We start from the raw sequence: 144,179 nt of genomic DNA, 5'->3' as shown, positions 1-144,179 counted from the left end.
CTCTATTATTTGTATAATAGTGTATTATCTCTGCATTTTTATGACATTTTTCCACATCGTATACAGTGGGATAGATAATTTTCAAGCATTGCCAGAAAACTATGCTAATTTTCACAAGACTGACTTACATAGGTATATCATTGGGTTTTGTAACCAACGTGGATTAGTTCTATGGAAGCTTATATCTGCTTTACCAGTGTAACAGCTGAAGCCCTAAGGGCTTTGGACCACTGCCAGGGTAATGATTTACAATAACCATTCCTCACTTTTCCATGTCTATCTACATACTTCAGGTTGCGTAAAACTCACCAGCTTGATGAGGAAGGTAAATTCCCTTCATACTCTGCATGATCTGTATATGCCGCTTACACTGTATTGTTATGCCCTTGTTTCAGACCTCTCTCTAAATAAGCAAAAGATAACAGACCTTGTTAGTGAGCTCAAAATACCTTCTTCTTTTTTCTCAAACAGAGCCAACAGCTAGGTTTAAGGCTTGTTCTGTTCTTTCCTCTTTGCCTAAAAAATCTCCTGCTGCCCTATCTATCAGCTGGCATTTGTCCTGAAGCACCACGGACACATCTCTATCTAGTAGACCAAAGCCCTGAATGTTTAGAGCTGTCTTTTCTTTCCAAAGCTAAACAAAAACCCTGCACTGCTCCTAGCTAATGGACAAGAGGAAGGAAAAAGCAAACTAATGTGTTTACTCCATTTGAGCAACGTGACTTTAAATTGCCAGGAGCATCTCTGTGTGTTGGTGCAGCCACTGCTGCGTGACGGGGGGCTCAGGGGTGCTGAGCTGGGCACTGAGCCCCATCAGCCCCAGGAGGGATCTGTCCCCATGTCAGCTGCGATATGGTGGGTCTGGCAAAGGGTTTTGGTCTCTTCACCCTCTCTTGCCACTTCTGTGGGGCTGGCGGTGGAAAAGAGATGGAGGCTACTGAGGGAGTTGCCCCATCTTCCTCCACCCACCACGGTACATGCATGCCTGATGTCTTTTGTGAAGGAACATCAGGAAAGTTTTGCTTAGGGCTGCAGGGAATTCAGTGCTGCCACCTTTTTGGACAAGTTCTTTGCAGCTTATTGGAAGTTAATTACTCTCAAAGACACTTTTGGATCATGCTATTAGATCGATAGCGGGAATTTATTTTACTATTAAAAACCATTCAAAGCTCCTGTGTATAGGAGAGCTCTTGATTTCAGAGTTCAGCACTTTACCATATTTCAAGTCTTGCTTCAGAGATGAGGAATGCTGAAAAAAATGTACCCAAGTCAAAGGTTGGGCAATTATTTGAGATAGTTCTACTTATGAATGTCTCCTATAAATAACATACAGCTTTTAGAAACCTGCATTTGAAATGGGATAAGAATATATTTCAGGTGAAATACGTTGTGTAAAAGGGCATCATAAAAATAAATGCCTTTTAATGGACTAGGACAATGTGGAGATGAGAAAAAGAAATATCTGACTAGCTCTCCGTAAAGAGTTTGGTGACAGATCTGATTGGGCTTTTTAGGGAAAGATGGTTTTCTCACACATTTTGGATAAAAAGCCCTCCTGCTTTTAATGATCTGCATTGGCAATGAGGCACCATGTGATTTACACCCTGATAAGTGCTAGTTAATACACAAACATATGCACATACACAATAGAGGAAATGGAATCCTGAAAGCCCAGTATGGAACAATTAATCCTGGAACCAATATATGTGAAAAGTGCTGCAATAAAACATAATTTGGAAAAGTAGGTGAAAAAAAAATAAGTTCGGGTAACGGAATTGTTCAGTGAAATCAAATCTGGAGAGGACTGTGAGAGCCTCTAATAAACCTAGGCAAATTAACAACCTGATGGCAGATTACACTCGATAGAGACAGAAACACAGTAATGCACTTTGATGGAATAATTAGAACTACTCAGTACACACTGCAGGATCTTAAATTAACTGTGATTATTCCAGAAGGCAGTCCTCGGTGCCACAGAGAGTAGCTTACTGAAGACCTCAGCTCAGGGTAGCTCAGAAGGTCAGTCCCACACCCAGCAAAGCAGACCCTCTACCCATTCATTGAGGAGTACAGCCCTCCATTCACTGAATTTACTTCTGCCCCATATAGAGACACATGGGGAAGGATGTGATCTAAATATACCTAGTGGGGGTGAGGACAGACCAGCGATACCAGGGCAACAAATGCCTGGGAAAGGCCTTGCAGGCCAGATTGTATCATTCTTTCCCTTCATCTATATAATAAGATCCACTTTGAACTGGCTGGTAGAGGCCCCGGTAAGTAGGATCCTTTGGGAAAAGACTGCCAAGGAGCAAAGGACAGACAAAGAGGGCAGTGGTCTCATAAGCCTACAGCTCAGGCTGACCTTTGGTGTGAGAAACATTGTCATCTTGCGCGTGCTGGAATCTCCCTATACAGGGATTCAGAAAACACTTATGAGGATCATCTCAATGAGTTTTGGTTTCCCTTTTGTCCCTTCTTGCAATCAGGAAAAGCTGTTGATAAGAAAATAACCATATTCTTAAACTCATTCCAGAAAAAAAATGGCCCTCTATTTGCCTGCTCCATTGCAACAATGAAATAGTAAGGATAGGTCTGGAAAGCAAAAATGGAAAACAACTGAAAAGTTTCCGTTTCAGCTAACATATAGCATAGCTACAACGAGAAGATCTTGTATACTGTATAAAAGACTCAACTTTATAAGCAGACTTTAAACGTAAGAGTTACAGGGATCTGAAACTGTCTGTCAAAACAGAAGTGTCAACCTTATTTACAGATGGAGTTTAATATATTCATGTGTAGGACGTTCTTGCCTTTACACTTGGTTACTCCAGATTCCAGAGTATATCTTGCTATGCCCCCTAAGACTGGGGGATGGGGACTTATCCCACTGAGTTTGAGAACTATACCTTGTACTCATAAGAGTGACATACAGAGAGATAATCTGTTGGGCAACCCTGTTTTCAATGCTCCATGCTGTATTGACAAGGATACTTCCAACATAATCCAAACGAAAAAGATGTTAAAACCAGTAAAAGAAATGCTCATATACTACATGTAATTTGACTTGAGAATCCACAACCACTGAAACTCCATAGCTTCTCTTTGACTATTTTTCATACACAAGTAGACCCAGTCATCATATTCTGCTCCAGAAATGTATTATAGCACTGCCTGAAAATGAAAGAGCGGTTTTGATGGAATTTGGAATTGGGTACCTTTGAATACATACCTACACCCATAAGCACAGGCCAATAGGTGCCTGTACTTCAGGAATTTGGTTGTGTGTATATCTAAAGACCAGTGACTCAAATATGACTTTACTGCAGATCCTATAGCTTTAGCAAGATGAAAAGCAATCTTAGATTTTGCTGTTGATCAGATTTCTCAGCAGCTGTGAGAATCAGCTGTGAAAGCAACATGCGAGTGAGGTGGGAACAGGCTTTGTTTCAGGGATTAAATCTAAATGCAGTACGTACTTTCATGGTTTTGTAATGGATTGATATAGGGTTATTATGGATAATATTTATTTAGACGAGTCAAAAATGTTTAACACAAAAACGTTTTCAAATGGAAATGGCAAAGCACAGTTTGCAAATGCACAGGCTAAAATTATGTGTAATTTCAGTGAATGGCAAAGACTGAATAGCAGACAATTGCCTGTGGGGGTTTTTACGGTCCCAACTGACAAAGCGAATGTCTATATAGCACAGAGCATATAAATCAGTTCCATGACTCAAAGAAATGATGTGATACATCAATCATCTGCTGTACAAATATGCAGCGAGGCACTCAGTCATTTGTTCATCCATCACAGGTCTGTTTCAGTGCCATACATTTAGTAAATTAATTGGACAAGTCAATATAAAAAACTAAAAACATGCTCTTGTCCTTTCTGAATGCTGGTTCAACACTACTGAAAATAATTAAAATATCTCCTATTTTAAAGAAACTAATTGTCAAGGGTTTTCTCTGAGGACTTCTGCAACTGGAAAATCATTTATTGTACTTTCCACAGGGTTTCCATAATATCTGAACTGGAAATGACATCTCTTTCTCTCTCTCTGTCTTTTTTAAAAATTATTTTTATTTTTAATATGGTGTTTATCTAGCACCTTTTCAACTCAGAGATCCAAATGACTTTTCTGACAGTCATAGCGATCAGAAAAAAGTATTAATTTCTACATTGGTGGTAGTAACCAGCAAATACCCCGCACAGTGAACGTGAGGAGTTTGGGCCAAACACAGCAGACCAAATTTCTGTTTAGTTTTGTCCTGTCATGCAGGACAGACAAGGCTCATTTCTGATTAGCAAGTGGTCAGACACATAAGGTCAAGAGATTTACTTACTAGAATGGAATAATGATGTTCTCTGTTTCTCCAGAATCCTGCTTCTGGCAATATTTAGTACCTGATGTCAAAGAAGAAAGTGAACAAAACCAGTCAAAAAGCACTTTGTTTGAAGCGAACATATTTTTTACAGCCTAACACTGTGTTAGATCCATTTGGTCTTCAAAGGTTGTATTTAGCAGCGACAACTGGAGTTGCTCTCCTCTATTGAAGTTTGATTTTAATCTGTTTATTGCCCATCTTGTAATCATTGCTTCAGCTCATTTTGAAGATAATTCAGTGCTTCATAGTCGATAAATAAAGGAGTCTGTTGCATTGTGTGACAAGGTCATAAAAACAATCTGACAGGCAATTAATACTCCTCTCTTAAAGAGTAACAGCACTGAAGATAAAACTACTCTCTCCCATACGTGTGCCTAAGACTGTATACAGACAGCTAACGACTAGGTCTGTAAAATAGCTGAGTATGACTTAAAACCAAATTCAAGCCCATCCACCAAGGGAGCCATAAGCCGTCTGATAACATGGTCAGGGAGTCCAGGGCTACACAAAGACAGGAGGGTACAGAGGGCAGGAACGGCTGCAGGGCCACCCCTGCCACCTGGCCAGGGCCAGGGCCGTGCATGGAGCAGAGGGGTGAGCTGAAACCTCCTTGACTTTCCCACTCCTAAAGAGTTCCTCCCCTGGCCAGTTTGTGTCCCCTTCTCCCCACCAAGGGTCATTTTGTGGCCTGCCTAGACTGTGCTTTTGTGGATCAGCAAGAAATAGTCTTGTATGTCATTCCTCTCTAAAGAAATGCATCTCTGACCCAAAAACATGTTCCATAAAAAAAAGCTTGTTTCTTCCTCCAGCTGCTCCATATGCACTGGTCTGTCTATCCTAAGAAGCCACAGATATCACAAGACATCCCAAGTGTCTTGGTCAGTATGAGTAACACAGTGAGTAATATTGTTCTCATCTTAGCATTGTAGCTGTTGCATTTCTTTGCAGTTTATATATAGGTATCTCTATTTTTCTGTCTAGAACTTCCAGATAACCTTTTATGTAGAATTCTCCTCTTTGCACAAAGAGGTTATAATTGGCTAAGACCTCCATAGTAAAGTCATGCATTCTGTAAATCCTATTATAATGTTAGTTAATACAGTGCATGCTGCTCATTTAAGGTAATTTAATGCAATTCCCAGATCCCAGGACTCCTCAGTGTCTCCTATCTTAATACAATGTACTTGCTCTGTATCCAATTATAACCTTTCCATTTTGTGAAATCTTTTCCCCCTCTGAATAGTCAGCAGAGGATGTTCTAAAAGAGTTTCTGTAATGCACTCTCTGGATTTGAGAGGTGCATGGTAAATCGACTTTTTTGACCATTTGCATTAATGGAAAGATAATTATTTCCAAAGCAGCAGTGCAGCTGCACAAAGAGTTTGTATGGCCTATATTGTATCACACCATATTGACATTACTATTAAAACAAAAAAACCTGCTCAGACTTATAACAGTTAACACTGTTTCAAAATTATTTTGGAGCCTTACTGGCAAAGAAGGTACTGGTTTTACCATCCCTTGCTAGTTTTGTGTAATTCGGGGAATTAATTTTGGAGGAAAAGAAGTATCACATTTTCCTGATAGAGAGCTCGGGGGTGGGGTGGGAGGATCCCTTCTGACATCTATAAAAGGCACTTGCGTCTTGAAGAAGAGAGAGTCAGGCCCATGGGACTTCTATAGTTTAGGAATGACCAGTTTTAAGGAACTGAAAATTAATCCAAACCCTTCTAATTAAGAAATCCTTAGCAGTAAGCTGTCATGTGAAACCATGTGGGTTTTGCTTTCCTATGCAACAATTTTTTTCTCTTTGCAGATAAATGGGTTTACAGACAGATCTTAAAAAAAAAAAAAAACAAACACAACAATAAACAAACAACAAACAAACTACAAATGTGATAAATCCAATAAACGTTTTAAGAGTGGTGTGATAGCACCTGATGACAACACCTGCCTTCTGGAGCAGAATCCATTGCCTACAGTTAAATACTAGACTGGACATTAGGAAGGATTTCTTTACCAGGTGGTAAAGAAGGTGGTCAAACACTGGAATAGGTTTCCTAGAGAGGTGGTCGATGCCCCAAGCCTGTCAGTGTTTAAGAGGCATTTGGACAATGCCCTTAATAACATGCTTTAACTTTTGGTCAGCCCTGAATTGGTCAGGCAGTTGGACTAGATGATTGTTGTAGGTCCCTTCCAACTGAAATAGTCCTATTCTATTCTATTCTATTCTATTCTGTCTTCTACATTGCAGGACAGAATTAGGTGCTACAGAATAGTCCTGAGCAAGCAAGTAGAAAACACAAAAAGGGACTACATGTATTTCTCTAAAGCCTGCAGAAAGATTAGCATGCAAGAATGGTCTTCAGGAGAATGCTCTAAGATCCACTTTTGCCCTTGAAAGATAAGAGGAAGAGCAGCTAAGAGTGGGTACCTCCCGCATATTATTGCTGAAAGTGTGAAGTGGAAGTCTGAGGAAAGCAAAGACTGCAATTTAGATAACTTTTCAAATCTGGTAGGTGGGGAAAACAAAAACCTCCCCACTCCCAAAGCATCTTCTAACTATCACTCTGTAATAAGCTTGTTTAGGTGAAAGTGGAGGATACTGTGAATGGCTCCTTTTGCAGCTGCATCACTCTGTAAGAGCACACACAAAACCTGGTAGCCTGCTTGAACCCTGGGTAGGCTGCCTGAACACCCTGTCAGGTTAGATGATTCCTGGGCTCTATTCACTGCTGCAAGGATTATTTGTGTGTTAAGAAGTTGCAGGATGAAGCACTGTTGTAGCTGAGACGGAAAGTGACAGCTCCTGTCTGCTTCCCAAAGGTCCGATTCTTGAGAGTGGCCAAGTTTTACCACCAGGCATGCAACTCTGTTTCAGGCAGCTTCATGGAAAGCAGGAGAAACAGATTTGATTTCTCTAGGTTGGAAAGGCATTAAAACAAGACCTGTCACACCTGGAGCATTTGTTGTCAGGCCTGAGCTATTAGATAAAAACAGGGATTGATGTCCTTGAGATGCTTTTCAAAAACCACTCTTAAAAGGAAGGAGTTAGATAGCTAATGCTAACAGATTTCCTGCTCTATTGTCAGCATACTGGCTGTTGTTACTCTTATTATGAAGCATCTAGTGCTGCTAAAGAGGTACCTGCGGGGGTACCTATACACCTAGAGTTACAGGTTTTGCCCTAGAAAACAGGTGTCTAAAAGCTAGCATTATTAAGATGATGACGTTTAGTTTCTTAAGGGTTTCTTTTTTTTTAATCTAGCCCACAGGAACCGAGGTTCTTTGAGAGATAAAGATATTTTGGCTTAAAAAGCAGCCCTTTCATCAAAACAATTCCCCAAGCCCCAAGATACATCTACCAAAAGAAAAATATAGCTGCATGCAAAGCCAAATGCATACAGAAATACAACACAATCCTTTTTTCTACATAATAAATGACAGCTACTGAGGGAATGGCTACAGATTAAAAGAACAAACTTGCTTTCTTTTCAAAGCACCAAAGGGAAATGCATGAAACAATGAAACTGTTGAGTAAGACTCTGTCAAGATAAATATCGTATATCTGAAAAGAAAAGTATCTTTAAAATCCGATTACTATAACTGGAAGAATTTCAGAAATCTGTGTACCTTAGTTCAACCACCAGTTGTTTTTTCAGAATTGAAAGTCTGGAGTTTCCACTCTATTTCTGTTTAGCTTTGCTTTCATATTGCCATACATCACCAAAATGCTACAAGGTTTTCAGTTCCCACTGTGTCTGAAGGTGGCTTTCTTTTTTAAATTCAGTGTGTCAGTAAACTATGCTCATTATATTCCTAACGTGTCAAAGTAACATTTTATATAAATATTTGGTTTGACTATGTACATTGATAGTGGCTAAGTTGTCAGAAATGACCAGCAATTTTAGGCACTTCAGCTCTTGGACACACACACACTGAACTAATCTTTGAAAACATTGCAGAAGGTAAGAAACACCCCTCATGTGCCAAGAAATTGTGTAGGACCTCAAGCCAGGGCTTCAGAAACTGGGGCACTTGGAGCTGGTAGTGCCTCTAGGAACTCTTGCTCATTATGTCTCATAATACCCACTTTTTAAAAGGTGGAATTGAAGCTATTCAGCAGTGACCTTCAGGGATGACAAATTTTAAAAGGAAATACTCTCTCTGTACCATCGTCTCTCTAGGAGCACACAAAGCAATACTATGAAAATGCAGCATCTGTCCTACAGTGAAGTTACTTAGTTATAACTAGTTTTCACTGTCTTCTTTTGGTTCATATTCCCTTCAGATAATACAGCAACTGCATGGGGGGGAGAGGAATTTCAAATTCTTCGACTTTGATCAATGCAATGTTGTCCTGAAGAGGAAGTAGAAAAATTTCTGCCAATGCTGTGCCAATCAGTGTGATCTGCAGAGCAGAAGCTGCATGCATGCTCCACATGCAAGAAGACCAGAGGTTTCTTACCACGTCAGCTTCTGAAAGCCACGTGAACTGGGGCTGACATAACAGTGCAGCAAGCAGAGTTCTTATCACAGGTTATATGGCTGTTGACACATCGCACATTCAGGATATCACTTCACATATGAACTACAGACTAACTTTCCGCCCTGATAAGCGCTACTTAATACTTTCCACACTCTACAGCTTTGGGAGGACTCTTTGAAAATAAGTAACTGGGCATTAATCCCTGGAAGACATGGATACAACATAAAAGACTGTTACACTCAGATAGAGCCTCCTTCACAATGTGCCTCTTGTACGATCCCACATTACAGGCACAACTGGAACATGAAACCCAACTGCAAAGTGGCCATTTCCTGAGCTAGTTACAGCCCGCTCCCATGGTTTCGGTCCAGGGCTTTGTCTCTACATCTGGAGGGGCGTTTCACACCCAATTCAGAAGATACTCTACCAACAGATCTGGCTCCTGCTTGTCCTCCCAGGTTTGCCTATGGTGGCAATGTTTGCAATCTTTGGCCCTTTTTTTCTCTTTCAGCTATGGGATGGGATTGCTACTGTAGGCTGTGAATCTGTTTTTACTACATTAGCACATGCTGAAGACCGTGCTGAGCCTACCACTTGCCCCAGCCTCTAACTGGAGGAGCACAGGAAAAAGGCAATTTGGACATTCTCCAAGTCTCTTGCTGCAAAACTCAGATTGTATCAGTGCCCTGTGTCCCATTAGCAGCCTGATTCTTCCTCACATTTCATTCCCGCAATACTGAGAAGAGTGGAAATAAGACCTATAGGAATATTTGTAGATATATAAGTCTATACCAGTTTCCTTAAACAGCTGCCAGCAGATCTTTAGAAGATGTTGTCCCTTTCTAAGTTTTGCAAAGAACTTTATGGAAAAAAAATTGTGCCGGTGCCTTCATAGAACGTTTGTCAATATTTTTTTCTTTCAGTGAAACTGCTGTGTATACTTAGTTTTGAATCTTCCGTGTCTTGGCAGCAGCCTTGTGGTGAGGCTGATGGTAACAGACTTGTTCAATTTTGTCACAACCTCAAAATTTGTTGGGCTCCAGCTTGATTGTTGCCAAATTTGGGTGGCTTAGGATCATATTCTATCATTTCACTAAGAATGCTGTTCCAATTACTTTGGGGGAGAAACATAGGCTCTTCTTGGACCAAAGCCACAATTCTTAAATCAATTAATCTTGCTGATGGCCTCAGTGATAATGATGGAAGACTGGTTATGCTACATCTGCTTTAAAGTTTTGTGGACAGCTGGAAAGAAGACCACCTGCATGCTGTACACATCTTTTGAAGGAATGGAAAAACTGAATCTCTGACTCTCTAAGCACAACTGGGAACTTTCATCAGAGAGATACATAGCTATGAAAGTGCACGCAACCAACCAGCATTCCCATATCTGATTAGGTAACTCTGAATGCACGCAAATACTTGTACTGTGAAAAAAGGAGAAACTGCCTTCCAGAGTTGCAATGACTGTTTACCCTTATTAGTGTGTTAAATATTTTCCAATTTAACAAGTCCCCTTTTTCTTGGTGCTATGACTAGAGATAAAGTGAGTTGGAAAAGAAAGTATAAACACTTCCAAAAGACCTGATTTGGTGCTTTTCTATGATTTGCAATAAACAGTGAAATGGCCCTTGTTCTTCCCTTGCTCCTCAAAACTCATGGCTAGAGACAGTCCACAGCAGCAGAGGCTAAGGACCAACATATATGCTCAGCAGATATGCAAGTAGTTGCATATTAAACAGTACTGAACCTTTATGTTGAACCTTTGGCCACCATGTGCCAGCCATTTTGTGCAAGATTGAGTCTTGTTAATAATCACACCATCAAATATCAAACTGTGAAATGTTCAGAAATAAGACCCTTTGCAAATGCAAAGCCAGACTGCAAGGACCACACAGGCCCTATTCATTCCTCCCTTAAAGCCTGATTAAAATCTGATTTAAACAGGGTTCCAGCCAAACTGGATATTGCTGCATGGCTGACCCATCTAAACAACATAAATCCAGATAAGAACTATGTTTGTATAGAACTTTATAGCTTAAGTCCCTCAATTCACTTCTTGGGTAGAATTAAGTTTTAGAGTTTATTTACACCAACAATATCCCCAAGTCATGTCTTAATGCCAACATGTATGTTTATACTAACATATGTATGTTTTGTGTTGGAACCAGGGTGGCTGACAGCAAGAGCAGGTAGGGTAGGATGCTGGGCACCTACGCTGCCTGGACGGCCAAACTCAGGAAAGCATTGGAAAATGATCCCACTATTGCTAACACTGGGTGAGACCGTACTGAAGCCACTCAAAGGGCGTCACAAGTGCTTTTGTGGCCACGTACATCATGAGAGATTTTCTGGCACGGTGCTGAAAGCACACCACCGCATTATGCTCCCCAGTGCTGGGAGCTTCCTCGGGACCGACCCGTTGTTACGCAGGTGGGGGATATCTCCTTGACTGGCAGTGGACATACATTGCATACAGAGTTCACCTAACCTACATGAGTGACCCAGCCACTTTTGGCTCCTGTCATGACAGCCAGAAGAAATCCACTGATAAGAGCTCATCGTGCCCCTGATGTAGCCATAGCCTATTTGTTCAAGATAATTCAGTTTCTGTTCCTCTTTCTAAATGGCAAACAACAATCACTGCCCTCATTATTAGGCCAGTATCACTCCACCTCCACCATCTCTTGCAAAATGTGGGTGTAGAATAACATGGGCTTGTAATAGTTGCATACAATTCCATTTCAAGTTTTGCACACGCACAACAAACAGCAATGGCATTATGTAGATATCCATTTATATCCTCTATACAGCTCAACTGTAATGACAGAAATAAAGCTTTGCTTCATTTCTTCCGCTGAACACACATGCAACTAACATTGCAACCTTAAATGAACTGAAGTAAAAAAGGATACATTTTGCTAATTTGCTTTCTTTCCCTGCAGATGTTTGTAACAGAGGTCAGGCAGCTAAAATGTCAATTGATTTTTCACATTCTCCGTGAATGAAACTGTTGCTTTGCCAGCTAGAATGTGTCCTTTCATTTTTCTTTTCCCCAGGAGGTGAACCCTGAAGATGGAGTGAGATTTTCCATTGTCTTGAACAGAGAACAGGATCAGTTCCTTGCTATGTCATTGAGCTGTCAGAAATTAATGGAAATATGATTTAATGTATAGCACAGGTAGACAGTGACTCTCCAAAAACTCTTTGCTTCTAACCAGCCTCATTTCCTTTTTATTTTCAGGTCAAATGATTCCTTAGCAGGGAAAATGAAAGGGAGAACGATGAAAAGGAGAAACAAATGAAAGGGAGAAAATGAAAGGGAGGAAAAAAAGGATCAAACCTAAGTACTGCATGTTAATTCATGCACAACAAATAGTCTTTTCTTATAAAAATATGTGCTTGACCTTGCTGTCATGACACTGAACTACAGTATTATGAAAATATCAACACTTCAAAGTTAGTAGGACATCGAAGCTGTCCATATAGCAAAGGCCATTTGGCTTCTTCAGGATATGTACCTCTCAGGCAATGTAAATGGCAGTCTCGATGCAGCAGGATAGTCGATGGGTGCACCGTGTGCTTGCTACTGGTGGGTCAAGGTACTTGTCTGCTCCTCCATCGTCCTCACCTTCTGTTCTTCAGTCAAGCATATCTGCTTCTCTTCCTGTATAAATACATTTGTGTTTCAGAGAAGATTAAAGGATGCGCCAACCAGTGTCCTTGCACACAGGGATCGAGATGTCTGTAGAGAGCTCCCCACCACTGCTAGTGTAGGGACTGTAAAAGGGGTTAAGCTATGGTGGCATCTGGGGCCAGAACTGGAAACCTGGCCACTACCAGTCCAAGGAAGACCTACAGGACTCACAGCACCCCTCAGATAACTCACTCCTGTTTCTCTCAACAGCTGGAAATCACAGCTGGCTCAGTGTGAGCCCTGCACACACTCAGAGCCATTATCCTTCACCTCATTTCACTAAGCCGCAGAGACCTGGAGATGTGCTACAACAGAAGTAATCATTCAGAAACAAATTAAGCCCTGTTCCTGAGTAATTCACCCTTGTTTCTGAGCAAATGCCACATACGTGAAGTTTCGAGGGTTTGTTAGTCCTGTTAGTGGGATTTGAGATCCACTGTCTCTCTTAACTGGGTTCAGTCTCTTTGTATCTGAATACATGGCAGAACCACAAGCCTTGAAAAAAGGATCCCCAAGTGCTTGATGAGCATCAAGAAAATATGCAGAAAAAAGAGCTCCTCCATAAAACCCACTGTATGTGTAAACTGATTGTCATACTTATGTAAGAATGTATTAGGGGATATCACTTCATCATGAAAATTAATTGGAGGATTGGGAACTAGAGTCTATTCCAGATTCTTTGAACTGAGATTTAAGTTTGAACAAGTCGTCAAACTCTTTGTTATTTAGATTTTACATCTGTAAAATAGAGATAATAACTATCCAATTAATCCTTAGGCTTGGTACTTCAAGATGCCACCTATTATCAGTTGTCTCTGCCTTGTGGAAGGCATCCATCACTGTACAAGTGGTCACTTTTATTTCTTCCCATGTACAGAAAACTAGAGAACAATACAATATTGCAACTAGTTTTCTATACTAGTGCCTAGGACAGAGTGAGGATATAGTCTAGAGGGTCAGTATACTGCCTACACAGTAAGTGCACTTAGTATCTGAAGCAAAATCCAGTTGCGTCTTCTCCCTGGCAATATGTGCTATGTGACTGAACAGACAGAGAGCAACAGCTGTCACTGTAGGTACGTGTTTGTTGCTGAGACATCGCACTTGCTCATCCATGGAAAAATGCTCCTTGCTCAGGCCAAAAGCAGTTCAAAGCAAGCTGGGAGCATGCAAGGGTCACTGATTATTTCTGAGGCTTTAACACCCAGGGCAGAGAACTAGTTCAGGCAAAGTGAGAACTGACCCCAACCTTTGCCCAAATCTTAAACCAAACCTGAAGTAAATTAAGTTAACGTTCATTTCCCTGCACTCATTGTTTGGGGATGAGAGCGGGATAATGTACAACTGAATTACTCTGCTCTGGCTAAAGCCAGCAAGGACCAAAAAGTCCAGTCTTATGACACTTTCAGGCTGATTCCTGGAAAAAAGGGAAGTATATTGTGAGCCTTGGAAGATATCCACAGCTCCAAGGGACCCTGTGAATGTGTGGAAGCTCTGTCCTCTCTAATCAACATACCTCATTCATTGCGAGTGTTGTGTCAGCTCTGCATACAGCTACTTTTTTACTCCACTGTGCTACTTAAGAGAGTTAAACTCCACACTCAAAATTATTTCAGGCACAGTTTATCACTTTTATTATAGGATATGATGCATTCGTTTGTTTGTGATAGTTAAACTGTAGTCTTTAGACTGATCTGCTAAAATCTACATAAGAAGAGAAAATTGGCAATAAATCCTGTTTTTGATAGTCTAGACATGAGGTCCGTTTCTGTAATGCTTTGCCTTATTTTGGAAAACACAGCTAAAGTTAATTAAAGGACTTTTTTTTCTGAACTTGATTTAGGATGTAGGTATATGTTATTGTGAGGCAACTGCAAGGGCTCAAATTGATAGCTCTGTTTGCTACTTTGTAGGAACTGTGTGTGTTTTTTCCTTGTGCCAAATGCAAGATTATTTAACCCTCAGTGACAGATGTTAAAGGCTATGATGACTTCATCAAAAATGAGTTTGAGAGGCAGCTTAGGCAGCTTGACCGTGGCCTACAAATATCTCCCTAGTGGAGCAGTTACTTGTAACACAAAGCTCTTCAAAGAAAAGACATAAAAGTATCCTGTGACTGGAAGATCCAGCAAAAGCGATCAATAAGAAAAAAAAGTGAAAAAAAAATTGAACAAATAACTCATATAAGGAAGGGTGGATTTTCCATCACTGGAAATCCTGAACTCAAAACCAGATATGACATGATGCCAGAGGTGAGGGGGGGTAAGGTAGCAATAAACCTGGCAAGATTCTGTAGCCACATTATGCAGAGTATCAGACAAGGTCATTGTACTGGCCACTTCTGACTCTACAGTCCTTGTGACTGTAACTCTGAATTCACACATGCACCTGAATTTCCTCTCCATTCAGCATGGTTTGGCCTCTGGATTCCTATTTAGTCCCATGGAGCAAAACACAGATAAGAATCTGAATCCTAATTCAAGCTCTTTCAAAATCTGAGGTAAGAAGCCTTGGTTCTAATATTCTGGCTTCAGTGAATTTTTAAACTAAGAGTTTACCAGAGAAAAATGTGGCTTTTTTTTTTTAATTGTCTATTCAATGCTCACTTATTTTCACCACTTAACAAAAGCTGTTGGCTGCTTTATAATGAGCAATCCAAAAGGCCTTTATTACACAAATGACATTTATATGCATTATTTAGACTGGTGCAGTTCTTTTGTAGATAAAGCACAGGTGAAACTTCATGTAAGTGTAGGGAAGAAAAGTGCTGATTTTCACTGCTGTCTGCCCCCCCCCCCCCCCCCCCCCGACTTTGTTTATTCAAGAGGAAGGACTCTTTCAATAACCAAATGGGTGATGTAGCTACAGCATGCCGTACATCCATAATGAATCGGTATCTGTTTGATGCAGCATTTACATTGCACTGCAGGTTTGCAGTTTCATTGTCCCTGGGTGCCTGTCCTGTGAGCCACAACACAGTCCTTCAGCATATTACATCAGTCAGTCCTATTCAAACAGATCTGTTTCCCAACATCATTAAGTACAGCTCTGGTTTGCACTGTTGAAGGCAAGGAATGACAAAAGCTGTGATTCACATAGTGTTGTTCAGTTACGTCCCTGAGCTTGGCTTCGGGCTGGGATATGGTCCACTTGGTTCAAAAACACGTGGAAACACAGTTAACCCAGTCTGTCCTCCTGCAGACAGATGCATTTTCTGTCAGTTGGCGATGGTGAAGGAAGCTCTGGAAGAGGGTTATGTTTTTGCAGGTTAGATGGGAGCTACTCATAAAGAGCTTAAACCTGTACTGATCAGCTGCAAGTTTTACAGAATCTTATGCAGTTAGTAATTCTCCTATTAGATCCAAAGCCAGCCTTTTGTGCTCTGTTTTAACTGAGTTTTTAGGGCAGCAATAATATCTGGTTCTCCCTTTCCTGATAATCTTAGTAGAACAATGCATTGTCACAAATAATAAGGTCTCCCACAATTTGACAATCGCCAAGGCAAAGCCACGGTATTTATTGAAAATTAAAGTTGCAGCCTAAATAAAAGATTGCTTTTATGAATGGAGGACATTTTTTCCAATAACAAGCACCTATGCCAAATGCTTTTTTGTTGTATAGCAAAGATGTTTGAATAAATCAGTAATGCAGTTGAAGAACATTATTCTTGTCATTCTTCATGCTTCTCCTCGGAAGAAAATCCTTCAAATCTCACTAGGGTATCTATATTGTGGCTGTTCTGGAGAAAAAGTGTTTTGCAAAGCTAGGCAACCTTCTTCTCCTGAGAGATAAATAAATCCACCTCCTGCCTATGCTGCTCTAGTCCAGACTTCTTCCCATCTTACTAAGGGAGCCCTTTTTCATACAGGTGCATGCAGTTTGTTTCCGGGTCTTGAAAAATTACACCTCCCATAAAAGGAAGATCAGCCCATCTGCAAAGCAGTGCAGCAGGAGAGAAGCTGAAGGGTGAGGGAAGGGAATGAGATTAAACTTAACTGACCAAAAGAAGTGGAAAAAACAAAAGCATGCTCTTTTCACCCATGGAACAGTGCAGGGGCCAGTGAGGCTTATGGTTTGAGTCATCCTGGCTGCAAATGTCTTCAGAAATGATGATGATCTCCACTAGGACACCAGGAGATGCCTGTCTACAAAGCACATAGTTTCTGACCCTTATAACACAAACACGGGACTTTGTGTAGGCTGAATCCTTCTGAGGCCCAGCAAAGAAAGGAAAGGTAGACAAGCATCTTAAATAGCATATACATTGTGTATTTATGGTAGTAATAGCCTGGAGAGCTGTGCTTGCAGCTATGGGATCCTGCAGTCCATTGTGCCTACGACTGGGGCCCCTTGCAGAGATCCTGTGCAAGGATGCAGAGTACTGTGTGGAGAAACACAAAGGCTGGAGAAACAGTGTTGCAGCACATGAAATACAGACAATGGCCTTCTCTCAACTTTGCAGCTCACTTAATTATGGCCCTTCAAGTTGACTTTATCGCAGCATAATCGAACCCACTGCAAGTCATGGTTGTTCTATGGAAATCAGCGTCAGTGCTTCTTCCACCCATAGGCAGAGCTTGGAGTCCTCACATTTTTTAGAGCTCCACCTATGTAAACCTCGGAATATTCTTTCACAGCCAGCCTGGGAGATCTTGCCAGTAAGAAGCTACAATAGCCATGTCCTGGTCTAGGCAATTTTGGATTTCAGACTCACCTGGGGTTCCTGCTTTGAACACCAGCACAGGGCAGTCCAGTCTACTCTCATTTCAGAAGCTGCAGATGACTGTGGTCACCAGAAGTGGTGGCAGCCCTTCCTGGGCACTAGGCACGGTGGTAGTCTTTTGGCAACTGCTTAGGACCTTGGCTCAGATAACACCACTGAGACTTCAGCAGTGCTGAAGCAGTCGTGCCAAGAGAAATGTGAATGGCTCCCATTCATTTCAATGGATAACTAGCTTTAAAGCCTGATTATAGACATTTTAGCATCACCCACTTTATGAATCTTTTCACTTTAGGTGAACATTTCACAAACACAATACACAGAGCTAATGTTTGCTCAGCCCTGTCACATCCTGACATTGTCTTCATTGGAAGAGATTGTCTACAGGAATGAAGCTGTAAATTTGAATATGTTAAGTGTCATAAAGAATTCAGTGACTTATTTGGATAATGAGAAACTCAAGTGAAAACAGGATATTCATTGTCATCCCAGTAGCAAAAATATGCTGGATCCCAAGGCTGTGTCTTGCTGAATAAGGTAGATCCTCTATAGGACTCCACAAAACAGCAATGAAGGCAGATAACTTTAATAAATGAGTATCATTTGGTAGCAACATCTTTTCTTTTTAATACAAAGTGGCTGTGGTATTTAGTCTAGATAATGTATTCTGCTTCCACTGTTGGTATTGATGTCCTTTCAAGTGAACAGAATATGCAGCCATTAATGAGCTCTTTCTGTTAAGATGTTCAGCAATGAAATAATTAACAATGTTGATGTGTAAATTAGGCTTCAGAGCTTAAATTGCCTTTGCAATGAATGAGGCAGATCACATTTCTCTGGCTCTTGGTTCAGCAGAGCAGGTGAGGACTGGCTGAATGTTAAACATAGCAGTAGTCCCGCTAAAAGCACACGCATTAGAGTCTCAGGTCATTTCTAGACCAGAAGTGTTACCTGCCTTACTAACATTGTTATTCAAAGAATAACAGGTCTTCTTTATGCTGTCTCCTCTCTCCCTTTTTGGTGTGGGGGTCCCGCCATGGCACTTTGCTGTGAGCAGTGGAGGAATGTGGACCCCACATTACAGCAATGGAGGAAGTGATTCCCCCAGGTCCCAGATCCTCTGGGGCTCCCACAATGGGACGAAGGCACTTGTATGAATGTCTGGATGCCCTCAACTATCCCCAGGCTGGATGCCATGAGGAAGATGAGCTTTCTCAGAGTATCTCATCAAATACTTGAATCTCAACAGCCTTTCCCATTCCCTGGCCTACACCAGCCTTTGCAAGAACAAGTAGCCAGTCTGCCTACCTTGTGTCTTCTCCAGTCTTTCTTTTACAGGCAGCCTCCAGGCTGAGGACGCACCAAGAGGTGCTGCAGCTGAAGAGAACTGTGTGCCTAGGTCAAAAGGAGTAGAGAAGGAAGTGATATAGCTGCCACTTTATTAAGCGTTTATAAAGACTGCTGTCTTTTTACTGTTTCTAAAACAAGAAAAAAGCAGAATCATGCAAGTAACATCATGTTTGCACAAAATATATAAAGCACTGAATTTTAGCGAAAATCAGTATTTCAAGTCAAGTGTTGTTTGCACTGACATATGAACTTCTGACTTCTACTTTGCTTTATCTTCTCCCAATGGCACTGAGATAAGAGTAATCCTAAAACATAGTTTAGTGCCTTTAAATTCTGCTTTGGAGATAGACCCTCTAACATGGTTTACCTCTCGCAAATCAGAGGCTGTAGTTTTCCACAGCTGAATCCTAGGGCAAGGCTTAGTGGGAGCAGTCCCACTCAGCAGGGTGGCTGGCCTTTCAGGGTCACATAAGTGGAGTAAAAGAAATGTGGGGAGGGAGTTGTGTTTTGTGGGATGAAAGAATGTGCTGTTTTCTACACCGAGTCACTATTGTATGGATATTGTTTTAAAATATTTGACCTGTTGAGGTCTTATCTGCTGCAGCTTAAGTGTACTCAGCTAGCACAAAGAGTTGCCCACTAGCATTAAACTATTTGTCTCCTTTCCCCTCATTGAACTTTGGGCTTGAGCAATGTCAGCTAGGAAACAGACTTAATCCAGCATTTTACAAGCACCATGATAAGCATATTCACTAAGTCACAAATGAAAAGCAAAACTTCTTCAGTGCAAATATTATAAAGAGGAAAAAGAATTTTTTAAAAAAGCACCTGCAAAACACTTCATTCTGTGGATATGGTGGCCTTGTACTTTTTCTCACATGTTAAGACATGACAATCACCACCACCTATACTTCATGTGAAATTCCCATATTCAGAGAATGGATTATTCAGTTGAATGGGTAGTATGTGAAAATAATTCAGGAAAACATACAAAAGAAACATCCTGCATACAATAACAAGTGGTCTTTACTTAAGCATGCCTTACTTTTTGAGAACCTCAATTGAAACAGCAGAGTAGACATAAAAATGGAAAGCATCATTAAAGTGCCACTGTAAACACAGATAACTGTGAAGCAATTACAGGAGGAGCAAAATTATTGGAATGGATGTATTTGTTAGGAATATGATATACAATTAAAGTGGGCATACTTAGTGCTATAGGAGCTCCACAAGCTATTTCAGAGTAGATTTCCTACCTGTTTGTGTGACTTCTGTCACTGGTGTTCTCTGTGTTTCACAAGACTTAATGCTTTTACCTTCCCACCACTGCTATGAGATACAGAAGTGTTACTGGCTGCGGTCCTGCAGACCAGCACACTCTGGAGTGCGGTGAGGTGGTTGTCAGCTCTGTGACTTGCCGGCATTAACCGGGGTGAGACATACAAGGGTGATGCTGCTGCAGTGTCAGCGCAATCCCAGGCTTCTGCTGTGAACCTTCCTCCTGTCGGCGGGTACAAATGTACAAATGAGGCACCTTCACTCTTGACCCAGTGCTACTCTTGGTTGATGGATAAGCTGGTGTTTCAGGCCCCTTGACAGCAGCCTCCATTGCCCTCACTTGCACAGGCAGGACACTGTGTGTGCATGAGGTGAAGGAGGGACGTGCGTGTAATCCTCCTGGGAGCTGTTGTTTTTAGTAGCAGTGGCCTCCCTTCTGCTCTGTTCCTCTCTAGTACCTGCTTAGCATAATTTTTTCTCCTTGGGACCTGTTGCATGTGGTTTAGTGTGGCAATCACCATAGCTCTGCAGCCACTAAAAGGACCAAGATATTGTTGATATTTGTGTCACATTCTCCTGAATAGAGGTAGTCAGACATATGCCTTCAGAAAAATGAACCTCGTTTTCAATGCTTTGCAATCTTGGGCATCCTCCAGCCAGCTTCACACCTGTTTGGAGTGTGTGTAACGGTGGATGAAGTTGCCATTTGAGTTGGGAATATTTTGAATGAAAGCATTTCTTAAACTGAAAACACAAAGAACATGAGAGTTGAAAACTCTACTCAAGTGACTCACCAGACCCCCAGGCTCATACTGACAAACTCTTTAATCCTTCCGGACTGCAGACTTGGACAACAATGCATTTGTATGAAGAAGCACTTAAGTTTTGATGTTAGCAAGAAAATTTCTCCTGTCTTTGGCCACCAGAACTTTTTACCAAAAGCCTGTGCAGTGATTCTAGTGGGAATTCTTTACCTTGTTCTTCTGCAGCACCTTATTTGCTGTTTGACTGCTGCTCCCCATCCTGATGCTGGATGCAGCATTTCAGTGGGATGGAGAGCCTGGGAAGTACTTTGGGACAGACAGGGTTAGCAAATGTGTGATCCTGCTGACTGACTTCACTCTCACACTCAGTTTATCACCCAGAAGCAGCACCACTGAGGCCAGCAGCTGATACCCTTATGAAAGTGGTGCCGGAGGACAGTCACACTCCCAGTTCCCCCAAATTCATGCGCAGCTCTGATCCCAGCCTCTTGTGTGAGTAAGAGAGGTCCAGAGGGCAAGCAGTTAGATGCACCGTAATAGCAGGGATGGGGATGAAGTGTTAATCAGGGAGGGCACCAGGGGCCTGTAGCTCCGCCACTGGCAATACCTAAGGATATGTGAAGGGATTACACCTGCGCATCCCAACCCCCCCCAACCCCATCCCCATTAGGGCTGTCCCTGCCCTGGGTGAAAGAGCGGGCAAAGTGGCTCTCCACAAGCAGCCCCATGTCAGAAGACAGCCCCGCCAGGACCCTGCCCGCCATTTCCTTTCCCTTCCCCTACCTCAGCGAGGCCGAGGCAGGAGAATGGGGCTAACCAGCTGGTCCACGGGTGTAAAATCCACACACACACTTTGAATGGAAAATGCAATTCAAAGTACAGCGAAGCACAGACCCTTTTTCTTTTCTGGCAGATCGCGGTACCTGGCACCTCGTAAGTTTGCCCCTGATGATAGAAACAGCTGGAGAGGGGCCTTGCACTGCCGCCCGACACATTTTCTTTGGAGAGAAAATAATTCTAGTCTTTAAGTGTTGTAAAGCAATAACCCAGCACAAGAGGAAGTTCTCGTGACCTGATGTGTTCCCTCTGTTTTTCAGACGAAGGAGCCCCACAGCAAAGGAGACTCGCTGCCCAAGCCTGAGCCCAGGCCCCTCTGGGGCAGCGAGGAGGCAGGTACGGGCAGCGCGCGGCGGGCGGGCAGCGGGGCCGGGGCGCCGCGGGGGCCGCGCGGGCAGAGCTCGCTGCGGGAGGCTGCTTCTGATGCGCCTTTATTCAGGGCTGAAGTGCTTTGTCCCCAAGCCAAGCTTAATTGAAGGATGTTTTGCACGTCAAAACGAGACGTAGGCTCTCACCCACTGAGTGTTTGCCGGACGACGACAACAACAACAACTCACTTGCGTGCAGGACAGCCGCAGTCCGCAATGTGCTGCACAAAGGCTCCTGAAGATTTATGCCACGGCATAATGAGGAGAAACAAAAGTATTATAACAGATCTGTTTAGTAAGCCGTCAGCCACGCTTCGGCATTGATCTGCTACATGAGCAGAGCTCTCGTGAGCTCCCAGCAAGAGTCCTGCGATACGTCCGAGGGCAAATGTGGCCGCTCGGTGACCCCTGGTCTGTACGCAGGAGGACCGAGGACACGAGCGCTGTGCACATGAGGAGCCTCGTTAGTTCTGCAAGAAGGAAGAAAGTACAGCATAGACAGCATAATCTCAATATGTTGCGCTCACACACATCCTTACTCTGTCTCCTTTCTGTCTTGGGGTTTTGCTTTTGGGGGGGATGTGGGAGGGTTTGTGCTTTGTTTGTCTTTACTTCTCTTTGTCTTATCATAAACTTAGGTCTTATTTACAAATGAAAAGTGTACCAGATTAACTTGGACTGTAGGTGCTGTGGTTGGATGACATGTCAGAACTGCATTTAAGCCAAGAAAAGAAATGCCCCAAAAACGCTGTGGCTACACAGTGCAAATGTCCCAGTAAACATAAACTGCTCCTAGCATGACAAGTAGCTGTCAGATCCTGAGGCAGATTTCATTTGAATGGTTTGGGAATTTTCTTCCTGCTCTCTTTGCCATTTTTGCAACTGTCCCCCTGGGAAACATCCCAGAAGCCTCTGTCCCCATTAGGAGGAAATCTTTCACTTCCTCGCTTTGATTTTGAATGCTTAATGCTCCTGGTTAATTCCCCTGACCTATAACCAGTCTTGGCTTCTATGCGTAGAGATTAAATGCTGATGTAGATTATAAACTTTTATGAAACAAGTTTAGAAATACATTTAATTAACTAAACACTCTCACTCCTTTGTGAGATCTTACTGTGGTGTGTGAATGTTGCAGGCTACACTGATTCCTAAGCAACGTTAGCTATAGCCATAATACGTTTTTTTCTAAAATATGGAAGTCCACACAGGGTAGCTCCACTGATTTAACTAATCTGAGCAGTGCTTTCTTCTGCCTGAAGTGCAGTAGGGCAGTGGCCCGCCTTACCCCTCTGCCAGCTGCACAGGCAGTGTGAGGCTCTCACTGTCCCTCCTGCTTGCTCCTGCCCTCTCTTCTCTGCCAGAAGTTACTGTCCTCTCAGCTAGGTCAAGAGCTTCCTACACGTAAAACCAGATCTGGGGGATGACCCAGTTAAAAATACAGTATTTAGGGGCCATTTCTTGGCGGTGGTGATGGGATGGGGGTGCTGTGCTTTTTCTTACCTGGGTTGATTAGGTATGCAGGCTAATTTCAGTTAAAGCAGAAACAGTGCTCACGGTTTACCACTTCGGGACCTAGTCCCAGGGTAGCTGAATTTAAGGGCTCTTCTGCCATGACACAACTGCCCTGAACGGTTCCTTCAAGGTGAGATTGCACTGGCTGGCTGGGCAGGGACACTTACAATAACATCTTAACTCACCTTTGATTTTTAAATGTTTTCCAGTGGTTCTACCTAAGAAGCATTTAACAACTACTTTACCATATCAGTTAACTGACCATGATTAAAACCCAATTGCTTCACCATAGCAAACTTGGTAGCCAACTCTTAGGCGTCCGTAAAATGCCATTAGAGGGCTAAAGCAGTGTTTCTTCCTAGGTTTCTACAACAGCAATCAAAGGTAATCTTGTTTAGACCTGCATAATCCCCTCAGTCAGGACTAAAGTAGTATGTTTGTATTCTAGTTACACACTGGCTTTTGATTATGCCAGAGGACTTAAACTGCTTTGAAGCAAAAGCTTGGACTCTTGGGTTCCCAGCCCAAAGCAGAGTGAGTCTTATGACTCGGCCATTTTGTTCTGTTTACATGACAAAATTGGGTGTCCTTGGCGATGATTGCAACAGGCAAAATAATTCCTTGGTCAGAGGATGAGGAGCAAGAAAATACAGGATATAACCATGAGAAAGCAATTTTTAAAAAATTTCTCCAAATGATCTTTAAAAGCTTTATCAAAGATCTGTCTGTCTTAATGAAGGAGCAGTTGTCCTAAACCTACTGTGACCTTTGAAAGAAGTGTGTGAATTGTCTACAGACTCAAACCGTGGCTAACATTTATAGAATTCTCCCATTATTTATCTTACATAAATACATATAGTATATCTCTTGGGCTTGCAAGTAAATGGAAACAGAAACAAGGCCTGCTGTCTATGGTTTCTATGACTGGATAATCTGGAATTGCTGGGCATAACATTAAACAGTGGCACAGCAAAAAAGACATTGCTATCCATTCTTCACAGGTGGCTCTGCCTTCATCTGAGCTCCACCAGCTCTTAAACCCATGGTTTAAGAGGGAAATGCCCTCCCTGCACCAGTGCCAATGCAACAGGCAAATCACAGGAGGCAGGAAACCGTCCCTACAATGCTTTGCATTTCCACACATTCATTGAGCTCAAAGATATGTTTCTAGCAAGAAGCAGCTCTTACGTTTCTACATCATTTATCTCAAATTGTTCTTAATAATTTGGATCTAAAGTGCCTATTAAATAAAGCTCAAAAATGTGTGACACTTAATGCCTCTAGCTTGCAGTGCCAGGCTTATAGCAGTCTTGCCAATTCTTGCAACTTGATGATGAGTTTAATGATATTTCAAGTTTCCTTTACCTACCTGCTTGACCTAGAAGACTGGGAATGGTGTTTAGATACTTAATATTTGCAGCTAAAGAGAAAATGTGAGACTCTAAAGCACCTGGAAGCTCTGAAACCAGAAAGCAAGAACAATGAATTTACCATTGACTATTTTTATTTAAAAATGGTGTGTAAACAAATTTTATAACTTGGGGACAGTGTCTGGACTTGTGATTTTGGAATGCTTTAGATTTGCAACACGGTTCACGTTAGCAGCCATTTCATTTTCAGTCCTCTGTTCCTGTCTACTCAATTCAATTCACTACAGCATTTCACAATCGAGCTGGCAGTGCCACTTGCCTATCCAGCACAGGATTACTGTAGTCTGAGCACTGAGCACTTACTTGTGCCATGCACTGCTCACACCAGGAGGAAAGCAGCTGTCCCTGGTCCAAAATACTGCAGTTCAAGAGCTCAGCTCTGTGTGATTTTTGACCTTCATACTGAATAGGTCTATATTTATGACTTTTATCACAATAATGAGACCTACAGTGTTTACTCAACCAGTTTTACCAAAGCTATTTGGGATCTTTCCCAGTCATTTTGTCTGCAGGCTACAAAACAGAGTATTTTTCTAAACCTAGTCTGCTTCCCAAATACTATTTCTCATTGTTACATCCACAGCACTCATTCAAACCAGCATTTCAACATTAGACATAGTATTACCATCTCAGACATTCAACATTCATGAGGTAACCTGCTCTCTCTCTTCTCTGTCTTCCTCCCTTCCTCCCCACACTTGAACTTTAAAATGGTGGACTTTTTATTTTAATTTGAGGCTTTCGAGTTTGCTTGGATCATATTTCACCATGAGGACTAGAAACGCACTACTAAGAGAGAAAAAGACAGACAAAGAAAAGAAAAGAGAGGGAAGGAAGGAGGGAAGGAAAGAAGGAAGGAAGGAAGGAGGGAAGGAAGGAAGGGAGGGAAAGGCAGAAAGAAAGAAAAGGGAGATTTTTATGAGACTGAGATCCCACAATCTTTTTCATGTATTTGCACCTGCTGGGCCTGATTTCTGCTGCTTAGCCCAAAGCCCTGCAGAATGCTACTGCTTAGATTTTCCACTTACCGTGGTATTCACTCCGGCAGATATCAGTGGTTACCCAAGAAGCAAACCAACAGATAATCAGTCTGTTGGGTTTCCAGGCTTAATGCACTTGATAACATTGGTAATTTAATGCTCTCAACTACACTTTGAAGTTAAAAGCCCCTTGAACAGAGTGGGGAGAGAGGTGCAGAAGGCTGAGGTGTAGTTTCCATTTTTGACAGTTTATCTACAGAGCATATGCATGGGGAGATCTGCTTTCGCAGTGGGAATTAATGGACTGTCCCTTTCTGCATGAGAATATATGGTGCCTCAAGGGAACAGCAGCCAGAGAGACAGAAATGTAATAATTGGGACATTTGCTGGAAATTTTCCCTAGGTGCTGCACCTCATCTTGCAGCTCCATTTTATACATTTCTGCAGGTTGCACTGCAAACCATGATATGCAGTGTAATTGAAAACAGCCTATACAGTCAAAGAGCAGACGGAAGAAAAATAAATAAATAAATGAATGAAAAATAATCCTGAAGGGACAGTAAAAGCCATTCTTTCTCCTTTCTCCTCCTTGAGAAGTTAAAGAAAACCTCCATGAGACCCGTTGCCTACTTGACTGGCAGGATGCTATTCCACAGTTCAGTGCAAATGTTGAGCCCAAGAATGGTCCTCTGAAGTCCTGTATGGATATTCTTGTTTGGGAGTGCCAGAAAGCTTCCCTTTGCGCTTGTGGAGTTCTCACTGAAGAAAGCTGGATGCGTGCCCCCCATTTGGGAGCACATAGCCCTCAATTCAGTGCTCTTTGCTGTCTGTGGGGACTGGAAGCAGAAACGTAATTCCTAAACATACCTGTGTTCGAAATGCAGAAGCACAGAGTTTCCCCTGTACAAAGCTCCCTGAGCTGACCCCACTGGAGTGCAAGAGAGAGGACCACCCCACGGACCCAGCCCTTCTCCCCAGCCCTGCTCATCACTCTGTGCTCCAGCCGCGCTTCGGGTAGGCAGCAATCCAGCCAGTCAGTGCCTCTCTGCAAGGAAACTGTCAGTCTGATTCAGCTGGCTGTGCAAAATAAGTTTGTTTTTCAGACTGATTATCAGGATGGTCATCTTTTTCTCACTTCCCCACCTCAGCTGACCATCATACTTGGCTAATTTTGCCCTTTCAACGCAACGTTTTTTTAAACTGATCTCCAAACCAGCCTTGGTATTTTTTTGCCAGTGTGTGTCTCTTTGAGAAAACTAAGGTTTTAATTCCCAAAACCTAACAATTTGGTAATTTGATTTCCTAATACACAAGTTTTAAATATTACAATTTAAAGCCCGTGGCATTTCTCAGTTTAATGAAACATCAGCTTTTGTTCTACTTTTCTCTCATCTTTTCCAATAAAGCTCTTTTTCCTGACGAAAAAGCTAGCACAATTAAAAATGTGATGAAACTGCTCTAAAGGCACAGCTTGAAATTCAGCTTTGCAACTTATAGAAGATAATTATTTCACATTTTATTTCTCTTTTAATGTATTCATTTATACACTACAACATGGTAGCAGATCAAAGGTCTAATAGAGCTTAATTGCAGTTAATATAAATGTCTCTCTATGTGTCATACTGAACTTGCACTAAAAAAGAAATGTAACAGTCTGGGTTGAAGGCATGTGAAGTCATTCCAGATTTACCTGCAGGACAGCCTCGCACCGATTGGCAGCCACCAGCATCAGGCAGCAAGCAGGGCTCCACGGCAGCTCGGATGCTGCAATTTGGAAGGTCTGTGGCGACCGCCCATTCTAAATTTTTCGTGAAAAATTGTGTTTGCAGTATTTGTAGCTCTGAAGAGCTTTTTGTCAAATACAAACCAAAACCATAATCTCATCTTTCTTCAGACCTCTGCAAAGGGGGTGGTTGTCACAGGTTGTCACTCTGGGTTTTGTGGCAATGAATGAAGAGGAACAGTCCACCATTTTTCTGTCTGAAGAGGAGAAGAATCAGTCCCTGTCTGTGTCCTTTTCTCTCCCCTGACTATGAAGGAAGGCTAGATGAGCTGGGTTTAACTTAAAAACCTTCAGTGGTGGGGATTCCTCAATACCCCTCTACTCCTTTCTTTCCTTGTTCCAAGCATTATGTTATTGTCTTTAAAGTCCCATTTTCTCGGAGAGCCAGTGCAGATATAACACAGAGCTAAGTATTTGTATCTTTTAATCCTTTTTTTTTTTCTAAATTTGCTTCTTGTTCTGTTGAGTTACAAATCTGGCGCCTGACATACCACAGAATATGGTGAAGGAGGCCAGCACCAAGTTAGCCAAGCCAGGGCCCTGGAGGGCTTCCTTGCAGAGTGTGGCAGGAGATGAGATTTCTAGAGAAAATGCTACATTGGTGCAGTGGTGGGGGGTGAAGGTAAGGGAGGGCAAGAGGATAGAAAAGAGGCCACCAGCAAAAGCAGCAGAGTGATGAGGAGGCACCACATCCATTGCTCTCCCAGATGCCAGAAGGATATCCAGATCCGGCCTTTTCTCTTGCCCTAACATTTCCTTCACCACCATGTATTTTCCAGTATCTAAACTGCAGCTCTGTTCTGCATGAGGTCCTGCTTCCCCAGCCAGATCCACATCTTGGCTGGCAAGACCTAATGGAAAGCCCTTTATCCTGGAGCCTTGCCAGTGAAAAGAACTTCAGGCCTTATAGGAAAGTGTTATATTTCTGAAGAGCAGTATGAGGACCATCATCCACAATCCTTTTCTGCAGTTATTCAGCTAAGCAATAAATCACACAGAAGCATGGGTTGTTGCAAGATTAATAGAGAAAAGCTCGAGGAAAACATGGCACAGAAGAGAAGCTGAGTATCGGGAGTCTCCTGGATGTTCATTTGGATTGCTTGGCTCCTGTCCAAGGAGAACTATTGCTGTGTATTTTATAGGCATTGAAATAAACTTAAAGAAGTGGTTATTGAAAAAAAATAAAATTAAAAGGCCATATTGGATGATGCCCCCGCAGAAAAATGAAAATACTCAGCTGCTATAATTTTTCTGTATTTTTTTGCTGTTGTTTCTAAAGGTGACCTTGAAGTTGGGAATGTGCCCACGTTGGTTGCTTCCTTACAAAGGAAAAAGACAATACTTTGTCTTTTGTAGTGCAAGCGCAAGGTCTCTCTGTATTGTATTTTTCTGCAATATATTTCGCAAGAGAAATCTGTGTGACCACACTTCTCAAAGGATGAGGTTTGTCCAGGAAGGGGGAACCCTAACTAAGGTAGTGTACCCGGCACGTCCGTGTTCATCAGCCCTTACCATCACACAGCAGAAATGGATCCTGTAACAGAACAGCCTGACTGAGGGGACGCTTAATTGTTTTCACACCGATGCAAACACTCCGAGGTAAATGTACGTAAGAGAGAAGGGCTAACTAAGGCTTGCTATTCATTATCCCCTAACTACCTTTCAAGGCCTTAGGCAGAGAGCTGGCTGTCCCCAGACTGATTGCTTTAGGAAAAAGGGGAAAGCTTCCTCAAAGAAACCTACTGCTTTTCCAGCTCCTACACAGGAGATGGAAGGCTTCTGTCCATGTGAAGAAAAAACTATGTTGTAAACTTTTTCATGTCAAATGTAGCAATGACCGATGTCTATGGCTGTATTAAAGGCTCAAAACCCTTCCCACTTCTCAGGAACCAGGGGAGTAAGGGGTGTGATCCCAGTCGCCGGGATGAAAAAGGCTCCATTTTAAATGATGTCAACAATCATATCGTTCCTTGATACCCTCCATAGTCTCAAGGAGATACTTATATCCTCTTTGTCACTGTACACCTCAGAAGGCAATTTGCAAATATCAGTTCAGTGGTTAGGGAAATGAATTCAAAACCTTTTATTATAATCAGACTTTAATATGTTGGAACAAAATTGCTTAGTTTACCTGAGATATGCTATCATTTTCATTTAGCCTATCACATCATTCAAACAGCATTGTCTGGAGATAATTACTGAAGAAGACAAGCTCTTGTCTGCCTAAAACACAGCAGCATAAACTCATTTACGGCAAATTAAAACAGACGGAAAATTGCTGTTGCTTTTAATATAGCTGCACAAAAAAATAAGTTTGCAAGTATGTTAAAAGTAATTGTAGCAAATGCAAGATTGTGGCTTACAATCTATGTCCTAAACAAAGTATTTCACGCATCCCAGTAAAAATAAGTGAATTTACTCCTAAGAAGGAATTGGAAACTGTAAAAGAAACACCTCTCCACAAAAAGCATTGGATGCCTATGGACAGCCCCAGGAAAAAAAAAAAAAGAACAAAAATTTCATTAGAATAACTCAGAGATAAGTCATAAATATTGAAACAACAAATAAAGAACTTTTATTCTACAAACACACATATGCATCATCACAGGGATGTGAATCATCCCACTAAAACTAAGGAGGCTACTTGCCTACCTAAAAATAACTACACTGGTTTGTAGAACTGAGAGTATACGTTCTAATACAGGGTGACCTACCATGCCCTGGGGTCTATACATATCCTTTAAGAGGAAATGTAACATCATCTGCAGGACTACTTTAGAATCAGACTGTAGCTCAGGAGCAGCCTGACTGGGGGACAGAGATAATTCTCTGTCCACACAAACTTTTTCCTCTTAGATCTGTTGTTACATGACAGATGTATCAGAATTGCAACACAGTTTTAACCACAGAAACTACAGATTCTGCTCTGCTGGGCACATTTGCTCAGCTCTCAGCATTGCACTCTGCCTGTACATCTTCCAGCACCCGCAAGAATGTAGAGTTTTGAAAGGCAGTGAAAAACGAAGAGACACTGTCTGCATGAAATACATTCAGTTTAAAGCAAGAGTTAGAGGTATTCACAAGTATTTCACTTATGCCAGAATTACCATAACTGTTCAGGTTGGTTTATATTATCCTTCCCTTAAAAAAAACCCAAAACAAACCAAAAATCCTCCTCTTCCAGTTCAGGAGGGACTGGCTAACTGAGAGACAGTACGGTGAACTCTACACTAAGTGTTTTGACAGGACAAGCACATGATTTGGCAGTGTTATATTGCTGCTTAGAGGGGCTCTGTGGGTCGCTCAGCCCATCCCACCCCGAGGCCAGACTATGTTCAGTGCTGGAGCAGGTCAGTGTGGCTTTGGCTGGTCGAGGCTTGGAAACCTCCAGGGACGGGGTTTCCTCCAACTCTCAAGGAAGCCTGTTCCCAGGCTGCATTACCCTCCTGGTGGGCATTTTGTTTCCTAATGTCCAAGCTGAACACTCATCTTGCTGCCATTGCCCCCTCTTGCACCTTCTGTTACCACTAAGAAGAGTTTGGCTCTGGTGTCATTGTAGCTCCTTGTCCTGAAGTCATAGGCTGCTGTTCAACTGCCTTTGGCCTCCTCTTCATCAGATTATACAAGACCAGCTCTTCAGCCTCTCCTCAGTGGTCCTGTGTGCTAGACCCCTGACCATCCTGGTAGCCCTCCACTCTGGCTCTCTCCAGTTTCTTGACATCCTTCTTGAAATGGGTGGCCAAAACTGTGCACAGTTTTTCATATTCTATTTTACTCCACCCTATTAAAAAAAAACGTGAGAAAGTGATCTCTTTCACTTGAAATAATTTTGAAGATGACTTTGAACTCATGATGTTCCTCATAAGGTGATCAGCTGATGACGTTGCTTTCAGCATGCTGGCTTCAACTCGAAGCAGCGAGGAAGAAAGAAAGGCCTGAGGGAGAATAGAAAGTGAAATGCAGGAGCAGACTAAGGAAAAAAGATCACTCCAAGGAGCAATGGAAGGGATGGAAAGAAGACAGAGGAAAAATGAGGCTGAAAAAGAAGAGCAAGGGAGCAGTGCAGAAAATTATGCCCTGTCACTATTGCTACACTGCAATCCAGGACAAATATAGACTAATATGATCTGCTTAGAAAATGAGGATGGGTCATGTTTGAAATCATTTAAGCTAACAAGTTTCATTCTCCTGAGAGGGGAAAGCCAATGGCAAAAAGAGTCCTCCAAATAATTGCCTCACTCCACATCTCACTGAGTATGTTGCTCAGGAGCTTTACCATGACAGCCCTTGAAATATATCTTTCATTTATTTCAGCCCCTTTATAACTCTGTAGGAGCATTACATCTCTGTCTTGGAGGGGGAGGTCCAAAACACCCTGTGTCAGGGATTTTGTCTCAGCTTTCTGTGCTGCCCACTTGCACCAGCATATCCAAGCTTGCTTCTGCCTCTCACCTGATGGAGGAATGACTGAATAAGGAGAACCAAATCTGGAATTTGAATTGGTCCTCCTGGAAATGCTATTTGAAGTCTTCCAAAACAATGAATAAATTGTCCATACAAGGACTTCCTCTAAAAATTACTTCATTGCATTGAGGGCAGTACACTACCCTCCCCACAACTCTGCAAAGATCTGACTAACTACAACTTGCTCAAGAGCTAATGCATAAGCAGAACTTCACTTTACACAAGAAAAACTGTCATATTTTTGGACTCGGCTTCTGGGGAAGGGAGAAAAATCACGTGACAAAACCAAAGGAGCGAACAGCCCTGACATCATGGGGGTTGGCAGTGTATTCCAGACCAGCTAATGTTTATGGAAAGATGAGAGATAAACTTCTCTCCTGTCAAATCTGTGCATGGTGAAGACTTGCCTTGCCAGGCAGGATCAGAAAGGGCTTTCATCGTGTTCGCACCTTGCTGCCTTGCACACTTCCCTGGAGTTTTTGTAGCGCAGATGGGACTGTATCCCAGAGTTTTTGGAGGCAAAAGAGAACCAATTCTCATCAGAAAAGACAGCCTTGAAAATAGCTTTCTCACTTTATAGAAGTCAGAGAGTTGTTTGTGATTCTTGCAGCCCAGAATGACTCTACAACACTCGCAGTTTCAGCGGGATGTTGCGTCGTGCGCATCCTGCCGTCAGCTGTTGTGCCGTGTTGCTATGCGCTCCTGCTGACAGCTGTTGTGTTTCGCCCCAAATTAGTGCCTGCCTTTCGCTCTGGAGTGAAGTAATACCTACGCGCAGGGCCAGATTCCAGTTCACTATGGAAATGCCCCCAAAACAAGTGAAAATACTACCAAAACAGATGCTTTGCACCCGTTTCCTGATCAGTCACACACAATACTTCCTCTTTCTATATGGAGTTCCCCACGCACTCCCACACCAGTTCCCTTTTTTTTTTCTTTCCTAGCAGTCTAAACATTTCGTGTTGTGAAAAGAATTCAGCATCTCAGTGGTTCCACATTTCTTGTAAGCTGGCCCTGCAGAAGTGTCAGGATGCTGAGCCATGCTCGTGAATGATGGCGTACAGCCTGGAAGCCTGTTTTTCTGCCTGCCGAGCCAATTCAAAGTAAAATGTGATTTTGAAATCTATTTAAAGATCTTCCGGGAAAATGATAGTGAGTGATGAAAGAGGACCTTTTACAAGTCAATAGTTGTAACATATTGATCAAACAGTTTTTCATCAGTTTAGCATTCTTAAATTGCTTTAGGAGCATTTGAATTGCCACTTCAGTCCAACTAAAGGTCCACTTACATCTCCAGTAATGGTCAGTGTCAGATAACATTCAGAGGTGTTTCTCAACCTGTGGCCTCTGCAGTACTGGTAGTCATTAAACATCGGATGGTGACCTGAAAAATTGTGACTTTTTTTCAAAGGAAACACAGAAATAAAAGTCATAATATTCTCCAAACATTCTTGAAAAAGGCAAGTGAGTGAACACTCAAAGCTTAGCTTCATTATAGTTGTTTGTGAATTTAAACCTTACAGCTGTGTTGTACAAGGTGGTCCATGGATAGTTTTCCAAAAACCTAAGCAATCCCTGAATTAACAGGATTTGAGAGATACTGTTAAAGGGGGAGGCACAAGATACTCAGAAACGCTCAGAGAAGCTTATTTCCTATCCTGGCAGCCACAAATAGGCTTATACAACAAAGTGGGACGTGATGTCTCAGGTTCATAATATTCTTCAATATTTAAAAACACCACATCTGAGAATAAAAATGTATATAAAGAAAAAATGCTCATTATATAAATGAATTAATGTTGGTTCTCACAGTTTCTGACTTCATAACAGCCTTCCCCCCCCAAGAACAAGTCACATTTTCCTATTAAGCTGTCTTTAACAAATGTGTTCACTAGTTCATTAGTCATTACTGTACATATAAGTATGTTCCAGTGAGCACAAATGCATGAATAGAAGTCCTTTTATATTATTCTATGACTCAACTCACACAGCCAAAGTGACTTGGAAGTTTACTAGTTGTGGTTGTAGCACCTAAAGACAAATATACTTGAAATAACCAGGGTGAATGCTCTGGGGCTTGAGTGATTACAGATCTTTCATCAGTGGCACCTGAGTCTAGATGAAAGAGCTACAAGTTCTGTGTACGCTGTTCAAATTAGAAAAGTTTAAGAAGCTAGAATAAACATATATTAAATGAAAAACACAATCACAGCAATAAATATATATGTATACACAATACTGAAGATTAGAAAAACGTGGTCTCTAAAAAATACTTCAGAGTCCTATCTCCAGACAAAGCTGAGCATACTTTACTACCACGTACTATCCATTTTGAAGCAGGTAGAGTGAAATCAAAAAAGCATTATGCAGATGCAGAGAGTTACTACTCAGCTGAATCTGACGTATGCAGCTCATTTTGTATTTTATACTCTCATATCTCAAATGCTGGCACAAAGATATTTTCTTCCTTTCTGAGAAATTCCCTTGCTTTCTCTGCTCCTTGTCTGCCTATCCATCATTTCTGTAAAAAGCGCTAAGAATCCCAAAATTGCAGAATGGGTCAAAACTAGAGCTTTATTTGCAAACCTCACGGAAACTGGGAGAAGACAGCATTTGATTTTGATTCAGAGTCCAATAGCTGTGATTTCAACTGTTGTTTTCAGTCAGTCAGTCTGGGTCAGTCACCAAATGAGCAAAACTGTTGTCAAGTTTTGCTTTGTAGGAGGTGGGCTATATATCCAACGAGTTGAGCATGGGATTGAAAGTCACAAGCCCTACAAAATGCTTATTCTATTTCAGGCTCATCATATGACAGTGACCCAAGTCATCCAACTTCCCCATCTCTTCATTCTTTGAAATGTCACTGTTAATATTTGCCTGTGTGAGGGCTTAAAGAGCTCTGGATAAAAACATGCATAAGTGAAAATCATTGCTAAGTGGAAATCATGAATAGCACTAGTAACACAATTCCCTATAACTGTAGAGAAGTCCTCAGTGTTATGCTTTGCAAGTGACTAAAGCTGTCATTGGCAGCTACACTGTGCATAGCCGTTCTGTATTTAAACTGTATATCTGCCCTCAGTGGTTCATCCGTCTACACAGGTAGTACAACACCAAAGGCCAAAAGTCTTGTTTTCAATCTTCTATCTCACTGGACAGTGCTTTGCTTAACCTCTTTATGCTTCAATTTCTTCACCTGGAACTTTATCTGTATATCTAAAGAACTCCACTGCCGACAAAATACAAACTGCTTAGTAATGTTTCCTATATTGCAGCAGGCTGAGACATGTTTGCAACATGCCACAGTTCCAGGAGTTAATTTTTCTAATGCCCTATTAAAAATACATGGACAAGGTTGATTCTCTTTCTCCTGGTCGTTTTTTTTTTTTTCCCCCAAAGAGAATATTCTACAGCATTATTAAACCTGTCTTGTATGCAAGATCAATGCATGATATTCAGCTAGGCAGAGCAGAGAGGTGTTGCATTCATCTTACTGCAGGTATAGAGATTAGTGTCACGCTGAGAATTATGTACCAGTCACACTGCATTCACCAGTAATCCAATACGCTAGACCTGCTCTTCCCCATTCCTGTATGCAGATATTTTCTGAAAAAAGCACAGGGTTACAAGGTTCTGATGGGAAGCGTTACAGAAGTATCAGCAACTACCTGGAGTGTGGCACGCTTCCAAATCTCTATCTTTTTTTTATGAGGTTAAAATGACAATGCAGCCAATGTGTGTAAGATCAGTGGTACTACGCTTACTGTTTGCCTTGCACACTGACTAAGCGGGCTGGGATACACATCTGCCTCCAGCTTCAGCTGTGCCAGCTGAAGAGGCTGTGCCCAGGTGCTCATCACCTGGCTGACTAATGTGAGATAGTGGGAGCTCCCACATGGAGATCTGCCAGCTGATCCAAGGGTTGGTAACACCCACCATGTGGATGCTGATGAGCAGCTGCAGACGCACTGGGGCAAGGAAGCCCTTGCTGAAGGCTGGAAAGGTCATAGACTCACAGCCTGTGGTCTATTGCATGATTATGCATGGGTGGGTGTCTGTGCTTGTCAAAACCTCCTGATTCTTATCCTTGAACTGGATGAAAATTTTGAGATAGCCAAGCTTGAGTTAAGAGGAAGAGGCAAGAAACCTCAGAGGTAAAGTTGTTGGACCTGATCTATGTAGCAGCAAATGCAAGTCAATGTTACACAGACAGCCAGGCTAGATGTTGTAGCAGATCCTTTTGGTCCTGAAGGCTAGTAAACCTATGGCCAAAACATTTGAGCTTGGCTGCCTGAAGTTAAGCTTCTCTTTGTGGAATTACATAAAGCATTTACAAAAAAGTAAAGGCAGCTTCTATCAAAGTAAATGAAACCCATATCAAAGGTTGCCAATTCACTTTAGGGCTTAAGGTGTTAAAAAATTTTGGGCTAATTGGAATACTACAAAGAGATGCACAGTGCAGTAAATGACTGAAGAGGCTTGAAAACAGCATCTGGAAATAAAAAAAAGAAATTAATGCTGCAGATGTTTGTGGCTTTTTCTTTCTGTGTCTGCCTGCGAAACAGCTGTGGGACTTTTTTTGTCTTACAGTAATATTATTTGTGGTGATAGTGTGCTGTGGGAAAAGCACTTTCCTGGCATTTCCGACATGTTGGACGGTGGCAGGTGATGCTACCAGTTGCCAGTTCAGTGTGGATACAGTTATACTTCCTTCCCTTCCCCACAAATGTGGATTCAGGTCCTTTCTCGAATCACAAGAAAACCTTTTAGGTGTCAGTGTTTCCAAGTCCCACATTTTTCACTGTGATCGGTAGCTCCTACTGGGAAGGGAACCAGGGCTATAGTAATATCAGATATCTAGGCAGGATCGCGTGTCCAGAGAAGGGAAATGAAGCTGGTGAAGGGTCTGGAGCACAAGTCTGATGAGGAGCGGCTGAGGGAACTGGGGTTGTTTAGCCCGGAGAAAAGGAGGCTGAGGGGAGACCTTATCACTCGCTACAACTACCTGAAAGGAGGTTGTAGAGAGGTGGGGGTCGGTCTCTTCTCCCAAGTAACAAGCGATAGGACAAGAGGAAATGGCCTCAAGCTGCATCAGGAGAGGTTTAGACTGGATATTAGGAAATTTTACTTCACCGAAAGGGTTATCAAGCATTGGAACAGGCTGCCCAGGGAAGTGGTTGAGTCATCATCCCTGGAGGTATTTAAAAGACGTTTGGATGAGCTGCTTATGGACATGGTGTAGTGGTGGTCTTCCTAGTGTTAGGTTTATGGTTGGACTCGATGATCTTAAAGGTCTTTTCCAACCTATACAATTCTGTGATTCTGTGATTCCACCAAGGTACAGCAGATGCCTGCAGTGCCTGCTCTGGCTCTTGCCATCCTAAGTCATCTGTTTACAGTGCATGTAATTGCGCAAATGAGGTTGGCAGATATGGAATATATGTTGCTGTACAGTAATCTTAATCCAGTTATTAGAATGGGAGAAAGTTAACTTTGCACTTAATTTTTGGTTCTGCCACAGACTTCCCTCAGAGGAGACACATTGTCTACCCTGTGGTTTAATTCCCACTTTTATAAAATAGAACTAATACTTCCACATCTCTCCGAGATGATATCAGGCACAATGCAAGGCAAGATAGCGTCAACTAATTTCAAGAAAGCTGGTATGCCTTGTCTATCCAGCACAACACAGAACCATGCAGGGCTACTAGCTTAAAGCCAAGATATATAATTCATCCTTGAGGAGCACTATGGAGCATTATACCAATGTTACAAGTCTTCTCCCAGGTCCATAGCTAGACTGGACTGCAGCAGGTCAGGAATCTCTGCCTATCACGTATGGTATTTAAACTTAGGCCCTAAGATTTTATCTTTTTATATAAATATATATAAATCAGGAAAAAAATTACCAGCTCTCAGGGTATGTTGACAATATGATCCTTTAAAATAATTCCACATCTTTTACATGTGAAGCTTCAGAAATAACAAAAAAATCACCTGTGATTGAAAAACGCCTCTACCTACCTGTGGGTTTCAGGCCCAAATTCCTTCAACTCAACATTAGACACTACCTGATTCAGGCCACAGATGCACTGAGCTGCCTCCAGGGTGCTTATTTGTCTCTTCTCACCAAGGAGGGTACCTTTGGTGACTATATGCCTACCTCAAATGCCAAAACTTAAGAAGGGTAAATATATTATGACTGAATATATAAATACATATTTTGACTCCATTTTGGACCAGTCACCTAGGGCAAAATTAATGCTTCTTCCCTCACCCTCTAGCTTAGACTAATTAGTCTACCCTCAGAAATACTGTAATAACCCCACTGAAAGCAATGGACCCAGATAACTAAGTGGCAAATATGTCCTAAAATAATAGATCACTGGAGAGAAATCCCTATAGATAAAGCCCTGTTTAGCGTGCATGTTGTGCATCCTTGCATGTTCTGCATCCTTGCATGCATGTTGCGCATGTTGTGCATCCTGGTAGTGTTAGGTTTATGGTTGGACTCAATGATCTTAAAGATCTTTTCCAACCTATACGATTCTGTGATTCTGTGATCCTTCTGCCCAGGAAGCCTCTTACACTTCCTGATAGAAAATCTCCTAGAAATAATAAGGAATATTAAAGCAGGCAATATGATGGCAAGAGACATGGTGGTATCACCAGAAGAAAAACATTAAGACCTGACAGAGTGAGCCTCCCTTTAGCAGGCCTCTGTTTTCATATCCAATTCATCTCCGAGAGTCCAAGTTGCTGTTTTGAGTTAACAGCCAGCTGAATGTCTCTCTAGCAAAAATTCCTCTCTTTGACTAATTTGCTCACTATTTACAGCATTTGGTGCCTTAACTCCAAGGTTGCTGGAGGGCTTACAGGCTTAAAGAGATTTTTCTTTTAAGATAATGAACTACAATGGTGATTATGGGGGTTTTGTATATACATAAAAGGCATTGAGATATCATGGTAGCAAACACCTTGTGGAACACTAGATGAAGAGATAAGGGAAAGACAGATGACCTGATAGCTAGGTTAGATCAGCTATAAAATATATATATATAAAAATTATAAAATTTATAAATAATATTTGTATTTTAGCACATATGTTCAAGCGTGAGGTACACGGAAACTTGTTCAGATTGTATCCTTGATAGAAAATGCCTAAATCCATCTCTGCTATTATACTTCAAAAGGTAAAGTTCTGGAAGGAAAATCTGCATGCCAGAGTCAGCAGACAGTGCATGCTTACACTATTCGTTCTGGAGCACGTACCAGCTCCTCACATTAGGCTGCCTTGTGACCAAAGGAGACCAGCAGACTGAATTCATAGCATCACTAAGAATCTTCATTTTTCTCATGAGCCTTTTTTTATCACTTTTCTGTCTTATGTTTTCATCTCCCTTACCATACTAGCATTATTCAGTTCTGATAAGACCAAACTCTGTGCAGTCACAGCACATTATTTTAAGTTCGTAACAACAATAACGAATTCAAGTATCTGTCATCCAACCTGGTTTTATGAGGACTCTATGCTAGAGAGGCTACACAACATTGCAAGGACTTACACTAATCTGGGGCGGGGGGGCACACTCAGAGGGAGGCATACAAATGTGCTGCTTCTGCAGTCACCCTTCTCTGACGGCTACGGGCTGAAATACCTGCAACATTTGCTCATAAAGCCACAGTGACAACAACTCCGTTAGACTCAAATCAGTGTGCTGGAATTAAAATGGAAGTTGGGGCCATTGTTTATCAGCTGTTTTAACCAGAGGTCAGTGCATCTAAAGGATGCCGTAATTTTCCACTGCTTTCTACAAGGACGGGAATTACTTTTTTCTCAGTACAGCCCTGCATCACTCCGTGATCCTGTGAGCGTAATCCCTTGGCACTAAAGCCTCTTATTGACAATGCAGTAAACCTGCTCTGTAAGCATCAGAAAAGGGAAATAAAAGACGTTCCAAATTTGTGTTTGGCAAAATATGACACTGAAATCAATTAGATGTTTCCAGATCAATAGGGGCTTCATCCAATAAACCTCCTGTCAGAACAATGTCTAGCAGACCTGTTGACAGCATTCGAAAGCTCCTGATTTTAAATCTCTGTTGAGGCTGTTATTAAAGCTGTTATTTGGTTCCTTATCTATTTGCTGCTACTTGTAGACATCATTTGTGGGGGCAGCCTGAAGGTCTTGACTGAAAGTTTTGGCTGTTGCACATGAAACTTAATTACAAGGTCAGAGACAATAACTTGTTTGTTGGGGATTTACAGGAGGAAAAGAAAAGCTTTTGAGATTTTGCTTCAGAAGACAGATGCTGTTAGGAGTGCAATCTCCTTTTGTATTTGGGGGCTATGTCATTCCTGCAGTCCAAGGCTTGAATTCCGTCTTTGTCTAATTAACCCAAAGCCAAATACTGCCGAAAATATTTGCAGAATTTTGGGAAGCTTCCTTCCAGAGTCAGCCAAGTAATTCTAGGAACAGTTCAACCTGCTGCATCCTAAGGTCTTGATTTGGCAAGATAAGTAAGCAGGAATTCATTCCTTCAGCATTGAATTCATTGCCAAACTGAAGTTCAGAAGCTATCTGAGAATCTAATTCCTGAAGGATGGAGGCACTGAATTACATTCATAAATCTTCCTCTGCAGCAGGCAGTGAGGACCAGGGCAGAATCAGAGGAAGAGACCTCACAAATTCCAGTTACCATGTGGGCTGCTGAAGCCTCTGACCTTGCCTGAAGGGCAAGAGGGAAAAGTTTCTGTGTGCTTCGTAAACACTGTCAGGCAAAACTAATATCTGTCTGTCCACTGCAGATGAAGAAACCCTCCAAACAGTGAGAGTTCTCTAGGGAGACAAATTTCCACAGACCAGCTACTGCTGAAAGTGCTTTGAATTGCATTGGCCAACACAGCCCCACACTAGTGACGTACGTGTGTTCAATCTTTAAGACAAATTGAATCACATCCCTCCTGGCTTTACATTGGGCATGTCCCAGTCTCTGTGTCAACAGGACCCTGGGGTTACCCATACTGGTAAACCAGCATGTCATGCCTGCTCTGCCCTTATGCCTTGGTCGCCCATGGTTCCGGCAGAGTCTGTATCTTTCTGCATCTCTCACAGCCCAGCAGTGGGGCCCTGGTTTGGATGCTGGCATGGTGAAGATCTTGATGAGCATCTGTTTACCTAGTCCTACTTTTACATGGAATATAGTTACTTGGCAGAGTCAAATGCTTTACCTTAGGTTACAAATCAAATCAGTTCTCTTTCTTCTTGCCAGTAAGCAGCAGTTCTTGGGGGGTTTGTGAGTTGGTTAAACTCTGTGACTGAAAAAACAGTATCATGCCACTCAGAAGTGCAATATAAGACTATCAGAATGAAGGTATGGGCCCAAGGTGCATGTAGGTCAGTCTTGGTTAACAGCACAGCTGACAGTGCACTGCTAAGGGAGAGGGCAAGAACAGGCAACTATTCAGTGATTTGCCCCCAAAACAGCCCTGGCTCCCAGGAATTTGTGGTCCAGGAATATTCCAGGTCAGACACGCTGCCTTTTGACACGCTGTAGTCAAATCATTCTTTTTCTATTGATTTGTCCAGCTGTTCTTGACCCCATCCACACTTCTGGTGTGCACGCATCCCGGGGCAAGGAGTTCTGTAACTTTAAATATTCCTTGTGTGGAACCTCCCTTTCCTTTTTATTTTCAATGCCCACCTCCTACTTTATTTTTATTCACTTTGCTTTGAAAACTTATTAATTTAGAAGTTCAGGACAATTTGTCAAAATTTTAGCCTGAGGGAGAAAAGTAACACGAGTGTGAACATCACTGTAATTTGATTCTTCTCTTGTATTTACTTTTTAGCTGTACACTCCTAAAACACTGACTATACAAATTACCGATGCAAACCCTTCCAATTTATTGAGATTTTCACAATGTCTGATGCTTTTCTATAAGACTCAGCTTTTGAATAAGGGGATCTTCGGGTACCTTTCCCTCGCTTGTGTTCTCTCGCCCGTTTCAACTGTTAAGGTGTTTGCTGCTACCGTCGTAGAGAAAAGTTTTGAAACGCAATCTTAGGACACCCAGGCTTTTAAGCCAAACCCCGGGCTTCTGAGAACCCAGCTCCTGACTTTAAAACGCGGCGTGAATTATAAATAATAGTAATTCAGCCCTTGGGAGGAATTCCTCCCTTCCACATTAAAAACGCCCCTGCTGTGAAGCGCCGGCCGACGGGCCGGAGGACGAGCGGCACCTCCAGCACGGGGAGGGGGCGAGGGCCCTGCCGGCTGCGGGAGCCGGCAGGTGGGTGCCGCACGGAGGGACGGACGGCGGGACGGACGGAGGGACACCGGCTTCCCGCGGCGGGGCGCGGCCGGGGGTGCGCGGCGCCGGGCCGGGCCGGGCCGGGCCGGGCCGGGCCGCGGCGGGCGGCGGGGGAGCGGAGCCGCGCGGGCGGGGGGCGCCGCCGGGGCGCTGCCGGCGGAAGGCGCTGGGTGCCAGGTCGGAGCGGGGCGCCGGTCCCGCCCCGGCGCTATCCGGCCGGCGGGGAAGCCCGGCCGGCAGCCGCAGCCCTCCGCCCCCCGCGGGCAGCGGCAGCCCCCCGCCCCGCCTCTGCCCGTCCTGGCGCGGAGCCTTTGGGGGCGGCGGGGGGAGACGCAGGGCCGGCGCCGTGGGTGCGCGGCCGCTCTCAGCGCGCCGTGGCGGGGGGCAGCGCGGGCAGCGCCTCCTTCCGCGGGGCAGGGTTAGCCGCTGCCGGCAGGTCACTCAGGGCCCGGTGGCCCCCCCGCCCTCCCCGCTGCTGCCCGTGCGTGTGTGCGCGCTGATTACTGTAATTTTGAGGGCGATGTTGCAACGGGGCAGAGTGTGCGGGGCGGCCCGTGCTGAACTTTATAACGCTCCTGCATGTCAACCGCCCTCGATATTGCGTCCATAAACGGCTCAGCGGGAGCGGCGGCCGGCCTCGCCGCCCTCGCCGCCTCCCTCCTGCCTGCGGGCCGCCCGGCCAGGAAGGGGAGTTATTTGGGATTCCAGCGGCGGCCGGGAGCCCAGTCCCAGCCTCAGCGCTGCCGCGCCGCGCCCGGGGTCTCGGCAGGGAGCGAGATGAGGGGCAAAGAGGAGAAGTCGTCGCTGAAAGGTGGGTTCACCGCTCTGCCGGCGGGACACCCTGCCCTGGCAGGAAGACTGCTCCCCACGGGGGAATAACCCCTCCAGCAGCGGGGCCACCGCGGAGCGGGGCGCCGGGGGATGCAGGGGGGTGCGTGCGGGGTACAGCCGGGGCAGCGTTTGGCACGGAAAGGGGTCAGGTGACTTGGCAAGAGCAGCGGAGCCCTCGCAAAAAGACCGGTGCGAAGCGGGGGCGAGGGCGGTGGCGTAACGGGCCGGAGCGGGGGCAGCGGCGGGCAACGGCGGGGCCGCGCTCGGGCTGCGCCGTGGGCGCTTGCGGGCAGCGTGGGGGGCCGCGGCGCAGCGGGGAGGAGGGAAGCGGGCTGCAGCCCGCGGCAGGTTGTGCAGAAGAGCGGGGCAGGCTGTGCCGGAGCCTGCCCGGGGGCTGGGAGACGCTTGCCTCTGCGCCCAGCTGGCCTGAGCGTGGCGGGGAGGCTGGCCGCCGGCCCGGCTGCGGGACGCCACGTCGTTGGGCCCGGAGGGAGATGCCAGGGGAGCAGCGGGCGGGGGCCGGGAACTCCGGTTGCCCTCAAAACGGCGGGGCTCAAGTAGTTTTTAACAGCAGCACTCCGAAAGCAGTCCAGAAGGGGCAGAGGAAGTTGGCTGCTCCTATCCCCATCTATCAAGTTTTGGGGGTTTGGGTTGGTTAGTTGCGGGTTTGGGGGTTTTTTGCCTCCGCTTCAATTAATGAGAGGGGTAGTTTTTGCAACAGAGTGAGGAAAGCAACAAGTGGGAGAAGCTAGAGCCCCGCCAGCCGCAGCCAGCTTTTCCTTGCTTCTCCCGTCGCCCCTTCCTTCCCTGGCGCCGGTTCCCTTGCACTCCCCCGCACCGCGGCGGCGGGGCCGGGCAGGGCCCCCCTCCGCTCCGGGAAGGACACCGGCGGCTCGGTGCGGAGACCAGCCGAGCCGCCAAACAGCCCCCTTTGCTCTCTGGCTTGTAAAGTCTTTGCAGCGCTTTGTAAGAGCTGTGCCCACCTCGCAGGGGTTCTCTCTCTCCTCCAAGTCCTCCGTCTTGCTGCTCAGCGTGAGCTGCAGCCTTTGACGGCCCCTGTGCTGGGGTGCCTGCCATCGCCCCCCCCGAGGCAGGCGATGCCGGCAGCTGCCAAGGGATGCCGCCCAGCGGCCGGCTGGGGTTGCGGGGGGAGGCAGCAGCAGCGGGTGTAGAGAAAAAAAAAAAAAAAGGAAAAAAAAAAAAAGGGCTCCGGACGGGGGGAGGACGGGGGCATGTTGCAGCTGGAGCCGCTGGCCGCAGCCCAGCGCCCTTCGCTCAGGCAGCCAGGCGCAATACGCGCGTAAGTAACGCCCCGGCGGGTGGAAAGTTCCACCCGCCTGTAGCGCGGAGCAGCCCGGCACCCCCCGGCCGCGCCTGCCCGCGGCGAGGGCTGCAAGCGGGGGTGCGCACCGGGGGGAGGATTAGGGGGAGGCCGTGGTCCCCTTCGCCGTCCTTGCCTGCGTCCCCCGGGCGGGGGGGTCCCCGGCGGCATCGTTTCACCTTGTGCTTCGTGCATGCACCAGCGCTCCTGGCGCGCCCCCGGTGCGCCCGCAAGGCAGCGGCTGGGCCATTGAGTGCCGGGTACGCGGTGTTCCCGAGTGAGCGTGTACAGTGGAAACAAAAACTGCGAAGCGGGGCTGTTTTCTGGGATTTTTTTTTTTTCCCCTTTTGCACTTGTCCAGTCCTCGGTCACCTCCCCACCTTTTCTAGAAGTAGATCTCTGCCCTCTCCTCCAAGTTCAGAGGACTCAGAGGACTGGGATTATTTTTTTTCCCCTTGTTTCCCTTTTTGGCATTAAAAAAAGACCTTTTTTTTTTTTTTTTTTGCCTTTTCCCTTTAAGTAATGTCTCAGCCGGGATCAGGGCAATGCACAGAGGGGACATTTGTTTGTTTTATTGAAAACCGGTCAGGAAATCTTGTTCTCCTGAGTCACCGCGCCTCCTTCAAGGAAACGTCAGCGTCCCTTATCGCCGCTCGCCCGGGGCGACGGGCCGGCGGCGGGGCCCGGGAGCGGACGCGGGCTGCGGCGGGGGGGGACGAGGGGGACACACTTTAGGAAGAGGTGCTTGTCCAGGACAGAGCCAGATTTCAACTTTATATGACGGCGAAAAAAATAAAGAAGGGCCGGGAAAAAGAAAGGAGGGCAGAGGGAGACGAGGCTAAGGGAGTTTGCTGTGCAAAAAACCCAAAAGGGATTGGATGCGTTTGCTCATGGATGCTCTGCACGGTGGGGATGCTGGGGGGGGGGGTCCCCGGGGGGTGCGCCCCAGGTAGGGAGGTGGCAAGGGCGGCGACGATCGTGTCGTCGTCCACCCCCCACGACGTCCTCGGACGTCGTGGTGGGGGGGGGGGACACGACGACACGATCGTCGCCGCCCCGCCCCTGTCCCGCCCATCACCGCCGCCACTTAAGCGCCGTCGGGTGCCTCGCTGAGGCAGTGCGGTGCTGGGAGCTGGTGGTGTCGTACGCTCGTTATTTATCCCCCACACCGCTCCAAAATGACCGTGAAAGCAGCCGAGGCGTCTGGTCCTACCTTGACCTACTCGAAGATGAGGGGGATGGTGGCCATCCTCATCGGTGAGCGGCGGGGGGGCTTCTCCGAGGATGCTCGGGGGGCTGTGATTTTTCTCGCAGGATGGTTTAATGATTTTATTTCTCCTTTCCCTCTCCTTTTACTGTATAGCTTTCATGAAGCAGAGAAGAATGGGGCTAAACGACTTCATTCAGAAGATAGCCACCAATTCCTATGCATGCAAGCAGTAAGTATCAGAAATTTAGGCCGGATTTCAGTCACCAATATCACTACATATTGCGAGATCGAGTTAAAAAAATAATGTTTGTTTACTGGAATGCCGCAGGCATGACTGTTACGGAAGAGTTAATTGATCTTCTTGAGGTATTACTCACTTGGCAACAAACCTTCGTGAGCTGGGTTTGGGAGAAATCAGTTGGATGGGATTTCTAGAGCCCCGTCCCTATTTTGAACTGTACTTACAGTATAAATACATATTTTTGTATGACAGAATTTACCTTCTGTAGATTAATTTTACTCCTTAAATCGAATAGATTGTTTCGGTTGCCTCCTGTAATAGCCCAAACCAAAACTCATCTTTCACGATCCGTGCATGCCCTCTGGCGGAAAAATCTGCCTGATGCTTCTGGTAACTCTCCTAATCATGCATGCTCTTACCCTTACAGCCCTGAAGTTCAGTCTATCTTGAAAATCTCCCAGCCTCAAGAGCCTGAACTTATGAATGCTGATCCTTCTCCTCCGGTAAGTAGATTTTACTCAGTGAAGCATTTTTAGAACATCAAATCAGCCAGTAATAGAAGCGTAGTAAAATTAGCATCACGAGTGTTAATTTAGTTCAGCTCATAGCACTCTGATGTAAGTGGGGAAAAAGAGTTATCAAGTTAGACTGGAACTTTTTCCCCACATGGAGGAAACATTTTAAAAATAAGCTTTATTGATTGTTACTTCATTATGGAATGTGGCTAAGACCTCAACAAGAACTTTTAAGTAAACTGTGGCTGTTACACTCCTCTTAGGCAGTATCTGATAGTTTAAGATATCTGGCAGAGGTCAAGATTAAATTTTCAGTGATAAGAAGAGTGCTAATCTTGACTTTCAAGGTCACTTTATTTATATTTTTAAAACAGAGACATCATTGAGACTCTCACTACCAAGCTGTTTTAATAAGTGTGGTTTCTGTCTGTTTATTTTTCTAGCCCAGTCCTTCACAGCAGATCAATCTTGGTCCGTCATCCAACCCACATGCCAAACCATCCGACTTTCATTTCTTAAAAGTGATTGGAAAAGGCAGTTTTGGGAAGGTAAATCTTAACTTCTTTTCGCTGTAATTTATTTACTCTTCAGGTCTTGTATGTAATGCCTGAGGGTTGGGTTTGTACTGGCTTTGGTAAATGGTGGTCGTTCAAACCAGACGTGAGCATGCCCCGCTGCCCAGTGCCTGGCTCCCTGCGTAGCTGTGGGGAGAGGGAGCAGCGTGCTGCGTTTGAAAGAGTCATAGAAGAGCAAGGGAGTGAAGAGGCGGTGGTATCTTCTGGGAAGAATATATACTTCGCTTTTGGAGGGGAAGGGAACTAGCCATAAAAACTTTGGGCTAGATTTATCTGCCAGAGTGGTAATAGCGTTAGGCATTTCCAGCAAAGGGTTTGCACATTGAACCAGAGGGATGTAGCAGTGTTCAGCAGTTAACATAAAGGCTTGTTTCCAGTTGTGTTTACAAGTTGTTCTGTATTTCAGTATTGCTCAGTTCTGGGATTTTATCCTCTTTCAGGTTCTGCTTGCACGGCATAAGGCAGAAGAACAGTTCTATGCTGTTAAAGTCCTGCAGAAAAAAGCAATCCTGAAGAAGAAGGAGGTAAGCTGCTTCTTCATGATGCCATGTCCATCAAATATATTTTTACTTCTATTACTAAGCAAGTGTACTAAACATTTATGATTTCTTATGTTTTCAGGAGAAGCACATTATGTCAGAGCGCAATGTCCTGCTGAAAAATGTGAAACACCCCTTCCTGGTCGGGCTTCACTTCTCCTTCCAAACTGCAGACAAATTGTATTTTGTCCTAGACTACATCAATGGTGGAGAGGTAAGCAGTAAGAAAATGAAATAGTATTTCCTATCATGTGCAGGGTGGCAGGGTAGACTCTTTCACCCTTCCTTTTAAATAAAAAAGAGTTGCAAGGGGAAAAGTCATGGGGGAAAAGTTACTAGATTGAGTGTTTCCAGCCTGCCAAGTTTTGAACTACCAAAGGATCGTTAGGCCATTTCCTGCTATTGTTCTCCCTCCCTATATATGTTGAGTCTAATTAAGTGCATTGTTAACAGGCTTTGGCGCCCGCCGCTTACTCAACTTTGTTCTCTCTGTCTCCTGTAGTTGTTCTACCATCTCCAGAGGGAGCGTTGCTTCCTGGAGCCGAGAGCCCGATTTTACGCTGCTGAAATTGCCAGTGCACTAGGCTACCTGCACTCCCTGAACATTGTTTATCGGTAAGCAACCTTGTTCAGTTTGTTGGCCTAAAAAAACCACATGCTTTATTGAATAAGCATTAAAAAGTTGATCTCAATATGAGCTTGGAATTGCTTTTAATATTTTTTCGTGACTTAGTGAAGCTATGTAAACAATTGCACCTAAAATATTCTCACTGTAGCTCCTCTAACGAACGCTTGTCTTCTTTCATCTCTTCCTACAGCGACTTGAAGCCGGAGAATATTCTGCTCGATTCGCAGGGGCACATTGTCTTGACTGACTTTGGACTCTGCAAAGAAAACATTGAGCACAATGGCACGACCTCCACCTTCTGCGGCACACCAGAGGTACGGCCAGCCCTCAGCCCGCCACTCGCAGAGCGGCAGCAAGCGCTGTCCTTGTCAGTGAAAACTGACATCTCCCATGTATATTTATGGCTGGTTAGACAAGCAGGGGGTATTATGGGTCTTGTAATATCAGGCTGCCAGTGAGGACGTGTAGGACACGTAGAGCTTGTTGAGCAGGAGAGAACAGCTCTTGAGCCATCTCCCTGTTTATAAAGAGCTTGTAGCTTTCCGGTAGCTTACATATTGCTGGGATGCAGTAAGCTGCTTTCATTCAAGAATGGTGAGGCTTTCCTAATTATAAAGATCCCTTTGGCTAACGCGGCTTTCTTCCTTTTCTTACACAGTATCTTGCTCCTGAAGTTCTTCATAAGCAGCCCTATGACCGGACTGTGGACTGGTGGTGCCTTGGAGCAGTCCTGTATGAGATGCTTTATGGCCTGGTAAGCAATGAATCTTTCGTGACAGATCAAGCTAGCTTACTTGTCCTTTCCCACCAAGAAACCCCGTGCCCACCTGTCATTAACCTCATTAACCTGAGTCTCTCCTTTCCCATTCCCACAGCCACCCTTCTACAGCAGGAACACGGCAGAAATGTATGACAACATCTTGAACAAACCCTTGCAGCTGAAGCCAAATATTACCAACTCGGCTAGGCATCTCCTGGAAGGCCTTTTGCAGAAGGATAGGACAAAGAGGCTTGGCGCCAAGGAGGACTTTGTAAGTGCAAACCAGCTAGTGCCTGCAAGCAGCGCAGGAGGATGACTAGGGCATACTGCTTACATTAGCTTGGGTCTGAATTAATCTATTTTTCTTTCTGTAACAGATGGAGATTAAGAATCACATCTTCTTCTCCCCAATTAACTGGGATGATCTCATTAATAAGAAGATTACACCCCCTTTTAACCCAAATGTGGTATGTATCACTTCTAATTATAGAATGTATGGAGAGTGTCTTTTCCCCCCTTGTCTTTGTGGGGTGGCTGGGAGCTGGGGGGACTGGCCGGATGGCTGTGTTTGGGGAACACAGCTTCTCCTTCCCTTGTGGCTGTCCAGGCAAGGTTATAAATAAGCTGTAGCTGGCTTTTTGCTGATGGACAGTCTAAATTTAGCTGGGTTTTGTGGCCTCTCACAAATGCTTCATTTGCATGGCTATTTTGAAATAATCCCCAGCATCCCTGTTTTACCAAAGGGGTAAGGTGTAGAAAGCAAATAGCTTCTCAAGGGCAGAGCTACATTTGGCTTGTCAGATACTAACATCTAAAGAGAGGGATCTGGTTGTGGAGGTTGTTCTCTTTCACTTTCTGAGCATTTTATAAACTAAATTTAATAACTGGCCCAGAGATCAAAGTCCTCCCCTGCAAACTGCTGCATGGCAGGGTGGTGTGTTTGCGTTTGGCTTTTGTTGCATAAGCTTAGCTGGAGGGTAGCGTATTAAATTGAATCATTTTGGTTTTAGTGAGACAATATGCAGCAGGATACAAAAAAAAGGTCAAACTAAAACTGGCAAAGGCTGTTAAACAGTGGGCCCAAGGTGATAACACTGTGAGTCTCCGCACAAGGGTGCTTGTCCCCATTTTGAATTGAACTGTGCACTCACAAAACATTTGGGTCTAAATGTTGCACGTTTCCATTTCTGTCCTTTCCACAGAGTGGCCCCAGTGACCTGCGACACTTCGATCCGGAGTTTACAGATGAGCCAGTCCCCAACTCCATCGGCCAGTCCCCAGACAGCATCCTTATCACCGCCAGCGTCAAAGAAGCCGCTGAGGCTTTTTTGGGCTTCTCGTATGCCCCACCCGTGGACTCTTTCTTGTGAACATTTTTCTTTCTTTCTTTTTTAATAATAATAACTATTATTTTCATTTTTGTTTGGCCTTCTGGTGGAACTGCCAGTTGACCAGTCATCTTGAAAGAGAATTTGCACATTTCCACCACGGCAGCTTTGCAGCCTTAATTTCAACTACACTGTTTGCTGGAAGCTTTTTTGAAGAGCACATCACTCTCTAAATGAGCTTTACAGGCTTTTCATTTCCATTTGTTCTTCCCCCAAAGTGGTGCTGTCTCCTTGGGAAAGAAAAACAAGAGTGACTGCTGCCATAGACTGCTACGGCAGATCGTAGGAGTAAGAACAAGATGTTTTGAAATCGTGCTCCGAAAAGCCTTGCCTGAAGATCTATCTGAACGTGATAAGGATTTTATGAAATGTGCCTTTTTCTGATGAGATCTTGTGAGCTCCAAAGCTTTCCCTGTTGCAGAGTGTGTTTCTCAGTTCATTTATGTGGGTTTACTATGTGAACAAATGGTATGCGTGTGGTCTGCGTACTACAGATGGACTTAGTTTAAAGCATCAATGTGACACTTGCAGGATACCACAATGTGGGGCATTGTTTGTTTCTTCCATATTTGGAAGATAAATTAAGTGTAATTTTGAAATTTCTTTTGTAAATCTATACAGTCAACTAAAATTATTGAAATGGGCTCACAATTACTTGTATCCAAATGCTTGAAGAAAGCATTGCTGCTATGAAAAAAGATTTCTATTTTTAGAAAGGGTTTTTATGGACCAAAATGCCCCAGCTGCAGTCGGTCAAAGCTGTTGGTTTCTTTTTTCTTTTTTTTTTTTTCTTTTTTAGTTTAAAAGATGTCATCTGTAAAATGGGCATTATTTATGGTTTGGGGGGGGTTTCATTCCTGATTGTATGTACTGTAAAAAAGATCTGTACATTCAGTTGTAACTCTAGATGTATATTTAAACTTACAGACTTACTTGTAATGTATACCATCATTGTAATGTAATATAATTAACATGGTTATATGTATCATATTTTTTTTGTGACCAAACCCATTGGTTTGCAGTAAAATCCTGAAAAATACTTCCATAAACTCTGTCAGTTTTTATTTTAAAACAAAGGATTTCTCCCTGAAAAATTTTAGCCAGCTTTTAAAAAAAAAAAAAAGTAAGGACAAATCTGAGCTGCTAATCAGCTAAGATACCTGTGTAACTTTGCTTAGGTGTGTGATGGTTATTCCGTCAAGCTTCACCCATACACGTCTTATCATGGATACACCCTGGCAAAATATGGGTGTATGGGTCTTCCGAATGTGGGTGTTTGAGGGGGCGTGTATCAATGTGGGTGCTCTTACGTGGTACAAATGTTCGCACTTCCTCAAAATGGGTTTCTCTACCTCTAGCAAAGTGAAGGTACCGCTCTCTGGTGTGGACAAAGCATACCTACACTTGAAGAATTAAGTCCTTCAGTCAGTTGTATGACGAAGACTTGAGCTGTTTTAGCACTATGCTGCAGACGAATGCTAAAAGCAGGTTGGTGTAAGCCTGATGGAAACTCCCAACCTGGGAGTCCCATCCTGGAGCATCAAACATTGCTGCTATAGTGTGGGGCAGTGTAATGCATCCTAAAGCTTACCAGTGTGCCAAAATTGGTGTCGGGGAGGCGGATTTCATCAACTGATCATATGCTTACTTGGATGGGGTAAAACAGACTATTCATCTAAAACTAAGGTTTTTATTACTGAGTACTGCTGGGTGGCCTGCAAGAGGGACTTTCAGCCAAGAATTAAGAATTAAGTTAACCACTTCTTCTGGGGTGATCCCATTCAATTTCTTCTGCACAGTGATGGATGCTTCCTTCTATGAGGGACTGAGCGTCTGCACCTTGTTTACAGCACCCATTATCCACCAGTTACTGCAGTTGGTGGTCTTAGCAATTCGGAGAATCAAAACGAGCAGCTGCTGAGAAAAACCTAGACAGAGTCAACTGTTTCTCAGGCCACTGCGATAACGGCAGTGTAAGCAATGCTCTCATGGGGTGATATTTCTGTTCATTATATTTCCGAGATAAAAGCATGCAGTAACTTTCCATCTTTTATTATCTGTTGGATGTAGGAACAAAAAAACCTGCGTGGCTTCAGCTATAAACTGTGTCTGGGAGACCACACTCAGAGCTGAAAATGCTAATTTATAGCAGCCAAGAAACCTCTGTCCTTTCAGATCATGTTAGTGTATGAAAGAGATGCAGCCACCTCCGCCTCAAACTGCAGCAGTCCCAAATTCATGTGCTCAATAACTCTTTGAACAATGTACTGACAGGCCTTCCAAAGTCTTCCAGTGCTGTAATGTGCCTGAAACATCTTTTGTGTTCACGACTTGTAGACTAGAGATGTTAAAATATACAGTGCTAATTTGCTCCTACAGAAAATGAAACTGCACTTGCTAAGTGACGAAGTTTTGCGATACGCATTATCTTTGCCTCACATTTCCCAGGCATTAGCAAGGTGCTACGTGCAGATACATGAGCAGAGAACTGCAGCCCTAGGGTAACAAAACATTAAATACTATATATCATTTTCAAGAAAAAAAAACCACTGGAGTCATTAATAATTAAGAAGTATGGAACTTCAGTGACTCAGAGGTGTACCTTGGGTGCCTTTCATCTTTGCCAAGATGTAGGGTATTATTTTAATCGGTTACTTTTAAAAAACAATGTCTGATTGTAATTTTAACTGTTCTACCATGTGTAGGCTCATTATGCGGCTGCTGCTTTGTGCAAAAATCTGCAACTGCTAGCAATGAATATTCAACACGTCACCTCAATTTTTTAGTATAGAAAAGGTGAAAAATTTGACCATGTTTTTAATCTCCCTGAATTTGATGCATTACAGTCATGCCTGAAGGGAGGGAGTCTATGGCAGTCAGCTGTTTTTTGGGTTTGTTTGTTTGTTGTTTTGTTTGTTTTACAGAATTCCGTCTGTAAGGTCTATATTTCCTTTAGAGAAAAGTCTCTGGACTGAGAAGTGAAGGGTTAGGACTCCTGAAATCCCAGCTGACATAGGCTTTATGTGTTATTTCGACTGAGGTGACTCTGTGGTTTAATTTCACCAATTTGTAAAATGGAAGTAATCATCCAAATTTTCTGCTGGTGGCAGTGTTGTAACTGCCACCGGCTTGGGTAGCTTTACTTAGCGCAACAGTCAACCCAATGAACCTTAAAACACTTGTATTTTGTATGGTGAGTGTGCCTGGGGTCTCATATGCCTCTTGGATGGAGTGTATTGATGATACACATATAAACATTTAAATACATAAATTCAGACATTTGACGTGGTTTAACTGTATGACTTATCTCTGTGTACCATAAGCCATGTACCCTTTCATGAGCCTTAGGAAGATAAGTGAAGCTTCTTAGCGACAGTATTTTTCTTGTGCTCCCTGTGTACTCAACAGGCGGTTACTTCTGGAGGACAGTCTGGGCCTTAAGCAAGAGATGCCCATTTCTCCCCTGAAAGGTTTTCGAAAAGTAGTCCGTGCCCATCTTCTGCACACTTCTTATAAAAAGCCTGTAGAAATTAATGAAAAAACGCAAGACTCTTGTACAGCCTTGCACTTCCAGTGAAACATTTCTACAGATAGCTGAAAAAAATGAGGGACGCTGCTCAGAAAAGAGCTTTGGGTGGTGGTCCTAATTGGGCATCTTACCTGGGGTACCTAAAGTTAGGTTAGATGAATCCTGGCCCATCTGTAGTCTTCTAAGAAGTGAAATGAAATATTCTACAACATTACTCTCCTGTTTAACTGCAGTACCAGCTCTACAGATGTTTATGGGATACTATGTGGCTATAGTTTCCCCAGTAGAGCTAGTAAGATGGCTTATAGTAAAGATGGTTTATGACACTCCCCACATTTAGTTTCTGCTGTCAAGATCAACACATAAAGATTGGGATAAAATTTTCCATGCTGGCTGGAACTGTCTATGGAAAGTTTCTGCAAAAAATGATTCCAAAACTACTTTCCAAAAAAGGAGGGTAAAAAAAAAAAACAGCGGTTTGCTATTTGAAAAAGAAAACTTTAAATATTTAATACAGATATGTACTGCATTTATGTTTTGAATCAGAGACAATTTGGCCAGCAGATTGCTTTAGTGTCAGGTAAGGCTCTAAATGAAAGTTCTCTTCTTTGAGAGACTGAAATTCCGTAGTTTGTGGCTTTCCCGTACAGGTACGGGCACTACAGTAGCAGTATACAATCACTACACGTTTCGGTTTGGTCACCTGCAGTTGTGTGCAGTGAGTTTTCCAACTCGGGACGTTTGTAAGCGCCGGAGAGAGCAGGGGTCTGCTGTTTACTCAGGAGTTTCCTCCTGCTCCATCTGTTGGCATGAAAGCGGAGAAAAAAGAAAAGAGTGGAGCCCGCTGTGCGTGGCGTCAGGGCAGGTAGAGCACGGAGAGCCTCGACGGTGAGCTGCCTTCTGCTGCGCGGCCCAAGGGCCTTTGCCCTGAGATCAGAGCCTTGGCAGAAGGGACGCAGGCTCCCCGCACGGCCGGCCGCCCACCCACACCACCCACCCAGCACCGTCCTGGCCAGCTGGGCCCCCCCTTGAGCTGCTTCTCCAGCGGGGCCGGAGCTGCCTGCCGGAGCTCTCCGCAGGACGGCTGCCCACAGCGGGAGGGTGCCGCCGGCCGGGGCCAGCCTGGTCCTTGGGTGACACCCTGTGGTGGCCGCCCTGCAGCGCCCAGCTCCTGCCTGCCGGGGAAGGCGGTGCAGGGGCCGTGAATACTCCGCAGCGGGGAGGCATGGAAGCTCAGGCGTCTGGAAAATGATGTCCTTCTACACCTGGCTTAGCAACTGGTTTAAGCTGCTGCTACGTGAGGGACAGGAACGAGCTCACCGCTCCAGCTCCTCCTCCACGCAGGCATCACCTCCCGGTGGTAGAGGTTTTTTCCTTTCCTGAAGCTGTGAAGGCTTTAATCAGCCCAGACAAACGCTTCCTTCTGTCAGGTGCGGTCTCCTCTGTAACATGCCTGTCTGGATCCACCTGCCTTTGAGATGCAGCCAGCTAACACCGGAGTTTCCTCCAGATTATTTTTTTTGGTACATAGATTGTCGACTGCTACAATCGATGCTGCCTCCCTCCCTGTCCTCCGGGGAGGATAAGCAGCACCAGGCACGAACAACATTGCACCATGTCCATGGGGTCCTTCAGTAGTTTCTTATTTGGGAAGATTGAACTGTTTAGGAAATGGACCACAGCCTTGGCCCATTTATTCAGTCAGGGTCTGTTCACTGAATCGTCTCTCCCCACCATGCGGGAGGATGTGAGGAACTCAATACTCTGTGAATGGTCTCTTACACGTTGACGAGGAGAAGATATCCCACAGCTCAGGCCATCTTTTATGAATGTAATATATGAAGCCCACAAATAAGTGGTTTATAGGATAAGGCCTAAGCCGCCTTAGACTTTATCCTTCTTTCTCGGTACTTGTAAACATCCTTCCTTCTGCACTTTAGAGTCTATATTTATAGCTGTTCTCTAGTGGTTTGGTATTGAGGTTTTTCTATACTGGTATAGAAAAATCTATATTTTCACTTTTGAAATCTATAGAAATCTATCTTTACTTTTGTAAAGATGTAATCTTCATTATAGATACTGGAGAGTGGAGTAGAGATCTAGTACAGAGTCCTATATGGCTTCAAAAATATATTGTAACTCAGTTACCATTTTTGCTCTTCGCAGGGAAGTCAAGTCATTAGGGCAGGTAAATGCACACACTACTCCGAATACAGCTGTGTAGCTAACGTCTCCCCAGGTACAAAGTATATGCCATGCAGAGAAGTTTCCTGCTGAGAACTGTGCTGTATCAATTCAATTCAGTTATATATGCTAAAAATAGCTTTTTGTGTGGATTTGAGCAGAAGTAATATACGCCATACAACTGCAGTTAATGACTGACTGTGCTGAGGTACACTGAAATAAGCAATGGAGATGATACCTGGGTATACAGCTTTTCCGAAGGGACAAAATAATCCATTTGCTTCAAGTGATGACCACGCAACAAGCTATGGGACATGCTTTATTGACTAATGCTAAAGAGGGTCTCAGATGTGACTTAGGTTTCCAGATTTGGGTCTGAAGTTTCTCTGCACTCCAGGATCACTTGGCTTTGGGGTTGTGATCACGCTGCATAGCCCCGGCTAGATGCCGTCCTTAAACTCAATAAACAGAGGTTGGTGGTGTGGGTGGTGGTACAAGCAATTCCAGCCATCAGGTTGGTTATAAGTTATAATTTACTAATGTGTTTTGAATGATGAATTTGCAGACTTGGACTAAACCTTGTAAGAACCATTCCTGCTTAATAAGTGATTACCCAAGTACTATTTTATTCAGCCCTGAGTATGGAATATCATCTCACTGAGATACGTTGCACCACACTTCAGTTAACAGTCTATGGCTAAGTTAATTAAATCATATCGCTTTGTAAGTATGGGTCAGACCTGAGCCAGCCACCTAGTCTCCCTTTAAAGTGACTTTACAAAGAAAAACAGGTACTCAGGGAGAGCAATTGATCTCACTTGTCTTAAACAGAGGTGGTGGCCCCTCTGGAGGGGATGGTTTCTTTTCATTGCCTATAAAGGGAGTTTTTACTGACTAGTAAATGCAGTTGGTTAAAATAGATTCACAGCCCCCCCCAAGTGATCATTCTGCATGTGCATATTTTGCTCAACGTCAATGTGTATTTAGCAGAACATGTTATAGGCACATGGGATTGATATCAAAAGGATGTAGAACTAACTGGAAATCATGCAGCTTGCTAGGGAGTTGAAGTATTTTACCTTTGCAGATGCTGATAAGCCCTGCAAGCAATTAAAAAAAAATTGCAAAGAAAAACTGTATTTGTTTAACACATGACTGCAAGCCAGTAGAAAGCTTATCAGATGCGATGATTAACATACTTCCAAAGCATGGATTTTTAAATTATGGTTTACAGATGACTAGTGATACACTGCTCCTTATTTTGTGGTCACAAAAAAATAATATTTCAGCAACTGAGAACAAGGAGAGAAGAAGAACAAGCAGCCTATAGAATGAAAAGTGCTGGAGAACAAGAAATATGAAAAGAAAAAAAAATTTTTATTATTTTTAAAGCACTATCACTTTGGCTATCTGCCCTGAAGTATACATGATATGTTAACAATTATTAACATGACATTGCATCTCTTGGCATGTTGCCATCATGCAAAATATTGTGACAGGTAATGGCAGAGAGCTGGAAATAGATAAGATACTGGGGCATTCCATTAGAAAATCATTTGCAGAAGAGTAGTTTTTGTGTGAAACAGTGCCAAAATCTACAGAGAGTTATACTAAATCACGTAAACCTGTAAACCATTTTTTCATACAAAATGACAGCATTGTTAGCAGAGCCATTCAGCTAGCATGAATCAAACCAAACATTTGATGAGGGCCTATTACCATCTGGGTCAAAAATAATTCACCAACTGTTCATGCTAAAATACCATGGTTAGTCACTCTGAGTCAGATTACAGAGCCTTCCAACACACAACATGCACAACGTCTTCACTCCAGTTCTCACTTTGGTTTCAGTGGGACTATTTACATGAATAAAAGTTAATGCCGGTGAGTATCTACTCTACCACTGCGTGTACTCCAGCTCTTGCTGATGCATTCAGATGAGCATTTTTTCATGTGATTTACTGTTTTCCTTTACTCCACTCCAGCTATGCAACTTTTGTTGCAACAGATAGGCCAGATGTACAATGTCTGTTGGTTTCTATGTGACCTTGATCGGAGCTGCCTGGTAAGAACAGTGGTGACAGAGCTTGTGAGTAACCTCACTTTAATGACCCCTCTCCAGTTAGCTGAGGTGCCTACTGTCCTTGCTATAGGCTACAAAGTAAAACTTAGAGGATTAAGCTACTTAAGGACTGTTTTACTCCGCAGCTGGGTCTGTCCAATAGTGCTGATGTGTTTCCACAGACCACGGAGCCAAAATAGCGGTTCACTTAGCCAAAATGGGAGGGTCCCATAACCCCCCTCCCTTCTCTCCTGCTCTGCAGTTGGCACAGTATCAGGGTTCAGCGCAGAGGTGAGGACCACAAGCTGTGAGGAGGAGCAGGACCCCACCATTTTGGCAAAAGTGAGACTTTAATTTGGCTCAGTACTCTCATGGACACGTCAGAGCCACTGATGGTCACTCAGCTGGGCTATGGAAAATTGATCCCTTTGAGTCGTGTGATTGTAACTGGAGCTTACAGGTGGTGACTCGAGGCTGCAGGTGGGTTGTTAGCTGGGGGCAACAGGACCTTCGCTGTTGTTTTGCCTGTGTATAACCCCATGTATTGGGGCCCGGGGCTATGGACCACAACAGCAATGTTCCAGCATGCACTTGCAATGTTCATAACTATGCAACATTTTTAAAAAGTTCCTATATTTCAACTATGTGTTCTCATGAAGGCTCTGAGAGAAGCAGTGTCATCTTCCAGATAAGCATAAACTGAATCCAGGTAGTCTTAAGTATGTTCACACATCTGGGTTGTTCGTCTTCCCATTACCTAGTCAGGTCTCCAGTCACTTTGGAAATCCAGGAATGCTCAACTTAAGTGTCTGAATGCAGTTCATGCATTTTAACTTGATAAATTTGATAAACATAATTTGCCAAAATTATTTTGGAAAGATCACTGATTGTGAAGTAAGAAAAAACGGAGTGAGCTTGATTCTCACCTCTCTTTCTGTCAGTTTGATTCTGGCACAGCAAGGTTGACTCTACTGAAATTAGGCTGAGCTTCTGCTGTGCAATTAGAAAAAAATTAGTCCCACAACTGTTTTAAAATTACAAGCAGGTCTTTATAGTGAGAATAACTTTTGGCAATATATCCTTACTTTTTTCTGCTGGGGACAGTTTTATATGACAGTTCTAAATGATACAAATCGCAAATATCTATGAAGTGTGAGGAATTGCAAACAGGTTATTTGCATCTATCCTCTGGCATTGTATGGATGCACATGAACCAAGCAGTGGATGTTTTTCCCACGTGTAGCCAAGTACGGTCTCTATTCAGTGCTTCCATTTCAGCTAAGTTCTTTCATCTGTTGCAGCAAATACACCTTTATATTATAATGTCATCCTGTAAGTCCTCTTCAAGTAAAAAAATAAAAATGCTGCATGGGTCCCAGAATTGCCTTTTTGAAGAGACCGTTTAAAAATAGAGATCAATACCCTTCCCTGGACAAGAATTCAAGAATTCAGTTTCCAGTGCTCTTGTACTCCTGGCACTCGCTGATGGCTGATACTGTATTAGTCATACAGGCACATGCAGTACCCAAGCCCATTACCCGTGGAGATAAAATACACATTGCTTATAGTTTAAAATCCAGCAGCTAACTACATAACCACATATTAAAAATAGGTTCTATTATACTTCTCTATTTATCCATCACTGAATAGCAAATTGTAATTGCAATTTGGTTTCACAAAGACGACAGCTGAAAACCCGTCATCCCAGTTGCCCGTGACCCTCTCTATTTGTCTGCCCTTTGTCACACCCCTGTCTCTGTGTCCCTGTCAGATTCAAACAAGGGTATTTTCTCTGCAACCAGGAAATCTCACATCTTCTCTTTTCCAACCATAAACAGTGCTTTAGTTTCCTATATAAGACACTGAAGTGCACTTTTGACAGCTTTCTTTCAGAGTCTTTTGGTTCAGGTACAAATCTGATCATAGCATAGCAAGCCCAAAACAGTCTAACCCAAATTTTTTAAAATTGTAGACAACATCTCTAACAATATGCTATCAGATCTAAAAAGTAGGGACTCACACATCTCCATGGTCATACCAGCTTTTCCTTCATCAATTGTCCACTTGTTATTTACAGGAAAGCTTTCATCCAACATGAGATTTTGAATTCAGACTCACGAGATACTTGTTGCAGAATCATTAAACCTAATGATTCTGCAACAAGTATCTCGTGAGTCTGAATTGTCCTGGAAGTCCACATTAGTCCTGGAAGCTCTAAATCCAAACAGGAATTTATTCTTATTTGAAAGACTGCAAACTTTGCCTCAGTCATTTTTAAACTGGTCAGTTTTCAAAAAGCGTAAAATTTAAAATAATAAAAAAAAATCTGGGGAAAAATCTGATGTTATTTATGCCAACAAAAATTACAGAGTTGTATGGATTTTCATAGTTAAAACTGAAAGCAAAATTTGGCTATCATGGTTATTACTACTAAATAGGCAAGCCCTCCTAAAGAACCGAATAGCCTGGCAGTAATCTGTTCCCACGATGCTATCCATTTTCCTTTTTAGCTCTAAGTACAATGCTTTCCATTACCCTTCCTAACTTTAGACTGTCTGTCTCTACAGGTTTAGCTTCACCTCTTACGTTTACCATAAATCGGGAGTCTTTTGCAACAGCCCTAAATAAGGTGAGGCACTAATGCTAAATTACTTGCTGGCTAAGGACAAAAATACAGTGATTACACCATCAGGATATAAAAAGGATGTTAAGAGGCTTGTGAGTTCAAATGTGGTATTTCCAGGGAGCTTAGTTCTCTATAATGTGCCTTTTTTTTTTAATTTTTACTTATTATTGAAATTCACACTCTGAAAAGGCAGCTGGAAAAGTGTCGTTACTAAAATGAAGAGTCACTTCAGAAGCTAGCTGATTGCATCAAATGCAAAACCTACTCCCCTTCCCTCCTTTGAATATAGTATCAACTTGCCAATATATTCCAGAGCTAGGATTATAGATCTTTCATGCTATAAATTCTTCATCAGAAAAGCATTTTAATTCCATTTGTTTTACATATTCTGTACTGATTTTCCCAAAATAAGGTAATTAATGACATCCCCTTAATAACTTGAATGACAAGTTCATTTACACTCTGAATATAACAAAAGAGAATTTGTAGACACACAAACCTAAACACTGATAGCAGGTTGTCCTGGTTGTGGCTGGGATAGAGTTAATTTTATTCCTAGTAGCTGGTATAGTGCTGTGTTTTGAATTTAGCATGATAATAATGTGGTAACACACTGATGTTTTAGTTGTTGCTAAGTAGTGCTTATACTAAGTCAAGGACTTTTCGGCTTCCCATGCTCTGCCGGGTGCACAAGAAGCTGGGAGGGGGCACAGCCAGGACAGCTGACCCCAGCTGGCCAAAGGGCTATTCCATACCATAGGGCGTCATGCTCAGTATAGAAACTGGGGGGAGTTGGCTGGGGGGCAGCGGTCGCATTGGTGAGCAATTGCATTGTGCATCACTTGCCTTTTATATTCTACTACTACTACTACTACTACTACTACTATTATTATTATTATTAATTATATTTCAATTATTAAACTATTCTTATCTCAACCCATAAGATTTTTTTTTTTTTTCACTTTTAATCTTCCAATTCTCTCCTCCATCTCACCACGGGTGGGGAGTGAGCGAGCAGCTGTGTGGTGGTCAGTTGCCAGCTGGGATTAAACCATGACAGAGGTGCATCTAGAAATTACCAAAGGTATACCCCAATACTTTCTCACTCTATGTATAGTACTTCTATCTTCAGCCTTTTTACCTCAACAGCATCGAGAGCACAATAGGATAGGTTTTCTACCCTCTAGGTAAGTGATAGAAGAAGCTCTTCCCTTTTGGATTAATCCAAAACCACGTGACAAAAGTACCAGTTTGCCATGCTTACCAATTTAGGAGGAGGCAAGGTATTGCATCTCAGAAGTAAGAAATCCCATTTCCTAAACCATAGTTCAAACCTGCCCCTGAGAGGATGTACACCCTGCAACCAGAGTGTGCCTGCATGAATGCACAGGCATCCTTGAACCAGATTTAAGGCACCTGTAGGCTGCTCTCCCGAAGGAGCTGATGTGGACATCCCCAGCCCTATGCAGGGGGCTGCTAGCAGGGAGCTTGACTGGTCAAATACATATTGTGCTTCTTAGCTGGGTTTGACAATCTGCACTCAATTCTGCCGCAGGAACATCGTTAGCTTGATCGATGCTTATCCTAGTTAACTCTGACAGCAACAGCAAGCAAGGCACGACAGCCGGGCTTTCAGTCTAGGCTCAGCAGACCCACAGGGGAGATACAGTGCTCGCTTCAGCTGTGAGCCTTTGCAGAAACCACACATGCAATGTTCTTCACTACCGCTTGTATTCAAGCTCACCAGATTAAGTTTCAACCAAGTGCATTTCCCTGTCCTATCATCACACCTTCTGGTGGCGACAGACTTCCCACCTTTCCTGGTATGCAAGGGAGAAGTGTCAGGTCATACGCCACAGGTCGTGTCTTGCCTGGCAGTTCCTGCTGTGGGAGGACAGCAGTGGCACTAGACTGTGGCCACAGACTATCTCTTCTCACAGATCTCTCTTCTATCTCTCTTTTCCTCAATGACCTAGAATTATTGTATTAAGGGGATGGTGAATGATCAATGCCTGTTCACTCCCTCCATGCCACTTGTGATTTATAAGACAGTCAGCTAGAGGAGAGCAAAAGCAATTACCAAGGGAGTGAACATCCACGATTTAGTGAAAGGCCAATTTTCTTCTATGCCGGAGTCTTACTTAAGCTATGCACATTGTTTTTTGACACTGAGTAAGAAAGGGCAAAAGTGATGTTGGCAAGGACCAAGAGGAGAACTGGAGGAGCATCGTGCTCTTCCTAAACTACACAGACTTTGTTGCAGTGATAATGCTGCTGAGAGGCGCTAGCTGCCATGGATTAAAGGCAACTGATGCTTGTCAAGTGCCCTGAGGAATAAAATTGTTCACACATACAATGGCTTAGCTGTTCCTTCCAAAATCATGGTGCATCGTGGAACACTGAAAGAGTCTGCTTCAGTTCCTGCTCCAGCCATCCCAAACGTGCGTGGCCCAGTTAAGCAGGTGAGGGTTTTGCTGTCTCTGATACCTCTAAACCACTACTTGCTGCCAGAAACATTTGGAAGTTTTGCAGCCACCTTCTCTAGCTCTCTGCCATGCTCCCCTCACAGCTGGGTGTTTCAGAGTGACATTTGTTGCATTTTGGCAAACACTCAGATTACCCAGTGACCACATAGCCAATACATTTGGTGCCTTATCATGGATTGCTCACTGCCTGACACCACCTGCTCTCTCACAGGCAGCAGCTGAACTCCTCCATAGCTGACAGGGACTGCGGTGGCTTGGAGTTTCATGCAGGTAGATGGCCCCTTGTCTCCTGACCTCCTATGGTGGAGTGCAGCCAAAGTGATGCCCATAGAAGGGGTGAGGTTAGGAAGGCGGGTAGACCCAACAGCGGACTGAAGAACAAGGAGATAACTGGGATAAGGCTTTGCAAAGAGTTGGGGGCAGAACATGGAAGAGGAAAATATCTGCAAAGGTGCATATGAACTCTTTAAATGGTTTACGTAAGCCATTGCTCATGGAGCTGCACTATGTTTGGTAGCTGCATTTGCCATTGATATCAGGTGATTCATGAGCAATGCACAACTTTCTGGGAAGAGATTCATTTTGTTTCCTGTTGCCTAGCCCCTGACCCAGTCTGTCAGCAAAGGTGAAGTTCTCCATGGTGTGCTAGGGGCTGTGCACGATGGCTCCAGGCTATTGTGTGCCCTTATCTCCTGGAACAGCAGGATGTGTGATGGCGCTACTCCCCTCTGGAAAAGCACACAGAGGCCTGAAATTTCATTATTCATGGAAAAATATAACCTTCCAGCAACTGAACCAATATGCATAGCCTGTGGCTCTGCTATACAACCTGATCCTTTCATAGGGTGAGGTGTCAAGTCGAGGCCATGCTAAGACCTCGGGATGATGAGTTAAGTAAGGCTTCAATCTGACACTGCTGCAATGACATGGAGCTCCCTTTGAGATACTCCTGTCATTAGATGTGTCAGAGGCATGGGGCCAATGTAACAACTGCTGCTGCCAGCCCTGGCTCTGATTATCTGTATGTTGCATAGCATATCACAACAAATTTGATATTAGTCAGCTGCGGTACCACTCTCAATCGAGAGGTGACAACCACTAGCTGAGCACAGCCTCCAAGCCCCAAGGAAAAGGCAGGGTAACTGTGGGCTCGGCACTACAGCAAAAGCAGTGCCTGACGGTTTCCCTAACGAGTTAAGTTGTTGCTGCAATCACAGACTAGATCCCCACACGGCTGCAGTGAGGATGGCAGCAGAAGTGCCACAGGCAGGGGTATCTGCCAGTGTACTGCAAAGTGTTACAGACTTTGGAGTAGCCATAGGGCTAGTCCCAAGCCTGGGTTAATGTATCTTGCCACAAAACATCCTCTCTGGTCCTCATTTACTGGTCACAGGAAAGGAGCACAGAATCTAATTTCAAATCCTTATGTTAATTTGCCTTCTTACTATTCCACTTGTTAATTGTGACCTAACCACTTGAAGATAACCGCTCAGTGTACTTATTTTGGTATGAACTAACTTTTCTAAGCTATCTTTTATGGTGTGAACACTCTAGTTCAGAATTAAAGTGATTTTTTTTTTTTTTTTTTTTTTCAGAAAAATGCTCAGCTCCCAAAGCAGAAATCTGTGTAAGAAGTATTTGGTTATGAACAGTTATTCCAGAATGATTAGCTGGCCAGATTTATCACATAGTTAAGTCCCAAGTGAACTTCTTGAACCGAAATTATCCTGCTCTTTCCCGTAGTCATCTTTGTAAAAATATTGTGCTGGTGACCTCTAGTGGAATAAAAATAGACATCTTTTACTCTTTTCAGACAGCTCCAAAAATCCCCATTCAAAGCAGTGGATTTTTTTTTCAAACTGTATTAATCTGAACCCCACAAAATGGGAGCTTATTTTGCTTGTCTGTGCTCAGAAACCCAAATCAACAATACGAAACCTGCTTCTGTGAGCCCGTAGTTCCCATGAATTTATGTTATGGGGAAGATTATGATATCTTTATTAACATAAAGGAGGTACGTGACATGGGTGTAGCACATTTAACCGTGGGGTTCGAGCGAAGGGGAAGAGCCCATAAAGGGTAATTCCCTCCACGCCTCTTCTGAATCCCCCCCTGGGTCTGCTCTTCATCCCTGTCATCAGAGGGTGGAGAACGTGAGGGCAGTTGGTCTCCCAAGGGCAGACCCTCAGTGGACACCAGTAAGTGGCACTAGCTATTCATAAGGTTGCCCACTGCTTTGTGCTAGGTACTTTGTTTCAGGGTGCTCGTCATCTCACTAAACTTCAACAGCTTTGGTTGAAATTAAGTGAAAAAATGTAAAAGCTGTAAAAAGTAAGAAAGAGCTGTCCTGAGGTGAATGTCAATAGCTGCTGCGAGTACCCACACTGCAGCTGGCAACGGGCAGGGCTCCTTTTGACTACATACATACCAACCCGGTTAATATACTTAACTGAAGAGTTAGGGATTGCCTTTTTCCCTCCATTTATAAAGGTATGAAGCAATCTCAGTAGTTGCCTATGGCTATAAAACATGCTACTTGGCTGTAACTGTACAACTGCGCCTTGCTTTTTTGAGGCACTTTGAGCACTGACTAATTCCTGCCATCTTTCCTTCTAGCTGAGCATCCTGTCCTGGGCTCTCTGGTTGCCTGCCCAGGTCCTTTTCATGTCTCCTGGACAGAACGGCAGCCTGGTACAACGTTCGACTTGTCCAGCCCCTGACCTCCCTTTGCCCTGGCTTTGAAAACCTTGCTCCAGCCACAGCCGTTGTGATCAGCAGGTCTACTGCATTTAAGATCTGCTTGCAGCAAAGCTCGGTGCAAACAGTGTTCTTTCCACAAACAATGCTGGGAGAAGAATGCGCTTTTGCCAGTGCTCAAAAATATATTTACTTTCAAAAACATTACTGTCGTAATTACTCCCCCATTCTGCCTCGTACCAATCGCTTGAAATTTAGCAAGGGTAACCTTTGTGCCAAGAATGTATGCTTTCCTCTTTCTGCAAAAACCTGTCTAGGTTTGGTTACATCAGGAATTAGAACATGTACAGGCATGCTAGAGCTTAAAAGCTGACGTCTCTAAAGGCGCTGTCCTCAGTGAGTGTGTCCTTCCTTCCCAGCTCCTGGTGCCTAAGAGGCTGCACCTTGCCCTTGCCCTTCTCCAGCACAGCCCCCCCCACCCAGCTCCAGCCACCCCAGGCAGCTCTGAACTGAACAGGGGCCAAAAATGTTCCCCATCCTGGAGGCAGATGAAAGTCGAGCTCCAACTCCAGCCTGTGACACAGGGTTGTACCTGATGCTGGGGAAGTCACTTACACCAGACTTTCCACAGTAGTTTGTTCATTTGTAGATGCCTTGTTTCTTAAATGCATAGAAAATGATTACAGTAGGAACTCTACTTTTATGAATTAAGAATTATTAACAAATAATTGCCAAGTTGGAAGAAAATCTGCTGTCACTTCCACAGTGGTCTGGCCTGGGTCTGCTTCTCTTTTGTGCTTTCTGCTCTATCACTCATGTCATTAGCAGATATGTGTATTAAATTTGTGTGGGAGACCACAAACAACACCCAGCTGGGAGGGGAGTTGCAGGCACATGGTAGGGCAGAAGGCTAACAAATCAGCGTAGTGAGTTGAAAAAATGTGGGAAATAATTCAGTTAGGAAGACCACAATGATCTGTATTTAAGTAAGAGTAATTGATTACAAAATTACGAAGTGGGACCTTGCGGGATGGATAATAGTTCTGCAGAAAAGGAACTGGGGTTGTAGTGTACCCCAAGTTATTCACGAGCAATAACATTGACACTGTTGTGAAGAAATGTGAGGATCATATCTGGGACATTTAAGCAGAAAAAGTAACACATAAGAGGCATGAAGGAATTTTTTTGCCTTACTCAGCACCCCTGAGGCTTCCACTGTTGTTTCATGTCCCATTCTGAGCAGGGTTCCCCAAAGAGAGGTGCAAACCAGCGAGGACTCTGGGGGCCAGCAGCAGATATCCAATGTCTTCAAAGAGCAGAGGAATATACAGTTCTTCATGCCCCCTGTGGACAAAGCAAGGAAAGATGGACTAGTTGTAGTACAGAGGGTTTAGTCTAAACACCAGTCTAGCAACAAGCATAATTAGGCACTGGAAGAGAGCTGCCTCAGAAGACAGTGAAATCTCTGCTTTCAGGGATTTCTAAGAACAGGTTAGACAGGAACAATTTAGCAACAGGGATACCCAGGGAAGACTGATATAGCTGACCTTTTCTTAGGCTAGACTAGATGGCCTACAGAGGATGCTGTCAGGCTTATTTTTTCTCTTTGCATGATCTGAGATCCTGAAGCTTTATTTTCAGCTGTGTCCAAGACTCCCAAGTGTGAACAAAGTCAATGATAACTGCCTTTATATGTATTAAGACTTGTTTAATACTAAATGACAAGGACAGATCCTAGGTTTCTCAGACTGGGCATCCAAATTGAAGGGATGTTTTTGGACTTAAAATGATACATCCCAGTTCCTCAACCCCAATGCAGAGACAATGCTATCCACTCATCTTATTGGCATGTTGTGAAGGTGGATTAATTCAGGCTTATGAAATTTTTATATATTATAGTACTATCTAGCATTTTATAGGGAAACTGTTAACCATATCTCCATGACGGATTATCTCCATTTCCAAGGTTAGGACCATAGGCTGGAACAAACCAAACAAAATCAAAATACTGACTAACAGTGTAGGTTATAAGGGCAGGAGCAATGGCTGTGGTTTTGCAGTCTGAGCTCTAATCTAACACAGACCTCCAAATGATGACTAACTAAACATTATCTGCTCTGTGTACTGAAGAAGGTGAGGGCATGTGAAAGAAACTGTATGCAATAAAGATATTAAACAATGTATTGTGCATATGCACAAAAGAGCTGAGTTACAGCGGAGTGAATACTCTCCACTTCTGGAATTTCCCAGCTTCCGCATAACTGCGTTTTGTAATGGTGTTCTGAGGTGCCCTTGTGCATGACATAAACCTATGCGGTACTCAAACGTGAAGAACATATATGTAAGATTCATCGAGACAAACCTGTCTTATCATCAGGAGACTCATCCTAAACAGGAGAAACTGCTTGCTTCCCTTCCCTGCTCAGTTAAGGGGGCTGAAGCGGGGGGCACAACACAAGCTGTTGCTGAGACAGCTGTGAGTTGCTCCCCACCTTCCTCTTTCCCAGAGCGGTGCAGCCCAGTCAGGAACTATGTCTGCAGGGAGCCAGGGTGGCCCCTGGCCCAGCAGGCTGCACAGAGGTCTCTCGTCTCTGAACTCATGGCAACCTACAGCCATCAAACCTCAATTTGATGCGCCAGTCACTTGGAAACGAAGCCAGAGGGATGGAATGATGCGGGAAGTCTCTGAAAGCAGCCACGCCAAATCTGAGAGTAAATTGCTGCTGTACTGCTGCGATTGCAGCCTGTGCAGCTCCAGCAGGATGCAGAGCCCATGCCTTGGGGGCAAACCCATGCACTGCACCGGGCCAGCTGCAGTTACCATGCTGTGCTGGTTTTAGCTGGGATAGAGTTAATTTTCTTCATAGTAGCTAGTATGGGGCTATGTTTTGGATTTGTACTGGAAACAGTGTTGATAATACAGGGATGTTTTAGTTGTTGCTAAGTAGTGCTTCTACTGGATCAAGAACTTTTCAGGTTCCCATGCTCTGCCAGGTGCACAAGAAGCTGGGAGGGGACACAGCCGGGACAGCTGACCCCAACTGACCAAAGGGCTATTCCATACCATATGGCGTCATGCTCAGTATATAAAGCTGGGGAAGAGGAAGGAAGGGGGGGGACATTAGGAGTGATGGCGTTTGTCTTCCCAAGTCACCGTTAGGTGTGATGGAGCCCTGCTGTCCTGGAGATGGCTGAACACCTGCCTGCCCATGGGAAGTAGGGAATGAATTCCTTGGTTTGCTTTGCCTGCACACATGGCTTTTGCTTTCCCTATTAAACTGTCTTTATCTCAACCCACGAGTTTTCTCACTTTTACTCTTCCGATTCTCTCCCCCATCCCACCGCGGGGGAGTGAGCGAGCGGCTGGGTGGGGCTGAGCTGCCGGCTGGGGTTAAACCATGACACATGCAGAGCAATGCAGTGCAGTGTAGCTCCACTACTTTTTCTTCAAGAATCTCCCTCCGAATCCCACTTTCTCCACGTCACTCATTATCTGGGAGGAAGCAGGATCTGACAAAGAAGAGGCTGAGACTTTGATGAGGAAGGTGGCTCTGCTCTTGCCCCAAGCTCCCAACACCTCCAAACCGACACAGGCAGGAGATCAGCTCAGGGGGACAGTGTTGCAGCTGTGTCCCCTAGCCCTCACTGCTCTGCTTGCCACCAGCATGGGTGTCACTTGGCAGGGAGGATTTCAGATGAAGGAAGTGGTTTCAGGCTGTGCTCAGGCCCTCCCTTCTTGCTGGCAAATTGAGAACTGGACTGTCAGAGGAGTGTTGCTCAGACATGCATCTGAGCACTGTCCCTGGGGTGTGTGCCCACTGCTGCCCCATCCATGTCAATGGTGCAAGGGCTGGACTGTCCCAACTATCCTGTGGTCATAATTCTGAAGGTTTAAATCTCTTCTATCCATAAAATTGCTTCTCCTCCTCAATTTTAACGTCATGTATGTTCAAGCTGAGGTTGAAATGTTAAACACTTCATATGCCTTTTGGAAAATCAAAATCAAAAGACTGGCTTAGAAAATGTGGCTTTTAAAAATAAAAAATGCTGAGTTATTTACATTCATATTCTCATTCTTGAGATTCTATGAATGAAGCTCAACTCCGGCTTTCAAGTTTTTACAACTGAGAGGGTGGGTTGTGCAGATGTGATAATCATAAGACTTCAGGAATTAGGCACTTTAACGTGTTGCCTCTGATTTCAGTGGCACATGTCCAAGAGTTTGAGAGCTGGCCCAAGTGTATTCGCTTTTAGAATTTGCAAGGGAGCCAAACTGTACAATGATAAATATGGATATACATGTCTAAATCTGTTATTAGTCACAAAAAACTCTAAACCACAGAGACAGCTGTTTAAAAGTCAGATGTCTTGCAGCAAACTGGGACTTTCTTCAGAAGAGAACAGGTCTGAGTTTCGCTCCTCGCTGCTATAGTGGCTCTGCCCCCTTGGGTGGGCTGAGGGAGAGGAGAAGTCACGGTCAGAGAGCTGGGAGTAAGAAAGCATGAGTGTGTGTGGTGGGGGGTATGAAGGCATGTCCACTGAGTACAACTGAAATTTCAGAGCTGTCCGTCAGGAGAGGGCAGACACCCACTGCAAAAAGCCAAGGTGCAACTCAGGAGAGTCACAGACGGGGAAGAAGAGACTTTTCTTTGGGCGGTGGAGTGCGTATTGGTCACTACATAGGATAGGGTAGGATTTGGAGAAGAAGACGGGGCATGAGGGAAATGTTTGAAGTTCCCTGTCTAGCGGGGGAGAACTTGAAGGCAGTGCCAAAACTCCTCACCAGCTTCTTCAAAACTCAGTGAGATCGGTGTGATCTCTCTGTGATGAGGATGGAGAAGGAAGAAAACAGGTCTTTCACTTTCCCAGAGAAGCCAGGAAGAGATGAGCAAGTTCCCTTGCTCTCATAAAAGTAGCTGCAACTAAGCAGCTTCCCTAGTGCTGCTCTGGAGTTTCTGATTACTTTTTGTGGTATGAAAATAACCTTCAGCCGAGTCAGTAACTCCTGCCTACTGACATCACATGCACAAAAAGCTTTCTCATGCGCTACGTCCACAGTAGGAAAGTCCTTACCAAGAGCTAAACTTTATGACAGCTAACTACAAAATAGTGCTTTGCCCACATTTCTTTGACAAGACTTGCTGAAGTTAGGAGCTGTATTGGAAGGCTAAAGAGTTGTGTGCATGCCGTTTGCTGTGAACCCCATCTCAGACATCCCTTCCTCGGGGGCATTCCTGCTCAGAGGCAGCACAGCGGCTCTTCAGGGCACTGTGCGTCTCGGGCACAGCACACGCTGTACCATGACAGCCCCTTGGCCTTTGCCAATGCTTATTTCATCAGTGTGAATTTAAACAACTAATGCTTCAGTGATTAGTCTGAAACAGAGAGGTTTAAGCCAGACTGAGCAGCACGGAGTCTGAATGTGAATGAGAAATGAGGGAGAAGGGAGTCTGCTGAATGGAGTTGCTCATAGGCTGGCAGCCCAAGCCATGGAGAAGCCAAATGAGTGCACCAGGACTTTTGTAATCTTCAGAGAGGTTCAAGTCCTGATGCTAATGTCTCTTGGTTCACAGAAGTAACTCAGCCAAGCAGCCACACTGGGAGGGCAGGGATCTTGGTGGCGGGTGGCAGCTGCCTTCTCGAAAGGCTGTGTCCGCCTGTGCCAGCGGCGGGGAGGGAGGCGGTGTCAGCCCCCAGGCTGCAGTCCTCAGCGGCTTGGGGAAGCCCTTGGTAAAAATCACACTGGTAAACTACACAGAAAGTTACAGGAGAGGGATTGCATCTACCCTGGAGATCACTAGATCAGCTTTGCCAGAGGTTATTCGTACCTCGGGCTTTTAAAAAATCAAATAAAAATGCAAATGACTGAAGAGCAAATGCCAGCCCCTGAACTGCAGCAGGCTGCAACCAGCACCAAGTGCTTTCGGAGGGTGCATGTTGGGGATCCGCTCCAAGGCTATGGCCCCACCGAGGGTTTCCTCCCCAAGAAAGGTCCCCGGGGATCCCATGGGTGTAGTCAATCAGGAGCTGGTGGAAGGCCGGGACTTACGTAAAGTTGATAAGGGGGATTCAGAATGGAATGTGGAACGTCTCATCAAAATTACTGTCCTTGGGAGTAAAACACATCCTGGAGAAATATGTAAGCTAATTAAGATGTTTTGGGAACAACCTGAAGCTATTAGTAGAAGCGTAATAAGAAGCACCCTCACGTGAACTCTCCTCATTATAATACTAAAAGTCACACCCCTTGAGCTGGAGACCCTGGCCCAAGCAGAGACCCCTCACCTTTGGGCATGCGTAGAATATTAAAGTAGTACTGTAGCTTTAAGAATAAGACAAGAAAATGTAGACCAATAGAAGACTGCTTTGAGTAATTACTTATGCATATGTATAACCAGACTGTATAAATACCCTACCTGTATGAACGAAGAGGGGCTAGCTTTGTGGAGCTACCACCTAGCACCCTGTCTTGCGCAAAACTTGAAATAAACTGATATCTCGGCTCTGTGTGCGTATGGGGTGTTGCACACCGGGTAACGAACTCCGCTTGTGAGACAACATTCTGGTGACCCAGATGGGACTGCCATAAGGCCTTGCCCAGATCGTCTTGCTGTCCTGACGGGAAGCGGCGGTCTGAACAGATTCCAGCACGCACTGACCTGTTGATTGGGGATTCCCTTTGGCCTCTCTTCTGCGGTTGGGTGGTAAGCGACACAACGGTGCAACGCCAATTTAACGAGATATCTTTAGGGGACTGCAGAGAAGGAAATCTCGGTGAGTGGGAAATCTGGTTCTGTTTTTGTTCTGGGCTCTGTATAAGATGCATCAGGAAAGATACGTGGCAGTAGCATATTTTCAGTACTGATCTGTTTAATGGAGGGAGACGTCCCTCGTTCTGGTTTTTGTTTCAGTATCAGTTTCTGGTTTGAATTGCTCTGCATAAGATGCCCATAAAGGACCGCAGCAGGAGCTTATTTAGACTTCTGTACATAGACACTTTCGTTGCTGAATACACAAAGTCCTGGTTAACAAAGTTTTTCCTAGGAAATAATATGGGTTTACATCCCTCTACTGAGATACCTTCCTACACTCCTTTAGGATGCATCCTGAAGAACTGACAAAAATTTGGAGGGGATCCCCTAACTAAAGAAAAACTCTGTAAATGTTGCAATCAGTGGTGGCCTACGTACAAATTAGGTGATGATGAAAAATGGCCTGAAAATGGAACTCTAAATTGTAATACCGTGTTGCAATTGATGCTTTTCTGTAGAAGGATGGATAAATGGGATGAAGTACCGTATGTTGATTTGTTTCTTTACATTGCAAAATAATAATGAAATCAGAAAGAAATGTAAACTGTTAAATAATGATCCTGATGGTATATATGTTTTGGCAGAAAACAGGTTAGAAAAGAGACAGAGATGTTGTTCTGCATGTGGTATTGGAAAAGGATGTATCAAGGGTAATGAGGAACCAGAGGATGCTCGATTATTGGTACCAAGAACTAAGCGAGAGGGGTTGGACAATGAAACTGAGTCTGATGGGGTAGGGGAACAGTCCTCCTGGATGGACTTTTCACCAATCTCCAGGAGGACTCGAGCTTGTACCTGTGATATAGGCACCACTCTGACAGGCAACTGGAGTAGAAGGCTTACCAGTGTCTGTGCATGCACCATTTACTACTTCAGACCTTTTAAATTGGAAGCAATCAGTTGGATCCTATCGGGAAAACCTGGATAAAATGTATCAGTTAGGGGACGCAATTATATGTAATCATAACCCTACGTGGAGAGACATGCAGATACTGTTAAGCACTCTTTACTCCAGAAGAAAGGCAACTGGTAATGGAAAAAGCTGAACAGGAAAATCAGAGGTGGAATGCCAATGATGATCCTGCTAGGTTCATGCCTAAAAATGATCCTGAATGGGATCTCAATACCAGTGTCGGAAGGGCTATGATTAAACAATATCAACAATTGATTTTATATGGGATACAACATGGGGTTCCGAGACCTAAAAATTTAGCAAAATTGTATGATATTAAACAAGAAAATAATGAAAGCCCCACAGCATTCTATGAGAGATTGTGTGAAACAGCTAGAAAGTGGACTGACTTGAATCCAGAGGAAGAGACTAATCAGAAAATGTTTAATATGTTGTTTATTGGACAATCTGCCCTGGATATAAGGAAAAAGCTACAGAAGGCGGATGGAGCAGGAGGAATGTCTATATCCCAACTGATAGAAATAGCTCATAAGGTGTATAATAATTGGAACGAAACACAGAAAAGGGAGAAACAAAAGGAAAAATTAAAGGACAGGAAGCTGCAGGCTACATTACTGGCTGCAGCAATTGCAGGGAATTCGGCAAAAAGCAGAGGAAGGGGTTGAGAATATTATCAATGAAATGACAGAGGCAGAGGTAGGAGCCAGGGTAGGAACCCTGGGTCTATCCCAGTTGCAAGCCATCTGTTAGGACTGAATCAGTGTGCGTACTGTCAGGAGGAGTTTCCCCAGCCGACCCCCTGGTTCCAGTTCAGCTGGGGAATGAAATTCTAGATTTTCTGATAGACATGGGGGCCACCCATTCTGTAGTGACTAGCTGTAAGGGACCTTTAAGTAATATATATATGCCTATTGCTGGGGTCATGGGAAAGCGAGCTTTGAAACCATTTCTGAAACTGATGGAATGTAAGATTGGAGGTAAAGTGGTATCTCATGAGTTTCTCTATAAGCCAGAGTGCCCCATTCCTCTTTTAGGGCAAGATTTACTTTGTAAATTAAGAGCACAAATAACCTTTTCTGATCGATCAATACAGTTACATCTACCAAAAGAAACTGCCTGGAAAGCACAATTTTGTTTATTGACTGCAAAGCAGCAGGAGAATATCAACATCCCAGAGGAGATCCTGGAGGCTGTGATACCTACAGTATGGGCAACCAAGAGACTGGGAAGAGTGAAAAATGCTGTACCAGAAAAAATTGAATTGAAACCCAGAGCACAACCAGTAAGAAAAAGACAATATCCTATTAAGTTGGAAGCCAGAATAGGTTTGGAACTGTTGATAAACAACTTATTCAGTATGGACTATTAAGAGAATGCCAATCTGAATATAATACTCCAATTTTGCTGGTCAGGAGGCCCCGAACACAGGAGTATCGGTTGGTACAGGATTTAAGAGAAATTAAGCAGATTACAGTTGATGTGCATCTGGTAGTTCCAAATCCATACACTCTGTTACCATCAATACATAAAAATAATGTTTGTTTTACAGTACTGGATTTGAAGGATGCTTTCTTTTGTATACCTCTGGAAGAAGAAAGTCAGAAATTGTTCGTGTTCAAATGGGAAAGTCCAATCATGGGAAGAAAAGTCCAACTCTGCTGGACTGCGCTACCCCAGGGATTTAAGAACAGTCCTACCTTGTTCCGTAACGTACTAGCTAAAGAACTGGAAGACTGGCAAGGTACCTGAATGAGAGAACACCTGTTCCGCTAGACACTCCAGTACATATCTCTCAACCAGGAGACCAAGTCTACGTCTGAACTTGGAAAGATGAACCTTTGAAAGAATGCTGGAAGGGACCATATTTGGTGTTACTAATTACCCCCACAGCTATTAAAGTAAAAGGAACAGATTCTTGGATTCACTACACGCGAGTGAATCCCCTCCAGAAGAGTGGACATCGAGAGAAACAGCACTGTTGAAATTGAAGCTGACTCAGAATTAAATGAACTGCACTTGGACTCAGATAGAATACATAGCCCATATAGATTGTGGTCAAAGGGAATTATTTCTGTATTTTCTTATAATATTTGGAACAATAATATTATTAACATATCTTTGTAAATATACTGAATTCTTTAAGGTAGAGAGCGAAGGAAATGGAGGGAATGATATCCCTCTTCTGCCTAATCATATTTCTACACAAAATAGAATGGCCTTAGACATGCTCCTGACTTCACAAGGAGGAGTCTGTACGATGTTAAACACTAGTTGTGTTTATGTTGACCACAGTGGACAAATCTCGACCTATCTAAATGAAATTTGGCCACAAACTAAAATTTTACAGGAAATTCAAAAGGATGATACTTCCTTAGGATTTGAAGAGACGTGGAGATGGCTAACCTCTTGGTTCCCTGATTTGAGACCGTGGGTAAAGAGGTTGTTGGGCATAATACTGGTTGGATTAAGCGTCTTTGTATGTCTATATGTGTTACTACAATGTACCTGCAGATGTTGCCTAGCATTCGCTAAACAACCTGAGGAGAAAGTGAGACTTATCTAAAAAATATCTTCTTAGATAGTCTCAAAGGGGGGGAATTGTGGTCAATCAGGAGCTGGTGGAAGGCCGGGACTTACGTAAAGTTGATAAGGGGGATTCAGAATGGAATGTGGAATTTTGATGTGGTCTTATCAAAATTACTGTCCTTGGGAGTGAAGCACATCCTGGAGAAATATGTAAGCTAATTAAGATGTTTTGGGAACAACCTGAAGCTATTAGTAGAAGCATGATAAGAAGCACCCTCACGCGAACTCTCCTCATTATAATACTAAAAGTCACACCCCTTGAGCTGGAGACCCTGGCCCAAGCAGAGACCCCTCACCTTTGGGCATGCGTAGAATATTAAAGTAGTACTGTAGCTTTAAGAATAAGACAAGAAAATGTAGACCAATAGAAGACTGCTTTGAGTAATTACTTATGCATATGTATAACCAGACTGTATAAATACCCTACCTGTATGAACGAAGAGGGGCTACCTTTGTGGAGCTACCACCTAGCACCCTGTCTTGCACAAAACTTGAAATAAACTGATACCTCGGCTCTGTGTGCGTATGGGGTGTTGCACACCGGGTAACGAACTCCGCTTGTGAGACAACATGGGCGCACACCCAACCAATCTGTGTCGGATAACAAAGCGGCTGCTGCCCACACAACCTGCCTTCGGGAGCTAGGTCAGATGGTGTGAGGGGCCGGAGAGCTGGCGGCCAAATGGCCTTCGCTCCCTCCTCATAGTGACCAGGAGAAAACATCTCTTTTTTTAAAGTGGGAAGTGAACAAATAGTTTCCTCCCTGGTCTCTGCCAGCAAAGTACATACCTGGCCCATGGGGCTGGCACACTGGGGAAAGGAAACCTTGCTGGCACCTCCCCGTTGAAGCACTGCCAGCGTATTTTTTTCCTTACCTGTATTTCAAAAGACAGGATTTTGGTGAGTCCTAGGCAGGGAAGGATTCTGGGGTAGAAACCCTCCATTTCTTCCAAATGGCCTCTTGTACGTTGTCCTGGGTAATATCAGACCCATCACTCCATCTGCTGAGCTTTCAATGTCTCCTGCTGTGAAGGGGAATGATGGTCTCAAACCAAATTTCCCCTGGACACCTCACCTTCAATGAACACTATACTGTTCATTGAAGACCATCTTCGCTACCTGTTAACAAACCAAGGTGAGGAGCATTCTGGGGAATGGATGACTTGAAGTTTTCATCACATCGCAGGACTGTACGCTGCTTATTTCTTCGCGCCCACTGGGTGAACACGAAATGACCTGTGCATTGGGGGCTGGTTTTGTTTCCTGCTTGCCTGCAACCATTTGAAAATTGTGATGGACTTTGGAAAGCTTTACCCAGACATTTGGTATTAATGAATGCATGTAAAACTCCCTTCAGGTTGCCAGCTGTGGTCAGAAAACAGCAAGAAGTTGAAGCACAGCATTAATGACATTTAGTTGTTTATTTTTGCAACAACAAGATTTTCAGGAGAAAACAAAACACTTTCTCAGTGGCAATAATTAAAACCATGAAAATGACTGCATTTCCTGTGTGACTGACATATTCCGTGCAGGAGAAAATGTTTCCCAGCAACAACAAAAAAAACCATTTCAGCAGCTGACATTTTTCTTAGCAATGTACATCCCTTTCCTTAATTGGAACAGGCAAGGGAATTTCAGCTTACACATTTTTAACAATTCATCACATGAGGAAAGATCAAAACCCTTTTTCCACTGCGCAGTGATCTAAAGGGCTTCCATTTTTGGCACCTCGTTTGGAAATTCCTAAAAACCGCCTGATTTCAGGCAGTGGGAGACATTACTAATTGGCTGCTCCGTGCCCAGCCCTTGCCCTGGGACTGCGCACCGGCAGGCGCTGCACCACGTAGGTGACAGCGCACTTATGGTGCAAGCAAAGAGAGAAACCAGGGCCATGTGCTCGCTGTTCCTCCCACGCCATCTTTCTGAGATGCTTCCTCCGAGTTCAGGCTCGAGTTCAGGCTCTGCCAGTGAAGTAGCTGGTTGAAATGACTCTGATCACACAAAGCAGTGTACTGAATACTAATAAAGACATTTGAAATGTAGCTCTGGTACACCTCTTACTCGTTCATACTGGATTTTCTCCACTGATTCCAGAAAATTATATGAGGAGCAGGTAAGAAAGAAATCAAGCCAATAAAAATTTCAGCCTGAGTAGAGAAACTGCTTTGCCATTTCCCACAAGATAATGAACTCGATAAAATTTGTACAGGCATTTTTACGAAACTTTCTGGCTTTCACTTATCACTGCCTCCTGATTGTACTTCAGATGGACAACATTCCTTCAAATGTATGGGGCTGCTGTTTCTATGGTTTGGTAAAAAAAGGTACGTGTGAAATATCTGAAGCAAACAGGAAAGAACAGTGTGCGATGGCAAAACACAGACATGTTATTCAGTAACTATTACAAGTGAACCTTCAAGTTACCCAGAAGCTAGAAGACCTTTCCTTTTATTTGATGGAAAGGATACACTGCCATGAAAGTAAAAATCTGAAGTAAAATTCAGGTTTTATTGCATTATTCTGGGCTCAATTCTTTTTGTATTGTACTTTCCAACCCCCCATTCTTAACTTCAATTTGATTTTAAGTTTTTGCCAAAACATAACTCTTAAAGTTGCTGACCCTAGCCACATTGGACTTTTAACGAGTACTTTTAAAGAAGATGCTAACAGAAGAGCAGCAGGAATAAATAGTTGTGCAGTGAGTCAGCAGGTGTTTTTCAGGCCCTGGAGGGAGTTGTGAAGTGCAATGAGCTCTGGACTGTATCTATTATTTGTTCTATCAAAAGAGGGCAAGAACTTTTCTAAAAGACTTTTTTAAAGACAGATAAAAATACATTGGTATAAATCAGTGCCTCTCAAAGAGTAAGAACAAAATGCAAAGACAACGACTTAGTAAGTAAACCACAGGACTCAGAATGAAGAAACTTGTGTTCTCAGTTGTCATTTACTTGCTATATGACATCAGACGATATTATTTATTTACTTACTTAGTATTATCAATTTATCAATTTATTTAGATCTTATTCATTTGCAAAATGATGCAAATGGCATAGCCTAAATATTGTATTTATTAAATTTATCTTACATTTATAAAAAGTTTCTTTGCAAAGTTGACTCCTGAATTGCAATTCATTTGCTGCACAACAGTAATAACAATTATCTTCTCTATATCCACAGTTTCTCAATGATGGATCATTTCACTTTCTTGCGATAGTTCTCTCTGTCTTTTTCATCTAGTTTTCTTTTCTCTGTGACTGGAATTTTGGCACATTTTCCCCCTTGTGTGTGGGTGTCAATGCGTCAATACTAATGGGAAAGGTTACTTGTGCTTTTTTAGATTGGTAGTTTTTCTCTGGAATAAAAGGTACATTTTTTTCAGGGTTTTTGCTCCGTTTCTTTCTTTTCTTTCCATGTATTTTTCCTTCTCTCGTCCTCCCAGTCTCCCTCACATTGTCCTGTGCTGGCTATCTTATGAACTTCTTTTGCAAACAGTGAACTATTAGTTCTGAGAGCAAAGCTCAGCGATCACAGATGTAGGCAACATAACTTCAGCTGATATATCAAGAAAATCCTCTCCACAGTTTTGCTGAAAAGCTTTAATTCAGTTTTTTAGAATAAATGAATTGGGAGAGTTCCACTATCTTCTTTCTGAGAGTCATAAAATCTACAGGGAAATAAGACAACCTTCTTTAACACTAATAGCTAAAGATACTGATTCAGAAAGCCCTTCAGCTCTTGATTCATTCCTATTGGCTTAACACCAACTTTCCTGTCTCTCCACATTCCCAAATCCGAGTTATTAGATCACTGGAAACGCAGACAAATACAAATCATGACCAGAGATTTTAGAAGAAATGCCCACCTCAGCCTCACAGATTTTCCAGACAGATTATTCAGCGATTTAATGTGAATACTTTATCTTATCTTCTTTTTCTAGCCTAATCATGCCTCTAATTATAAGCTGTTTGGTCAGTTTTGAAAGCAAGGAATTGAGAAAACATCAGAAAAGATGATTACTTGCCAGCTGCATGTGGACAAAACTGACAGGGGAATCTCACGACGGTGTTACACTCATACGCCTGGCTTGTCTCCTGATCCTCTGCTGCTTTTGGCTTTTTTTATCTTTTCCACTCTTCTTTCTCCTGAAGCTCGTGACCTTCTGCCCAGCCTCTAACGGCGCAGTTGTGGAGCTGGGGCTTGTACTCTTCGGAGCGTCATTAAGTTGTTTGCCTATCCTGGTGTCCGGGATTTTTTTGCTTCCTGGAACATCTCTCCCCCCTGGTTCAGCAGGACTCCCTTCCCAGGCGGCGGTGAGAGGGGCAGAGCGGGTGCAATCCTTTCCCACCCTGCAAAGCCTCCGGCAGCCCCCCTGCCCCTGCTCTGACTGACACCTCTCCCTCTCAGGCACACAGCGCGAGCCAAGCCGTTGTTTTAACAGCATACCCAGGCAAGGCGGTAACAGGAAAAGAATAGAGAATTCAAAAGTAGCGAAGCACATGCCCTTTTTTCCCTCCTTATCCCGTTCCTGTCTGTTGTACTGGAGTTTTGCTTGTTTGCTTGCCTGTTTACTTCTGCTGGGAAACAGATACAGGGCTCTGGGACCAGCACCCTGTGGCCACCAGCAAGCGTTTCACAGTCGCTGTGTTGCACGAGATCCTTTTACGATCGCCTTGGCTGCAGAACCAGCACAGGCTGTTTGCTTTCCCTCCCTCTGTTTGCTTTCATTGGCTGGAACCAGCCTTTTTCCAGTTCCTTCCTTTTCTGGGATGCCAGCTAATGCCAGTTCACACCAATAACATCGATGCCTCAGCTTTTCAGCCACCATTGTGGAAACAGATTCTCGCACCTGCTGAGCTGTGGCTTTTCACTATCAGCTGGCTACTGATGACACGGCAAAACATCCCTCGTACCAATACCACGCCAAGCAGCAGATCTCAGGATAAAATATTTCACATTTTTACTTACGGGGAAATTTTTCCCCAAGACCCTCTGCAAAGAAATATTTATTATATTTCTTAAATTAAAAGAAATATTTATTAAAATAAATATTTACTGATACAGTGCTTTTGGCATGGGGTGTAACTTAGGGAGCAGGTCGAAGCCCAGGAAGCTCCCTGGTACCTCTGCAGACCCACAGCTCAGCATGGCAAGGGTACACTGCCCTCCGGGTAGCCCAAACACAAGTCCCCAGAATAACAACGTCTTCCTTTATTTTTTGCCTGGCCATTACGGTTTGTGTTGTGTACTGGCTGCTTTACCATGCATGAAAGCTAGGTACCTCCTGAGGTTACCACAGGGGGCAAGGTTAAGCCATTGCTGTGTTGCAGCTGGCATAGATACTGTGAAATAAAGGCAGAACCAGGAAGGAAAAATGGGTTATTTGGCCTTTATTTTCAGGAGGAGATTAGTCTGCTGGATTTCTGAGTAAACAAGTAGGTAAGCATTTAAAAATCAGGCTGGGCTCTGGCTTCTGAGGGGAATGTAGGTAGCACTGAACTCCAGGTTTAAACACAGGTAAAAGAAATCCCATTTTTTTTTAAAATATCTTTTTTTTTCTATTAAAAAAAGAAGAATGTAATTCACTGGTGTATTCGGTTAACATTCATCACTTAAAATCTGTTCATCGCAAGATTTGGGAACCTGGGGAAAAGCAGCCTTTACTTTTTATTACTTACTCCTGAGGGTAGTATGCTTCTTGTTCAGGGGAAGGGTGCAGTTCCTGACAAGCTTTTAAGTTCTCCCAAAGTATATAGGTGCCAGCAGCTACACATAAGCAGTATATTTAGTTGAAGGACTATGTTTAGAGGGAAAGGCTTGAACAGAAAGGGCTGCAGTTGCATTACACCTCTCACTTCTGTCAAAATTAGTAATACCCTATAGCTGATGAGTCCGATTCAGGTCACAGCTAAAGAAGGACACTCTACAAGTGTGACAGGAGTGGAGATGCCTGCCCAGGATGTCTTCATAGAGATTTGCAGAATCAGTTTTGGGTGGAACTGGGGGAATGAGGGGACAAAGACAGGCTGCAGAAGTTCTTCACAAATGCAAGAAGGAGCGATGGATACTTCCAGTCCCACCAAAGCTGTGCTGCAACCTTGTCTCGACTATTTCACACAGCAGTCCCTATTTCAGCAAAGCATCCTCCTGTCAGCTGGATGGCAAAAGCTAATAGTAAAATAAGTGGTCAATTCTTGCATACCTGATTACCTAAGGATGGGACAGATTTTCTGCATGAAACCTTCTGTCACTCCACATGTACAAACTTAAAAATTGAGAATACTGAATAATGCTGGTGCAAAGGGAGCATGGGATGGGGGAAGCCCATCATCTGTTCAGGCTGTTCAGGATGCCTCACTTCCCACTGGGCATTGCCCCTTAAAAACATCCCCCCCTTTCTGCCAGACCTTGCCAGGAGCCCAGAGAGCCTCTCATCAATCCTCTGTGAAGCTGAACGTGCCCTTCAACTGAAGGCTGAGGTGAACTCTCTTTTTCTCTCGGCTCCTCAGCAGGCAGTGGGGATCACTGCCTTGGGGCCAGCCCTCCCCAGGCAGCAGCTCTGGGCAGGAGGAGTCAACCCCAGAGCATCCTCCAGGGCCACACGTCTGGGAGGATGGCTTTGCTTCCTGGAGAGCTGCCACGGGTGTCTCGGCAGTTCTCCGACTTCTCCAGGACCATTGCATACAAAGGCATTTGGGAGGTGAGAACAAGTGTGTAGCTATGGAGTTAGCTGAGTTTCCAGAGAGCCAGCGCTTGAGCAGAGCCGTGGGTTATATGAGGTGTGGGCTGCTAAAGGAGGTCGGTTACACACCACATTATAACAGAGGAATCTTGTCACGGCTGAGTTTAATCTTTGAAAAGATTTCCTCTCCTTCCCCAGCCTAAACAGACTCTCATTTTTTCCCGAAACATCAGAATAATATCTTTAAAAGTTGACATTACTTTTTGCACACACCCATGAGGAAACAACACCTTTCTGGATGTGGCAAGAAATTGTTAACAGCCCTGATTGATAGCGTCACGTATCGCCTGACAGGTGGACATTTTACATGGAAAATGTTATACATGAGAGCAGAATTAGGCTGACTCATTTGACAGCACCAAAGACATCGCCAAAACCAAGCTCCCCACTGGAACCGGTGCCCCCATGGCATCCCTGACACTCCAGCTTCTGACGCTGACAGTGATGCAGCTGTCAGACAGGGCAGTTACAGTGTCTTTTGTAAAATTTTCCTGTTAAGCAAAGACCGATAAAGGGCGTATCATGCCTGCTCTACTTAAGGAAAAAATGTTTAGGAATTCTCCTTCCTGGAAATATTGCAAAAGCTACCAACTTTCCACCTCTTCCTCCCCTCCCACGCTATCTGCAGGCATTAGTGCATTAAAACAAAAACAACCAAGACAAAACAGCGAGTAATGAAAGAGAAAAAGAGCACAAACAAGAAGCCTGCAGCACTGCCAAATTACACAATTAGCAATTCCCACTGGGGATAGCTTGGACAACTTGCCTCACTGAGGTTAGTGGGTCTGCTGAGAGCACTTGGAGGCTCCCACACCAGGACCAGGACCAGGACCAGGACCAGGACCAGGACCGGGACCGGGACCAGGACCAGGACAGGGCAAGCAGCCCCTGTAGGCAGCTTGCCTGCACCCGCTGTAGCCTCCCCTGCCGCCGCTTTCCAGCCTCTGGCCACTGCTTCCACTGAAGCTAGTAGGGATGGAGTGACTCCTAGCAGCTCTCAGAAATCAAGCCTTTGACTCAATATAACTGAGACAGACTGAGTTTTCCCACAAATAATTTTCATGGGAGAGAGAGTGGCTTCCCTTTCATTTGCTGGTAAAATAGCACGTGCATCTATGCTGTGAAAAATCCTGACTCCTACTGTCGCAGACTGCAAAGGGCTGCCATGGCTTTTTTTCCTCTCTGCTATTTCTCACCACAACTTGCTCACAATTTACATGAACGAAGCGATGCCGCGTGTGTGTGCTCAGTGCCCAACTTTAGCTGACACAGCAAACACTTCAAATCCTCCCCTTCCGTGCGCCTTCTCTGTTAAAAACCTGGGCGTACGGACACGAGAGAGAGGAGGGAAAGAGAGAGAGAGACCCTTTAAGCTAATAGGTAAGGAATGTGCATTGAGCTGTGCGTGGACGTCCGATGTCTCCAACTATTTGTTAAAAGGCAAAAGCAATACTTCCGACAGACGGCCCTCCCCTCGCCTGCAATAGGCTCCCAAGAATAGCAACAGCCTGTGTCACTGCAAAGGGCAAAGCCTTCTGAAATAGCAACAAAGTTGTTCACAAACCACTTTGTGGTTTGCATTTGGTTTCAGCCAGCTTCAGCAACTTGTTGCCATGAGGAAAATAACCTGCGCTTTCCTCGCCGGCTGGGGAAGGACCGCTGCCCTGTGAAGTGCTCCTGCCCCAAGGTGCAAGGAGGGTGGCAATGGCACCTGGGCAGAGCACGAAGGACCTCGGCCAGCAGAGCCAGACGATGAGAGCAGGGGAGGATGAGGAGAGCAGCCGGGGCAGCCGCCGCAGCAGCCGCCGCCACCTCCGCAAGCTCCCGGCTGCAGCAGGTAAAGCGGCAGGAGCTGGGTGCCAGCTGCTAGCCAGCAGCAGCGTGCCCGCATAGCTAATGCTCGGGGCTGGGGGAAAACAGCCCCGCAAAGCCAAGGGACTCTCGGGGCACGCTGACTCGATTTCTAGAAGTGCGAGAGGGGAAAATGTGAGTAAGGAAGGGAAATGCCGGCTTGAATTTTGAATGAAGGTTTATGTGATACTTTTCCCAAAAGGCCTCGCTCCTCCTGTTCGTGCGTGTGCTGCCTGTTGTGTAAACCCCTTCCTTTATGAGGATCAGTCACCTGAAAAATCGGAGAACCCGCTGCCGTCTAAGATAACAACGGCGCTCCGGTCCTTGCATGCTCGGGAGCGATCCAGCCCTTTTCCCCGAGGTGGAGGGAGGGCAGGCAAGCATTGCACCTGCTCCTGCAGGGGAAAGTACAGGGTGGGGCGATGGGGACTCCCTCCTGTCTTTTCTCCCCTAGCATTTCATGAAGAAACAGGGTTTCTGTGCTGACACCCTGAAAAATCAACTGTATCATTTCTTATGCGAAGATATTTGAGTGCTGAAGCTGAATTTCATAGCTCCTCACCTTTGCTGTCCTACCTGGCCAGTTTTTCTAAGCTACAGCATGGTTTTGCACCTTGAGTCTCTTTCACTGATGATAAGATCAAGGGGAAAATGACCCACAGTCGTGACATTGCTCACCTGCAAGACAGCTTTACCCGAGCAAGAAAGCAGGACTGTAAGCCAGAAATTACTATGTCCTGAGCAGGTTTTGTTCACTTAAAAACGAATGAACTGACTAACCCATGTATGTTCAGATACCACAGGCACAATTTCTTTGTTGGAGTGTAATAGCGATCAGTCCAGCAACATCTGCTGGTACCTGGAAGCAGAGGAAGCAGAGGTTAATCAAGAACAGAAAGCCAGTCAGCGTGCAGACATATTCAGCATTACCTTAGGGTATGGGGGGGCAATGCAGATGGCCATAGGATAGCGTTAGCAAAGGGAAGCACAGCAGTTACAATAAACAGACAGCAAAGTTACTGCAGCGCAAGGGCTACGGTTAGAAGAGTACGTGCAAATTACACACTTGGCCTTACCCTCAGAAATTAAAGCAGTAACCTGAGGAATTTATAATTACCTAGCTAGGAATTAGAAGAACTTGTTGATTCTTACTGGAAAAAACAAACAAAACAAAACCCAAATCCCATTTAATATAATGAAGGGCCAGGCTGCCTGTTGACATAATGAAAATACATGGCAGAGCACTAAGAGAGATGGAGAGATGGCCAGGGTGGGTCTGTCGAGGACCTGCGTTCCCTGTCTTTCCATCAGTGCCAGAGGGCTTTTGTTCATGAAATGCGAACATTATTCACACAGTACATTTCATGGGGCTTATGCTGTACAAAGTATACAATGCTTCCCACCACCGCAGGAATTTAGACGTGTGAAAATGTGTGATTGATACATTAGCTTCCTTCTGCCTTCTTTTTTAGTTCAATTTACAAAATACTTGTTTTGGTTTTGCCTTTCACACTTGGGTGGGAGGAGTCACATTTGTCAAATGGTCATGATCCCACATGGCCCTGGTACTATTTTGGGGTAAATTTAATATTTTCTGAGATTTTCCAGCTCTACTTGCAACATAACTTTGTCCCAAAGTCACCCTTTTGTTTTATCCCATAGGGTCTTGTAGGGTCACTGTTTTAGATCCCATGCCAGACTTCTAGATGGACAGTTAGATCAGATGTAACCTAACTAATAGGAGAAATGCACACATTGAGCAGCTAGTGGATCTAAAGAAACCTCAGGCATTAGAATAGATCAACAGGGTAACATATACCTCTTTACACCAGACAAATGGATGAGACAGAGAAGATGACTGTGACAGTGCAGCAAAGATCATGATGGCATAAAAATGGGATAATCACCTTTTTACGAGAAGCAAAACCATGATTTAATTATGCAGCAATTCCCAACACATGCCATTAAATATTTATCCTGCAAAACCATGTGATCCCCATGCTATACACTTTACCAAAATGCTCCTCTAAAAACAATTTGGGGAATTCTAAACACAATTTCCCTGTAGAGACAAACTTTTTGTAGGTCAAACAGCACTCAGATGGAGAAGAAATATGTTTTTAAAGATAGCTTAAAATTTTCAGATACAGATGCTGTAGTTTTAAGATTTATCATGGATAAAAGTAGATACCTTGTTCTATTGAAAAAGGGAGGTTCCATGCTGTGGATTCATATCTATGCAATGCACTGAATTCATCATGATTTTCTAACCTGTGCTTATTAACCAAGGGTTGACAGAGCTTGATTTCACCTTCCAAATGTCTAAATAGATCCAAGAATCCCCAAGGATTTAAAGAACATATATTTGACCTTCCAGTAAAATACTTTCCTTCCCTCCCAAGTTGAGATATTTCTTGCCTCAGATTAAATCAAAGTCAACAGAAGAAAGCACCATGTTGGAAGAGACTGTAGAGTCCCCTCCTATCAAAATAGATGTATTTGCACAGGTCACATAAAGAAGTAATCTGCCCCTCCAATCCATCCCACTAGTTTTCTGTACACACACTGCATGTTCTCTAGGGAGAAAGGAAAGAAAAACTACGTCACAAAAATCTCAGTATCTGGACTAATGTGGAGTGTGGTATTGCCAAGGTGAGCTGGAAAGGGCTCCCAGGCACCTTTCCCATAGCTCTCCTGCACATGAAGCAGGGAAAGAGTGGTGTTTCCCAGGTCAGCCTGCTTGCAGTTCTTCCCTGGCACAGATCATTTATCCATAATGCCCATAAAATACATGCACAGACCAAATATTTTGCCTTTGGAAGGACTGTATTTTCCCAAATAGGTGCTTGAAAATAAATAAAGGGGCACACCTTTACTACATGGCCCCATCCAGTCTCATCAGCAGTACTGTGCTATACTACAACTGCGCTTGGTCTCCTTGTCAGGAACCAAGCATAAACATTTCCAGCAAATGTTCTTGAAGATAACTTTGTTTGCCAAGTAGTGCTGCTTTTGACCTGAGTAACAGTTGCAAGAAACTATTTTGTTTTCATGGAGAAACTAGAGAATAGTCTTTCCAATCACTTGTCACATACCAGCCACACACTGGTTAGCCATGGTGTTTGTTGCAGGCAGGAGGAGAAATTTATCTGGAAGCCATCATTAAAATATTTTATTCCCCTGGGCTACACACTGCCATGTATTTTGCAAGCATCTCATAAAAATAAGAGGAATATACATTTTAAGAAGCTTTTTTTAAAAAAAGGAATGCCTGAGAACTGCCAGCAACATCATTAAAAGTGACACTTAAAAGGGTTGTGAGTACAACTACTGCAACATGCTTTATCTGGAAATGTTAAAGCAAAACATATGCTGAAGTCAGAGGGAATTTTGTCTGGAGGAAGACCATGAAGGAAAACCAGGCAGAGATTTCAGGGTTTAACTCAGCAGGCAGTTCTGAGCAGGCAAGCCTTAGGTACACCAGCTACAACAAAACCTCATAGTGATATGAGGGTGTTTCTCAGCAGAATAGTGCCTGTGAGGGACAAGGGACACTGAGTTAAATGCTGAGTTTGCTGTTGCTAATGCAGAAAGACAATATGTCTCCCTCTGCATCACATCAGAATCTGCTTTTCATTCAGGGGTCTGCTTTAGTTACAGCCCTCTGCTACTTCTATACAACTGTGGGCGTGTGTCACTGGACACATGAACAAGGATACCAGTTGACCCAGTAAAAACAAACCAAAGAAACATTAAGACATTGGTCAAGCTGCTGTACTTGGAGAAGCAAGAAATATATGGGCTTGAGTGCTTCCCTAGCAACTTCCCAGGTGTCCAAGCTTCACACCCAGCTTGTACAGCCTCTCGGATTAAAAATAAATAATTGCTTTGGTTGCTCTGATCTGAGGACCACAGGCTGAGGAGAGCACAGTCTGGATTGTAAAGAACAGCTGGTGGACTCCGTCAAGATATTTGACTTGGCACTGTCATTTTGAATCAGAAACTGGAACCATACAAAACTGACAGTCGCACATTTAAAGAATTAAAAGCCGTGCAGGACACAGACCTCAAAGTATCAATAGGAGACACTGCCCACGCTGCTGTGTTTCTGCTGGAGAGCCTTAAACTCAGTTTTGGTCCCTCTGTTACTTAACATTTTTTCTCAATTGCCTGGAAGAAGATAATAACAGATTATTTGTGGGTGATAAAGGTGATGGGTGATTAATAAATAGGATATGTCACTGGCTGAATGCAATTCGGATGGCTTGGTCTGCTGACTGCGAGTGAATGTGCTGTCTGGGGTTCCTCTCTGCTAACTTTAGACATCTGCATCTGAGCAAGCTGCACAGATTCCTTTTATAGGCAATGGAGAGAAATAGGCATCTGACCTACTTCAGACATCCAAAAGTGCCTATTTTTTGCAAGTGGTTACAGAAGAAATCTAGAGATGCTGTAGATCTCTCACAGTTAGGTAAGTTGAACCCATCCTATGTGTTTTAATGCAGACAAACGTAAAGTGATTTGCATTCCTAGCTAGGATGTGAGAAGGCAGGCCATATTTAAAGGAAAGGCAGTGCCTTGGAAAGAACCCAGTCAGAAAAGAAGTTGGTTGTCCTGGAGGACAACCAGCAGAAGTTGAGGTCCTGTCCACGGCTGTGACAGTCCTTAGACAAGTAGAGAGGGAAATGTCCACCAGGAGTGGAACAATTATGTCAAGTTCCTATCTGGCACTGCGCAATCGCTGCAGGAGCACTGGGTCCGGCTCACAATTTATTGAAGAAGTTGATAATCTGGACAGAGTTCAGAGAACAGGGCTTTGAATACTTAAGGGACTGGTAAACTTGTAAAGCCTCGCAGGCTAAGTAGCTTATCAAGGAGAAGTCCGTGGGATGACTTGATGACAAGCTATAATTTTGTACTTGGTGAACACAGCAGGCAAATGGAGAATGGGATGTGATGGCTGGAAGGTGAAGTTGCAGAAATTAAGTCTAGTAGTAATTTACAGATAATTTACAGTGAAAGCAATTAACCACTGGGACAACTTATGACTTAAAGTCATAAGTTTTCAACCACTAGCAATTTTTAAATCAAAGCTGACTATTTTAAATGGCCTAGTTCAAATGAAATGTCATTTAAACGTGTCTGAAGGATTATGTTGTGCTGTTCATGAGTGTCAGACTGGATGACCACAATGGTCTCTTTTGGCTTCATAATATATAAATTAAAGCAAAATCTTAGGTTAAATCTACATGGCTCAATGACGTAAAACACAGAGATATCCAAGAAAGCACAAATATCAGCACTGAGCAGTAGCTTGGGCAGAGCACTGTGATCACATTAGCAGTGTAGCTTCTGATACCCAAGCTCATTCATTCAGCATAACACTGTGTTGTTACCAGCCCTGATTTCCAGCCAGGATTCATTGGAAGGGTGTATTTTCCAGATCTAGTAATATATAGCAAGCAGGCAAGTCAAAAGTATAAAGGGGAGGGAGAAGTTAGGTTTTGCAATGATAAAATGTATATTGCATGCATGCATTGGAGGATGGAGCACATGTAGCACAAAGCAGCTTAACTGGAGTCAGTAATACTTCCACTGAAGTGCTGTTCAGTGTGTGAAAGAAGTACAGCAGGACCTTGCCCTAACTCATGCACCAACCTCTGTTTAAAATAAGTGCAATGATCTTGGATACTGCAGGCATAAAGGAAGAAAAAGCTTTAGACATAATACAGACATGGACAACAACACTATTAAAAAAGATTGTTCCATCACTGGAGCATTTTGCAAATTTGTTTCCGACATTTTCTTCAAGCTGTCCCACCTCCATCACAATAAATCTACCATCCACTCCCACCTCTGAAAGACTTTTCACAATACTCCCATTTCCCCTATGCCCTTATGGCCCATCCTAACAAAAACATGTGTTTTTCTCCTGCCTCCTGTCTATCTCTGGTTTGCCAGCCACCCGAGCCCTGAGGCGTGCTGGGTGCACCCAGTAGCTCGGGGCTGCTGCCGCTTGGCTTCTGCTTGGCTCAAAGGGAGCCAACCAAGAGCCAGGTAGGAGAGCTAATAGGCGATACTTATCTTAATAGACTTAATGGGCTTACAAATCTCCCCCGACCCTGGAAGCACAGCGTATATTCACACAGTTATACTCTGCTACCCTCCAAAATAACCCAGTCTCCTGTGGAGGAGATGGAGGCAGGGTGTGATGGTGGGCTCACGCCGTGAGCCAAACTGCCTCTGGGAATTGTTAGGAGAGCGCGAGGTGGCTTGGGCACAACCATGCCAGCGACCATGCCAGCAATTTAGTAGGATACGTGGCCACATGCTAGCGTCCGGGCCTGGGCTCTGCCACTGTTTATTTTAGTAGTGCAGACGTAGTGCTAGGGCTGCCCTCCTCCTCTCGTTTCACGATTTGCTTTAGAAATATAATATCCTCTGTCAAATGGGACTGATCCTTGCCAATGTGCTCAAAAGTTATTGGCAAGGAACTCCAGGCAGTCAGCCTGATCAAAGACTTTTAATGCCTTAGAAAAATAAGCTAAAAATAAACAAAGTCTATGTATCATTTTCAATTAGACCATATACCACTTTCCAGCCAAGCTGGAAAGTACTTGTTCCAGGAGAATTAACTGAAATATGGACTCTGTTACACTGCAAAAGCTACCTCTTCTCAGACACATCCTATCTCTCCAACTAACCGGAAAATCAGAAGTCAATTTACTCTTTTTCTAGTGATGTGGCAGCCAACATCATGACGAGGGGAAAATCGTGCTAGGAGAAAGAACAAGACCAACAATAACAAAGTGATATATTCCTCAAGGGTTAGGGTGCAAAAGGCTTCACAGTTAGTAGAATATGATCAGTCAAATCTATCTTGTAACAATAAACAATGAATTGCAGTTGTATAAAATGAGTTTGTTTTAAAGTGGACATTCAAAGGCATATAATCTCCATTTGGTTTATGTTTTCACCATCTGTTTTTTATTCTTGACATTGTGGCTGTCATAAACTATGTGAAATATTTGATCCTGATATTCCAAAGAATCTGGGATTAGTGGTGAGCAAAGTTCAGAAAGTTCATGAATTTGTACCTCAAAGACTGGTTTCCCTAGAATATCCCAGCTATCTGGATCAGCCTGGTGCTCAGGATAAGTTTCCATCTGGCAAAATAAAAACACTGGTACCAGCAGCCTTCATGGCATCCTCAGGTGAAGCAAAGGAATTAGTAAGTGGAGAGGGAAAACTTAACTTGTTACTTATTCAAGTTAAGGTTGAAGCACTTTGGCTGGGAAATTACAGCTTTCCTTGCCCATGGTACACTAGTTGGGTGGACAAGACTTCCTCAATTCAGTGCAGGAAAAACACTGAGAGCATCTCAAGGCAAAAATTGCTTTCCTACCAAAAGGTTGTATTGTCAGTGCTGCCTTCTGCAATGATATTCTGAGGCAGAAGGTTTAATTATTTAAGGCCTGATCAAAACCTTATTGACTTCTGATCAGGAAGATAAGGAACCCAAAAGCATCAAAATTAAAGAGGGTTTTACATGAATTAAAAACTGTTCTTTTCTTTTCAAAAATAGCCTTTTATGTCACCACTGCTGCTGGGTTTGTATGCACATAACTGCTTTGCCTAAAAGTTACAAAAAGATTTTTTGGACTAGAATATCAAATAAAGTTATTATTAGTTGTCAGAATGTTGCAGAAGTCACACTTTCAAGTTTTTGTGGTTTTTCTCTTATTTCAGGCTGTGGAACATTTACTTTTCTATCTTCTGCCGTTGCTGCCGTAAGTGGACTTCTGATGGGTTATGAGTTGGGCCTTATCTCTGGAGCTCTTCTTCAGATGAGCAGCATACTAGCACTCTCTTGCAAGGAGCAGGAAATTGTTGTAAGTTCCCTGCTTTTTGGGGCCTTATTTGCATCCCTTACTGGTGGATTCCTGATAGACCGATTTGGAAGGAGACTTGCTATTATAATTGCATCTTCATTACTTGCATTGGGGAGTCTGATTTTAATGCCCTATGAATCATATGTGATACTTATTGTGGGACGGACTGCCATAGGTATCTCCATATCATTATCATCAATTGCAACGTGTGTGTATATCGCTGAGATCGCCCCACAGCACAGAAGAGGCCTCCTCGTATCATTAAATGAACTCATGATTGTGATAGGCATTCTCTTTGCCTATATTTCAAATTATGCATTTGCCAGTGTATCTCATGGCTGGAAGTACATGTTTGGCCTTGTGATTCCATTAGGTGCTTTGCAGGCTATTGCCATGTATTTCCTTCCTCCAAGTCCTCGGTTTCTTGTCATGAAAAATAACGATGAAGCTGCACGAAAAGTACTGGAGAGGCTACGGGAAACATCAGATGCTGCTAAAGAACTTACTGTGATCAAGTCTTCCCTGAAAGATGAACATCAGTATAGTTTCTTGGACCTGTTTCGTTCAAAAAACAACATGAGGGCCCGAATGTTGGTAGGACTCACTCTAGTCTTTTTTGTGCAAACAACTGGGCAACCCAACATTTTATTTTACGCATCGACTGTTTTGAAGTCAGTTGGGTTCCAGAGCAACGAAGCTGCCAGCTTGGCTTCTACTGGAGTTGGAATGGTTAAAGTGGTCAGCACAGTCCCAGCCACGGTTTTTGTGGATCAAGTTGGAAGTAAAACTTTTCTGTGTATTGGCTCTTCTGTTATGGCAGTATCGTTGGTCACTATGGGCTTAGTGAACCGTAACATACATGTGAATTTCACCAATGTCTGTAGAAGCCAATCTCCAGAGGATGTCTTTCTCCAAACACCAGGAAACCTCACTGGTGTCACCAACGGGAGTCTCAAGGACCTCTTTTCTAGCATGGCTTCACCAGAAAGATTGTCATTTGATGCGCAGAGAAGCCCAGATGTTGCCAGGACGAGAGAACTGAACAGGACTGCCCTGGCAGGAGACAAAAGCACGACAGGGTCTCACATGGAAAGTGGGGAGGTTCCTGTTGTCCTGAAATGGCTCTCACTGGCCAGCCTGCTTGTTTATGTTGCCGCATTTTCCATAGGTCTCGGACCAAGTAAGTGTTTCATTTTTCTAACTCTTCGTAATGATTTACTTACAAGTGGATTAGGTGCTGGGATGACATGCCCACCTTGGCATCAGGCGGTTCCCAAGTTGGGCAAAGCAGTGTTTTCTGCTAATATGCACTGGTATTGTCACAGACTGTCCTGGTAGGCTTGGGGTGTACTTTTTAGGAAGAGGGCCTACCCATTAAGGTCAATGGCCTAATCTCCCTTCAATTCAGTGAAATTAGCTGCTCCTCTTCAGTGAAGTTAAGAACTGCTGTGAGCTTTGTACAGCAAAATTATGGGTCCCCTGGCTACCTTTCCTCTTCCTAGTTTATTGTGTCCTTACATTGGGAAGGTTAAGATGTAGGCGTTTGCTGCTGCTAACTGAAGGTTAAGATGTAGGCATTTGCTGCTGCTAACTCATAAACCCAAGATAATGATAAGCTCTAGACCTCTGTATGGTATGACACCATCAAATCCATGAAATGCCAGCATGCCTGAGTCCTGCTGAGGATCTGGCCTCTTGACTACATAATAGTCTTCAGACACAGGAAAGACATTCAAGGTATCATAGTTCATGAGCAAACTGTAGTATCATCGCTGCTACCTGTGCTGAACAGCACAAGTGGAAGAAGGTGCGTCACTGTGCAACCGAGGTACTGCTGCAGCTGCCATCACAACTTGCGTGGTTCCCACTCTCTCCAGAGGAGAACGTCTGCCATTCCCCGTGACTAGCAATTAAATGTCTTAATTTTGTTTTGTTTTGATTTGTTTCAATAGCACTTGCACATTACTGTACTTTGAAGGGGTTGATTTTTTAAGCCACAGTGCAAAACCCACATGCACAGAGTCCATTATTTATTAACAGATTTTATATGCTTTTGTGCCCTGGCTCAAACTTGCCTTGCAAACACACTGTACTTCTGCTGCACTATTATGATAAAAAGCTTGCCACAAGAATACAACCCAACAATTGCACTAACAGCAACTCCCCTGCAGTATTTATTTATTTTAAACATTACTCACTGGGAGAGCAGCGTGAGATAAGCATTCATTGCCAGGGCAGCGAGCTTGACTGTGTTATTGCAGCATTATTCCCTCCCTTGCAGACCATCTTGGGGCTGGATTCTGCTTTCAATGACATAGGTTCAAAACCAGGGGTGCAGCCCTGAAAAGAAAATGTTACTTGAGCTTTTCCTTGGGTGTTTCAAACACACATTTAATGACCCTCAAGGCAGGGGCACATGTTCAGTCTTGGCCTCCTGTTGAAAGCTGCTTTCCTGTTGACCTGGCTGTAAATGGGTTCCTGGTCATTTGAGTTGGCCCAATGTGAAGATAATGATAACAACCTCTACTTCCTTGAGAGCTACGGAAACTGAGGTGTGTTTGCCAGGCTAATCTGAGAAGTCTTTGAGGTCCGCACTTGTTTTCTGACTTGTTTTCTTGACTGAGAGCACAAATGCTCTCAAACAGCAAACGGGAAAGAACAGGCACCGTCTCAGCTCCAGCATGTTGAAATCATGCATGATAAAGCCACGTGAGGCAATTTAAACTGACAGATTCATTTGCGTAGCAAGTGAAGGCCAGGTCTAGGAGAGACAGGTATTTCAAATTGCAGATAAGTACTGTCAAGACACTTCCGTGCCTTTAAGAGCACACTATTCAGTTAAAATTGACAATGTAGAGAAAATGCAAGGGTCGGGGAATCAAGAGATTGTTGGAATCTGAAAAGGATCTATTGTGGCTAAATAGTCTGGGTTGGGATGCGAGGTTATGATTGGTGTCCCATATGCAGCCTTCAACATCTGCTGCTCTGAATCCAATCCTTGAGTGTATTTTAAAAGCCTAGCTTTCTTGTCCTCAGTGTGCCTTTCTTAGTGTAAAGAAAAAAACCGAGCCCCTCTGCTTATATAAAGTAAACAGTTTTAGCATGTTTATGTTATTCATCTCTAAATCTGGTCTGTGGTCTGGACCAGACCATTAGCCATTGCCTAGTCTGCAATAGGAGGGAGGCATTGCTGGCTGCTGTGGCCAGGCGATGCCTGGGCACCTGGGGACAGAAGCACTGTAACCCCCGCACCACTATATTTTCAATGCAAAAATCTCATGCTCTGCGCGATGTCTGCCCGTCCTGCTGGCTAAGGTGAAAGCGGAGCTGGGGATGTGCCTGTTTGTAACCTACAGATCAAATCAGCCTCTTTTGGACAAAGAGCAGAGAGGATCTCGCTTTTTTCCCCCCACCCCACAAGGCCATTTCTGGAACAAATTCACCCACTTTCTTTTGAGTCCATGCTGCATTATGTTCTGTGGGGATAAAGGAGACTCTTTGTAGCTCCATTAGGAAGATGGCACACTCTTCACAGGGCAGGTCACACAACCTGAGCTCTATCATCTTTTTTTTAATTACTTTGTCCTTTTTTTTCCCCTTCCTTTTTTGGGATTCTGGTCAAAGAGCTAGTTACAGTCCAGATTTGCATAGCAGACATTTATAAATGTTGTATTTTTCCACGATTTCTATTTTGTCTCCAAATTACATGAAGTAGATGGATTTTTTAATGAACTAAACATACGCTAAATATATTTATTGCCATTTATCAAAGCAACCAGGCAGCACAGTGATGAGCACTCAAAAATAGACAGTGAGAGATAAAAGCCATTTTTGCATTATAAAATAATTCACAGACTAACAAGCATCTGCTTAGTCACTTTTTTGATTCTGGGGTGCTCTGTATTTGTATCATCAACCCTTAGGCAAGATAAAAGGAGTATTTCTGCTGCTCTGTTTCGGATTAATTATGTTTGATGAATTGCGATTCAACTGCTTGTTCACACTCAATTTCACACAATTATGAAGATGTTTTGTAGATGCAACAAATCAGTGTTGCATCACGTCACAGAACAGCACATGCCGTCTCTCCAGGGGTGTTTGCAGAGGCGTTTCAAGGCAGTTATTAGCTAAGGGGACTTACTTGACACCCATCTTTGTCTTGAGTTACCTTTGTCTGTATATCAGAAAGGTCAAATGAGGATCAACCATTCTCACCATGGAAAGATGCCAACAGAGCGCAAGGGAAACCTCTCTCTGGCTGACACATGAAGGGTGAGGAGTGAGAGATGGGCTTTTCATTGTTTTCAGTGCATGTTTGCAAGGAGAGGCATTCGATCCTGCTGTATGTGGAGGGGGGCACAGGAGAAATCTGAGCCTCACAGAAATGCTGCTATGCCTTGCACAGGGAGCAGCGAGTGCAGGCTAATGAGATGAGTGCAGTGTGGAGGTAGATCACCAATTCTTCACCCAAGCTAAAAGCTCAGAGTGACCCTGGAAATGAATTTAACACAAAGGACACACAGAGAAATTCTAGTCAGGGCCATGACCACTTGCTAAATGACACAGAGTTAACTGAAATGGTTGCAGAGCATCTCATTTGCCAGATGCTCTGTTCAAACCACTTGAGGGGCAAAAAATAGTGGTCCTTATAAAAGAGGTGTCACCTCCTTCACTCATCACTGTTGTGTGGTACAACATGTTGAGAAGCAGGAACCAGGAAAGCCTAACTCCTCGTGTATCAGAATTATTTTCCAAAATAAGGCTGTAAATATGGGACTCTTGGGGTTGGACAGAGCATGTGCAAGAGAGTTCTCTTGGTTAACAACTGTAGGGCAGCTCTAGCCTTTCTGAAACAGAGTGGGTGCCCAGAGTCCCGCTGCTTTCCTCACAGAACTGATGAACAAAATTCAGATTCAGGTGTCAGATGGCACCCATTACCAAAGATCTGCTTCTCTGCCCTGATCATCTCCTTTTGCACCATTTAGGATCAAAGACTAAATTCCCTCCATATTTGCCTATATATCCCCTGAGCAAGGACGTCTCACTGGGTGATCTCACCAATAAATAGCTGCAAGAGAGACAGTAGCACCATACACATTAATACAGGGATGCAGTGTGGTCTGGAGGCAATCCTCTTTATCAAACAAAAATCAGAGGGGCTCCAACAAGTCCTAGGCTGAGAAGCAAGTAATGCAAACTCAGTCTAGACCCAACAGAGAATCTGTTTTCCCCATCTGAATTTGTTCTAGCAAATAAAAAGCAAGTGAGCAAAACAGGACTTGGGCAGTATCTCTTTACAACATACTGTGGGAATGCAGTTCAAGGGGATCCGTGCAGATCACAGGGACTTTCTGCTGTGGAGTGGGGAACACTTTTATTGAGAGGGGGATGTCAAATGTGTGCATTTGGACTGCATCCATGGCATTGGTGCCTTGCACAAAAGAGCTCTTCCTCCTCTGTCAGTCCTTTAAACACATTTCTGTGTAACTGCAAAGGTGTTTAGGCAATTGGCCAATGAACTTTGGGGTAATCTGCTGGTGCAAATCACATCAGCTCCGCTGACGTCACGGCAGTTCATGCTGAGCGTGCAGATGCAAATCAAGAAAAGCACCTCCAACTGGGACTGAGGGGCAGTTTCATTATGTGAATCATCCTCAAAACCATTTAGATGCATAAAGTCTGAAGGCATGTATGTCTCTGCCAAGCTGGGACTGAAGATGTTCTATTACTGCATGTCCTAGACCAACCGCCAGCTTTGTGCGGCTCCCCAAAGCCAAGGGCCAAACTCAGAGCTCCTCCCTTGCAGGCCATCACAGGCTCCTCTTCCAGGGGACTTCTCGGAGCTGCAGGGATGCCCTGGCCCCAAGTGCTCAGAGCCCGCTTGGCACACACACAGCTGTGGCCACAACACACCCAAGGCAGATCAGTGTCTGCAGCTGGAGAAATGTCTTCTGGGTTTCAGGGCTTGGCACAAAAAATACCACATACACCCATCCATGTAGCTATAAAATCTAAAAAATATTCTTAACGTATTTGTGGTCGACAAACAAGTGCATAACAGGGTCTTGGAGGAGGGATTTAGAACTTACTGCAAACCCTACTTTTCACATAGCTGTTACAGTCCCATCGAAGCACAGCTCCCCTGAGTGGGTGCTTACAGGACTGGCAGTACTTTGGTATTGATTGAAACCTGTTAAATAGTGGAATTAAATACCCATGGGAAGCCTTCTCAGACTGGGATATTATGCCCTCTGTTGCCATCTGCTAGCCTCAGCCATCAGGTGAATGTTTCTGATTGGCAAACTGGAAAAAAAGTTGCATGCTCATCGCTCCATTCACAGCAGTGTTTCCTTTTAACTTCTGAAGTGAGCAGGTTACCCACAAACCAGGGGACCAGCTGGCTACGGGAGCAGCTCGCCAGTGCCCAGGGCTGTGAAGTCCCGACCTGCAGTGGATGCGAAGCATGTCTGAGGACCATGTACTAGGGGAGGGAGAGCACAGGACCCACAAAATGAGGGGCAGTTTTGGTGGCAGCAGTTCCCCCCAGGATGTCTCCCCGATGGACTCTCAGCCGCTGACTCACAGCCACCTCGGACTGAAGCTCCTCCTGGATTTGGGGACCCCTAACATCTGCCTGCTCTCTGTGTGTGGGTGCAGAGGCACATACAAACAACTGCCTGGCTGAAGTCAGCAGGCAGATTCAAAGCTGTTGGGGCAGGCACAAGAGAGGGATGGAAAAATCCCCACCTGCATCCACACAGGTTACCAAACCAGCAGCTTGTGGTCACTACAGTCACTTTCTTCATCAGGAAACCTGGTCTCACAGCCAAGGCTCAGAAGGGAAATGGCTTTCTTTCTGGTTACCTGCTGCTAAAGACTTTTATGTCTCTGCTTCTATTCCGCTTTAACCTGGATGCTTGGGCCCCAGGTTTGAGCACCCATATGATCCTAGCGCAGGGAAGGGTGGCAGGCCACCAAGCTGCCCTGGGGTGACTAGTTTCACACTGATGAAATTCCTCCCACATGAGGGACCTGGGATGGTGGCTTCATGTCCCCCAGCCTGGGTCCCCCCAAGGAGGGGCAGTGACTATGCCCTCCAGCGAGCCCTGCTGCGATGCACCATCTCGCTGCTGTGGCAGCTCTCTGTGTGGGTCGTTGGCCCTGCGAGGACCAAAACCCATGCAAGGAAGTCAGTGAAGGCAAGCCCCTGGTGAGGGCAAATCTTAGGAGCAATTTTTACTGCTGAAAGACTAGTTTGGGATGAGAGATGTCCATTTCTAGTTTAAACCTGGGCAGATTTGCCATATTGAGTATATCGGAGTTAAATTTATAGCAGCTTGAATGGATGCTTTAAAACTGAGCTAATTTATACCTAAAATGGAACAGATGTTTCAACATGTTTGGAAATTTAACTGATGTGGGAGCCAGATTCCTCAGATAATTGACAAAGGGAAATAGTCTCCCCACCTAATGGGGGCTTTCAGACCCCTGCTCTCTGACCTCTCCTTTGGCACAGCCCTCCTTTCCTCATTGGCTTTTGAGGGAGTTTATGGTGATCAGAAAGCTAGATTAGACTGTATGATAGCATTCCAGATACAACATGCTTTAACTTTTGGTCAGCCCTGAAGTGGTCAGGCAGTTGGACTAGATGATCATTGTAGGTCCCTTCCAACTGAAATAGTCTAGTCTATTCTATTCTATTCTATTCTATTCTATTCTATTCTGTTCTGTTCTATTCTATTCTATTCCCATGTAAAAACACACTTGTTTTGTCTGCATCTTATTGCGAGTTGTTGAAGTCATTTAAATGCAGTTTTAAACCCATGTTGGGGACAGTGGGGAAGATGGAAGAAGGATCAGGCAAGAAGGATCAAGGAGGATTGAAGAAAGCTCAAGGGTTCACAAGAAAAGTGAAATCCATGGAGGTGAGGAAGGAAACAAGTCCCTCTTTCAATCCATCACTGTCCTTACGCAATCTTACGTGGTTTGTGGTGGTCTTTCTTTGTGTATTTTATTGGATTAAGCAAGCCAAAACCCGGAGCTGGAACATTGCCTTAAAGCCCAGAGAATTACACTGGAGAAAAATTTAGTCCCCTTGACTTTGCTCCTATGATTCTTAGATTAACTGGCTACCTGAGTTAAAGCATGATTCATTAGCACGGTAAAATGCAGAACCTTTTCTGTGTCTTTCACCTCAGTCACTAAATGCATCTGTAACAAAACCCAGAACAGCTGGTTTCACATATGACACTGAACAGCCCAGAGACCTGATCACAGAGGTCATACCTCTTGCCATCCTTATGATCCAGATTGCATAGGACTGCTTTTTCTCTGCTCCAAAATGCTCTTGGACTTAATCTTGGCCACCAAATGCGCTACCAGGAACTGGAAAATCTTGTGGGAAGGAGAACTGTCAGTGTGGAAATTCTGACCCTCCATGGATTAAGTTGGTTGTTCCTGTGTTTTGAAATATTGTAAGCTGTATGGCCTTGCACTAGCTTGGAAAACACTGGTAAAAGATAGAATTCACATCAATACCTTTGACATTTTCAGGCTTTTACAAAACATGGTTATTTTATTAATTTATAGTGCACATGAATGTGATGTTAACAGGCATTCATCCTCAACATTGCCTTGCATGACATTCATTTGTAATGTTTTATTTTTGAGCTTCTACATTTTGCAGAGCAGCTGTGGCCTGGCCTTAAATTTCACAGAAATGAGCAGCATCAATTTTATGTTGTTTTGTGGTTTACTCTGGAAAAGGAGATAGTGGTGGGGATTAAATCAAGTGCTCAAAAAAAAGGAACTGCTTAAATGCTTTGTTGGATCTGAACCAGGATAATAAACCTTGGAAATGTGCATGTTTCACTGGGGATCAGTACAGAAAGTCCTATTTTAGTTAATTAAAAAATGATCTTGGATTCTTTATTTTATGACAAGATTCCTAGCACTGTTCATTTGCACTGAATCATCTTTTAATGCAAGCATCCATGTGGTTTGAACAGGACACTCCTAGTATTTATCTAGTTCATTATTCCTGTGCTATTCAAATGGTGCCTCATGTGGCCTTTATTTCACAGTGTCTGTACTACCAAGCTGCAGTAGAAAGACAAGGCATGCCAAAATGAAAAATAAAGCAAGGATTGTGAATTGCCTACTTGTCTCTATTTCCTTGCTCCAGACAAGGTCTATGTGAAGCCCCTTGTTAACATGTCAGCTAACCCAGGAATCGGTTTGCCTTTCCGCAGGCTGATTGGTAGTAGTGAAGTGCAAGCCAATTTAAGATATTTTTGGATAGCTGGATGCTGAATTACAGGATTTCAAATTGCAGGAGTTGTTCTCTAAAATACTGGCCAAATAGGTTAATCCTACCTAACTTGATAGAACCTACAAGTTTGGGAGGCTTTTTTAGGTGTGAAAAAGGTCATAATAAGGAAAAAAATGTTTTTGCAGTAATGAGACTTGGCAATGTTAGCAGGAACTTCTCCTTAATTATTTTAGGACTCCATTTTGCAAAGAGCAGAATAGCCTGGCTCAGCCCCGAGACTGAACTTAAACTATATACTGATGTGCACAAATGAAATCTGGGACGTTGTTTTCACTGACATCTGTGTTCCTGTTCATAATTTTACTTTTAAGTATGTGAATGAGGGAAAGTCTTGGCAGATCAGGCCAAAGGCTTTGCCTTCTGAAAGACAGAGCCCTTGGTACTGTGAAAAGAGGGAGTGACAACACCATGCCCCAGCCAATATTCCTGTGTCTCTGCAACGATGGTGGTTCAATCTGCTGTTGCTGAGCACAAAATTTGGCCCTCCAAGAACTACCTAGAGAAGGTAGAGGACTAGCTGTGTTTTGGCGTACTATGCTCCACTTAAACAGTGATTTGAGTCAATATTCCGATTGTGGTGCTCTGGGTTATATAAATATCTCTCTACTAATAGTTGTATGTTAATAAACCTACTGACACAAAGGCACAGCTTAAGAGGAATAGCTCCTGTGCTTAAAATTAGGCATAGTTTTAAAGTTCTACTCAGGTTAGTCAGTAGCCGTTGGCCAAAATGAAGGATTTTACCTCCAGACCCACTTCATAAAAAATCTAGAGAATTAATATTGCTGTGATTCTAACTAGTAATTGGGCCTAACAATCCTCTTTTGTTCCACAGGGACATTATCTTCTGTAAAGTGGTGCACTGTCAAGTGAGTCTAGCATACCATCTCATACAAGCTTTCATATGCTAATCAAGGCTGCCTATCATTAACCAAATTTGCCCTTCTTACTTTGTAGGTCAAATGTTGCATTTAAGCATTCAGTAAATAATAGTGGCCTTTGATAAGCATATCAAAGAAAATGAAAGATTTTACATGAATTTCCTTGACCATGTTCTGGGAGAGAAGATCATTGTGACACTGAAATCTGTGAAAAAGTTTATCGGGCATATGTCAAGCTTCATAAAATCCAGTTTCCTTTGGGAGAGAGGGCTGGGAGGGATTTTTTAGAGGCAAGCTGATCTTGGGCCAGCTTTCTGCAAAAACTAGAACTGTCAGTAGGACTTCAAGTGCAAAGACAGTATTTTATTTCACTTGTAAAGATCATCAAACTAAAACATGTATTATAAAGTATGAGAAAATAATTATGCCAGAAAGGTAAAAATGTGCAATCACGTAACTTACTGGCACTGCTGAGGAAGGTGTAGACTGGCAGCCAAAGCGCAGGGAGCATGGCCCAATGGTAAGTCAGTGCATGAAGTCAGGAGACTGTTTCTCCCCATGGCGTCTGAGTTTCTGTGACACATTGAGCTTTGGGATGAAAGCCAGGAATATTTTCTCAAAGGGAAAGGGGACACAGGAGGGCACCCAGCTTTTGTTGCCTTTGAAAATCAACTCTTAAGTGCAGAAAACTCTTATGAAAGAAGGAGAACTAAAAGACACTTTGTGGTGGGTGGACCCAGAGCCTTCACACCTTCCTCCTGGCTGCCTCCCTCCAGCAGGAACCAAAGCAAAGCATGAGCAGCAGTGACCAGTGAGGGACTTAAAAAAATGGATCACTGCAGGCCTCTCACTAAATAAGTCACTGCTGTAAAAGGTTGATTATCCTTTCCACTGGGAGTTTTGTAAAGCATACGCACGAATCTCTATTTTGCAAGAGCAAAGGCTTAAATTGCCCCCAGTTGCTGTGTCCCAACAGCTCTCTTCTCTTGTGCACCCTCTCAAGGATCAACATTAGTCCTTGGATACTGGAAAAACAGGTTCATTTACCCCACCCAGCTGGGTAATTTCTCCTCTCCATACTTTTTAGAAGTGAAATATGTGATAATCTGAACTAATCCACATACAATTTTGTGAATTAGAGCCTCTGGCTTCTGCAGTCATTCCTCTGCAAATGCCTCAGAAGATTATCCTGGATTCAATATTCTGAACAAAAAACCACCTACAAACAGGAATACACATTTGAGTTTTTAATTAAAAGGCCTTTTTTTGGATGGCAGTATGTGATTTTCTATAATAAGCACATTCTCCCTTGAAAGCTTGTTTTAATTTTTTCTTTTTCTCTCTTTTTTCCTTTCTGCTTGCCCTGCAAGTTGTTCTGTCTTGATGGGACAGTTTGAGTGTCTACATAACAAAGGATGAGAGAGAGAGAGAGAGAGAGAGAGAGACAGTGGCTGTGAAATCCAGTTGCAAACAGAATTGTCATCTCATATATCAGTTCAAATCAGCTCCTATTAGGGGACCTGAAAGGAGGTACAGATTATTACATACCTGCCTACAGTAAAGCTACGATGCATCCTACTGATGTATTTGCTGCTGCGTACTGTTATTGGGCAAGATGGGCCACAAATCACATTAACTAAGACAATTCTACCATTCCTACATCCTTATACATCTATCACTTCTTGCCCAGTAATCCTTCAGAAAGGAATCACAGTCTATAAGAAAGTTCTTCTTGTTTGTGACTATTCTTTCAAGCTGAAAATGGACAGTAATTGAAAGTCACTAAAAACAGATTTAAGAATATATTGAACAGCTTGCATGAAACATGAAAACCCATACCAGGCATTACATTTTTTTCAAGTTCATGGAGATGAAAATTCCAATAGCAAAAAAAAAAAGCATTAAAATGCAGGCTCACAGTGGTGAGAAGATGAGAAGGGGAGGAAGGATGGCTGAGGAAAATCAGTGAAGTACATCTCACTGCTTTTCTTCTCAAGTGGCCCAGGAAACAGGGGAAGGAGGTAATGCGTTGGTCTCACAGTCTCTTCCCCTAAAACCCTCCTACTGCTCTAACGTAAACTGGAGGAGGCACGAGTGAAGGGTGATTTCCGTGGTCCACTGCAATGTTCCTTAAAAAAGCACATGTGAGTGTTCAGCCTGTCTATTAATAGTGATGCAAATAGTACAAGCACTGGACAACAATTTTAATGTACTCTGATACAACCTCATAGATAAAAGAATTAAATCCCACTTGTCCTAACATATGTTCATGACTTTGAGGAGTCAGCCTAAAGGATTAACCATTAGAAACAGAAATGTAGTGTCCCAGAAGAAAAGAAAAAGAATTTAAGATTTGCCACACCACATCAGCTCCTTTTGGATCATCAATGGTATCAGGTATCTTGCAACCAACAGTCATAAAGCTGCTTGGAGAGAAGCGCCTTGGAAGCCGTGGAATGAGGTACATATTGCCTTCATCCGCAGAGATCGGGATGCGGCCAGAGGCATGAGATTAGCTGAGGCTTCTCCTGACTCCCCCATCTCTCAGCAAGAGAGCAATTCCACTCCTTTTAATGTGCGCATACAGGGTTTGACTTGACCCTTGGCAGATTGGCACTCCGCTGGCAGTTTACACGCTCTCCAAAGCAATATAGCTGCTCATTTGCTCCACATTTGCCAGTTATTAATTTTGAGCATCCACTTCGGTCTCATATTATGGGGCAGAGCCAGAGAGACAAGTGGCTCTCATTAAGCAAAGTCATTGATTTTTAATGCCAGTCACAATCGTGTGCTTCGGCCTCTTGCACAAAACCACGGGCAACTTTTCGCACATCATATCTCTTTTACCTGCTTTGGAAAAGGACAAACTCCCTCTCACCCTCTCTTCTTTCCACCCTCTCTTCTTTCCAGTCTAAGCATCCCTCACTTTTGCCATCCTCCCAAATCTCCTTCGCCACAGCTGCTGCGAAAGCCTTTGTAGGGGTTGCATTGTGTGGGTGCTGGGAGCAGTGCCGGGACAGTGCTGGTGCGTGACAGCAACAGGTCCCCCCAACCCCAAATCCCAGCTCTGTCCCAGTGCTGCGTGCCCTCACGGGTACACACCTCATCACCATGCACACTGCGAAGACTTGTGCCATCCCCTGCAACATGCCCTTTTAAATCAAGGCAAACCAGCACTGAAGCTGGCCTTTTGTGAGAAGTAGTTGGCCATCTGGCTATTTTTGTTAATACCCATAGAGCCAGAAACCAGGCAAATGAAAAACCTGTGGGGTTTCATAAGCCTGGAAAAAAATCTGGTCTTGGCAAAGCCTGTCATTAGCCATGTCCTTTGACTTCCTTCCTCTCGTGGCAGCTTCACAGTGGCTTGCTTGCATCCTTCCCCAACGTTGATCTTTTGTTACACATTCTTAGATGGTCTGCCTGCATTACTGGTGGGATAATCCCTTCCTTATCTTCCCTTGGACCTCGTGTTGCTAACAACCCAGTCCTCCCTTTCAAAGTCTTACATACTTCTGCCTGCTTCCCTCCTAAACTGTAAGTCTACTTAATCTCTTTCCAGAATTTATACCTCAGAAACTTGAATTCTTTCAAGCATTGCAGTGGCTTTCTAAATCTGACCATAAAGAACTTGATCTCACGCAATACATGTATAGGAAAGGAAAAAATGCTAAGTAGCAAATGAATACCAAGGGAATCTAATATTTCATTAATGAGAGCTGCTGAGCAGCTTCCAATTTGCTTCTACCTCCTGGAAGGAATAAGGTCAAAACAAGGACATTTTTCATTCATGTACCCCACTTGAATGTTGAGTACCCTCAAGCTCACAGTATTTCTCAGATATTCTCAGGTTTTTCTGCTTCTCTGATGTAAGCCTGTTAATTTTTTAAGCTATTTTTTATTTACTGCATAGCTGTAAAGTAAGGAAGTGAGGAAGAAATCACACTAGGGTTTAAGACATCTCTTTGCTTACGGCCCAAATATAAAGCTCACTAAGTTGGCCATGTTGGCTCAAACAAAAGGGCCACTTAATCAATCTGTTACCCTGCCTCCAACAATAGCCAGTAGCAGATGCTGAGGGAAAATACATAAGAAAAGGCCCATGCAGCATGCACAGCATGTCCTTCTGCCTATCTGTAGTTTAAGGAACTTCAAGAACAATGCTGGGGATTTATTTTTACTATTGTGAACAATAGTTCTTGATGGATCTTTTTCCACACATGCAGAGAAATAATGTTTTAACACCCAGCATTTAATCATTTTAACCCACCAATATTTTTCACATCTGAAGCATCCTGTGAAAGTGAGTTCCACAGTTGAAGTATGCATCGTCTGAAAAAGCACATCTTCCCGCCTCGCCTAACTGCTGTCCCTGGTAACTTCACTTGGATTCTCTTGGTTTTCGTCTTTAAAAATGTAATGAAAAGCTCTCCTCTGTTCATCTCCACTTCAACTCTGTTTCCCTCCACTGTACGTTATCTAAGCTGAAGAGTCCTCGTCTGTTTAATTGCTCTTTGCAGAGCCCATTACACACCTTTCTCCATGGCTCATCTAGTTATGAGTTGACCCAATCTGCGTGCAGCGTGACAAATGCAGAGGCACAACAGGCATGCTCAGTGGCACATTCAGTGTTCCCTTCCTAAAAATTGCCAAGGCTCTGCATCCACGACCTCTGCCTCGCTGGAGCTGATGCTGTCCCTGAACTGCCCACAGAGGCTCCAGCACTTCTGCCCCGAGCAGTGCTGGCATGCTGGTGTAGGTACTGGTGGCTGGTTTTCTCCCTACATGTTACTTTGCATGTGTTGATAAAGATTTTTATGGGTCATTTTTTCAATGTACTCAATACTTTGAGATCCTTTTGCAATTCTTTATGATCCTTCTTCATTTTTATTACCCTGAATAATTTTGTACCATCAGTAAGTTTTGCACGTGCATTCACCTCCCTTTCCTGAGTGATCTGGAAATACACTGAGCAGATCTAGTAATTGCCTTCCACTGTGCAAACTGGCCTTGTCCTTTGTTTCCTATTACAAACAGTTATTGATCTATATGAATACCTTCTCTTCTATCCCACGACACTTCACCAAAGCTCTTTGAAACTGAAAAGCACAGTGGCTCATGCGTTTCGATCCCCATGTTCCTTAATTCTTTCAAAGAGACATGGCTTTCCTCAGCAAAAACTAGACAACTCTTCCTCAAGACTGTACATCTCCTCCTTTCCTTCTTCCAGCTGAGATTACTTGCTTCATCCTAGCTCCAGCCAGCAGCTCAGCACAGAAGTCTACCAGGGTGGCCCCTTCCTGCATCCCCACGGAACATTTTCTTCATTGCTGGCATGTGTCACCTCCTCCGTCCCTGGCCTCTTATCCTCTCAGCCAGCAGACTCTCAAAATACTTGGCTGCCTGATGATGGTATTGCAAGTAACTTTTCAGCAATTATACTGTGTTTTCTGTGTTTGGACACAGCATACACCTTTACGGAAGGCATATTGCTATTTCTAACAGCTTTCTTAATTCAGTTGTTTATCTGTGCTGAGCGATTTCTTTTTATTTTATTTGGTTGTATGTCTATTTTAAGCCTCTAATCAGGTAATTTAAACATTCTCCATAACACCACTGAAGCATTTACCCTGATTGTCCTTTAATTTCTTTATAGAAAGCAGGCTTATTCTAATATTGTTCTCTTTTTGAAACAAAATGTGGTAGGCTCTTCCATCTCTATAAGAATATTGAATTTGAAATGTTATAACCAATATAACAGAGCATCTTTGTGACGGTTACACCTTGAACTACCCCTGCTCAGCACTGAAGCAAGATTTGCTTTTTTTTCTCTCATTAAGTATCAGGCAAAGTGCTAAAAGAAACCATCATCTACAGTATCGGAAAATGTAGTCCCAGCACTGTGCTCCATTATGCAATTTATTCAGCCTTAATGGGAGCAGCTGAAATCTTCCATTATTATTCTGTTTTCTGCCTTTACAGCCCCTGTAACTTTGTTTAGAGGTGAAGGTCACCATCCTGGTCAAGGGGTTGTTTGTATACCTGAATCCTCTGCTCTCCCTACTTGGGCGAGGAATGTCAGGGCATTGAGTTTTTGTGATACTTAATGGAACAGTTAAGCTTTCTGATCCAATGCAGTATTTTCTTCTGCATTTGCAGTGGGTGTTCTTTTCTCTAGGTTGTACCATAATAAAAGACCATTCAACTGTACAATTTTCCTTAACTGCTGTCAACATACAATGCACTGCAGGTCAGCAAAGGTGAGTTATTACCTGCAGCCACTGCATGAACAAATCCCGCGGTTGTTGAATCTAGCACAGAGACTCACGCTGAGCCCTTAGCCTCATCTTTTACCCACTTCTGACCTGGACAGCACCAGCTCTTTTCCCATCCATTCCACAAACACCAGCCAAGGGTGGCTGGAGCAGACACTGAAAACTATTGAGCATGTGCAATGTGGTTACTATCACAGCGTCCTTTTGAAATAACGTTAGATTACACAGCAGATGGAGAGGTGGTGGGGGAGTTATTTGGACCCTCTTTTCAAGGACAGGCTGATTTCCCCTGTAAAATGGCACTGCTTAGGCTGGTGAAGGCAGAGCACACAGTTGACTTTGCAGCGACTTTGGGAGCGTGCAGGTTAAATTTCTGCAGCGCTGCGTGCACACAGCACACAAGGTAGGAGCAGTCATTATGAATGGGAGCCCAAACCTAGTTACTGGCTCCCCAAGAGAAAGCCACATCCCCGCCGTACCTACAGCAGCTGCTGCTTTTTGGCAAAGATACAAATAGTAAAAACAATCCCAGAGAGGTGCTAAAAGCAAAGAATCGATCGTTATCGCTGCCTCAGCTTGGGGAAAGGGATAAACAGACCGTAATAAGTGTCAGATTTCTACAACTGCTCTTTCTCTGCAGGGAATAAACCTATCCACTCCTCGCCAGCTAAGCAGAGGTCAGGGCCATGCCAGAGGAAGCAGCTACCATTAGCAGATGTGAAGAACAGATCTGGTGTGTCGGTGGGATCTGTCTGAACTATATAACTGGTTGAAATAAGAGCAGCTAACCACTGCTGCGGCTGATGCAGATCCTCAAGTATTTTGGTTTCTTAACAGGAAAACAATATGTTTCAAACCTCCAGACAAATTGTAGTTAGCTTGAAAGGGCCAGTCTGTCCTTGGAAAAACGCATGGTATTGGAGCTGCCGCAGAGCCACACATTTCAGCTGTGCCATGAGCCGTCCCCCAGTGCCGGTAACGCTGCTGAAGCTCATCTAGCCCAGGGCTCGCCCAGCCCGGCGGGGCTGCCATCTCAGTGCATGGGACTTGATCCTCCACGCTCAGTGCCTCTCTGAGCAGCCACTGCAAGTTGCTTGGACGCAAGAAGATTCTAGAAGGAGCAAATACAGACCAAAGTACACACAGAAAAAGTTTATTCCTGGAGGTTGGTTTATGCCCAGCAGAAAGAGGGTTTGAATTCTTTCAGACTGTTTTAATCCTGTCTAACGTGACTATGAGTATCTCCTTTGCCAGTCTTGGTGTATAACCTTTTCTCCAGCCAAGCTTGGCTGCTGACTGCCAGTCCATCCTACGGAGACAAACTCCATGGGCCGTGCACGTGCCGCTCAGAAGGGCTCCTTTGCGTCTCGCTTACTCGCTGCTTTGCAGTTCAGCTAGCACTCCCTGTCGTGACATGTTGTATCAGCTGTGACTAAGGATACAGGTTTCAACAGCCCTGATGCTGAGGAGGGGCAAAATACAATCATGAGATCCCCATGCATTGCCAGGGCCTGGTTCTGCTCAGGCGCAGGGCTAGCTGGCCTGACAGGGAAAAACACCCGCTTGAAAAGCCAGTTCTCTTCTTCTTTGCTCCCCCCCCCGTGTGTAGACACCCCCCAGAACACACCCAGGGCATTTCTTTAGAGCAACATTTGTCTTGTCAGCAGCTAGTGTATTAAACTTTGGTGTGATCCAAGTCAGAAAAAAAAGAAAAAAAGCCTCTCTACAGCTGCTGTTAGATGCAGCGGCTGTGTTATGACTGTGTGCCACTTGACTATGCATAACAGCGTTAGGCGATTACACAGTGTGGTCTTGATTCTCTGGAATAAAATCTCCACTCTGCCAGGGCAGTCCCACTGTGGGAGTGAAGCTCTTTGTATTTTTCCAAAAAAAAAAAAAAAAAGTCTGGGCCAGCTCCAGAAAATATTACTGAATTCAAACCCGTGGTACAAAGAAATCTAGAGTTTGCTCAAATCTGCTCTGTTGACTCAAGGCTCAGGGTTTTTTTCCCCTTTCAGTTGGGCCTTTCCAGTCTCCTTCCACAGCACTTTTTTCTTTTCTACCTTTACCAGTACTGTCACACAGGAATCCTACAAGAATCCGAACGGATATTGCAGTGTGACACACACTCGCACATACAGGAGCCTATTTTTAAAATGTAACTTTAAGACTGCCCAGTGCAGGTGTCCTGAGGAAACTCCATCTGTCGTTTTGCAGAAACAACATCACGGAGGAGCAATTTGTAACGGCCATGTCCAAGGGTCTGAAGACACAGTTCATCCATGTGTACCTCTCTGCTCTTGTGCTGGTCGTCTGCTAACCCACAACCTCTCCACACAGCAACCACTTGCTAATGCATCTTGCTTTTGAACAAAAGGAGGGTGGAGGGTTTTTTTGGGTTTTTTGGTTTTCTAATAAGCAGGAATGGTGCAGAAATGTGGTTTCTTTTTCTTTTTTTTTTTTTTTTTTTCCTATCAAGATGGTTACACAGCCAGGTCTTCATGTCTGAACTTGTTTTTGTGGGCTAGCAACACCAGCATTTAGATCACCTGTGGTGTGGTGTGACATGAAGGAGCCAAAAATCAGGCCCTCTGGCTTCATTTATGCCTCAGCAATCTCATTTATATGGAGCGGAGAGCTGGAATAGCAAACCTGCTTCAGTGTGGCAGGTTGATTTATAAGGTGGCATAAACACACAGTGCCGCTCCGAGGCTGAAGATTACTTTGGTTTGCTGCCCCACTTCCATTAGCGTTACCTCACTTGAGAGTTATTTAGTCAGAGCTCCCTTTCATACACAGATGTGCAGTCAGAGCCCACCTCTGCGGTTCCGTGTGCGCTGGCGCTGCCCATGGGTGCCGCTGGCTGGCAGGGCACCGGGCAGGGACCGTGCCCCGGGGTGGTGCTGGCTGCTGCACACGCTGCTTGCGGAGCATGGGTGGTCCTCGGGGGCTTGGGCCCACACAAGCCTAACAGCCCTGAAAAGCACCTTATTCTTTCAGGTGGCCTCACCTGAATTCATGGACGACCTAAATCTACAGCAAGGAAAGCCATCTTTTCGAAGACAAGATTATTTATTTGTTTATTTATTTATTTATTTTAATTATATATATATATATATATTTTCTTCTTCTGTTTCAGTGTCCTGGCTGGTCCTGAGCGAAATTTTCCCTGGTGGGATCAGAGGACGGGCCATGGCTTTGACCTCTAGCATGAACTGGGGTATAAATCTCCTCATCTCCTTGACATTTTTGACTGTAACTGGTAAGATTTCTCTGTGTCCTTCCAAGTTGATATTCTCCTAGTGGGCAAAATGAATCTTTCCTACACAAACAACGTTGCTAAAATTGTAGCCGTGATGCCCCAGGAGCCAAATTCAGATCTCCGTTTAGGGGCTGTTTGTTAGTGTAACTTCACCGTTTCCACCACGTCTTGCTAAGTTTGTGCTAGTAATTACAGCCTCACGGCGCTGGCTGTCAGAGCGCCTTGCACATCAACTCCATAGGCTGTGAACCCCAGCTCTTAAAAAACACCATTGCCTTAGTAGGTTGAAAATACATAATATTTAGGATTTAGTCCTGCATCTTCTGAAGCCAATGGAAGTTCTGCTCGAGATCAGACCGCAGCTTTTCTGATCAAGCATTTTAAAGATTTTTAAAGATTCACAGGAATATCCTGGCTTCGAGAAAATTTCCTTTAGAAAAAGGTGTCTTTGTAAGGTAAAAATGTTTCATGTTTTAATGCAAGAAAGTAGACTACCATATAGTAACTTATAATTTGATGATAAACAAGGGAAAAGGTTAACTGCTGATGTTTCAATTCATTGATTGGCAAAATTTTTTTTCTAATTTTATTTCATAAGAAGTTTTGCAAATTTTAGTTTTCAGTCTTATTCTGAGGAAAATATGTGCTGAAAATCAAAATATATAAGGGAACAGAAATTCCAGGTTTCCTTTAACTCTACATTACTCTCCACCAGAGACAGGCAATCAACTGACAAAAAGTTGAGATGGTTTTCATCCTGTTAGATGCATTTGAGATGGATTTGAAAATCAGTGTGATCTGTGACTAAAATGGGTTTCACATTGGTGTTTTCCTTTCTTAAAAAAAAAAAAAGAGAGAGAGAGAAAAAAACCCCTGAGTACTATCTTGATTAAAACTAGGAAAAATATGCCAGGCCAAACTCATTGTGTCCACACTAGCACTTTAGTTAGATCAAGGGTTCTCTTCAGAAGCAAATCATCTAGTTGCCTCCACTCCCTGCACTTGGGTTTGCATCACAGGGCAGTCCTGAACTGCACAAGCTTTTGGACAAAACCAAACCAGAAAATGCACAATGAATGCACTCCAGCTGCCAACATTTGCTCACTCCTTGGACCAGACTAGAGCTATTCCTAAGGAAATGTCACTGAAAACAGATTGTGCAAATCTCAGGTCCTCAGCATCAACTGTTTCACCTAAAGGCCCCCTCCTGTTGTGCAGCATTACGTGTTAATGCACACCTAGCCGTTATTCTCGTCTCAGTTTCAATGAATGCAAAGCCACAATAACTCTATTGGCTTAGCTGGGTCTAATCTGGATTAGACCAGATGAAAGTGTAACTACAAGCAAATATGTGTTCCTAGTTGTCCTGGTTTCAGCTGAGATAGAGTTAATTTTCTTTATAGTGGCTGGTATGGGGCTATGTTTTGGATTTGTGCTGAAAACAGTGTTGATAATACAGAGATGGTTTAGTTGTTGCTGCACCAGTCAAGGACTTTTCAGCTTCCCGTGCTCTGCCAGGTGCAGAAGAAGCTGGGAGGGGACACAGCCAGGATAGTTGATCCAAACTGACCAAAGGGCTATTCCATACCATATGACATCATGCTCAGTATATAAAGCTGGGGAAGAAGAAGGAAGGGGGGACATTAGGAGTGATGGCGTTTGTCTTCCCAAGTCACCGTTACGTGTGATGGAGCCCTGCTTTCCTGGAGATGGCTGAACACCTGCCTGCCCAAGGGAAGTAGTGAAGGAATTCCTTGCTTTGCTTTGCTTGCGTGCGCGGTTTTTGCTTTCCCTATTAAACTGTCTTTATCTCAACCCTCGAGTTTTCTTACTTTTGCTCTTCTGATTCTCTCCCCCATCCCACCGGGGGGGAGTGAGCGAGCGGCTGCGTGGTGCTTAGTTGCCAGCTGGGGCTAAACCACGACACTAGTCTATAGCAGAAAGGCAGAATTGGAAATTCTGTCTTCAAATGAATACACGAGGAGGTTGCGGTGGCCAGCAGCACCTGCGCTTAGGTATCTGAGGCAGAAGATACCAGCTGGATTAGCAGCTTCAGCTACAATTTTTAGTTCATGACACAACTGAAAAATGTCTCAACTGTCTGGCTTAGTTTTATCAGAGAAAGGGCTGAGAGGGCTGCAGCAGCCTATTGGGTTTGTATATGCTCTACTTTCCAGGGGCTGCAGAGTGCATCCCTCAGCCTGAGGACCTACCTGCCCCGGGACTGTAGGCTCAGAAAACGGCTAGTTGTTGACTGGCCCCATTAGGAGTTCACTCTTGGATCCCTTTCTGGCGCAGGACCCATGACTTGCAGTGGAAATGCTGGGAACTGACAGGCGGGGAGGATTAGCTGGAGACAACTGCAACGGTGTGAAAAATGCTTGGGTTTACTCCATGGAAGAATGTGCAACAAAACCAGACATGGGTGGAAATTCGAGAGGCTCGTGAGCCCCAGTGCCTTTGCACAAACCAGTAACAATGGCTACTCACGGTTTTCATCCAGAGTGACTGCAAGCAAAATAAATCAACAGGTTCATGCTAAATGGATCAATATGGGCTCATCAATTTTCTTTCATAAGGAGTATTAGAAAAAGCAAAACCACTCTTCTTTTCCAAATTATGACCAGGCACAAATAAGTGAGCCAAGAATAACAGCCTAGCTTCTTTCTAACGTCTCCTGTGCATTAGGGGCTGTATCCTATAAAAATATGGCAACAGAAAAAAAAAAAATATTTGAAAATTAAAAAAAACATGTTTTCTTCCTTTGTAGAGCTCATTGGCTTGTCCTGGGTGTGCTTCATTTACACAATAATGAGCCTAGCATCCCTGGCTTTTGTTATTGTGTTTATACCAGAGACGAAAGGATGCTCCTTGGAGCAAATATCCATGGAACTAGCTAAACAGTAAGTACCGAGCGAGCGTGTGACCACATCCCCCGGGTGCCAGAGGACAAAGCCTTTAATGCCGCATGCTGAAAAAAAGGAAACTGCATTGTTTTTTTCTGGAACAATCGGGGCTTGAGCTTGTATACATTGATCTCAGTGGCCAAGCAAACATTTTGTTGGTGCTGAAGGACTGGCCCTAAAGGGATGGTGGTTTCCAGCACCTGTGTGAGGAACGCCTGCAGCCAGACCGGGCTCCCCAGCACTTTTGCTGACTGGTGTTCCCGAAGAGGAGGGCAACCGTGTTCTCAGATTTAGGGCTGTGTGTCTTGGCTTGCATGCAGAAAAAGGGAAGGAGAGAGGCCCTATCTCAAATACGTCAGGGCTCCATGTGAGTTTTGATAGCTCTTCTAGATGGGCATTTTTTCATGCATTTACTGAGTCCTGTGGCTCTGTAGGCTCTACGAGCTCTTACCCAAAAAAGGGTCTTCCCGCATGAGTTTTGTGTCCCCACCTCACCACATAAAAATGGTAGAAGAGCAATGAGAGGGAGAGTGTTGGTGACATGAATGCCATGTGCCTACTCTTTTAATATGACCCATTCTCACTGTTTTTGTGTCTTTTGACTCTACCTGTCTTTCCTCGTCCCTCAGAAGTAGAGTGGCCCTTGGAATTACATACGTTCAACAAAAGTAGCACATCAATTTGGAGAACAGAATTAAACGGTCTGCTGACACACATGCTCTTTGCTTACAATCTCCAAATGCAGGTGTCATTGACCAGAAATTAACTGGCAATTTTTACTATCAATTTGCTACTGCCCCCATTCTTCTCAGTTGTTTTTGGCCATAAAAAATTATAGGAAAAACTAACCAGCCCTGGTTTTTAAAATGCAGCACTCTCTTGGTCTGTTCAAAGAGCTGCTCTGCAGCAGCTACTTGCTTTTTTGGACTCCTCTCAGAAGTTATCCGCATAATGAATAAAAGGGTGAAGAAATGATAGGGGAAGCAATTTAGTGAACAAAATTTTCGTAGGGCTGATGGCTTGGGGTGAGAGTCAGGCCTCACCACAGCGGGTGGCACGCTGCTGCCGGCAAGGCAGCATCCCCTGGTTCATCCGCACGCCCAGGCTTGACAGGGCAACGCAGACTCCTTCACTCTCTCCCTGCTGACAGCCTGCCAGCAGCCTGCTGCCTGTCAGCAAGACAAATGACACCCGGAGAAAGAGGCTTGAAGGCACAGAGAGAAACATTCAGACTGAAAATAAGACACGTACTTTTTGACAGTGGAAGTAATTAACGTGTGAACAGCCTGGCGCGATGGGTCATCCTCTATTTGGGTTTTTTACGTTACCGGAGAATTTTTTTTCTAAAGGGCACGCTGCAACTCAGCCAGGCTTTATGAGTTCGTTTACGGGCTAGGAAAGAGCAATTATGTGCAGAAAGCGCGGAGCTAATTGTGCTGCCGGAGGCCCCGGGCTGTCCCTCGCAGCGATCACTGCTTCGTGGACTGAGAAATCGGCGTTTCTGCTCCAGCCCGCGCGGCCTCTCCCCGCGCCCTCTCCTCCCTCCTCCTTAAAGCAGGACACGCAGCCGCGGCCGCGGCCGGAGCCGGGGGAGCCGGGGGAGCCGGGGGAGCCGGGGGAGCCGGAGGAGCCGGCGCCGGGGGGGCGCGGGGGGTACCCGGGGTGGGGGGAGCCGCCGGCGGCCGCCCCGGAGGAGCGCGCGGCGGGGCCGCCCCCGCGCGGGCAGGCGGGGAAGCGGCGCGGGCGCCGAGCAGCCGCGGGGCCGGGCTGCGCTGGTGGTGTGCAGAGGGGCGGGCAGCCGGCAGGGCTGTCCTGCCGGACACCCGTGGCCTTCGGGGCAGGCGTATGAAGCAGGGAGAGCACTCTGCCAGCTGTGCGCAATGGCAAACCTTTGTGTTTTGGCGGTTTTTTTGCTTCTCCAGGAAATACGTGAAGACCCCCTTGTGCTGGGTGAGCCAGCGCAGGGAGAAACTGGTGCCGGTGGAACTCGCGAAGAGGGAGAAAGAGCAGCTCTACTAGAGCCGGGGCAATCAAAGCAGCCTTCACCAAAAGACTGATAAAAAACCAAGTTCAGCGATGCTCACACTCTGATGGGACACGTGGTTTCCTTATTATACACAAGATTTTCCCTCTTTCATTTCTTAGTAGAGCTTCTTTCAGTGGCAGTTTACAGCCAACATTAAAGATTGTTGTAGTTTATAACTTACTGGAAATCTAGGCTCTGTCTGTTTCGAACCACCATCCCTTGCCTCCCCTGAGGTTACTCGCCTCTTACATACAGGAGGTGAATGGCAATTGGAATATTGTGCACAATTCTAGTTACCCATATTCAATAAGAGTTCAGCCTGGAAGAGGTGCAAAGAACGACTGGGGTGCCGAGGAGAAGGAAGAGTCTCACAGGAGGAGCCCACCAAAGACAGGTCTGTTTTGCCTAGCAAAAAAGGGGCTGAAAAGGGTTAACAAGTCTCTGTCAGTACGTGAGGGAAGACAAGACTATGGAGCAAAAATGGACACCTATGGAGTGTAAAGGATGACGTTAGTGCAGAACAACTGGGTATGAACTGTTTACGAATTGATTTAGGCTTCAGCTTAATGAGACTTGAAAAAGGATCTTGTTCATCAGAACTTCATTATTTATAACACAGAGCGTGCTCAGCTTATAAGAGGAACTTTACATACAGTTTCCTGGGAGGGCCAGGACTCCGTGACCTAGGAAATACTCCTCAGAAAACATAGCCAAATTGTTTAATGGGGGAACATTTGCATAACCAACTACTCTAGATTGAGGATGGCCTTACAGAAGAGGAGATAGGATTTCTTTGGCTTCCCAGTCCCAGAAAAGTTGGAAGCTGAAGGTACCTGAGTTGATGCCAAAATCATTTTATTTCTCAACACAGGGCACACTAGACTTTGACTTTTGGATTCAGAAAGCAAGAATTGTGTGGTACAGGGCAGCACAAAGGGAGTTCAGAAACCGTAATCACTGCAAATCATAAATTAGGTCAAATTCTTGGTTAATGCTTAGCAAGTGTATCCTGAAGTACTCAACAAGCCTCTACAAAGGGTTATCTATATGGCTCCCATAAAAGAACATAGGTCTTTTTTTTTTAGAAGGTTAGTAGATTTTGTTAGAATGATCAATAGATAAATATTTATTAGCAGATAAATAAACGGTTATTTCTTTAAAGAAAAAAAGCATGCTTTAAAAGCATGCTGGCTGTCTCAGCAGCCACACAGCGGCATTTCTTCCAGCATTTAACTGAGGAAGCAAGACTGACACTGTCAGCTGGAGTGCAGATACTACTTCAAACTAAGCACATGATCCCACTTTATTCGCTGTCTCATAGCATTAAAACCACCTGACTGTGTCCTGCACTGAAGGAACACTAACTTACTGATCTAGGTAAAGTTTTACTTCGGAGCAGAGCGGATCAGTTCTGATCAGATTCTCACATGGTCACGCTTCTAGATATTGACATCATAAATTTAGAGCAGCACGTCTATTCCGACAGTGAGCATGTGTTAAAAACCTGAAAAGAAACCATTGAAGCCAAGGACATGATTTGCCAGAAGTCGCTGGAAATTTAGCTACCTCAGGATGGGAACCTACTAGCCAAATCTGTATCACAACTTTCCTGCATTGTAAGCTTTAAGGGAACCAATATCAAAACCCTGTTGGACTTTTGGTGCAAAGGTCAGGTAAGTAGTTATCACAATGCAGGATTTTTAACTGTGCAGATCCCATGTCGTCTAAAACAAGCAAAACTCTGAATTGCTAGGCCACTGGCTAGCTGGTCAGCTTGTGGCTGCCTTATTTTTTCTGTCCTGATCCTAGAGCCAGCAGTCCTCACAATAACCTCATGGGTGCCCTGAGACCGCGCTGCTTTCAGGGATGCTTATGGTAGTATGCATAAGGCTCAGCAAGATGCAGTTTTTGGCATACACAGCGTATCAAAGATTAAGTTAAAATCTTCTCATAAGGGTCCACGTGAGCCCTTTTGACATAGTCTATAAGCGACGAGAGACCAAGCACACCCAGGACACATGGACAGACAGTGGTGCTGTGCACCTGAGAAGTGGGTGACTCAGACCAGAGGCCCCATCAGAAGCAGTAAGCTCAAAAGCCTTTTGCTCTCATTCCCCACAGGGAATCGGCAGGTTCCCATCCCAAGCTAAAATTCCACTCTGGATCTCAGGTGCTTCCACCTTGTCCACTAACGTGGGAAACTTTGGTTTCTATTACTTTGAATTTTCCAATAAAAATTGAAGACTGCTTAGAATTTTGTTTGAGGTCTACAGTTCCAATATCGACCACAAGAGGCCAGGAGAAGAGGTCCCTTTGCCCTGCATGGGAGAGAGCCCATAGCAAAGAGTCTCCTTGTGCTTCCCTGACCTCAGCAGCACGTTTACTCTGTGCTGCAGCAGCAGGAATTGGCAAAGGTAAGGATATTCCTGTAACTTCTACAGATGGTCAGAAAAAGGATGCAAAATGCATTAGAGCTCAGCCACATAAAAGTTTCATAGCAGTGTGAAACATGGAGAGCTGGAGAGCTGGGTTTGGAGCAGTGGGAGAGAAGCCATGGATGAGGAGGGCACATGAAATGCAAGGGGAGGTGAAGTCAGAGATTGACTCTGGCAGTGGGGGGGAAGGGGCGGCTGAAGTTTTTAAGCATAGATGTTTCATGCATAGAAGGTTGAATTTTTTACCTTAAATTTTCACATGGAACTTGGAGGTGTGAGGAATTCAAGAACCAGAACGTGGCCAAAACCTACAAGATTTGGTGTTTTTTTTAGTTTGGTTTTTTTTTTTTTTTAATTTTATTTTATTATTATTTGGAATGGTCAGTTCAGCATCCTGATTTTTGCACTTTTGGTATCAGCTCACACTGTGATATACAGCCTGAATTTCATTTTTTTGTAACCATAGTATGCTCAAGCAAAGAATAGTTTTGTAAAATATCAATGCCTTTTTGCTAGAGAAAACAACACATTCTATTACTGAAATGGAAAGAAGAATAAAATAATGGGATACATGCTCGGTGCCATGTATTGCCTAATGAGTATGTGTCAAGCCTGGAAGCCTGGCAAGCATTTGTTGAAGAAAAGCAAAAGATCTAGATGAACTTCTCAAGTGCCAGCAAAGGGCTGCAGGCTGGGCCTGCTAATACTGTAAAGCTTTTTTCTTAGATCAACAGTGATATTTTCTTTTTATAAAACCCACAAATTCCACTATCAGTTCTGAACACTTGTAGAATGATCTTGTCAAAAAACGGCGTCTGAATGCACCATTTTCTGGGTTTCTGCATGCTAGTACCTTCCTCAGTTTTTTAGCATTGATGTCTACTGAAATCTCTCCACCTCCTTCACGTTTAGGCTGGAGGACAGTTATCAGTATCATGTGTTCTACTAAATCAGCTTCAGAACAAGAAATATTAAAGTGACTCTGAGTAGTCTTCCAAAGATGCTGTTAGTTTATCAACATCATTCTTACACTAACAAGCGCCTGAGATTAAATCAAGTAACATAACGTATTTTTAGTAAGACTATATTGCAGGAAATTAATCCATTTCCTGATCTGTGACTTTACCAGGTAGTGGATTACCCGCTTTTCCAATAGCATCCCCATTTGCTCTGGGTGGTACCCTTTTCTGATAGTTGCCTCTTAGATAGCAGACCTTTGCACATGCAATCCAAGCCCATACTGGCTTACAATTTCTATTACATCACATTTAGTGAAAGGGGCTTCTGCAAAATCTTTCTCAGTATTGCAGTTTCCCAAACAAACCTCTGCTGTAATAAATTTTGTGAGTGTTCTTACAAAAATAAGTTTAACTTAGAAAATACCATAGAAATTGTCTCCCCACCTTACAGGTTTTGAGTTCATTGCGAGCTCTTCAAAACTTTCCCCATGCACACCTATTTAGTGCAGAAACAAGTAAGTAAAAATACCATCTTTCTGAAGAAGGCATAGTTCCAACACTGGTTTAACTGTAGAGACCCTAACAGCTTCAGATACCTCCAAAAGGTGATGATGCTGTAGTCGAGGGCTTTTTAAATCATTATAGCTATAGTCTTAATTGTAGTCGTACAGACTCAGCCCTATATAGCCCTATAAATGTAGCCCTAATTGTACTGGTCTTTTATAACAAAGCCTGTACATCTGATGACAGAGAACTGGCAGTCACAACCTCATCAACTATGAAAATACAAGGGAAAAAAGGGACACATCTTACAAATCACATCCCTGGATCTCTGAAGCATTCCACAAAAAAATTTGTCCCAGATCTAAAATTATTCAGTATCTTCATTCATGGACTGGACTACAGAACAGAATAAGCTTATTAAATTTGCAGGCAATACTAAACCGGGAGAGACTGGGTTGGCATTCAGAGCTTCACAAATCCTTGAGAAGGGTCTGAAAAAAGCAGGATATAATTCTGAAAGCGTAAGTGCAAATTTCTCTGGTAATGCTAATTGCAAGTCAGAGAATGATAAAATTGAGCTAGAAACTGCAGGAAAAGATCTAGTGGCTATGACAACTCACAAGCTAGCAATGAGTCAGAGTTATCGTTCTACTGCAAAAAGCTCTTAGTAGGTTGTATAAATAGAATCAACCCTTCTCTCCAAGGAATGTGAAATAAACTTTTTATGGTGCTGCTAGCGGCACAGCTGAGCCCTGTGCGGAGTTTTTTATGGGATCCACCTTGAGAATCCAGAGACAGATGAACAGTGCTCTAGAAAACATGGCCATTGAGGAAGAGATGATTGATTGATAGGTAAATTTAATCCAAAGCACTGCTCCTCACCCTGGAGGTGAGAGCTAGCATGCTGGGGCATGCTGTCTGGCCTAGGGTCCACATCATGACTGCAGGAGTCGATAGGGAGAGCCTAGGTGGGGGCAGCACAAGATGGCAAAGGAAAGAAAAACTAACTCGTGAAGATGGGGAAGGGGCGTGTGTGCATATGCATGCATGTAGAAAGCAGCAGCAGCAAGGCTTATTCCACACTGAGGCGGGGAACCTACTGATTTAGAGCAGCGATGGGAAATAGAGTGGTATCCCTAAGCATAAGCCTACACTGCCAAATGCCCTTCATCCTCACAGGTTTTAAAGCGTATCTGTCGCAAACAGTTTGAAGCTCCCTTAAAGCTAGAAGGATAGGTCAGCACACATTTCAAGGAATCTTTTCGTTGCTATTATCCTTTCTCAATACTAGCCTGCAAGTTTAGTAGTGTGCTTTTCGGCTCCCTTATGGATTGCTACGAAGGACTCAAACTGCTAGCATGGATCTAAGCAGCGCTTCAAAAGAAACAGCTCCCATTTTAATACATTGCAGCTTATAATTACCTTTCATTTTTGTTCTAACAGGCAGATCTCATACTACGTGACAGTGCTAACAAAAAAGCGTAACGTTCTTCTTTCTCCATAGATAAATTTAGGAGACACATATGCTTGACAAAAGCTCCAGAATTTCACTGGTAGCACTCAAGTGCTTTGTACTTTGATCCAAAAGAAAGAGGCAAGCCTAATCTAAGACAGCTATTGTAGTTATAACAGCCAAATCCTCATTCATCAGTTTAGGACTACACTTTGTTCCTGGAAAACCCATTACAATTTTGTTCATTGTTCAAATACCTTCTCCTTTTTCTTTTTTAAATTGTAATACACTAGTGTTCCTTAATGGTGGTTTGTCCATTGCTCTCTGACTTTTCACAAAATCCTCATTAATGTCAGGAGTGCTGAGGTCCACATTATCTTCTATGCAAACTGGAAAGCTTGCATACAGCAAGCATCCCTGTCCCTGCTCTATATCATGAATTCTGTGACTGTTGAACTCATCTTTGTGATTTCACGGTTATAAATCCTCTCTTTCCTACCTACGCTGAGCTTAAAAGGGCTTTTATGAATATATCACTTAAGCTTTGTGGCAAATTGTTGCTTCTTTCTTTTTGTTCTGAAGAGTTTGGTTGAGCATTTCCCATACTATTCCTTCCTTTCCATAATTCCTGCATGAAGTCACTACAGACAGCCCCAACTTCTATACCATCCCCTCAGACAGATTAAATATTCATTATGCTAGGCACTGGCTTCTTCAGGATGTTCTTCCACCTTTCTTTCGCAACTGTGACTTCTGGTACAGTAACAACTCATGGTTTACTATTTTTAGCACCCACTAAGACTGTATATTACCTGCAGCACACAGTAGTAGTGTTACATTTCTCTTCAGTGAGATAGGGAAAAAAGACATACATACATTTATACATATTTATTGTATCTTTTTAAAAGTATCATTTGCAGTTACTTTTAAGCATTCACCTCTCTTCTGCTTCAAATGTGCACTTACTGAGAGAAACATCTACTGGCTTCCAAGTCCAAGATTAATACCAATAATAATACATGCCAGAATCAAGCTTCATTGCTTGTTGGCAGCTCCTGTCATGAAAATACTATACAGTAAGAAGAGTGTAGAAAAGGTCTGTGTTAATCATTCAGCAATAAGCTGGGGATGGATTAGCGTGACCATACTATCTTCTTGAGTTGAAGCATAACACTTTCCTGAAAGCCGAAGCTCACATAGTAACTTTTTTCCTTTCCAGTAGGTGGACGAGGCAGTTGGTTTTTCTACAGTAGCTTCTTTAGTTGATAAGATTTCCTCATCATCTATAGGAAAACACTTGCCGTAGACCTTTATATTTAGAAATGTCTTCTCTTCATGTAACAGCAAGAAAATACTTGAAGCCTGGCATGTAGTTAAGAGAACTGGGAAAAAAACAAATTTCGTCCTCGGATAAACATACGTAACTACTATAGATTTCAGTCTAACCCACACACAAAGTTTTACACATACTACAAATAGAAACAGAAGGTATCAGCAAAAGACTATTCTTACATTGTTTCAAATTAATTTGCAACTATACAATTTTAACTGTAATAGAAAAAAGGGAAAGGAATATAACAGAACAGGTATGAAGAGAAATATTTTCCAAACTTTTATTTGTGCACATTCATAAGGTGAAAAAGATAACTTTTACAGCTTCTTTGGTGCCCAATATTCAGCATACAAAAATGTAAAAGACTATTCACAAATAAAACACAAGCTCAAACTAAAAAAAAAAAGTTTTAAAGGTAGTGCACATCGTGACAGCTTTGCTTATGAATACACAGAAATTACTGCAAAAATAAATAGAATGTCTTTTTAAAAGCAGCAATTTCATATCTTGTAAACTTCCGTTTTTACAATACAGCACTGTTAAGAGTAAAATCCAAAAGAACTGGAGTTTATACTGTGGCCAAGAGCAAGTAAAAGAGTCTGTATTCCTCTGCTATGGTTGGTCCAGTTTTCCTTTTTGCTTTTAGTCCAATGTGCAGCAGTCTTTAAAGGTGCTTGGTTAGGGAACCTAACCATCAAGTGGTGAATTATAAAATTTATTTCCTGCTTTCAAACACGAATGGGTAAATCTGTTCCACAGCACTGGCAACAGCCTTTACGTTTGGCCCTGAGACATGTTAAAAAAAAAAAGCAGTAGGAAGAGAAAAATCAGGGAATCAGAAATTAAAACAACGATAGTATCTTTAAAATAACCTTAATATTTTTAGCTACAACTTTATACTGTAGACAAAAATAATTTCTCCCCCATTTCTCCCGACTTAAGAAGGTGTTCCTCTGATCACTTTTACTTACAACAAAAGACTCTCACATGAAATCTGCAAGATGTTCTACACTGGTCAATGGCTAGACTACAAATAAATAATACTGTCATTTAATTTCCCAACAACTTGGGTGCTTTTTGATTTACTGGCTTAAACAGCCCAGAGAAGAAGGGAGAGGCTGAGTGACAGAGGTAAAAGAAATACTTTTACTTATGCTAATCTTCTAGGAATTTGTATTACTCAAAGCCTAGCCACTTTTATCTCTTCTTCTAAAAACCTACCAACAAAAACTACTGCTAAATAATGCTGGATTTAACCCAAGTATGTTTCAAGCAAGATTATTTTATGTTTGAAAATTACAGACTATTACTTTCTAGTCTGGATTTTGCAAATAGCTCCACCATTGATCTCAGGACAAAACCTGCAAGCCAGGGAATGGTTATTGTCTCAGGATGAAACATTTGAAGGTTATCTAACATGATCTATGATTGATCTTTTGGGAAAGAAAAGGAAGAATGAACTAGCGATGCTTTCTAATGGTACCAGACCATTTTATGCAATGAACAATTAAGATTGCAAATAAGTGAGCAGTAACATGCCAGAAAAAATTCATCCTGCATAGAAGTTTGGTGATGCAGATAAATGAAAACAGCAATTTCTCACGTGCTTTGATGCCTGTGCACTCAGGGTTTTTTTACCTCACTTTAGACTTCAAAAGTTTCTTCCAAGTATAGAGAACTGTTCAAAGTGGTTCCCAAAAATCATAAATAACTTAAGTAAGTTATAAATTACTTACTTAAGTAATCCTGGAAATATTGTTTTAATTTACACGCTCAGTCAGAAAGAAAATGGAATGGAATAGGATCCTTCCTGTATTTTCAAACTTGTCAAGTTAAGCACTCACCTAAAACAAGCCTGGTAAAAGACACTTGCCTTCTGAGCAGATACTGCACCTTCCTTAAATTTGTCTGCTATTATAGAAATGCAAGTTCTAGAGAAAGCCTTCAGAAAGCAAGAGTATGAGTAGGCAAATAATTCTTGTAAAAAATGCTACTCCCTGTAGGGTTGAAGAGATGTAAAAACTGGATCATCATTGCAGGGAGTATAAGAGAAGAAAAAACAAACCAAAACCCAAAAAACAACCCCCTCATAGCTCATTTTGGAGAAAGAAAAATTAATACTTTTTCCTATTACATATCACTTCTTTTCATTTTCTTTTCTCAAAGTAAGTCTAAATCTTTTTATACTTGTCCCATTAAAAAAAAACCTTCCTATTTTTAAATGACATTTCTAATTATGTATCTCAAATAAAATTCTGTAAGTTAGTGGCATGACAAGTACTAGTACTACAGAAACATGAATGGTCAAAAGGGACCTCATCTGAATGCACCTGAGAGGGAGTACAGTAAGGTTGAAAAGTAATTTAAAACATTTTTAGAACAAGAAGCGTAAGACCAGACATTTTTATTCCCTAGAAGAAAGGCCTAGGCAAAACAGAAGCCTTCAAAACCAACAGAGGTCTGAGATATTTCAAACTCATTGTAACAAGTAAACAAGAAGGAAGTAGAACTTTGATGTTTACCATATTTGCCTTCATATTTGAAAGGGCAATTCTGGAAATATGAAAGTGATTTTGTCCCACATATGGAGTAATAATAATCTTACAGAAAGGCTAAATCTCATTAGGAGGCTGACAAGATATGCTGAAAGCCTTTTATTACTGCAGTGATACTCATGCTTCTTATTTATTTTAAATTTAGTTTCTAGTTTTGGCTGGACCAGTTGCTCTGTTCAGAGCATACACTGCAGTCTTGAAATACTTTTAGCCCTATAATTTCAGATTACCAAATCTGATGGAATTTGTCTTCTTTAAAAAACAATTCTCCCGATACCTTGTGAGAAATGTTCCTCATAAAGCCTAGGTATTTGTTGAGGAATTAAGATGTGAAAATAAAAATCCCTACCCAACTTCTGATACCAGCAGCTGAGCTCTAGCAACCGCAAGACAGAATTCCCACTACAGTAATATAAAGTGATGTTTTTTGGTTCTGTACCATTTTAACAGGCGTTCTCTAAAAAACCTGACTTCTCGTATCTGGAAGCCGGTGGCAGACACCTCACAAGCAAGCATAACAAAGAATGGAAAATGAAAACTAGGGAGAGAGAGGAAAAAACATGGCATGGCATCTCCAAGACCCAAGACAATCACATCTCTGATCACATGGGAAAAGTCACTGATGCCGGTGATTCAGGTGGTGGTTCTCTCTCAGTTGAGCTTTAACAGAAGAGAGCACAAGTCTGAAGAACTGCAAATATTGGTCAACTTCAGTTATGACAAAATGCTATGCTATCCTATACGTTTCCATAAATCTCCAGTTTGGAAACATGTATTTATGAAAGAGATGTTAATACTACATGCAGTGTCGTTTACAGCACTATGAAGACGAGAAAAAGGAAGAAAATTCAAATATTTAAACAAACAATAAATACCTGCATTCTCAAGTCCTACCTCACTTTTGTTTTTATAAAAACCAGACTACGTACATTCAATCAAAGTAATTTTTGAGCCTAGCAATAATAACACTTTCTCTACAACTCTTCTGGCACTTTCACTCAAAAACAAATTAGGTGCTAGCACTGGGAAACAAAATCCCTTCAACATATCTTTGGACTGTTTTAAACGTCTTCCTTTTCTAAACCTACTGGTCCTAAAGTTAAATATTCCCAAAAAGTTAAATATTTATTTTGACATCAAAATACCTGTAACTGTGATACTGCCTGTGGAAAAAATCTGTAAGGTAGCTCTGAGAGTTTTTATTCTGTAACACACGGCAGGATGAAGTTCTGGTTCATAACTAGAAAACAAAATAAAAGGTAAAAAAAGATAGATCTAGAACTGAAAAAGAAAAGCTTAAGAAATATACCAAGACTATAATTGTTTAAAATCCTACCATACCTCGCATGAGGTCTGTTATTCTTCGTAAATTCTGGCAATCTGATCTCAAAGGGCATGTTGCACACTGCTAAAACATTCACAACTTTAAAATCTGTGAAAATTACCTTTTCAAAAGAGAGGGGAAAAAGACATTAGAAATTCTCTTTACAGTGAGGCAGAGGTATGGGTTGCAAAAAAAGTTAGAAGACTATGAATTAGAATATTTTGATGAGATTTCAAAACTAAAACCTTGTGATTGATACATTTCTAATAGGAATCTAAACAGTACTTAATGGAGTGAAATCACTTACTTTATCCTTCTATGGTACAGTAACTGTTGAACTAGATACTTCACAGTTGTATTACATGGTTATAGTACAGTTTAAGAATGAGACACACAAACAACTCTCATTGCTGTACTAAACACCTCCAAAGTGAAAATAAACAATTAAATAGCTCATGGAACATCAAAATAAGCCAAGAAAAAGCTTAAATGTCATCGTTACAAGAATCTTACGCAATTTGAAAACTTCTTGAATGCCTTGTTGCTATACACCATTTTTATGCAAGCTAAGAATAAGAAAAAAGGTGAAAATTGTTTTGTTTCAAATCTCCAGTGGCCAGCACGGCAAGCTGTTTTCTTACTCCATTACTTTCTGAAACCCAGCTCAAAGTACTGGCTTTCAGTTATTCTGTACCAGAGCCATTTTAGATGACAATAAAATAGCCAACAGACAATTCCTAAACAAACAAATGCATTGCTGAGAAGTCAGTGTTGGCAGTATCACTGAAGAAACTTTTGTTCATTTTCTGAGATTGCCTAAACTTAAAATGACTGTTCCTCAGTCAAAACTTTTTAGAAGTATACTACCAGTAGAAGCAACTTATCCTTATAAAAGGTCAACTATCAATTTAATCTTTAAAACATATTCCACTTAAACTGCTCGCTTTATTATAAAACTTGGTGCATCCACCCTGGAAGCACTGTTTACCTCACTGATTTAACGTTCCATTCCAACTTTAAGAGGCTGGGTCTAATGTATGTGTTCATAACAGTAAGAGTGTCTAACTTTTGCTTGGGTCTGATGCAGCATTACCAGGACAGCCTGTCACCACTGCCTTTATGTACTACAATCAAAGGGAGCCTCTCCCTGCCAAAGGACAGCCACTGGTTCTATCTAATTGCCTGTCCGTAAACTGAAACTGTGGGTAAACAGCACAACTGACTACCAGGAAGTTTTAGAGTACTAAAACATGTCATTTTAAGTCATTCATGTTGCTGTTTTTCAACCTTTACTATGAAATGCAAGTGGTGTTTTTCACTGGTAATGTTAACCCAAACCCAGAAAAAAAGAGGGGTTTCATGTCCTAAGTATTTTATTTGGCTTATTTCCTGCTATGCAACCTGACAGTGCAGAAGCACTTTTTCCCCCCACTTAAAGAGGCTCAAACTTGCCCTTAACAAGATGGACATGTATCTGCTATTCCATCAGAAACGAGGGAAAATTATGTTCAAATGACAGTTAGGTTTATACTCTTCAGCACTTCTTCCCAATAAATCTTTCAAGATACTGTAAATTCTATCCAAGAAACATCTTTGGATGGTTCATTTATTAAACAAATTTTGTTGTTCATTAGCCAGTGAAGAAGCACTACTCTGAGCTGCCAAACGAAACTCAAATACACAAAATAAAAGTTTCTCTTTAACCAGCATCTGGAAAATGTATGCTGACACAAAAGGGCCATCTGAGTGAAAACATGCTTACTGCTAAATTGTTATGCTCCCTCATTTTTGTTTCTTTCTAAAAAATGGACTACCAGCATTGCTTGAGTCATACAAGTCCTTTTTCATTAGCATTACCTGAAAACCTAGTTTCTGTAGACTACGAGCTAATCGTCTGGCACCAAATTTAGCTTCTTCTTCACTATAAAGAAGAAAGAAAAGAATCTAGCATTAACAGAAATAGAGTATATATTTGTGTGCACACATACCACAATAGCTATTCAGACTACAAAATGAACCGTTAAATCATGTAATACATGAACCATGATCACATGGACAGCCTTCATTTTATCCTACTGTATGTATTACATTTTAACTATTAGATATTCAAATGGAGTTCTTTATGCCCTGTTTGAAGAACATCTTGGCACTCGGCTCCAGCTGAAGTTGGAGACTTATTTTGATCATACATGATATTAAGTACTCTTAAGAGAGACAAATATGATCACGGGTAGTCTGGAGTTGACACCCTGAACAATCATCTTCCATTTCGAGACAGAGATCATACACAGAAAGTATGCAAATTTACTATTGTACCTTATCCTTACTCCACAATGCAGACATATCTTAAAGAAATTCAGTTGTTAAGAGTTTAGTGAGTCTCAGATGTATCTGAACTGAGAGTTTGCTTTTGCTTCTTTCCAGTCCCTCAACACTGTATAACTTGATTAAATTCAGGTGGGTTTTTGTGAAATAGTAAGAGATAGCCCTCAAAAAAGGTCATCCCTTCCCAAGTTTCAAGTTCTGGATAAAAACATAGAATTCTTAAAGAGTTCTCAAATGAAATCTCTAGGATTTTCTTCATAAAATAGTTTTCCCTGCTGCTCTCCCAGAAGGCTTAAGATTTCAACTCAGTCTGAGGCAGGCACCTCACACAGAAAACTTCCTCACAAATACACAGCTTGGCAAGGATCTACATGTGATCTAGTGTGAGTGAATCTTAACAGTGGCAAGTACTGTCTCTTGCCATCTTCTTCATTTACAACATTATCTTTTCAAATACACGAGAATTTACAGCTAGAGAAAGAATCTTCATGAACTCACCTTGTGGCTCCTGTGCAAATAACTTTTCCTGAGGACCAAATTGTGGCCGTAATCCTAGGTTTCCTAAGCTTCATTAATACTTTCTAAAAAGAAAAATAAAAGTGGAAGAATTGGGAATTAGTGGTAGTTCAATTTCATACTGAAAAAAAATAATCAACTGTTAGACAAATCAACTGTTACACTAATAATACTTCCTTTATTTTTGATAGCCTGGAACTGTTCCTTCATCTTGTTCAGCAATTAAAAAAAAATCAGCTCCTGAGAAGAGCGAAATAAGCATGGAATATCTCAGCCAGTGATTCAGTGTTCACAAAACAGATTAAATGAAGGTATTTTCCTCTGAATAAAAAGCTGAAAGCCACAAGCATTGTGCTAATTTTTTTCCTTATTACAGTGACTCCCACACTGCTGACTCTCTATCAGGATATATTTTCTTGACAAAGCCATCAATGTTATTACCCTGAGGTGTAAGAGGTCTCACCACATACCTTATACCCAATATTCACCTCACTAGATGCAGTCTTCTGACACAATATTTACCCCCTCCCCTTACTATACATTTAGTGTATGACAGACTAAATGCCTATCAATACGGAAATACAGAAATAAAACTATATTTTTCTCTATCCACCATACACAGATAGCAGACACAAGACTGTTTAGCTTAAGGAACATTTGTAAAAACAGATAATGAGGTATGTTGAATCTCTTACCCCAACATCACGCTTGTATATCACATTTGCTCCCTCTAATGCGATCTTTCTCAAGTTTAAATGACATCTTGTTCTAAAAACACACACTACATTTGTGATTAAAATGTCCAGTGCAACATCACTGTCCGCATCCATTGGGGTGATTTACAACTCAGTTTTCCCACCAGCTCACCATGAAGATCACATCCTGAGAAAGGAAAATGATAAAATTAAACATACCAGTAGAAAATTGCCTATTAACGCCATTGTATACATCTGTCCCTTAAATGAAACAAGAAGCAGAAGTGACTACACTCTGACTCATTTAGGTTAACTGTGTGTGGGGAGGGGGGGTGTCTGCATCCTGTATGCTAGAAAATAGGAGGTTACTTGTTTGAAGCCACATTGCCACACTTAACAGAAATAAAGTTTGTATACATACACATACACACACACACACATATATATAAAAAAAGTATTTAAACTTGTCGGTTAAATATGTTACAACTCTTACCAACTATGTTAGGACACAGTAAAGATTACTGAAACTTTTTCCATAGCTCTAGTGGATAATCTTTCCTCAGCTCATTTGAGGATGTCATTAGACACCTCAGGAAAATGCACTTCTCTGACTGCTGAAGTTGATAATTCTGAACAGCTTGACGTTTGCGCTGGAATGGATGAGCCTGCTGAATAACTCTGAACTAATACAGGTTACACAAACTGCAGCCTGTAGACAGCCTGCTACCACAGCTTTCCCATCTCCATCCAGCACTCTTGGCCTATCTCTCCCAATATAATAGCATAATATGAACTACACAAAATGTCCTGGCAGCAGCAACAGCCTGGGCTGAGCCACAGTGGCCTCTCACCCGCTTCTGCACTGCCCACAGGAACCGCATAGAATGAACGTATTGTACGTGCAGAGTAAAATCAAGTATTTCTGAGGAAAAGCATGAGTAACTGGGAAGGCACAGGATGGCCGCCCAGTGCACGCACAGTGAACCTAAGGCAGCCAGGAAGAGTCCAGTCTGCCCATGCACATTGAAGGTGACACTCCTAACACACATCTCAACCAGGGGAGGAGGACCATAAAACGGGGAGCTGGGCTACTGCTCAGCCCAGCCCGAGACTGCCCGACATCTCCTCTCTAAGCATACCAAAGCCAAGACAGCAAACATCTCGCATAAATCGCAGGTGAAGTATTTAGGGAAAGGAGAGGGAAAAAGAGCAAGGACATTGGTATATGGTCAAAAGGACTTATATCAAAATACTGTAGTTCATTAAGGATTTTTCTTTGTAAAAGAATGTAAAAACCTTAGTTTTACTCCAGGAGAAGTAGCTTAAGTAGGGAATAGCCTAAGAGATAGACGCAATATTACCTTGATGTATTCATCTAAAATTTTAGTAGTATTTAATCCAAAATGAACACAACAGAAACCAAAGAGCAAAATCAAAGAAAAATAGTCAGATACATGAAACGCTCTACATGGTCATTGCCATGGAAGAAGCAGGAGACTATGCATCAAGAACAACAATAGACATAACAGATTGTAATGCATTTCTATCACTTCCAATGTTTTGGCCTTACATTCTGTATCAGAAATCTTCAAGATACAACATTTATGTTATTATCGGTATTTTCATCTGACTACGACTTCCTAAACATCATGCCATAGTCTCTAATCGAGAACTCACTCAAGGTGCATCTTTGACTACAATTCACTGACAATACAGAAGTAATAAACTATAAGGCTAGTTCATAATATACTAGGTCAAATGCTGTGATGGTTGCTGCTTCTACTGTGCAGCTTGTTCCCAGCTGAAAGAATTATTCTGTAATTGTTGGCTTGTCCAATATAAAAAAAGGCAAGACGGGTGATAACACAGAAAATAGATGAAGAGACAGTGAGAGAAAACCAGAAAAACCAAAGGCTATGTGTGGGGGTGGGGGGGAAAGCAGGCAAAGAAGCAGAGAACAAACAGTAACTAATTAGTATTCCCAGATCCTTTTTTTTTTTCCCAACCAAAAATTATACGAATCCTTAAAGTTAGAAATTACTTATCCCATCTGGTTTTGATGGACTACTACAGATTGGGTTAGCAATTTATGGCACCGGATCCAAAGATAGCACATGTGCAGATTCTGAATGGCATGCAGGCAGGGCCAGCACAGAGCAAGGAGCTGGAACCCGTGGCATCTTCAGAGAGCCGTTTGTTTTCCACCCTGGCTCCAACTCCTGGCTCTTGCTGAGTTCACTTACTGGAACCCAGGAATGACTGCTGTATAGGAAAACAAGATACCTCCAATCAGAGTGTCTCCCAATTATCAGCAAGTTTCTACTGGCATCCTCAATCTCCACATTCTGAAATAACACCACCATCATGCATAACACCCTTGAAAGGTTGCTAACCTCTAAGCAAACCATAATACTGTACGATAATGTCCTCATAAAACTGATGGCTTGTCTTAAACAGACCCAGGGAGAAAAGACATGTAATCATTCAGGACAAAGGAAAAAGTGTTTGAAAGAGAGGAGGATTACAATTTAAAAAGGAAAAAGAGCTATCAGTAAAACGGGAACTACAGGAAAAAAGAACATTAATATGCTGTGGAGCTGTCAGTAAGGATGTTTTCAGCAGTTATGGTGCATCTTGGTTAGAATTACAATCTACTTGCATAGATTTTAATGGGAGAAAAATTACACAACATTACAGTAATGTGCCCCTATTTTCATTAGCCATGTTCTGAAAGTTCAAGACAACAGATATTTAGGGAGGAGCTTTTTAATTTGAAATTTAATTTGAGCTCCAGCTAATATTCTAGACTATGTTTTGTGACATTCAGTTAAAAAAGGACATAATTTGCTATAGAAGCAGTATCTGAATACAGTGTAAAAATATGGGAAACTGCCTTTATTCTACTTTAAGGTTACTTGATCTAACAGAAGCACTTCATTGTTAAACTTTTCACTCAAATATTGAACTCTTCAAATATTAATTACCAAGTTTTTCTCATTTGTATTAAGAAAATTCTTTATTTGCTGCTGCTAAATACTACCCATGTTCTTTGAGAACCTGAATCTAAGTGTCAACAATTTTGAGTACACCCATTCCCATTAGTACACAAATACAATGTTAACCTCTTCCAAGGCACAATTTAGAAATATTGGGTAAACCAAAATGTTTCTAGACTTGGATACTTCTGTCCAAGCAGTGAGTGAGCCTAACCTATTACAACCTCTGCCTTAAGTGTTCATTTTAATGTCTCACACTGTACTGACAACAAAGAAAAAAAATCTAGAGAAAAGACATCCTGCTACCTTTCCTTGGGAAGCCTCAAAGAAATCTGAATTCATAGGAAGCATGTGAACAGAAGCAAGCTAAATGTTTTAAAATAATAATAATCCATGCACTATATAAAAAAAAATCTGAAGAACATGTTTAGAAAAAAGGTGTAACGATGCTCTCTTCAAAAAATAAAAAAAAAAAAACAAAAAAGGAAAGAAAGAAGGTGATGTTCTTATTCATACATATCTCCAGTAGCATGATTAGCTGGAACACAGGAGTCCTAAACAACATCCTCTTTCCCAGTTTTCTCTCGTCTTGTGTGCTATGGATACACACTACTGTATCCCTGCTGCGTAGCCCTGACCCATTATGTTATTTCCCAAAACCTGAATTTCTGCATTTCTGGTTCCTATCTGCAAAATGGGGAAAATAATGCTCCCATGCTTTTACAAAGGCATTTTGAGATCAAGCAACAGCCTCACATATAAGCCTGTTACTATTCTATATTTATGCAGTTACACTTGCAGAACAGACGGACTGAGTAGAAACCAAACATCTGGTTCTCTGCACTTCTGGATTTGCAAATGCCTAAGTTGATTTTATTGAGCTCAGCTTAGGTTTTGTTTATTAGTTTTGCCCAAAGGTTTTCTCATTTGAACCTTAGAATTTTGGCAGCTTACATCTCATTTCTAAAATTATGTTTTGCCAGTTAATGCTAATTTAATAATAGGCTAAAATTGAAAATAAAATAATTTAGTTGTCTATATGTGCAGCATTTATTTTAAATGGTGTGCTTCATTCAGATTCCTCCAGCGCAAGAAACTAGCCAACTTTGATTTCAAGTTCTCTTGCACCAGCGTAACACAATCTATCCCAACAGAGAAAAAAAGCTTAAAAACATCTCTGTAGAAGTCTGTATTATTTTATTTTATTAAGGAAATTTTAAAAGTTTGTTCTTTCTTTTCAACATAGACTTCAGGGATACCTCTGGAATATTATCCTAAGAAGAAAAAAAAGAGGAAGAAAAAAAAAGTAGATAGGTAAAGCACGATAATGAACATAAAAATAAAAACAACAACAAAAGCTAACTAAAGGATATTTGACACTGTAAAGTAACGTATTCTACACTGAAACTAGAGAAGCTTCCCAGAACAAGAAATACTTAGGAGGAAGGAATGAGCACTCAAGTTCTTAAACAAAGCATTACCCATACATCCCCAGTTAGGACCACGGCCATACTATTTTAGGTACTGTATAAACACACATGAAGACAAACACCCTGCACTGAAATCTTACAATCTAAAAAAAGCCAGTGCTCTCCGTCTTCAAAAAGTTCCAAACCAAACCAACCAACCGCACCATCATCATCAAAGAGAGAGGAAAGGCACTTGGGATGGGGTATATAAACAAAGTATTATTTTAAGCTTTTGCCTACCTTTGATCTGAGAAACTCAGAGCTCTAAAAGTAGATGGGGGGTATCTAACAATGGTTACGTTAATGTCAGAACAGTTTAACAAACACCTTTTTCACCAGCAGCGTAAGTATAAGCAACTTCTACTGGTTATTTTTAACCTTGCTCCAAAGCAGCTCACTAACTGACTGACCCCACGAAGAGTTCCAACAGCCCAGCTGAAGGGATAGCTGTCACTACTGTGCCAGTAGGCATTCATCAAACTATTGCTTGAAAATCATTTCTGAAGAAGCTAACAGGAATTTCCATTTGAGGTTTCCATATGAGAAGAGAGAATGCCCAAAATAAAGCCCATCAGGAACGAGGAGTCAATTACATCCTTCCACTGAAGGTGCATTTTTTAAGACTTGTGTTCAGCCCCTCAGGAAACAGGTCCATATGAAATGCTGGAGGTGACAGACCTCTGAAATGTGCTTGAATTCTTAGATATGATACAGTCCCAGTGGTAGGTGGATGACTCCCCAGAACCAAAAGCAACGTAGCTACTACTGTCTGTATAGAAAATCCTCTGATCCAAAAAACTTTCTTAGTTACAGTCACGGAGCTAGAGAGGTGTCTCCAGGGGCAAGTTAAATTGTCCCTAAAGCAAACAGCCACCCTGAAGCTAATATTTCACCTTTCAAGATTTGCACAGTCATGACTATTTCCTACAGAACTGAAACAAATATATTTCAGAGGAGAAAATTTCCAAATATGCATAAAAACAGTGTCAAAGTAAGGATTTGTCCAATTAGACTAATGAACAGAATGATGGTACCAGCTATACCATAAGCAAGTAGGACACAAATGCCCAATCCTGCTATCAAATCTCTTGGATAAGCTTACTGCATCCCCATGGACCTGGGGTCTTTCAACACAAATCCAGTTGCAGGAATAAAGCCAAATAGCTTATAGAACAAGACCAGGAAGTGTATTCTTAAATAATTCATCATAGGCCATTTTCCTCAAATCTTTCTCATCAAAAAGATCTGTTCATATTCAAAGCAAGAATCACTTGCACCCAATTTTCTGCCATCTTTCCCTTGTAAGATCCAGCAATAGTCAAATGCCAAGCATGAAGAACAATCCTTTAGGTCTTTATGATATGCGGAAAATTGTCATAAGTACGATAAAAATCTGAACCAACAGGTTAGGTGGCCATTCCAACTTGATAAAACATTGTAAGAAAAACAGAAATCTGTTTTGCCGTTACAAAATATTTTAACACAACAGGTAAGCCTCTCATCCCCCTCCCAGTCAAACATTTACCATTTGCACGTCTCGATTGAGAGAACAGAAGTACTCTTCCTATTCACACAGCTGGGAATCTCACTCAAAGCCCTACACGTACCAGTGCCGCAACACTCTGCTTAACAAGTAATATTTTTTTTTCCCCTTCAACCCCAGCCGAAAACTTCTCCGGCAAGCCCAGCAGAAACAAAGCGCAGGCAGAAGGCGGCCTGGCCACGGCGGTCTCCGCCGCTCTCCCGGCAGCGCTGGCTTATGCCTGCGCTGCGTTAGCCGGAGCGGCGCCGGCCGCCGCTGCAGGGGCCGCGGCTCTTACAAAGCCCCCGCGGCCGGGCACGCTATTTCGGGGACTCGGGCGCGGGGCAGCCGGCGCCCCTTGGGGAAGCCTCGCCGGCTGCCGGGGAACGGGCCGTTTCCCCTGGAGGATGCTCTGCCCCCTTCCCCTCCCTGACACGGCGGCCCCAGCCACGCACCGCCCGCCCCGGGGGGGAACGGCACCGCGGCGGGAGGAGCCGGCAGGGCCGCGGCGAGGAGCGGGGGGAGGCCCCACGCCGCCTCCCTCACCTCAGCCGGGAAGGGACGGGGGAGCGGGGCCCAACGGCCGTCCCGGCGCGCGCGGGCTGGCGGCGGGGCCGCGTCCCCCCGGGCAGGGGCTGCAGGTCCCGCCGGGCCGGGCCCGCCGAGCCGCGGCCCCCCGAGGCGGCGGCGAGGAGGAGGAGGAGCGCGGCCCGTCGGCGGGCGGCAGCCGTTACCGTGCGGGCGGGCGGCTGGCTGGGCGGGCGGCGGCGGTCGGGGCGGGGCGGAGCGGAGCGGGGTGCCGGTTGCTAGGCGCCCCGCCGCTGGCGCCCGGCGGCGTTCCGGGTCCTGGGCCCACTCCCCGCGACAATAAACATCCCCCAGCGCCACGGGCATAGACGCGGCGCCGGCTAGAGCGGCCGCCGGAAGTCACGGCGGCGGGAGGGGAGGAAGGGGGCCGCGCTGGCAGCGCACTTCCGCTTTCGTCGGCCGCCCCCTCAGGCGCGGCGGGCCGAGGGCGGCGGCACCGCCTGGGGCGAGGAAGGCGGGCGGGCGGGCGGCTCCGGGCCGCCCCGCTGTGGCCTAATGGGGCAGTTACCGCGCCAGCCTTCGCTCGTCGGCGCTGGGGCCCGCTAGTGTCCGCCGCCTGTGGTGTTGGCGCTGGCTCAGCGCCCCAGGCCGGGCGCAGCGAGGCTTTACCCTGGGCTGCGCCACGGCGCCCGCCGTAAAACGCCCCTCAGCAGCCGCGTTGCTTCAAAGCTCCCTGGGGAGCTGCCGAGGCCGCGCAGCAGGCGGGGAGGTTTTCGGGTGATTTGTTTCTGCCTGTGCAGCGGGAGGGCTGGCTGTGGGCCACCCTGGAAGCCCCTGCCTGCACGCCTGGTGCTGGTGGGCCTGTGGTACACGGCTTTTGGCCAACTGATCCAGGCTTGATCCCAGCCACGTCGTCTGAGCTAGCACCTTTGCCAGCAAACCGGCAGGAGATCTAATCCAGTTTGCAGATCAGATGGTGTGAACACTGGTGGCGCGTACCTGGCGTTTCTGTGAGGCGACTTGCCCTCAGACCTCCTCAGCTGCTGGCTACACACACCTTGATGGCTGGCATGGCCGCTCCATGTGCACACTCTGACCGAACCGAGTGGTCAGCGCTGGTCTTTGCACAATCCAGCAATTGTGAGTTAGGACTCACAGCAACAACATGCTGCCGCTGTTGCTGCTGCGTACACGCATGTTGCACTGCAGCAGGATTCTGGTTACTGCCTCTTGCCTTAGAAATGCTTTAAAGAATTTTTTTTAAAGTTAAAGCAACGTTGTTTGGCACTGAAGGGATAGTCCACAGCAGTAAACTGTGGTACCTTGGCGTGTGAGTAGACTACTGACCCCCAGTGAAACAAAGATACGAGCAGGTGACTGAGAAGCCTCAAATACTCCCAAGTCCCTGTGTGGCCCTCAGCATTTTTTGTGCTTTTAATGTTAAAATGACTAAAGTAAGACTGCTGCTTTGCACTCTTCCAATATGCAGCTTGTTTAATCTTTGCAAAGTGGGCACATGGTGCACGCTTTGAGGAGAGAGAGAAGGGGACGTGAGGACACAGTGGGGGTGGCTGGGATGGCACTGGTTCTCTCTGTCCAGGACAGTCCTCCAAGTTTGGCACTGTCCCACCTATGCTGTCTGTAGGGAGTAGAGCCTGTGGTGAACTGCCTTTCAGCTGTACTTACATTTTCTCTTGGAAGAGCTGTTTGTTGTGCTTCACTTCGGGAAGCCAGGAACAAATGAGTGTGGCTGCAGTGTGGCCAATTAATGGCCCAGCACCCAGATTGAAGAATGAAACAAGGTTGTCAGGTTGACTTTAGGTTTAAAAAGACACATCAGTCTTTATATGAAAATTATACATATGCGTATATATATGTGTGTCATGCAAAGTATTCACTGGACTGACAATTTTTTGAAATTGAGGTTCTGTAATTACATACTTTCCATGTCTGAAGTGATAGCAGGATATCTTTAATGAGGATAGAGGGAACAGTATGAAATTTAAATTTTGAAGTGTTCAGAGTTGGGATGTTTTCCTCTGCTAGATTCAATTTAATCCTTGAAATGCGTTACTAGGTTCACTTGTCAAGAATAATTATTTCAGATTCTCACTTCAAATCAGCGAGTCATTAGTGACAGTATTGCTTGTTAATGCCGGTTTTGCTTCCCTGTTTGCAGGCTGGCTTCACAGCAGCGTGCGGCAGCGCTGCCACCCTGAGGCTTGTTCCAGAAACGGATCCACCGCATCTAGGTGAAGACGGTCAAGGGAGGCGAGCTTTTGGAAACAGGGATTCTGAATTTAGAGCAACTGTTACCACAGTTCAGTACCTCTGCACGGGATCTTTGGCATTTTTATGGAGTGCCTTAAGGCTGTTTTAATTCTTTATGGATTCAGCCTAAAGGCTCTGAGTCATTAAAATTAACACTGTCAACGTGGGGTAGATTGTTGTGATGTCTTCTCCCTGACAGTTCTTTCGAGGTTCTGTATAGCTGTATCACAACAGGTGCTGATTTTTTTTTCTGAATAGCTGATCGCATAGGCAAGTTATGAGGAAAAGCTTTATAAACCCTGATTTTGCTTGAATTCTGACTAAGGTTCTGTTCTTTAGCATGCTCATGAAGGTCTACATAAATTCGACACAAAATGTCTTCTAGCAAATCCACATCTGTTGTCTATGTCTACATGCTTGCTTTTTTCAGGATATAGCTTTTTCTAGCACGTGTTCCACAGAAATGTGCAGTCATCACTGGACATTAAGAAATTTTTTTGCTGATTAGGAGATTAACCCTTACCATTTCAAAGTTTTGGCTGCTTTGTCAGCCTGAGCTTCTCCCATTTAGACTAGGACATGTTCTGAAGATTGCATCTTCAAATATATATTTGGAAAATGTGCAAATGTATGCAAGTAGTTATGATCACATTAACATGGAATGCAAATAAGGTGATTGGGCACCTACCTAATTTGACATGTAAGTTTATCAGTTGTGCCTGCAATTTTATTCCACACCTATATAGTTACAAAACTGGTTATCCTGTCCTTATGTTCTTCTCCTCCTGGCCTGCATCCCTCTGTGCATTTCTAACTTGGCTCCATGGCTTCCTCCACTAGCATGACTGAGGTGCTAGGGATTTCCCACCTGCAGGAACTGTGTCCTCATCTGCCTCTTGCTATTGCTTGTTCTAACTTACCAGATGCTGTACTGACATCAAACAGGGAAGGCACAGAGGCCATTTCTGACGCTGTCGCTTCCTCACTATGTGATTTCATTTTCTTATGCCTTTGTTTCTCAATCCCTTGTTCGGGAAGTAAAGAGGAGATGGAGCTGTGGGGAGGCTGTTTCCTGTGCTTGGACATTCTGCAGTGTGGAATCGTGGGCTGCTTGGGACCATGAGGTACTAGCGCAGTAAAAGTAAGCATAACCAAACTTAAGGACACTGCACATATGTTTGTTCTGTAATTACAGCAGTGAGAGTGAACGAAGATGCAATTTCATTATGTTGTTATTCAGCTGTAACTGCAGATTTCTGTTAAAAAATCACTGATCAAACTGAAGCAAATGCTTGGTTATCTGGATTTTTCTATTTTCACAGGATTAATTTTCAATCAGGTAAGATCCAGTGCAAGGTAGCCTGTGGGAAAGTGTAGGGGGGAGAGAAGAAAGCCGGATGGCCCCTTGAGGCAGCCCACAGTGAAGGCTAGATGAAGAGTTTTATACAGCTGCGTTGTTAAGTACTGCGGACTCTGTGCAGAAGACTATGTTGAGGTATTTGTGTTTGAAGAGGAGGTACCTAGGAGCAACCCGTATCTCGCACATTCCATAGAAATGACATTGTGTGGAATGGTCGTCAGCTACATGCATATGATACTGCAGGTTAATTATAAGACATCTCCCAAGCTGGCAGCCAGCAGGGAATGAGCTTAAACTTGTGGCAGGAGATCAGTCAGGGAGGGAATCCTTCGCTCCAGGGCTTAGTTTATCAAGTGAAATTGTAAACTCAGCTGTGCCTTCTCACACTTCTCTGGTGATGTACAGTATGATAACTCATGCCAGCAGTGTTAAACTGCTACCTCCCTGCCGTAAGTGGCACTTAAACCAGCTCCACAATATCAAAAAATGCTGTTTAATTTTATACTATATATTATTTTATATATTTGTATAAAAATATAGATACTATATAGTATGTAAATATTTATGCCATATATTTATATAATGTATATATATTACATAGTGTGTATACATATATACTGTGTAATATATATAGCTAGATACACTATTTAATATAATATAAGCATATGAAGAAGATGGCAGTGAAGTACCCCAAAATAAAAGTCAAATGATCAGGATGAGGTTTTTCTTTAGTAAACTTCACAATAATGTAATACATATCTGTGGTTTCAGCCTCTACAACTGAATGGTATTTACAGACTATGCATACCGACCTTTGTTGGCAGTAACAGAGAAACATGGTGAAAGTAGCAGAATCAGAAGACCAAGTGTGAGGGAAATCAGGGAGAAAAGTTTACAAGAAGATAGTAATATTGGCTTCTCAGCAGTCTCCCTGCCATGCTACGTGTAGCTGTAGCCAAGCAATCTGGGGGTGCTGGCCTTGGCTCGCCCTGCCAGCTTGCTTCCTACCCCAGCAAAAAGACGCTAAGCATGCACAGACAGCACTTACTGACTGTCTGAAGCCTTCCTGTGGACTTAAGTAGGGGAATATCTCAATTCCAGATCTTGGCATGAGGTTAATGTGATGCTGCTTGGCACTGGCAAGAAAGAGATACTCTGAGGGCATATGTCAAATTTTGGCGTTGGGGAACTCGCAACTCGGGTAGAAAAGGTACTGCAGAGCTTAGTAGAGTTGGGCAACAAATAAACAGGGGGCTTCAATGTCATAATTTAGGATATAATGTTGTTTAAATCCCGTGTTATGTGTGTTCTTGAACTTGACCTCTTGCTTCTCATGACCTCTAGTCTTAATATATATTAGTTATGAGATACAAATAGCAAAGAGGTTACCCACTAAGAATTTTTGGCCCACAAAAAAAGATAGTACGTTGATCTACAAAACAAGTGCGAAGAGCACGAGGCTGGGGTGAGCCAAAGGCATCAAGTACCTTTATCGCTCTAGCTTCTAAGGCTGCAGTGGCACTGATAAATAAAACAGGCCCAAGGCTTATTTTTCAGAGTGCTTAGTTGTTAGCAGGGTCCTTGGCATGCCTGTGGCCTGTCTGACTAACTTTCTCTCAGAAAGTGTCCAAGCACGGTTTGGGAATAGTGTGTGTCAGGGACTGTTCTTACCCTTTGGTGAGAGTGGAGTAAAACACACGTATGTGTGGATGTGACCCCGGCCACAGCACTGGCTGTCAGAGCCAGCGAATTGTCCATAGCCTGTTTTATCTATACTAGCAAGTGTAGATATAGATATAGATATACAGCCTGAGAGAGAGGATCCTTCCCTACATCCTTCTCATTCCTATCTTCATACTGAATTCAAAGAGCAAAGATCCCTGGTGATTTCAGCATGCCTAAGAGAATAGCTCATAAGTTTGTGCACCAGAAGAGCTGGTGCCCTAAGCCTATACCAATCTTACGTGTGAACCTTCCGCCAGTCAGTTGTCAGCTCCGTGCCTCTTTTTCTTCCCATCTGTATAACGATAGCAACCTCCTATAGAAAAACATTTGGTCATGAGGTGACGACAAATGCTCCAAGGTAATGGCCATCTTCCGTTTAATTTCTGCATTGACGCCGAGGTGCCAGCGGTATAAAAGCCCCTATGTAAGAACAAAACAACATGTTGTTGGTGAGGAAGAACTGTTCCCATTCTGGTCAGCCTGGCCATCAAAAAGCATCACAAGAAACAGGATGCTGAAGCAAGAGGCCGCACTGACACTTGGATTGCTTGTTGGACACGATGGTCTTTGCCTCATCCCTGATGGGGGAGGGAAGTGCCGCTGCAGCAGCCTGGGAAGCCATCCAGTGGGACAGTTATCTGTGTGAGTGCATCCCTGGGAACGCTCGCTGCCTGTGCCCGCTCCTCCTCCCCTGCTGCTGCCGCACAGGATTTTGCAGATGTTCCTCCCAGAGAAGGCAGCTGCAGCTCTCAGCCTCCTGGTTTCCAT

At 43.5% G+C, this 144,179-nt stretch overlaps 3 protein-coding genes across 6 annotated transcripts; 2 read left to right on the top strand and 1 right to left on the bottom strand.

The window, feature by feature from the left end:
* The first annotated feature begins 42,716 nt into the window (after nt 1-42,716).
* Nucleotides 42,717-51,425, top strand: SGK1 (serum/glucocorticoid regulated kinase 1). Of its 2 annotated transcripts, none has more exons than XM_072855899.1 (12): nt 42,717-43,189; nt 45,894-45,969; nt 46,409-46,484; nt 46,940-47,044; nt 47,512-47,595; nt 47,693-47,824; nt 48,113-48,225; nt 48,429-48,552; nt 48,897-48,992; nt 49,114-49,269; nt 49,376-49,465; nt 50,201-51,425. In XM_072855899.1, exons 1-12 carry the CDS (start codon nt 42,958-42,960, stop codon nt 50,366-50,368), a joined length of 1,452 nt encoding a protein of 483 aa, XP_072712000.1. In that variant the 5' UTR covers nt 42,717-42,957; the 3' UTR covers nt 50,369-51,425. The 2 variants fall into 2 exon arrangements, with proteins under 2 accessions (XP_072712000.1, XP_072712001.1); XM_072855900.1 differs by lacking the exon at nt 42,717-43,189 and adding an exon at nt 45,615-45,787.
* A 33,130-nt stretch (nt 51,426-84,555) lies between these two features.
* SLC2A12 (solute carrier family 2 member 12) lies at nt 84,556-117,573 on the top strand. Its single transcript, XM_072855897.1, has 5 exons — nt 84,556-84,857; nt 92,621-93,943; nt 112,387-112,509; nt 115,280-115,412; nt 117,338-117,573. Exons 1-5 carry the CDS (start codon nt 84,725-84,727, stop codon nt 117,432-117,434), a joined length of 1,809 nt encoding a protein of 602 aa, XP_072711998.1. The 5' UTR covers nt 84,556-84,724; the 3' UTR covers nt 117,435-117,573.
* A 6,092-nt stretch (nt 117,574-123,665) lies between these two features.
* Nucleotides 123,666-138,485, bottom strand: TBPL1 (TATA-box binding protein like 1). Of its 3 annotated transcripts, none has more exons than XM_072855894.1 (7): nt 138,262-138,485; nt 131,541-131,727; nt 130,828-130,910; nt 129,862-129,925; nt 128,022-128,125; nt 127,826-127,920; nt 123,666-124,911 (listed from the first exon to the last, which is right to left on the bottom strand). In XM_072855894.1, exons 2-7 carry the CDS (start codon nt 131,673-131,675, stop codon nt 124,841-124,843), a joined length of 552 nt encoding a protein of 183 aa, XP_072711995.1. In that variant the 5' UTR covers nt 131,676-131,727; nt 138,262-138,485; the 3' UTR covers nt 123,666-124,840. The 3 variants fall into 3 exon arrangements, with proteins under 3 accessions (XP_072711995.1, XP_072711996.1, XP_072711997.1); XM_072855895.1 differs by lacking the exon at nt 138,262-138,485 and adding an exon at nt 138,074-138,228; XM_072855896.1 differs by lacking the exon at nt 138,262-138,485 and adding an exon at nt 137,531-137,902.
* Nucleotides 138,486-144,179: the final 5,694 nt, after the last annotated feature.

This window comes from Ciconia boyciana, chromosome 3, assembly GCF_034638445.1.
Source record: "Ciconia boyciana chromosome 3, ASM3463844v1, whole genome shotgun sequence".
NCBI lineage: Eukaryota > Metazoa > Chordata > Aves > Ciconiiformes > Ciconiidae > Ciconia > Ciconia boyciana.
This window is presented reverse-complemented; position numbering and strand designations above follow the sequence as displayed.

Coding starts and splice junctions, on each gene's coding strand:
- SGK1 (XM_072855899.1), top strand. CDS start 42,958: ATGTCAACCGCCCTCGATATTGCGTCCATAAACGGCTCAGCGGGAGCG. Junction 45,970..46,408: donor AATTCCTATGCATGCAAGCA/GTAAGTATCAGA, acceptor TTACCCTTACAG/CCCTGAAGTTCAGTCTATCT. Junction 47,045..47,511: donor GAAAAGGCAGTTTTGGGAAG/GTAAATCTTAAC, acceptor ATCCTCTTTCAG/GTTCTGCTTGCACGGCATAA.
- SLC2A12 (XM_072855897.1), top strand. CDS start 84,725: ATGGCACCTGGGCAGAGCACGAAGGACCTCGGCCAGCAGAGCCAGACG. Junction 84,858..92,620: donor CAAGCTCCCGGCTGCAGCAG/GTAAAGCGGCAG, acceptor CTCTTATTTCAG/GCTGTGGAACATTTACTTTT. Junction 115,413..117,337: donor TCCATGGAACTAGCTAAACA/GTAAGTACCGAG, acceptor TTGCTTCTCCAG/GAAATACGTGAAGACCCCCT.
- TBPL1 (XM_072855894.1), bottom strand. CDS start 131,675: ATGGATGCGGACAGTGATGTTGCACTGGACATTTTAATCACAAATGTA. Junction 129,926..130,827: donor ATTTGCACAGGAGCCACAAG/GTGAGTTCATGA, acceptor TCTTCTTTATAG/TGAAGAAGAAGCTAAATTTG. Junction 127,921..128,021: donor AATAACAGACCTCATGCGAG/GTATGGTAGGAT, acceptor TTTGTTTTCTAG/TTATGAACCAGAACTTCATC.